General features: G+C 44.8%; 2 protein-coding genes and 1 long non-coding RNA gene across 5 annotated transcripts; all 3 read right to left on the bottom strand.

The window, feature by feature from the left end:
- Positions 1 to 38,064: 38,064 nt before the first annotated feature.
- Positions 38,065 to 45,095, bottom strand: LOC116658207. The gene is made up of 2 exons (XR_004313429.1): positions 44,831 to 45,095; positions 38,065 to 38,262 (listed from the first exon to the last, which is right to left on the bottom strand). It is a non-coding gene; the product is annotated as an uncharacterized LOC116658207 (long non-coding RNA).
- Positions 45,096 to 51,415: 6,320 nt separating this feature from the next.
- CD83 (CD83 molecule) lies at positions 51,416 to 70,102 on the bottom strand. Its single transcript, XM_032462525.1, has 5 exons — positions 69,945 to 70,102; positions 69,737 to 69,852; positions 58,836 to 59,046; positions 56,732 to 56,838; positions 51,416 to 55,405 (listed from the first exon to the last, which is right to left on the bottom strand). Exons 1-5 carry the CDS (start codon positions 69,979 to 69,981, stop codon positions 55,277 to 55,279), a joined length of 600 nt encoding a protein of 199 aa, XP_032318416.1. The 5' UTR covers positions 69,982 to 70,102; the 3' UTR covers positions 51,416 to 55,276.
- Positions 70,103 to 75,654: 5,552 nt separating this feature from the next.
- LOC106729329 lies at positions 75,655 to 112,763 on the bottom strand. 3 transcript variants are annotated; one of them, XM_032462518.1, is made up of 9 exons: positions 112,259 to 112,763; positions 100,169 to 100,306; positions 87,800 to 87,965; positions 85,209 to 85,284; positions 84,284 to 84,718; positions 82,019 to 82,106; positions 80,482 to 80,580; positions 75,838 to 78,621; positions 75,655 to 75,681 (listed from the first exon to the last, which is right to left on the bottom strand). In XM_032462518.1, the coding sequence occupies exons 2-8, from the start codon at positions 100,235 to 100,237 to the stop codon at positions 78,568 to 78,570; spliced, it is 987 nt and encodes a 328-aa protein (XP_032318409.1). In that variant the 5' UTR covers positions 100,238 to 100,306; positions 112,259 to 112,763; the 3' UTR covers positions 75,655 to 75,681; positions 75,838 to 78,567. The 3 variants fall into 3 exon arrangements, with proteins under 3 accessions (XP_032318409.1, XP_032318410.1, XP_032318411.1); XM_032462519.1 differs by lacking the exon at positions 112,259 to 112,763 and having other exon boundaries at positions 75,838 to 76,614; positions 77,537 to 78,621; positions 100,169 to 100,452; XM_032462520.1 differs by lacking the exon at positions 112,259 to 112,763 and having other exon boundaries at positions 84,284 to 84,418; positions 84,530 to 84,718; positions 100,169 to 100,451.
- Positions 112,764 to 116,403: the final 3,640 nt, after the last annotated feature.

Raw genomic sequence — 116,403 nt, 5'->3', positions numbered from 1 at the left:
TAGCAGAGAGCTTTAAAATAGGACTTTTCCACTCGCACGCCCCAAAGCAGTGACCCTGGGGGGCTGTGGGCGGCAGCGGGATGGGAAGTGGGGAAAGAGCAGCGGGAGCCCTGCCGGCAGCCCTAGCCCGAGTGTCCCCCAGCACCCCCCCCCCCCCCGCGGGCACTAGCCACTTGTTGCGGTGCCAAAGCCTAGGGGCTGCAACTGCCTCTTGGATGCACATAAGGGGATTAAAACAAAAGGAATAATGAAGTTCCTGGCAGTGGCCTGTTCTGCCAGTATCAGGTAGGGAAGACATGCACAATCGTTAGCCCCTCACGGAGACCAAGACTTGGCCCCAAGAGGCCCAGGCAGAGGACAGTCAGGAATTGCGTCAAAAGGAAAAGTCAGCTTAGTCGTTGGTTTTAATTATTGTAAATGGAAAAGCCACATCCAAAAGGACATCTAATGACTTTTACGGTAATTTCACCATGTTGACATAAAGCAGCCCACCCCTGAACGCAGAGAAGACCACAACACAAAATGTCATCGGTGTATTCCGGGACACGGGCGGAACCAGGACCAACAGAGACAAGCATGGTTTCCGTCAGAGTCCCACTCTTCTGGTTTCATGGTCGGGCACACAGTTGATCTGGCTAATAGGGCATCTCTTTCTCTGTGTGTCTCTCACAGTGCCTTATAATGTCCTCCCAGAAGCTCTTTTACTAATTTTTTGTTTGGGAGTTCACCTCGTGTTTTCTTCCTCTGAAATAAATTCAGGGCGTAGATGGCCTCAGAAGGGCATCTAATCCCATTGCCCTGCCTCAAGGCACTTTGAAAGACTATGAACTGCAAAACTGTTGTAAGGTGTTATTATAGAGACAAAAATATCTCAAAACCTGCAGGATCTAGCCAGTCCTGTTCTTAAAGTAACCTAGGGAAAGATGTTGTACAGTACTCTTTAATAACCTGCTACAAATGCTAACCACTCGGGGTAAGATATAAGAACTTTCTGATCCCACGTTTTATTTGCTTCTATTTAAGCTCATTCAGGGTCAGGCTACCCCAGAGGGCAGTTGAACATCTGCCCAGCAGCTTATGGGCAGGATGTGCACTTCCCTCTGTTAGGAACACAGATCCGTGGTGCCAGCTGCCACTGGGAACCTTGCCTGGTGCCCAGGCACCCTGGGGATTTGCCAGGGCGGCTCTGAGAAGGTGATCCACTCTGAGTCATGATTTTCTTCTTTTATCCCAACTCTGCCAGCTGAGTTCATTGATTCACTATGTGAACAGGCCTTGTGCACTTAGTTCGTGTAGAAATAAATCTACTGTACTTGATGGCTCTATTTATGCAAATTTGATGTAGTTTTTGATATTTCAATGTTTTCTACTTGAGTCCTTGACCAGGAAAAGGTTTTGAAGCTGTCTTGAGGATTCAATGAACATTTGTTGAGTTCTAAGTGCCAGGTCTTTGTTTAGGTACTGGGGATATAGCATTGCAGCAGGAAAATTGCATAATGAAACAAACTCATGAGGAAAAGAAGAGTGGATGCACCTCTTTCCATAGTCCAGGAGTAAGTCAGCTGCCCCACACTGGCTGATTGCTGCTCTCTCTAATTCTGCTCCCTCAAATTCCTCCGATTCAGTCCTACATTCTTTGGGGCAACTTCTTTGATCATGGAACAGTAAGGTCACCACATATTTAATATTATTAAATAATATCATGTGATAGGAAAATTCAAGGGCTAGGCATAAAAAAACCAAATACCTGGTTCCAGCCCTGGTTCTGCCACTTGATGAAATCCATATCTTTCTACGAATATCTTAAGCTCTGAATCTTGGTTCCCTCATCCCTAGAATGGGGTGATGCTTGCTTTGCAACTCCAGAGGGTCAAGACTCGAGGGCTTGGTTTTCTCATCTGTAAATTGAGGGGTTTGAACTAGACTGAAGGTTGGCGTACTTTCTTAAGAAGTGGATTCCCTTTTTAAGATAAAAATCTAATCTAAAACCTCAACAGAGAAAATAGGTGAAGACAGGCTTGCTCTAGTGGCCCTGAAAGAGAAGGCTCAGAGTCCCACACATCTCTTCCCCAACCTCGGAAGGCCCTTGAGGCACCTGTGTGGGATCCTAGGGGTGCACGGAGCACAGTTTGGAACCCCTGTCCTGGATGATTATGTTTAAGGTGTCTTCCAGCCCTAAAAGTCTATAAATCAGAATGTTCTAATATTGTGTGTTTCTATGATAAGATTTAACCCCTGTTTTCTTCCTTCATTTATTAATATGTGTGGGTGACTTTACTAAAACCAAAGTACATTGCATTCCTCTCTTTCTATTTGCAAGGCAATCTTTCCATCACAAAATGCAATTAAACTTTGATGGAACATAGTATGCAGTAATGAGGAAAGCACCAAACTGGGAGTGAGACGTGTGTTCTAACCCTGGCCTTGCCTTTAACCAGCTCCCCAACCTTGCTCAAGTTGAGGAAACTTAGGAACCTATCCAAATCAATAACATTAAGAGGTTGGGGGACTTAGTAATCATAGGATTGCACATGATCATTTCTGGATTCCATGTCCTCATGAGTTCCTCTAAATTAAATAACTCTCTGAAATTCCACCCTGCCTAGAGGCCAAGTTGCTCCAGCACACTCTCTCCTGTATATATACTCACCCTATTTGTAGAGGAAGGGGAGGGGAAGAAGACAAATTAGGTTGTAAATGACATCGCCAGGACATCAAGCTACAAATATCCACTGAACGACTGTTGTGTTTGCACAGGTGGTTGGAGTTCACAGCATGCCTTGACCTCAACTCCCCAAGTGGGAGCCACATCTCCATCAATAAAAGGTCCTGCTGGGCACTGAACGCAGTATGGGCGTCCATGAAGACAAACCAAAAAATCCCAGAGTTTGGGGAATGTTTCAAGGAAACAGTCTGGGTTCAGGACCCAGGACCTGGGGTTGGACCAAAAGGAATGACCCTACAAGAGACAGACAGTTATGCATCATTGCCTCCAAGTGTGCACATCCTGGGAAAAGGCAACAGGCCCTGCCTGGGAAGCTTGGGAACTTTAGGGATGGACACAAGAACAACAGCTCTGGTCATGGCTGTGACTTGGTTATAAGTTAACTTTATGGGTCACCGAGTGTCTGGAAACAGACTATAAAAAGAAGAAAGGGTGGCCTGAGCAGCTTTGTGTTGAAAATGGCTGTGACCAGTTGCTTGTGGAAGGGGTGGAAGGGAGGTGTATTGACTGCAATAAAACTTGATGGGCTCAGCACTAGTCCGTTAAAGCTGAAATCAGAAGTAAACTTTGGACCCAAGTAATTGGTTTGAAGCTGTGCTTATGAGTGGGAGCGGAGGGGATTTTGTTCCAAGCGGTAAACAATATGGTACCCAGCTGATGCCCGTGATCCGTCTTCTTTGTGACCTCTAATCCCACGATCCTGTCTGCAGGCAATTCTTTTAGGTTAATCTCACAATGCACACAAATCAGTTCAAGTTTGACTTTCACTATAATGCTTTTATTTGAAAAAAAAAAACAAAACTCCTTGTTCTTGGAACAGCGAAACATAAGATAAATAAAAACAAATAAAATAAATAAAAACATCAGCTTTCGCAACTTGCTATTCTTCACTGTCTGTTCTGGAGGAAACTGATTGCGTTTCATGTTAACTTCTCTCTGACCATCCAGCGTTAGCCTCCTTCGGTTAATCAACAATTATTTACTGAGCACAGACTTTCACATTATCTGGTGTCAGAGAGCGGACCACCCACAGTTGTAGGCAACAAGTAAACCAAGATTCTGCCAGAAATACGTCAAAAAATACACATCTTTTTTTTTTCAAAGTTTAGGGGAGGCGTATTGAAAATTTGATTCCAAGCGCAAAGTAGGAAAGCACTGAACTGAGTTTCACAAGGCCAAAGAGCTCATCTCAAGTCTCATTATCTGTAGCTGTGTGGCAATCAGAACACAAACTCATATCTCTGAGCCTCCATTTGTTTATCTGAAAGATGAGGGAGGTTGAATTGGGTCATATTCCATATCACAAAGCTCAACTATAACAATCATTCATGTTTCCTGAGACAAGCCCTTTGCCTTCTTAATCAGCTACTCCTCATAACAACCCTATGATGTATGTATTATTTTCCCCACTTTTCAGATAAGAAAACTGGGTTCAGAGAGGTTTTGAAACTTGTCCAAGGTCACACAGTGAGTAAGTGACAACTCTGGCATTTGAACCTAGTCTTCTCGCAGATCCCCAGTGGCATCAACAATTTCATGTTGCTGAACTGCCTTAGGGTTCACCCAGGAAGGAGGGCACCCTCATTTTTAATTTATATCAGACTTGCACCTTGACTTCCTCAGAGCTGCCAATAAGGATCACCTCTACGTTGGTTCCCGCTCTCTCATCTTTAAAGAGGCACCCAGAAGTGGTTGCTGGAGCAGAAGCTGGTAGAAACAATCACCTGGGGAGAGGGGGGTACTTGGAGGGACAGCAGTGCCCAGCCCTCTGAGGACTGAAGACTGAGGAGACCTTTGACTAATGAGTGTGCCCCAACATTCAGAATCCATGAGGCTACAGGTGCCCTCAAGTGAACTAGGTAGAGGTGACGAGGGAAGCCCAGTGATGCCTGAGGAGACCTTCCTGTCAGTTACCCTCACACACCCCACAGACCAAGCCTGGCTTCTCAGTCTCCTGGTAACTATGCAGCCGACACAATGCTGTGTTTGCAGCTGGGCCCAGCTAAGAAATAGAAACAGAACCGTCCTTCTCGGGAAGCTGGGCACCCCAGGATGGGGAACAGAGCAACCCAGTTTGGTTTTTGGTTCCCTCACCCCCTGGTCAGTGCTCCAGAATGGACACCTAGCAAAACATCAGACGAAACATTACTTAGATATTTCACCTGCCTCGTGACCAAGACTTGGACTCCCTGGAATAGAACGACCCCACTGAGTCGCCAAAGATCTTGGGGAATGTTTGGGTTCCCACAATGTTGAAAACGAAAAATGGCAATTTATACAAGGCGGGACAATGATGACTCAGAGGTGGATTACACACAGTCTCTGCTTGAAACTCACCGTCTCGTGGGGTCCACCAGGGCTTCCTGCCCCTTAGGACCTCTTGGGTTAATCGAGTTATCCCAAGACCAGAAAGAAAGATACATGAGAGGTAAGTATAATTTCTTTAAGTACACAAATTATTAACATGTATTTAATGGATTCAGTTGAAAATAATCAGCTGAAAAATGTCAGCCTCAAGAAACTGCACATTTTGCCTTGAAATACTGGGGTTGTCAGAAACAATAGAAAATAATCTGATTCATTATCAAGAGAGAGGAAGTAGCTATGCACATTCTCAAGAATAACAGTGGGAGAGCTAATTCTCCTTTACTTGTTTATATTAGATTAATCTTGATCTGTATTGTGGATGTAAATTACACTTCCTCCAATAAATTCAGTTTTGCAGATAAAGAGGTACTGCTTTTCCGATCTATTTTTAGTAGCTTGAAAACTGCCCCGCATTTTGCTGACCACATATGTATCGTATGAACCCCCTTCCAGCTCCCTGAGGTGATAATTACCACTTGGGAAATCCCTTTTGAGGAATGAGTGAATATTCCAGTGGAGAGAACTCTGGCTTTGGTGTTAGGAGACTGAGCATTGATTCCAGCACTGCCTGTAACTAGATGTGAACTTACAGACAAATGACTTCAGTAGTTCCATGTACGGTGAGGGAGTAAAATAAGACGGTATCTTTCTAAGATTCCTTCCAGCCCTAAAATTCTGTCTTTGCTCAACGCTCACACACAAAAGCTGGGAGTCTCTGCTGCATGAGACTGTTGGAACGACTGGGAGGAATGGTAAGGGGACTGGGGACTAAGCGAGGGACCCTAGAAACAGGCACATTAAAAAAAAAAAAGAGCCAGCAGCCAAGGCTGCTGCCTCATTCCCAGGAAATTCCCTGGGTGGATCCCAGGTGGAGGGAGATGTTGCTGGCTTCATCCTGGAGCACGCATGGATGATTGGCGCAGTGGGATTCTACGGGATGTGACGCTGAGAAGACCTATTTATTGTCCTCTGATTTAGCCAGGAGAAATGGGAACAACAATACCTTCTTCAAAAGACCGTTGTGACAAGCAAATGACGTAACACATAGAAACACAAGTCCGGGCCCACAGGAGACGGTCAGTACGTGATCCTGAATCTCCTAATAAAGCCAATTAGGTCTTCAAATTTACTCGGTTGAATTTTGGGTTTTAGCAGTACTAACATAAATGGAGGGGGCTGGGCCAGGCCAAGTCCTTGTTCTCAGACACTTGCTCATGATGGTGTTGAGACGGGTAAATGAAACGACACATAAAGCACTTAGAATGGCACCTGGCACCAGCTAAGTGCTTAATCGCTGTGAACTCAGTTGGCTCAACGAGACAAACTGAGCAGATGCACAGAAGCTTTGGTTGTCAGCGGTGGTTATATCAGGGCCATCCACACACTGCCATAGTTCTAAGATTCCACTTTCCTCTCACTACCTAGAATTACCAGTATCTTGGTGTAGATTTTCTGAGGAATACCTTTGTTTTCTTAAACCACAAAAAAATGCCTATGTTAAGAGGAAAAAATATACAGTAGAAGATCATTGATCCAACATGCCCAAGACCTAATTTCCACGTGTGCGGACACTTAGGCAATCCTACTGAGCACTATTCCAGGGACCAGGGATACAGGGAACAAAGACACCCAAAGTGCCTGCCCTTATGGAGCTTGTATATATAGATATACACACACTTAAATGCCTATGGTGTAAACTAGCAATAAACGCACAGATATATACCAGGCTAAGAAGAAAAGTGAAGCTGCAAAGCAGAGCGAGGGACGGTGTACTGTATTAGATCAAGTAGTCACACAGGCCGTCCTGATAACCCATTCCTATATTAACTTTATTTCCAGAATGTAGACCTATTAGCTCCAGTGAGTACAGTAATTGAATAAAGATATTTTACTAGGTAAAGAATGGCACATAATATGAGACATAAAGAATGGTAAGATATAAAGGAGTTAAACAAATATGCCCTAGAAAATTCTTTGTATAATACGCTCATATCGTTTGAATCCACCAAAGAATGTATTAAAAATCTGTCATTGCTCTGCATCCATTGAATACATCTAAGTTTACCTCAAAACAAAAATAACATGTTAAACAGAAAACCCCAGATATTTAGTGATAGAAACAAAATGAATATATGTCATTTTTCAGTCCTTTCCTGGAAAAATGAAGATATTCAATGCACACTCACTTCCTTAAAGAATGTCCTAAACAAACGAAAACGGATCACGTTATAATGAAAAATATATGAAATTTTCCTTCCCTGAGAAATCCTTGCTGGTGGCACGTGAAGGAGTGGCAAATTCACTTACCTTCAAACCGGGCTGCCGTGGTAGTCACGGAACCAGAAGAGGAGGGAACAGCTCTTTTGCAAAGAACTCTCTGTATCATTGGTTGACCCTTGCCATCCTTTTCCTTCCAAATTTCCCTCTCAACCTCTTTATCTGATGATCTGCTTCAGGGTAGTCAATGATCGCTGTTCTCTGAGATTTGTGGGCTTCTCACAAGATTAAATGGCCTCAAGTCGGGTCAGTTTTGATCCGCTTGTTACTACCCACATGACCTGCCCACACACCGAGTTGCCAGCAGGTTGCTCACCCAGGGGGACCATCACCACACACCGTGTGCCTCAGCAAACTGTTCTTAGTATTTAGAAAAAGAAAAAATGGACAAGAGCTTTAAGTTTCCATCCTTTGGAACGTTCCTGTGTTTGGACATCTACGTAAGCAATCAGCTATAGGAAGATTTCTATGGTGTTTATGATTAACGAAGCCCTCTCTGACACTTTAACTCATTTAATCTGACAGCAGCCTTGTGAAGAGATGGGGGCTGGAATTGCCAGCTAATCACCAGAACCATTTCCGTTGGTCCCCGGACACACCCATAGACTCCATTTCCCAGGGCCCCTGGCACTTGGGTGTGATCAGGGACTGGTCCATAGAAACTTCCTGCAGGAGTTTCTCCACATTCTTTCTTTTCCACAGCAAAGTTTTGGAGATGGAGAAGTCACAAGATGGAGCTTGGGCCCCTAAATTTCCACATAGAGTGGAGTTACCTGAGGATTAGAAAAGATTCGTTTTGAAAAAAAATTTTTTTATTGTATCACACTCATATGTGGGGGTTCTGTGATGGGAGCTGGTGTTACTTTGACAATGCGTATTTCGCCAGTGTTTTATTATTAACACACCAGCATCATATAGTTTATCTCCTGTGAGAAAGCCAAGAGCAAGTGTTATTTTTGTCACCACACCCCTTTTCAAATTGGACAAATGAAGGCTCAGAGAGGCCATACAATGCAGCCAAGGTCAGGAAGCTGTTAAGTGATGGAGTTAGGTATCTGATTTAGGTCTAGTCAGACCCAAACCTTGTGGTCTTTCCACGACACCATGATAATTTTGCAAGATTTGTGTGCTTACGTCGATCTTAACCTTTAACCTTCTAGGTCATTCCTCAGGTGGTGTTGAGAGCGATTCTTGATTAGCACGCATTTGTTGCTCATGTCTTTCTGCGTCTGAATTGCAGAATTAAATCCCGTGTGCAGTTACCCGCTCACTGCCCACAGGGCTGTGTAAATATTGTGATTCCATTGGTCTCTGGTAAGATGCCACCTATGTTCCGGCGAGGCAGTTTCCTGGACTTTATTTTTCTAAAAGCCAGTAGAAATAAATCAACCCTTTTATCCTCTCTCACTTTAACAGCAAATATTTTATTTAAATATTTAAATATGTTTCTACTTAAATATACTATATACTATTTAGATAAATATTTACACATTATTTCCATAAATATATTTATTTAAATATATTCAGTGCCCACTAGGTGCAAAGCACCATGTATGACGCTGTGAGGGATTTAAAAATGAATAAACAAGGCACACAGCATAGTGGCCAAGAGGGTATAGACTCTGTAATAAGTGCCTGAATTAAAAGTCTGGTTCCTCTATTTGCTAGCTGTGTGACCTTGGTCAAGTTCCTTAACTTCTCTGTTCCTATGTTTCCTGACCTGTGGCATGGAGGTAATATTAATACCTACTCATGAACATGTCATGAGGATTAAATGAAACAATGCCTTAAAAACATTTAGAATGACACCTGGCACCAAGTAAGCGCTCAATAGCTGTTAACTGTGATGATCAGATAAATGAAGGCGGTGGACCCAAGCCTTGGCAAAGAACTATTATTATATTAGTGCCATCCACAAACTGAGATCGTTGTGAGATTCCATTTCCCTCTTACTATCTAAAAGTACCCATATTTTGGTGCAGTTTTTCTGAAACCATAAAAATCTCTTCCCATCATATATGAGTGAGGGTCCACTCTCAAATCTCTTCTGTCATCAGGCACTAAGTAAAGGAAAACATACATTATACACATTTTTTAAAAAAAATTTTCTGTGCCAGGCACTACATTAAGCCCTTTGCCTCTGGGTTTCGGGCTGTTCTGTTGTGTTTAAACCTCTCTGTAACTCAGTTTCCCATTTGTAGATGAAGCCCCCTAGACTTCAGAAAAGCTAGCATGTGAGCATCAGATCTGGGATTCAGAACTTGATCTGTCCTGCTCCAAAGCTGAGCAGTGAACCCTTATACCAATCCCCCTCGCTGACCTGCTCGGCGATTCTCGGCTAGTCTGATTAAAGCCCCAGAATTCACAATCTTCCAAGAGTACAGTCAAGAAAGACAAGATAGCATTGTTTTAACCTGCCTCTGCATCTCGGAAGTGATGGGGCCTTGATATTAACAAGGCCACTTCCCTTCTAAGTGCAGGAGATCCTTGAAAAGGGTATTTTAATCATGGGTGTCATATTTTATGATTGTGTCTGTTTGTATTTAGAACCCTTGTTATCCCTGGTGTTTTTGCCCTGAGGACATCCCACTGAACAAAATTGCATACATCTTTGTGGATTACCCTTTCTGCATCCATAAGTTATCTGCCTTTTTAAAATAATTTGTACTAAAATACCAAGTGTTTTTTCTAATGGGAAGAGACAGCTAGTGTTTTTTTTTTTATGCAAATAACTTCTCCCCACTTTCTCCCCAGCGCAGAGCTAAATCTGCAGCAGCAACGGAGGGCAGCTCGGTGCTTCCAGAAGCAATTTGAGCAGAGCAGTTGGGAGTGGCAATGTGACTTAACAGCCCCTGCTCGATGTTAGGGAAGGCTGAATGAGACATTGGGAAAAGAGGCAGGGATGTGTTAAGGGCACTTATTATAATATTCATTGCTTTTGTTTTTAAGAAACAAGCTGCCACTCGGGTCGTTTTGTCTTTGTGTGTAAAGATGAGACTGTTAAATAAAATCATAAGCATAATGGATTGTATCACACGGTTTCATTTTTCTCCCGTAGGTAATATGTTAGGCTTTCTGTTTTTTAACTTCCATAGTATTTGATAGAAATCAAGAATTCCATTTTAACTTATGCTTTATGCTGGCACGTAAACATATTACGTTATGAGTGTCTAAGTGTATACCTTTAATTTCGTTACTCTCACCTGAAAAAAAATAAAAAGAAGCCAAATCTCCAATAAAAATTGGAATGCTTAAGTTTAAAAAAAGAAAAATTAGCACTGTATCCAGAAAGAAAACTGGAGTATTGCTACCTCCTGGCTAAAAATATATTTTTTCCTATAGGCCTTTTTTTTTTTTAACAGAAAACTGACTTTGGAAGAAAAATATACAGAAAAAAAGACTATTGTAAGACTAATGAGATGTTTGAGAAATGAGCTCTGCAGGCAAAAGGCAGCCCACGAAAGAATTATGCATGGCCTTAATTGTTGTTAGGATTATAATTAATAATTACAGTTAGTTCTTAAGCAGTAATTGCTTCAGTGTCACTTCCAGCAAAGCTCTGGCCAGAGTATCCAAGCACAGTGGGCTCCCCGCCTGCAAGCAGTTGGACAGCATGGCTCCTCTGTGGTGGGAATGGAGACAGGTTACCCTGGGAACCCTGACTCAGGGGAGGTTAAATTATTTGCAAACCATTCAATGATCCGCACATCACAAGATGTCCCGGAGCAATTTTCTCATGCATTCCACTCCCCAGCCTCCCATGCGTTTCACACCGTCCACGTGTCCACCCTGGGACTCTGCACATCCTTGTGAGCCCTGCAACCCGGCCTTGCAAGACACAGGGTTGCTGGCTGGGCAGCTGCAGCTCTTTCAACCCTGGCCTCCACCCCCACTCCCCACTCCCACCCTGTCCCCAGCCCCCGGCATTCTGGACGCCTAGTAGGAACTTTCCTGGGATTCTTGATTCCACGTGTCCTTGTCTCCTAAATGACCCCACTCTAATTTGGTGTTTCTCAAGGTGGGATCTGCTGAGTCCTCACATCCTGATCACAAGGACAAATGTCTAAACGCAGATTCCCAAACCCTGCTCCAGACCTTATTGCCCTGCAGTCTCAGTAGGTCCTGGGAAAAGGCACTTAATTGTCACCTTCCTGCCGCCCCCTGATTCTAATGCATGCTGGAGTTTAAGAATTACTCTGCTCATCAAATGACTCATTTAGCTCTCTGTCTCTCCCACTCTTGCTTTTTCTTCTTCAGCATCTCTTTTTTGATAGCTCACACGCATTCCCAAAAAACCAAGATGAAGACGAATAGCCTTTGGTCCGCCCCTACAAGCCCCCTTTCTGCTCCGCATCCCCCTCTGAGTGCTTTCCCAGGAGCAGAGCTGAGGGCGTTTTACGTTCCTCCCTTTCTCTCCCTCTCTCTCTCACTTTAAAAGCAAATGCTTTCACCCTTTAAATAATCATTCCTCTGTCTCAGGGGCCTCTCGTCTAGACCCTGAGGCATGATGACAGAGGACAAACCCGGGCTTTCCTTCTGCTCTCCCGGAGGCTGGGTCCCTGGGCTCCACAGCACAGCTTTCTACCAGGGGCAGTGCCTGCCGCCCTTCCATTCCGTACCCACCACATGCCTCAGGCAGCCAGCCACGGCTCGCTCTCTCTCTCTCTCTCTCTCTCTCTCTCTCTCTCTCTCTCTCTCTCTCTCTCAGCCATTCCAGGGTATATCCCCGAAAGAAAGAATGGGATTTGTGTTAGGACCAGCATGTGAGAACACCAAAACGTGTGACTGTGCCAATCTGATATCAACCCGTGTGGGGTCTTTTCTGCATTTGCACACGGATTGCAGACAGACTAAGAAAGGTCTGGTGCTGGCAGAGAGAGTCAGGTTCTTCTGGACTTTCGGAGATGCCTGTGTGGGATGGACAGATGCCTTCTCTGCACTGAGTCCCCAGGGAGGTTTCTATCTATAGGTTATGAAGAGGGAAGAGCCAGCTGGCTGGCTGAAACTTCACAACCCCCTCTGAAGCCCCTTGGGTGAAATGGCCATCAACTGACTTTGAAAAAAAAAACAACACCTTTCAGCCTGCACTTGAGTTATGAATCTAAAGATCAGGATTGTTCCCCTTTCTCTTTGCTCCCAGGGCTACGGCTCAACTGGCTGCATGAAATGGAGTCGGAGGAAAGAGCTGTCTGCATTTTGGCACGTAAAGATGCCCTCAGCGCATTCCGTTTTGTTTCTGGAATTGCAATATCCAACCCCCCGAGAGAGATTTTTTTTTCCTTTATGGAATAGAATCCTTACTATTTTACCAGACTAGCCCCATGAGATAAAAATAAAGACGAAGACTGACGAAAAGGGTTGAGGGTCTCAAACTTGACCTTCTATTTGGGACAAGATGAATTATGTAGGAGAGGTTTTTACAGTACTGTTTGCTGACCCAAATAGCAAACGAATAGCCTTCTTTCTTCCTCCCACTGCTTAAGCAAAAAACAGCTGTGCACAGCATCTGGAAGAGTGGTTCCGACCTTGTTTTCTCCTATTTGATTCCCACTGGCTTTTATGTTTTCCATAAATGATTGAAGAAAAGTTCTCAGTTGGAAATAGCCATAAAATCTTCCATAAATCCTCAGTTAGCACCAGCTTCAGGCAGCTCATTGGATCCTCAGTCTGCCCAGTCCCAAGGCCTGTGAAGGCTGGCTGGCTGGCTGGCTGGCTGAGGGGGAAGGAGGACCTGAGTCTCATCAAAGACAGGTTCCCCTGGTCAGTGTGTTCTCCTCGGCCTCCTCGGGCAACCACAGAATCCATAGTTTCTCTTCTCAGCCACAGTCCCAGTGATGGTCCGTCTAAATTCCTTTCTGTCTCTGAGGCTCCGTTTCTCCATTTGTTAAGTGACAACAGGCGTAGTACATACCTCTGAACACTTAGGACAGTGCCTAGGACACAGTACAGGTTCGTTTTTATTGCTATGAATCATTCATGTAACATATAATAATGAAAATATTAAACAGTTATTGAGAGACTATGACAGGCGTTCACTTAATTGATGTTGTTTAGTCCCCCAGACCACCCCAGGGGGGAGGTATTGTCCTTCCATTCCATGGAACAAAAAAAATTGAAGATTTGCAAATTTAAGTAATGGGCCCAGAGGCTCCCTACCTGTAAGCGGCGAAGGAGGAGCTTGGCTCACCAGGATCTGTGTTCTTTCCAGCATTCAACAGAATCCACTGTCCAGAACCTACTGTGTTTTCTGGATGCCAGGGATTCAGGCGAGACCAGGTAAGAAGGACTTGAAGCCCGCAGACTGCACGCGCCGCTTGCCACAACTCTCAAATCCTTCTACGGCCGGTGACAACAAGGTCGTGGGAGGGACGTAATGGGAGAGCCACGCTCAGCTGCACATGACCCGCCTTGAAGACCGGCTCCCAGTCCTCGGTTTGTGCGGACTCAGCCTACCTCTTAGTCTCCTGGTCGCAGTTTGCATCCTCTCCCTGCTCTGGGTACCATGATACTCTCAGAGTCAGCTCTACCTGGTGGTGACACAAGAGCTCTGCCCAGACCAATTGTCTACCAAATTGGCTCCGAAAATTCATGTTTTCCTTGGATGTGAACCTTCTCCGAAAGCCTGACTAGAGGGTTACTGCTCCCAGGAGCCCCATGTCTGAAAACTGCAGAGAAAGGAAGCCAACTCTCAACGAACATCCACGAAAACTGAGAAAACCACCCCAAAGTCATTGACTCAGACCCTGTTCAGCCTCCAGCTCGTGCCCTTCGTGGACCGCGAGAGCTGCCCTTCAAAGACTGAGCAAGATTTCGGGTCCTGTAACACTCTCATCCTGATCATATCTCCAGGGTCAGATTTGGTGATAATTTGACTCCAACTAAAAACTACATTAGGGGATTTTGCAAATTCATAATTTCCAAAGGGCACATCAGCCGATATTCTACTATAATTTCTTAACTCCATTTCTTTCATTACGGAGTTACTTTTGTTCCCAAGTGGGGCATTAGCTTTTTCCCCATTTTGATACATTTAACTCATGTTATCAACTGCTACCGAAGGTCTGTCTGAACAAGTTCTTGTTTTTACCCAGTCTTTCACCAAAAAATCCTATCAACTCCGGTAGTGTTTAAAAGACTTTAAATTTGTTTCCTATGACATTTTCCAAAATTGTAATAAACGAAGAGTGTTTTGCATTTCCCACGGGCTGGTCTTAACCTCACCACGAAATTTAGGGCCAAATTGTATCCAGTCAAGGCTCTCTTAATAACCCAATGTCACGGTCCTCACTGAATCAAACCGTAGTTTACCTATCCCAAATATTTTTCTTCCTCCCTGCTGTTGCCTGCTATGTTTTCCTTTTGGCCAAGAGACGAAGTTTACCTTCCACTCTTTAGCAAAAGAAGCCACAGACTCAGGGATAGACAATTACACTGTCAATTGTAAACACAATACAAGCTTCTGAAAATGATGGAAGGAAAGCACTTTAGGACCTCTTCCACTAAGCCCAGAGGCTTCTGAGGGGTACGTAAAGGAAAGGACGATGTGAAGATAAGATCATTTTCCACGTGATGGCCTAGGAACCAAACACTTCTAAATTAATACCATTTTTCAGAAAAGGGAAATGGGGAATGGGACTGAAAGGATGTCTATTGTGAAATGGTCTTTATACCAGGATTTCAACATGCTTTGCAAGTGTTTCATGGCAAGTAAACAGCGTTATCTCCTATCCTGCCATGAAGCTGAGGGACACTGATGGACCCCGGAAGATAAAAATGCAATGTGAAAATTCTGTCTTCCTTTCCTGTGCTACTTACCCCTTTGATTTTCATGGAGATGTGAACAGATCATGGAATTTGCCGACGTCTGCTTCAGTATGGATTGTGTCCTAGTCTTCCCAGTCCATCGAGGTGGGGCAGTGGGGAGGGCCAGGTAAGAAACCACCTTGGGGGCCGAGAAAGAAAAGAGCAATGTCCACAAACATGGGGATAATCAGCTCAGGTTATGGAAGCCAATGAAAACGTTGTGAAGCCCAGATACAAATATTTTGCACCTTTCTGCCAGGCACTGTAGTTTATTACAGGAACCACGTTTTAGAAATTCACAGGCAAGTGTTATAAATTTGAGAACATAAGTTGGACCCCTTCCCATTCCAATAAGCAGTCGCAGGTGTGGTTTTCATGAAATTGTATATTTAGGGAGGGAGCGGGAGGAAGGGAGGGAGAGGATTACATGTTCTAAGCAAACTGTATTTGCATACACATTATGCATGTACCCAACACACACTTGTGCAAAGATGATTAAATATGTTCTGTGTTGGCAGCCTCTTACTGTGTTTCCTTAAAGCAGGAATACCAAATGGGTTCGTCTTGCATGCCAAATCCAATCAGCGTGTAGTGCCTGTTTGAGATGCTACGTTGAGAAGGATTCAGAGGTTATATCTACGTTCAATCAACTTTTTTTTTTTTTTGCCTAAAATGTCCCATGCTCAATGTGGGGCTGCTATATTTTATTACTTGGGCAGGGCGGGGAGGGGGTGGGGAGACAGTCCCACAGAGTTCAATACACCTGATGCCTCCCAGAGTGGTACAACCCAGCAGCCCTGATTGCGAGGCCCTGGGAGCTGAGATGGATTTAGAAAGAGCGTGGATAAGGTATTGGTAGTGACCAATTAGCAGTGTCCACCAAGGGAGCAGTCCAGCGCGGGAGGGCAGCAGTGGGGAAAGGACTGGCATATACTGCAGTGTTTGCATCATATATTTGTCATCCCTGGTGAAGAACCATCAGAAATACAGTCACCTTTCCGTATGCCCACTAATATCCTTCGTTCATCTGTGCAAGCCAGTGTGGCGTCATGGAAGTGTTTACAGTCGGGACAGAACAGTGCAAAAGGTAATAATGAAACAAAAGACGTGTCCGCCTTTAATACAGTGAAAGGAGAAGAGGGTTATTTGGGTGCTCCTGAATGTTTTGCCATCATTTCTATCAAAGATCGGGGCATCTTGAAGTTCCTTGTCCTCAGAATTTTATTTTTTTCCTTCTGCTTCCAAGGACCTATTCACTTGGGTATCCTTTGGCTATTTGTACTGGAGCATCCATTGATGTCCACTGAATACATGGAGGGAAACTGCAGGGGTCTTTGTGGGTCATTCTGCCGCCGTTGGCAGGGTCACCTCCCAGAGGGAATGAAGGCCTGTTCTTCTCTGACAGAATTCCTGCTGAAGAGCCTACAGGCCCCAGGCGTCTCTCTTCTCTATAGTATTTGAGAGAAGTTCGTTCAGAGGTCAAAGCTGGGCTATGAAAGAGTTAAGGCCATGCACATTAGAATACTCCATCCATCCCCCAAGCCTTCTGTAGGTCAGGATGAAAAGTGAAGCAGGCAGGTGCTTACTTTAAAGAAAGGAAGGTAGGAACTAAACTCGATGGTCTCATAACCTGAACCCATTCGTTGCCACAAATACTGTAAGTTCCTCTGCTTTTTCCCAGGCCAACGGTAAAGGTGTAGATATGAAGAGGCCTAGCAAATTGTTAGAAATTCTCTTGCTTTGTTTTGTTTTGCTTAACTGGGTCATTCAAGTTGACGCTGTTTAGTCATGCAACAACCATTTAGTTCTAAGGGCTATTAGGAATTCTTTTCTATTCACTTAACACGCAGTTTTGAGGACTGTGAACAGACAGACTCGGGTACCAGCCTCAGGAAGCTCGGCACTCCCCGCCAGTCTGAAGCAATCACAGGGCCGTCAGGTAACTGCCAGGCTGGGAGATGTCCAGGGGGCTGGGCAGGCAAGACGGAGGCACCTCACCGACTTAGGAGTAGGAAAGGCTTCTTAGAGGATGCAACAGGACACTGGGAATTGAAGAACAATTTCTCGCCTTCAGGGCTGGGTTAGGGTGAAAGGAAAACATGCTAAATGCCTTAGAAATGCACGGGTTAAATGTGCTTTTTCTTTTGAACCAGCAGCTCCATTTCTAGGACATTTCCTAAAGAACTAATCAGACAAGTGCACAGCTATGCAGGTACAAGAAGGTCCATCACAGCCCCCTTTATGATAGGAGAGAGAGAAGGGGAGAAAGAGAGAGAAGAAAGAGAAAAAGCAACCTGGATAGTCAACAATAAGAGACTGGGCAATTAAATCGATATACACTCAGAAGACGAGGGATAAATGGAACCATGCAAAGTCATCTTGTGGAACAATGTTTCTTGATATGTGAAAATGTTCACAACAGGTTTCTGGGGGAAAAAAATCAGGCTATAAAAAGATGTATCACTATTTAGGAGCTTACAATCCATGGATCAAAGGATGGTCCCTAGAGAACAGTATTAGCATCACTGGGAGTTTGTAAGAATGCTGACTTTCAGGCCCCACCCAGACCTACTCAGTCAAAATCTGCATTTTGACAAAAGGCTTAGGTGCTCTGAATGCACACTGAAATTTGAGAAGCACCTGTCCAGACTACAGACTGCTATTCGCCTGCAGTAAGGTTTCCACTGGTCCATGACACTGTGAGAAAAATAAGGGCAGTGTGTCGAGTTTTTCATAAAGTTAATGTATACTTAATTTGTAGCAATGTTCTTTATTCTGAGATTATACTCTTGCTTTTATGGGGTTAAACTTCCTTTCTTTTGTACGACGATGGTGATTTTTGGATAGTCGGCTTTGTTTGTTGTTTTGCTGCTGTTTCAGTGGCCCTACTTAGCAAAATAAACAGTTGGTATGGTAATCCTATGTGTTTTTGAAATTTTACTAGGAAATCTGGGAATCATGATGAATGCTAACACACATCGCTTTCAAGTGAAATATTATGTGTGGGTGTGTAGTTTGGGTGTGTGTGTAGATTCCACGTAAACACCAGTTCCCTTTGGGAGGTAGGACTGCGGACATTTTCAGTGGGTTTTTTTCCCCTCTTCTTTCCTGAGTTATCCAAGTTTTCTGCATTTAGCACTAAAAAAAAAAAAAGGATTGAAGTAGAAGCTGGAGGAGCCTACAAAAGGCAGGTGTTCGGCCTTGAAGGCTTAGGAGCCTATTTATGTTCGGGGACCCTGGATGCCATGATGATGTACGTGAACCGTGGACCCAGTCAGTCAGGTCCAAGGCCAAGGACTTCAAGTCCCTGAGTCTCAGGTTCCTTATTTATCAGTTGGGTTATGATCATGACAGTACCTAACTCTAGGGTGGTTCGGAGGCTTAAGGGAATTAGTCTTATTTTGCCGGGGCTACTGAAACAAATGACCACAAACTTCGGTGGTTTGAAACAACAGAAATTTAATCTTTCACCCTTCAAATCAAGATGTCAATGGGGCCCTGCTCCCTCTGAAGTCCCTAGAGGAGATTTCATCCTGGCCTCTCCTGGCTTCTGGAGGCCCCATGCGTGCCTTGGCTTGTGGCCACATCCCTCCAATCACTGCCTCCATCTCCACACGGACTTCTCTCCTCTCTGTCTCACAGAGACACCTGGAATTGGGTTTAGGGCATGCCTGGGTGATCCATGATGGTCCCATCGCGAGATCCTCAGTTTAGTTATATCTGCAAAGCCCCTTTTTTCAGATTAAGGTCACATTTACAGATAACGGAATTGGGACATGGAGATATTTGGGGGTGGGTCAAATTCATCCTAAGACTGTTTGAATTGAAACTACGATCCATGAGTGACACAGAACAAATGTAGCTTTTGTCTCATTTCTGTTTTCTGGGAAGCTTGTGTTCCAGGACTTTCTCTAATGGCTCTGGCTTGAATAGAAGCCCCTTGCTTTCTAATTTCCAACCCAAGAAATTATGAATTACTAAAGGTCTCCAGCTCAAAAACCGTAGCTGTTAAGGGTCTCAGCATTTCTGTTTGTTGAAAGTGGGAACCGAGGTTGAGGAAGCAGCACCAAGGCCTAACAGGAATGCTCTCTAGATTAAAGATTAAGGCAAAGTGGGCCTACAGAGTTGTTTGACTCTACAAATTTCCATCTGTTGTTTTCTTTCTTGCCACAGTCACTAACAGTCATCTAACAAATAACTATTCCCCAGAGGGCCCAGAAAAGACAGCTGGCCTCAGGTACAGGATAGCTGGTTTCTCAGGACAGCCTTTTATAAGAGCATCCTCCAAGGGGCACAAGGAGGTGGTTTTAAAAAGAGGTGACCACCTCTCCCAGAGTGATGGTCCAGCCCTGCTGGCGGCTCCCATCCCTGCTTCTCCAGACTCAGCCCAGCGGATTGCTACCATCACTGCCACATACCTCACCGCGGCTCCAAAAAGCTGAAAGAACTGTATTTCCTTGTTACCAACTTAGGTCCTCAGATGGGGTGAGGGCTTGGATATATATTTATATAAAGTGATGCGTCATGATGTAAGGGCAGGGTTTGGCCTGCCGTAGGGGCCCGGTTTGCGTTTTGCTGAATGAATGAATGAATGAATGAGTGAATGCATTTATGACTTTGGGAGAGTCGAATTTTAGGATTCAACTTCAGAATTCATCAAGCAAGTTATGTACAGTCTTCAACTGTAGGGGTCCCTTCCCGTTCCCCTAAAGGGGTTTTCTCCAAATGGGAAACTAAACTGCTGGGAGGGCACATCATTTCTGCTCCTTGCCAGGGTGAGTCCTTCTGCCCTGTGAGGCATTTACAGAATTGGGGCTGAGGAGAGGCTCTTACAATACAGCTTCTTGTGTGTCCATGTGAGGCACCTAATCACTCACTCGTGGGTCCTCCTCCTTGCAGGGAAGCCAGCATCACCTCCACATGGCACCCAGTTTATTTGAAAAACCATACGAGGGAGCTAAGAGACAGAATCCTCTCCTAAGCCAAGTCAGGCAGCTTCCGATCTCAGAATTGCAAATCCGGGCTACAAATTCCCTTTGCATGGAGCGCGGTAGACTTCCCTTAGCGCGTGTTTGGGAATACGTTTGTAGCTCTCACGGACCATGCAGGAGAAGTAACTCGCTCAGTGACCTATTTCTAGTATCTCTTCCATTCCAACTCCCTGACAATTAGCCCATAAAGTGCCCCGCTCCATACGTACACGTAAGGAGGGAATGCTGTCATTTGGATACTGCAGACTGAAAATACAGCTAGGCTCCTGAAAAATTCAGACGTCTAAACCAAATCTGAAGTTGCCATTTGGAACAGCAAGAAAATTGCTTGAGTTCTTCCTTCGATCCGCAGTCACATTGAATGAAGATTCGAATGTCGCCCCTGCTATGACTCCTATCTTTCACTGGTGAACTCTGGAGTTAAACTCATTCAGCAGTGAAGCCGTTTCCAGAGCTTCTATAAGTAGACATTTCCAAATAATTGGAACCAACAGCAATTCAAGAAGTTTCATTCTGCCCTGTGGAATGGTATATTCGGCTAATGGTACTAGACCCATTACAGTGGTAGTGTTTTTATTTCAGGCTATGGGCAGGCTTTATAAGAATGTGAAAATCAATACAAAAGGTTTGTCAGGGTGACATGTTTGTTAATGTTTTATTGATTATGCTATTGGTTGTAAATTTTCTAACTTAATAAAGCTCAAGATTTTTTGCAGTAAAAGACAGAGGTTATTTAATTAACTGGCAACTTAATGCAAACTACTAACATGATACATTGTGACTGCTTTAAAGTGACACCCAATTCATCACTCTCCAAGTGGGCATGATGTCATACACGCACACGAGAATATGATGTCCCTGAAAGAATTAAGCAGGGGAAGGCTGATGTAAAAAGGAAAGGCGTCTAGACACGCACTTAATACTAAAAGAAAAGCTGACTAAGCATACAGTTGTTTTATTTATAAATTCGGAATAGGCTCTCTAAAAGCTAAGCCAAATTACAAATGCCCATAATTCAGGTAGCATTTGTTAAAAAAAAAAAAAATCATGATACGCCATTTTCTGTATCCCAAGTGAAAGAACAGTGACCTAACCCAATGATCTTGTGAAATCACAATTATTTAACACCTCGAAGAAAATCACATAAATCTGGTCCAGCAATGGCTTATGTTACTCTTTTCCAGACTGCTTGGTTTCTTCTGTATGTATTGTGGGTTCCCTGTGCTAAGGTCCTGTACTAGGAAGATGCTCTGTCCCTCACCACCACAAGTTCCAATTATCTCCTGATGTACGTTGCGGAAACAGAAAGTTGTTAGACTCAAAGCATTTTCCGCTGAACCATTAGTAAATCAAGTCTGTCTCTCTTCAACTACAAATCCTTTAGGATGGGAAGCATAGGTCTCTGAGCTTTGTTTCCCTTGGTTTTCCCCCCTACTGTTAAGCCCTGACATACAATATTATATCTTTTGCAGCCTTCCTAGAATTACATGGTGATATTCAACCTGGAATGGAGGTGGTTCCTAATTTGCCACGATGAAACTTAGCTCTCCCATCTGCCAAGATGTGACATTGCTTTTAAAGCTACGGAAAGCACTGTGCAGCTGGCAAATACCTATTCCAGCCCTGATCACTTTCCACGCTAATAGCTAAATGGACATTAGTTCTTTAAATCTTCTTCCAAATGTCTTTCCTAGGAAATGATTTAAATAACTGTTTTGGAGTCACAGAAGCCTCTCGAATCACCAGCTCTTCCAAGAAATTGTAAAGATTCTCATGGAACCGCTTCAATAAAGCATTTATTTCCTCTGAAGAATGGAAGAAGGGGAGGAATTACCATCTTGAGCATTCATTTCCCCAATTACCATCCACGGGTCTCCTCTCTACCTGCCAGGTTAATCACCAGCCTGTTTTATCACCCCGCCATATAAAAAGCCTCCTCATCTGGTAATTACCCTTTCTCACTCTCTTTACCCCACTTAAAAAAAAAAATTATTTTTAACATGTCTTTTCAAGCCTTTTCAAACTTTCTAAGGGGGCCCTCGTGTGAATGTTTCAAAATTTTCTGCCATTCAAAATCTCACATAAGCGCTTCCAAATTCTCAACAGTAATTCACAATTAATAAAAATTTCACTGAGGCATGAGTTCCTTTCCTTTCTACTAATTTAAAAATCTCCCACAGTGGCTTCCTAAAATATTTGGAAAGCAATTCTTTAAATACATAGCCATGAAGCCAGATTCTCTCCGGGCTTGTCCTGATCTTGGTTGTGAGTTAGTGCTTCCTGGAAAAGGCCTTTTCTTTTCTTTTTATACTTAAAAAAAAATGTGTTGTGCCTTTTTACATAAAGTTTTAAAACACTAAAATGTTAAAACATACCTTTTAGAAATTCAAATAGATGAGATGAAACTATATAAACATCAAAAGAATAAAACTGGGAACACAGGATCACAAATGTCTATTCCTTGGATTGAAGAAGAGAGATGTGCTATCCTGGGGGAAATGACACAATAAAAGTCATTGTCAAGGTCCTAGTTTTATACTGGATGATAAGTTCCCACGTACTTAGTAAGTAAACATGAATAAATGTATGAATGAATGAATGAATGAGGGCATACATGGAACCAATATTGAAAGTGAGCTGTAAACAAGATTATCATTAACCCAAATCTGTGCATTTAAAGCATAGAGAAAGCAAAGTGCTAAAGAAAAAGAAATGCATATGAAGATTTAAATTTCTAGATACTAACAAATTACCCTCCGAAATGGTAGTACAACCATACAACCTGCATGGTGTTTATTTCTATTTCTCTTTAAATTCACCACCTCCTTATGGAATGTGTGCTCTTTTAGTTTTGATCTCAAGGTCCCTGATTAAGAATGATTGGGGCATATTTCTTATGCTTACTAGCCATGTTTACTTCCTCTTTTGTGAACTGACATGTATTTTGCCCTCTTCTCTACACTTGAGGAAACTGAGGTTTTATTAACTTGAGAAGACTTCACCTTCCAGCCTTGATAGAATTAAAACTGCTTTCAGACATTGAGAAACAGGCAGGACAAAACTGTTGATCCCTGAGAGAATGGATCCACAAGGTGAACCCTGAAACAGAAATGGATTTGTGGGTGTCAACACACACAGAGACTCTGGCTACAATCTTCTGTCTGTTTCATATATGCACACAGAGTCCCCCGGTCTATACGTCACGTCCCCTTATGCAGAACCTTTCATTTTGATATTGTTAAATTTGTGACTGTTGCCTTTTCGGCTGGGTTTTCTGTGTCTCTTTCATGGGGCCTCCCCTACCCATAAAGTTATAAACAAAGTCTTTTACCTTTCTTCGTGTAATTTTAAAAATTACGCCTATAGTACATGCTGAAGGCATTTTTACAACGAGTGTGAAGCAAGGAGATTATTTTTCATTACGTGGAAAGGCAGTGCCTTTGACACGATTTTTTTCAAAATCTAAGAAAAAGTGTCACTCTTGGAGGGCACTGGAGTCGCAGAGTGTCAGAGCCCTCATGACCTAAGGAATATACTCTTCAACTTCCGGTGTTTCAGGTAAGGGAATTCGGGTCCAGAAAGACTCAATGACCTACTCAAGGCCACCCAGTTAGATGGTGGCAGAAGCAGAAATCAGGCCCCAGCTGCCTGTCTCCCAGCTCAGTCTCTCTCCTGCCCCACAGGCCTCTTCTAAAGACTTTTATCAAATATCACTTCCATGTGTTTCATGAATCCAGGCACACTTCTGAAACTAGTTGAAATTATTAGCCTGGTCTGCATGCCTGCACTGAGTGTGCAAGTGCATGAGTATGTGTTTGGTACAAAAACTCTTTGAATTCCACTACTTCACTTGAATCTGCATATGGAGGTCCAGGCCACCTAGCTGAAAATAATAAACTAAATTTGATTCCAAAAGAATAATTTACAGTAATTTGTTTCAAGTAGAATAAAAATACAATTCATGAAAACAACGTGATTTTTTTTAACTAATCAAGATAATTGCTCCACCACATTAAGAAAGGGCGGGAGGCCCTGGCCATCCTTGGCCGGGGAAATGAACAATAACAGATCATACTTCCATGTCAGCAGCTGGCTTGTTACATACTGAACAGACAAACGCATGACCCGCTTGGGGAAAATCCCCTCTAATTCCAGGGCAATCTACACAGCCCCAAGTATGGAATTTAGAGTCTCTTGATATTGCTGCATGAAGACAGAATGCTCAGTTTAAATCTTCAATTAGGAAAAAAAAAAAACTGAGTTTTCCTGCTCAGAGAATAAAATATAAGGTTGAGGCTGCCCTCCATGCAGGCATCCCATATCGTCAGCAGGAGACAAAGTATTCCAATTTCTCAGGGCACCTGGAGGGAGGAAGAAGAGATGAGTTCCTCTGAGTGTGATGCTGTGTTGGGCAGAAGGGAGGAGGAAGAGTAAGTCAGGAGACAGTGTGGAACCGAGCTTACCCCAACAGACATAAGGATTCAGGGTTTCTGGAACTAGTCTATGTGTTTAGACCTTATATCATTCACAAAATAAAAGAAACTCTGACACTGGGCGGCTTTTCAAAAAAGAAGGGGCAAGGGGAGTTTGTTATTCTCACACAGTAAATCTGGAGACAGGCAGTCCAAAGCTGGTATAAAAGCTCAACCATGCTCTTTCTAGCTTTCCTCTTTGCCATTTCCTGCTTACAGCCTCATACTCACAATATGGCTGCTGAAACTCTGGGCATCACATTTGGGTTTAAGAGAGAACAAAGGAGGACGTGGTGGTGCCAATTGCATCAGTTTCTCTTATAAAGCTTTCCTAGAAACCCCCAGCAGATGGACCTGGACTTGTCTATGGACTCAAACTGCTTCACATGACCATCTCCAGAGAGAAGGGACTCTAGAAACAAAGTACAAACATTTCATGTCTGCAGTCACTACGGTAGTGGCAGCAAGCGGAGGCAGGAGCTGGGTAACCCCTGTGCCTTCCATAGATTCATGGTATACAGATCTGAGATCTAAATAATTCCAAGGTTCATGGTCTCTTCTAGAAGCCACTGCACCACCATTATTCCATGGTCTGAAACCACATTTGAGAAAAGAAGACGTATCTCATGGTGAGCTGATGGAAGGGCAAAACGACTCAATTCCTGACTTATGAGAGAATGGAGGTCTTGGGTTAGATTTTCACCCACATTCTCAGTGAGGAAAAATTCACTATCCTCTCTGAGACTTACATCTTCATCTGTGAGATGTGATGAATGATTCCTATATAGCAAGCTTGTCCCCAGGCTTCTTTGGAATTCTGCAAAGGATGCATTATTGTAAGAATGAAGAGGAAGAGCACTGTCCTCAGACAGCTGGGTTTAAACTGAACTTGGACACCTTCTCGCTGGGTGATCTTGGACAAGTTATTCAACCCCTAAATGCCTCACTTTTTTCACCTATAAAAGGGAGATAGTGATACTTACAATTCTTCATAGGATTTTAGTGAGAAATAAGTTAAAAAAATACCTTGTGAAATATTTAAAATAGCACTTGGCATGAGGTAAGTACTCAATAATCGTCAGCCACTCTTACTTTTAGGTGCACGTACCTGGCGTGGATATGAGATGTCATAGACTATCAGTAACTATTAGCTTTCCCTTTCCTGTGAACTAAGGAAAGGCAGAATTACAAGTCTGCTTGGTGAGTTCTAAGAGTTACTGAAATGAAAGACGTTCTTCTGACTACAGCAGAGCATGTGGGGCGATGCCAGGAGCAGACACTGGGGGCAGCCAGAACCCCGCTGGGCCAGCTGGGCCGATGCTGGTTCTGCTGCACCTGCCTCACCCCCGTCAAGCACATTAGCCCTGCAGAGATAAAATAAACTCAAATTAAAGTTCCCATGCCTTGGCCAAACACGACGGCTTTCTAGCAGATGGAGAGCACCACCTTTCAGAGACGTCATCAAGGAAGAAACAAAGTCTTCTCTAGGAAGTGAAGCCAGCCCATCTTGCCCCACAGAGTTGTCACAATTTTCCCTCTGGCACCCCCCCCCCCCATCTGGCAGTGAGGTCATCGTTGAGGCTCCACTGCCAGGAGGGACTGGGAAACAGAGGGCGGGCTTCCTCCACCGGACAGCACTCCCGGAGTGCACTGAAGAGGGGAAGACTGGTGTTCACTTCTGTGAGCCCAGGATAGGTCCTGTGCCATATATGATTGGGGACAGGTGATAGGAAGCTGTGTTCTGTCCCTCGGGAAGCTGGACCCCTTCTCCAAGCCTGGGGCGCATCCTGTCCTCGCCTCCTTTGCACTCCTCGGGTCTGTGAAAGGGCAGTATTTGCCTTGGGAGGTGATGGCTGTGCCTCAGGACCCCTGAGGGACTGTTCATATTGTCGGCAGAGAGTTGCCATGAGTTTCCCTCCGCCTTTGGAAGACACCTGCTATGCCTTCTCACTGGTGAGAAAGAAAAAGAGAAATATTTCTCTTCAGTCCTAGATTTTCCATATTTAATCACCCCATTGGCCCCAGGGCATGCTCTGGCCCTGCAGTGGATGGGAAGGTAATTTAATCCTCTACAGCAAAATGGGGCAGCTCTTGCCAGAGAACTTCCTGGAAGATGCCAAACCATGAAACCAGAAGGGCAGGTGCTCCAGACTTCTGAGTAGGTGGGAGCGAGGGTTTCGTTACCATGCTCAACTCTTCCACCAAACAGCTGCTCTTGGGTATGACTTTGAACTCACAACTTCTTCCAGCTCTCTGTTTATCACGTGTTGCACTCACAGGCAGAAATAATCCATGCCGAGACTAATTATGAGTGATAATGAGGATCCACGCAATGCTGAGTCTGTGCTGGGCACTTACTTTGCTTCACCTTTTGTTTGCATCAAGCACTTGCTTTTTCTTCATAAGCATCCTAGAGGTGGGTACTAGTTTAACCTCCATGTTAAGAATGAGAAAATCAAAGCCTGAAGGGGCAAAGCAGCTGGCTCTCATTACCGAGCTGTGAAGTGGCAGAAACGATGTAGGCAACCAAGTTCTCGGCGTCCCAGGCTTTTGGGCTTCATCGCCACTTGATATTCCTCCCTGAGAACGCTGTACACATACCATCCTCCGCTCAGAGCATAAGATACTGAGTCAGACCACCAGCACCACCTGTAATTCAGCTGCCAATATTTATTAGTATAAATAAAAAGTACTTCCTAAATAAAAGCACGGAAGGAGTACTGTCACTTAGCACTTCATGAAGCCCACGGAAGGCCTCCGTTAACCAGAACGATGAAATTCACTGTGTGAAATGTACAGGCAGTGGAGTCTACAGAATTTAGAGGCGATTCTGATGTTCCTCTTCCAGGCATCTTAGAGAAGATCAGAGTGGAGCTGTGAACCATCCAGAGTGTCACACACAATCCTTGCCTCGTGGCAGGTGTTCTGCTCTGAAAACGTTGCCTTAGCCACGACTTTGAGTAACAAGTCTAAGTCCCTGTATGAAATCCTTTCACTAAGGGCTTTCAAACACTGATTCAATATCAATTAATATTTCCAGGAATCTCTGCTTCTCTCCAATACACTCTTCCAAGAGTCACCTTCAGCATCTGACCGCTCCCGCTCTGGGTGCTCCAAATCCTCCGGGTTGGGACTTCTCCGTCTAGGGCATGCTCTTCAGGATATGGTGGCAACGCAGGACATAATGAGGGTGAAAGCTTCTTTATAAGAGCTGGAGCTGGAGGGATCCTCTGATGGCAAGATCTGTGAATGCCACCACCATGGCAGTCCCTCGGCAGCACGACTGAATGTCTCTTTGACAGCCATGCTAGACGCACGGACTGTTCAGTCAATGAACACACTGTGCCATGTGGGTCTCAAGGGCACCTTGGCTAGAGCTCTCCTTGGGTCTCTGTTTGGGTGTCTCAGACCAACTCCGATGAACACAGCCACATCCCACCCTTGCCTTTCATGACCCAGAAGAGCTATCAATCAGCAGGCAATAATCAGAGACCTTGTCTGTCTGTTTGTCTGGTGGCTTGAGTCTGTCTCTGTCTACAGTTTCGGAAATTCATCCTTTAGAGTAAATTTCCTGTTGCAGCCACAGCACCTTTGCCATCTCAAAGGTGAGCTGATTCTTTGCTGTCTCTGTTCTAATTTGTACTGCGCACATCCAAGCGAGGTTTGATCCGAAGACGATGCTACCTCTGCTGAAGACCTACTGGTTCTGCAGAGAAGGGATGTGTATAGACTTCCACGGCTTCAGATGAGCAAAGGATGTCTTTGGCTGAGTGTTGCCCGACAGATTCGCTCCCCTCCATTGCCCAATGTTCATCCATTGTGATGGTTTCCTGTCTCTCCTGTGAATAAAAGACCTTCCCTTAGGGATGGATGGGCTCTGACTGGCCAGCTGCTACTGTGCTACTTAACCACAGCACCAGAGGGAGGATCCAGACCCTGAAGATCTGACAGTCAAGGGTATCTCTTTCCTACAGCTCCTGTAACAAATTCCTACAAACTCCATGGCTTAAAACAACATAAACTTATTTTATTGCTCTGTAAGTCTGAAGTCTAAAGGGGGTTGGCAGAGCTTCCTTTCGAATACTCTAGGGGAGAATCTATTTTCTTGCCTTTTCTAGATTCCAGAAGCCGCCTGCATCCCCTGGCTCACCTCCACCTTCAGAGTGAGCAAGATAGCATCTTCAAATATCTCTTTCTCTTTCTCTCACCCTTATGCCTCCCTCTTCTAAGGACCACTGTGATTACATTGGACCAGAAAAATCCAGGGTAGCCTCCCCATGGAGGTTAATTATATCTGTACAGTCCTTTTGCCATGGAAGGAAACATACTCACAGGTTCCACGGATTAGGATGCGGGGAGCTATTGATGGGGGGGGGCATTTTTCTGCCTGCTGCACTAGGAAAGAAGACAAGATGATGCAGTTGAAACAATACATAATAGAAAGGGGTAGATTGATTAACATCAGATTCTCAGACCATCAAGATGTTTCATGGACTTGAAAAATCAACTCACGCCGTCATTTGCAGAAAAGGAAACTGAGGCCCGGAGAAGTGAAGTGCTCAGCAGACAGCTGTTTAGGGGTCTGACAGGGCGCTTGACTCCCAGTTCAGTGAGCCCCCAGAACAGCCAAAATCTTCCAACCAGTTCTTCCACTCCACATTTCTCCTCCCTCTATTTAAAAGAAATGTGTTGCCAGATGTAGCCTCTAAGTTTCCTGGCTGCTTCTGGGACAGCAGGCTTCTCTTGAAGCCAAGAACCCCTTCCTGCAGGCCCCTCTGTCACGTGCTCTATAAACGTGCGTTGTGCAGTCATATTCTTTGAAGATTCTTTTCTTTCATCTCTGCTCAAAATAGCACCAGCCATAGTGCTAGCCTCGGAAACTTCAGAGTAAGGACCCAGAGGAAAGGGTAAATTTATCACCTGGTGAAATGACCTACATTCCGCTTAATTGTTTTTGGCCTGACCATTACCCCAGGCATCAGAGTCAAAGGGAAGAAAAGAGATGGTTAGATCTCAGTGTATATAGATTTTACAACTCTGGTTGATCTTGAAAATGAATAATCGTCAGGAAGAAATTTAAAGATAAAAGATTAACATAGAGTTAATTTTCCAAAGGACTCACTTCTGCTGATGTTTCAGGAAGAAGAAATTATCAAAATGATGACTTGTGCATTTCTCAGAGGTGGGTCATCTGATCCGGTTCAACTGCTCTTTTATTACGAAGTGTTGGGTCAGGTTTCATTTCATTACAGAAAGACTAAATCGGATGCCGTATCTTTTTTTTTAATATGAGCAAAAGACTTCAGCTTCTCTCTACTGTACAAAATACTTCATACTATCAGATATACTTGAAGAAACAAAGGCTTTTGTGAAAGCTGAAAGGAAGATGTCTTCAAAAGATATTTAAGATGTTTCTAAGGTCACCATCAAATGCATATCATCTCCCTATTTTTTAACACCTCAGTTGTAAATCCTTTTGGCGAGCTTCAAAAATACATTGACTTCCTTCTGATTTGATCATTTAGTACATTTGGCAGCTGTTGAGTTTCATTTCCTAACATGATTCCAATGGAGATGAACATAGCATGATTTGTTTAATATAATTTGTTGCCTGGGCTCCAGCATCCATAGTATTACCTGCCTAAATGTGCCAGGACGGGCTGGTTGGATAACTGGGTTTTTTTTTTTTCCCGATTTTTAAATTAACATGGGTTTTCTGCACCTTATAAAATGTAATCAATCTTGACAGAGTTTACACATCTCACCAAAAGATGGACACTTTGAATCTCTCCAATCAGTACCCAGACCTCAAATTATTATAATAAAAGTAAGATACATAAAATTCTAGGATCATGAATACATTTCAAAACAAGGTATTTGGGAAAGCAGTCTCCCTGTCCCAGTTACAAAGACCAAAGAAACGAAACTTTGCTCACCTGACCACTACATGATTTACGCACAGACTGTCCAAGTCCCCCTAAATGAAACGAAATTTCATTCATTTCAGACTAAGCGGGTCCAAAACTGAACTCATCATCGTTCCCCCAAATTCAGTTCTTCTCCCAGCACTTCCCGCCTCAGCTGTCAAGCCCACCACACACCCAGCTCTGTGTCCCCAAATCCAACAACCCTAGCCAATCACCACCAGCCCCCTCCGTTTTTATCTTCTAAAGAGCTCTTGAATTCCTCAAGTCACTTTATCTCTGCCCTCCTGGCCAGAGTCACATTATGACTTCAGTGGGCCCTGGGCACTTTTACTTTCATGGGCCCCTTCTGCATAAAATATATATATATATATATATAAAATTATGTCTTATGTCTGTTGATATAAAGACAAATATAATCCAAGCTGGATTCGTTATCATATGCTCATCACTATTGTATTCATTTTTAAATTCTGATTTTAAGATAAAGTAAAATTACAGATTTTCAAGGGACAATAAAATGCACTGTGGGCCCTGAGCACTGTCCCTGCTGGGTCAGATGGCTAAACCGGACCTGCTCCTGGCCTTGGCCACTCACCTGGGCTTCTCAGAGTGCCGGTTACCTGGGCTCTGCAAAGCCACCCTTAACCTAACCATTCATTCTCCAGCTGTAGCCAGAGGACAGAAATAAATTGGCTTGCAACGCTTTCAGGCTTTGCATTGCTCTAAAACAAAAAATTGCACAGAGATACAATTTGCATAACATAAAAATAACCATTTTGAAATGGACAATCTAGTGGGGTTTAGTACACAGTTGACCCTTGAACAACAGGGGGGTTAATCCATGTATAATTTACAGTCGTTCCTCTGTATCCACGGTTCCTCAACGTCAGTGGACTCCACCAGCCATGGACGGGGTTGGAGGGGGGCAGTACTGTAGTGTTTACTATGGAAACGTACCCCCGATCAGTGGACCTGCACAAGTCAAATCTACATTGTTCAAGGATAGTTGTAACTATAATCTCATGAAAACATTACCACTATCCAATTCCAGAACATTGCCATCACCCCTAAAAGAAGCTTTGTCACCTCTCAGTTCTTCCCTTTCCTCACCCTCTTGCAACCACTGACCTATTTTCTGTCTCTATGGATTTGCCTGTTCTGGACAAAGATGGAGTCACACAACACTTGGCCTTTTGCTCTACCTTCTGGAGGGGCTATTTACTCCAGCACATTGACTTTCAAAATTTCGTCCTTCAGTCACATCTAAATTCTTGGATGGGTAACTTGGGGCGGAGGGGGCTAAGGCTTTCTTTGTACACTCAGTTTATTAGTTCCAGAACAGCCTGTGAATTTATAACTATTTTTTTAAATACGTTTGACCAGTTCTTCAAAAGAAAATTTGGAATTGTGAACTTATGCAATATGAAAACCTAAACAAGGCTTCATCAAGCCTCTTTCTGCTTTTCTCTGGACTCAAGCCATCTTCTGTTACATGGTTATTAAGTGGCCCCTCTGGTTCTGTCATTGATTTCCTCCTTTTTGTGTAGAAACCTGCTGTTGGCTTTTGAGCTGGTGGTAGTGAGTCTCCTTAAATTCTATTTTCCTAAATAGTATTGATTTGTAACTGATGGGCTTAGTTTCATATACTTTCTTAATCTCCTTTATCAAGCAATATTTTCATTTTCTCATGGGCGAGTTCTTTATTTTTTAATTTATTTTATTTTATTTTATTTTATTTTATTTTATTTGTGGAAGGAGGTAGTTAGGTTTATTTCTTTATTTCTAGAGGAAGTAATTGGGGATTGAACCCGGGACCTTAAGTATGCTAAGAATGCACTCTACCACTTGAACTACAGCCTCCCCCCGCCCCGGGGTGAGTTCTTTTATTCTGCTAGAGAGCCATATAGAAGGCTTTTCTGGAGAAAACTCAAGCTTTAAAATCCTCATCTCCCTATTTTTTTTTTTTCTTTTTTGTCCTTCTAGCATGCCGTCTTTGGGCTTTCCATGTAAGCGCCATGAGAGAAGTACCTTTGTCTGTTTCATCCGTTGTACTACATCCAGCACTCAGACTGGCATGGAGCAGGTACTCAGGTGTTTGCTGACGAGTGGAGGAATGAGTGAACAAGCTTTCTTAAAATGAATTTTTCCATTTTTTTCCTAACCCGTTTGTATTTTTGGTTGCTGTTCCCTTTTCCAGTTTTGAGCAGCCATTTAATGAATGCATTCGCTCTTTTGTGGGTTAGTTTCTGTCTCCCACCTGAATGCTGAACATCGTCACGCTCTCATCGCACTGACTCAGGGTTCTGACGCAGACAGATGCTTTTAGCACCTGTTCTTTTAAAAGCAGTTTAAACTACTTCTCTCGTCGCAGGTCTAACAGTATCCTACTCTAGGAAACAGAGGCAAGCACATCCTGCATCACATGGCAGTTTTTGCAAGATGAGTCTTAGAATAATAGTGTGACCAATAGGCCAACACTCAGTGCGACCCACAGTGTGGTCCACAGGTCTGGGCTGGCCCGTGAACTAAACGTCACTCATCTGCAGTAAGTACGGAAAGTCGGAGCAAGCACTTAGAAATTTTACGTGCAATTTGACATTGCCACAGCATCCAAGTGCCTGATTTTGCATTTTATAAAAGTATCAGCCCATGATACACTGGAAATAAAAAGCACTGATGCTTCACCGCAAGTAAGGAGAGAAACCTCAGTCGACTTCTTAGCCAGATCCAGCGTAGAGGTGCTCAGTCTGTCTGCAGAGCAGACTGTGAACTTGAGGACTGTCCACATAGCATGACTTTCTAGAAAACTTATAAACCTAAGGTAATAATTCCTGATGGGTGGGAACCATAAGCCCTTATATACATAACAAAGGGGGAAAAATCTGTTTATAGAATAATGGACATTACCCGGAAGTTATGCAGGGTGGTACAGTTTCAAAACCAGTTTCTCTTCCGTCTTTGCAGTACAAAAACGTAGCTGCTTTGCAAGGAAAACCTCGTTTACTGGCCTAAAAAGGCAGTTTTGCCAGAGAGGGAAATAATGGAGGAGACTGTACCGAGTCAGAATACACCTCATTGGCACTAAGGCGGATTGACGAGCAGGGAGACTTCTGAGTCCAGAGGAGAGTGACATGGAAATGAGACAGACAAATGGTCCTGGGATGTCTGAGAAACTGTAGGTGTGACACAGGTGTGTGTTCTCTGTGCAAGAGAAGATTGGGGTCTTCCAAGGCTGATGGCTGTTGTCAGTGCAATTGACATAAAGTTTGCTAATGTTAATGGAGACGTAGCAGTGTGACTTATCACAGCCATTTCCAGCTGTGGAGGTGGAGTGAAACAGAAAGCAATTGTAGGAAGAAGCAGTTTCTGATCTGCAAGATGGCTTGTTGCTAAAGTGGGGTCTCTTTGGGCCTGGGTGCTGGGACACTTTCTTCCCACAAGGACAGAACTCCTGGAGTTCCATTGTAGAATTAAATTAACTTTCCATCCATAAAAACCAATGGCTCAACTCATTCTCAAACCCCAAAACTTCTGCAGGATATAGGATGTGCACATGGCGACGGAGATTCAGGATGAGGTAGACAAAAGCTACGTGACTGGAGAAATTAAAGTTTCTCCCAACAATGATTGTTAGGCTATTTTGTTAAGGAGGTTTTAATCAGTTCTGACCATAAGAGAAATTCAGTGATCCTAGAGTCACAGTCTTCAGAAAGAGGTTCAGTGAACTGAGCAGAATACTTGGCAATATTGCCATCAGCAGAATGAGGGATTTTTTTTTTTTTAACTAGGCAACAATGACTTTGTAAATTTGAGTATTGAGAAAGTACATAGTCACCTAGCCGTGGGGCTGTGCTTGGGTGAGAGGCAGAGACACAGCTGCTTTTAAATAGAAATTTCCAATAATTCCTCAAGATCAGATCCGACCTGATGAACAAATATGGCAAACAGTCCCAATACCACAGCAGGTCATCGGGCAACAGGACAGAAGGAATCCGCTAAAAGTTACAGTTCAGCCGAGTTCCCCATCCAAAGAGTAGGATGTCTTGAGGACTGAGCTGTGTTTAGGGGCTTGCAGGGCTCACTCACGTCTGCCTTCCTGTGGCTTGGGGACGACATGAACACGAACCTTTTGATAGAGAGAAAAGGCTCTGCGGGACAGACTCCTAAATTCTTGCTGACTAGAAGGATTGAGAGTTCCTGGATGTAATGACAAGGATGACTGCAGAAAGCATCAGAAGGAAAAGTAACTCTAAGGAGATAGAATCGAAAAGAATATTAAGAAGCTCATGAATGGAAAACACATGACGTGAGGAAGAAATACCCCAAGCTGCCAGCCTGGCACCTGGTACAAAATACTTACTCCATGCATGCTCCTGAAGAAATGAAAAATGAATGAATGGAGAAGGTTTAATCCACCATATATATCAGGACTAGCATCCTTCCTAGAAGGTGAATCCAAAGCTTCAAAATGAGGCACCATAAACATTCCATAATGTTTTATAAACTACTGCATTCCTATTATCTAGAAACAGTGCCTGGCACATAGTGGGTTCTCTCAAAATAGCTGATGAATAAATGGGTATGGAAATCCATGCACATGAAGCTGGAAAGGATCAGTGGAGTGTGTGAGTGGAGACGCTGAGCATATGGTACAGGCTGCCCTGCCTGATGGAGGATGTTACTGATGATTTCCTAAGATCTGCCCATTATGAGTGATGGATTTAACCTCTCCAGACATCTGCTACAGACTGAGTACATCGAATGCATGGTTTCTTTGACGAATCTTGCTAATAATTTTATTTTCAGAAGGTAGTGGAAATTGTGTCCCTTAGAATTTCCTTTGATTAAAAAAGTAAGAACAATTAAGGATTGAATATGAAAGAGATAAGAGCCTTAAAAGAAAGTGGCCATATTGTCAAAGTTTTAGGGGTATTAGTAGACATTGACTTCAGATATGGACTCCTAAAAAGGCAGACACGGTGACGCAAAACCTCATATGGACAAATAAACAAGATTTATCTGGAAAACTCTGAATAAAAAGAGCAATGAATGGGGAATATGTATATGAAATATTAAAACATATTCTAAAACATCAGCACCTGAAAAGCATGACGCTGCATCGGAATAGACAGACAAATCAGTGGAACAAAATAGGGAGTCTAGAAATAAAGAGAAACACACCTGTAAGTGGCATCTAAATGACTGAGGAGAAAGTGGATTATCAGATCAGTGGTGCTCGATCAACACAGAAGCCATCTTAAAAAAATAAAGTTGGAGCCATACTTTACACTTACACCTGAATAAATTCCAAATGTAAAAAATTAACCCCCCAAGAAGTAGAAGAAAATATAAGGGAATTATTCAGTAATTTTAGATTGGGAAAGACTTTTCCAACTATGACATATGATTCAGAAGCCATAAAAAAAAAAAAAGACAATAAATTCTGTCATGGAGAAATAAAATACACATTCTCCATGCAATAAATATTACAAACAGAGTCAAAAAGGCAAACAACAAATCAGGAAAAAATTTACTTCTTCCGTTACAGATCAAGTTCACATATGTATGTTGAAGTTAATTTCTTTAAAGATCATCAATTCGTTCAAAAAATGGGCAAAGAATATAAAAGTAGATAGAAGAGAGAAAAGTAAATACAAAAAAGACTTAAAAATACAAACTTTGTTCAACATCACTCATTTTAAAAATATAAATTAAAACTGCACTGAGATACTATTTTTTGGTCACTGAGATTGGCAAAGATCCAAAAGTCCAGTAATATACTCAGTTGCTGAAGTTTGAAGTGAAGGGAACTCATTTATCACTGGAGGGGGAGTAAATTGGAGGGCTGGAAAGGTCAATATGGTAATATCTATTAAAATTACAAATGTGCCTGCCCTTTGACCCAGCAATTCCATTTCCAAGCCTTTATCCTATAGTTATACCCTCATATGTGAAAAATGATATATACAAAATTATTTCTTGCAACATCGTAAGAGCAAAAGATTAGGAACTACTGAAATGTCCGTTAAAAAGGGACTCAGACAAGGCAATATTATTCAACTGCAAAAATAAAATAAAATAAAAGATCTCCAAAATGTACTGATAGGTGGGAAAAAGTCAAAGTATGAAACAGTGTATAAAAATGAGGAGAAAGGATATGTTTACCTTTTTTTTTCAAGTACACAAACGTCTCTGAATGGGTCATTAGAGCCAGTTTATATTCAAAAGGCGAGGACTTCTACTCTATCTTCTGCTGGGGTGAGTAGAGCGAAGAATTTGCAGATATATTTAAAAAGTACAGTAAGTTCTTATATTCCTAGAATTCTGAGGGATGTGAATGAACGACCGATTCAAATATTAAGTCAATCAATCATTTTTTTAAGCGAGGGAATACCTATGGGTTTCCAGGTTGCAACAGCTTGTTTTCATTAAAAGAAAAGAAAAAGTCGATTTTCTTCAGATTTTTTTTTTTCTTTTGCAATGTAGGCTTGATTTCAGCCTCCCTAGAGGGCCTAGGAGAGATTCTTTCTGGTTTCTTATGGGGATCCAAGCTAAACCAAGGAGGAAGAGGGGAGGAGAGACAGACAGAGGGAGAATTATGTTACATCTGTGTAGTTGGCTGTGTGGTACTTGTTATGGCTTTCTTTCCATTCTTTTGTTATTTCTAATATTTCCTCAATAAGCAGAAACTACTTTTGTAACCAGAAAAAAAGTTATCCGAAAAATTTATAGGTCCTTTAAAATTTACATATTAGTTAAAATTCACATTTTTCAGATTCACCCTGCTTTCCAATGAAGGCCAATCCCTAGAAAAATATTGCATCTGCTGATGAAGTGCTAAGCTGAAGGCTGCTAGTTGGAAAATCTAAATGAGAACCATACTGGTCTCCATTTAAAAAAAGGAAGCTAGGGTGAGTGAGTAGAAACATAAGAGGAGGGAAAGGCTGAAGTGAGTGTGGCTGGAGAGTTTGCAGGGTAAGTGTCACTGGGGCAGAAAGGAGCTGTGAAAAGACCATCAAAAGAGGAACATGGGGAACCTTAGATGGTAAATATTGGATGCATTCAATACGTTAAATATCTTTAAGTGGCCACGTTTGGCCATGCAGTGTGTTATGTACAGTTCTCAATTTCTTTATTAAAGTGTTAGTAGTTTTGCATAATTTGTATATAGATATATATATTTTTTTTTTCAGACCTTCCAAAGGAATTTAGCCAAAGAGGAGCCTCTGAAAAACCTTCAGCTAGAGGAGGGCATCCCCAGCAGAGTCTTGGGACAGGAAACAGGATGGTCTGGGCTGAAAGTGTAAGAACATCACTTGGCCAGAGCAGGAAGGGACGTGCAGGGAGGGGCAGGGGCCGTCATGGAGGCCCCTCTGCCCTGTAGGGCATGTGAACGTGGTCTCTTAGAGCTGTAAGTGGGAGTGTCCTAGATTTGAACCTTAGGCTTCTCACGGGGCTGCAGCTGGAGGACAGGCTGGGGTGGTCGAGATGGGAGACAGGGAGACAGATTCAAGTTTTATTTTACAATAAACCTCCTCCAGGTGATGGATGAGAATGGCAGGATAGGGATGGTGGCAGTAGGGTGACAGAAACAGGTGTGACAACTCTTCAGTGGACAGAATCAGCAAGAAGACTGCCTCAGTTGAGGTTGGGAGGGAGAAGAGTGCCAGAGCTGCTTCTTAGGCTTCTTCGAATGGATGCTGTTGACAGAAAAAAGACAAAGCAATTAAGAAAAGAGGACTTTGGTATGCCCTGCTTTTATTTTGGCTTCCTCTTTCTTTTTGGTGATAAGAAAACTATGAGTTTGGTTTGCATTTGCAATATTTATGGGACAACCAGGTAGAAATGTTCAGTCGGTGGTTGGCTACCTGAGTGTACAGTTTGAGAAGCAATCTGGGCTGGAGACAGAGAAATCATGAGGAAACAAGTGATCCAGTAGGGATGAGTGGGTTGGCCTCTGGGATGTCAGCACAGTAAGAAAGGCGAAGCATGAAGCCCTTGGAAGGTGATGTTTGGAGTCAGAGGTGTGACTCTACGGTTCATAGCTTGCATGACTGTGTGGATGATGACCTGGTTATTTAAGGAAAGCACTTTTGGCTGCAAGAACAGAGACTCACTCAATTTATCTCAAGGAAAGAGGAGTTTACTGGAAAGGTCAGGTGGACTGGGACCAGACCTGGAGACCTCAGGAGATGAAGCAGGTCTGGGGGTCTGTCTCTCTCCACCCTTGTTTCTTCCTGCACATCCTCTTTACTGTCTCAAAACCAACCAGGTTATTGCCTTTTTTCTAGAATTAACTAGCCCAAGATTAAAAACATTTATAAGCATCTTGAAACTCTAAGCAAAACATTGTATATATGTTAATTTACATATTTCTCAGGGGAGCAAGCCCATAGCTTTCCTAAGCTTGTTAGAATGGTCTAAGATTCAAAAGAAGCTCCCGAACCGTGTCAGCATGTCTCTCTCCAGAGAGAGGCAAGTGTTGGCTTGCCTCGGCCCCAACTCAATCTCATCTTTTCACTATCTATTTGCAGTAGAGCTGTCTTTTCACTTCTAGCTCTACTGCAAATGACAAGCTTCTTTTCATTTTCCTTAGTTCAGATGTTGAAGTTAGAGAAGGTGATTGGCCACCAAAGAACCCAAACCGCAGAGTCAGGTCTCAAAGTGACCAAACAACAAGGTCCTCCTGTAGGGCACAGGGGAGTGGAATGAGCCTTAGATGTATGCTAATACCTCTGTGCAAAGTAAGTATGTTACCACTCAGAAAAATTCAGTTCAATACCTTGTAATGGCCTATAATGAAAAAGAATATGAAAAGGAATATATATATATATACACATAACTGAATCACTATGCTGTACACCAGAAATTAACACAACATTGTAAATCAACTATACTTCAAAAAAAAAGTAAGTTGACCAGCACCGTCAGGGTTCAGACTCCACATCATGACCCTAACAGTGTATCCAGGCTCTAGGTAACTTTTTCAGTTCCCCTGTGAGCTCAGCCCGCACGAAATTCCAGAAATCAATTTTTGAATCATCTGTTTCCTTAGAATTCTTCCTTTTTATCACTCAAGCTGTCAGCCCCCATCTCCTCTATCCTCCAGGCCTGCATATCTCACCATCCACCCCTCCCTGGTCCCCACGCCATCACCCCCCCCCCCCACACACACACACAGAACACACAATCAGCTCAAGACTCATTCTGGCACCCATCCTCATCCAAGTCCATGACCTCTGCTCAAAGGACACTTTGAGACATACATAAGTTTTGGTTACATTTTGGAAAGGACAGGGGTTTGTGACCCTGATGGTGTGGCTTGCCAGAGAAGCTTGTCACATAAATCTGTGTCACCCCGCACATCACCAGTGATATCAACTTGCTTCCAAACCCAGCTGTGAATTTCCAAAGACCAGTACATTTCTGTCCCCGTAGGATGCAATTTCATCACATCAGAAGTTGGGTACATTGTGTATGTGTATCATCAGAAAATAAAGCAGACAAAATCCCCAGGGTCACATGCTTGTCAAGAAGGGACTCAGACATAAGAAGAAATGACAGCAGCGTCCATCTGGAACCTCCCAGGTTAGACTGTAGCGGGGGCAGGAGGCAGAAGCGAGACCACGTCGTGTCGGGGCGTGGGGAGCACTTAGATGGAGCCGGCCGCGGGAAGCAGTAAGTCTGAAAAGACCAAGTTTAACATCCGGCAGAGCCAAATGCCCACGGCAGGGAAAGGAGATCCTGGGTGGAGCCACCCTCCCCCCTCCACCGACGGCAAGGACGTGGGGCTGGAGCCGGGCTCCACAGGGCCCTGGGGCCAGGAGGCTGGTCCGCTTGGGCAGAATGTATAAACTCTGCACGGTTACTATTCCTTTCCTAGAGCCTACCAGCCAGGCCAAGTGTGCATTTTGAGGCTAATGATCTATCAGAATGCCAAACTAAACTTCATTTTCTGTTTGACAGGCTTTTCCATTTCTGGCCCTCATGAAAGACTTGGCAGCCTCACCTGGAGTTCTTCTTACACGCGGCCGTAACAATTAACCAAAAGCACCTCTACGCCGTTGAGTATCAGAGCCCCCCTCCAAGGGGCCAGTGAGTCCCATGGCAGGTCGAGGAGTCAGCGGAGGGGCACATCTGCTGGTTCCTCTTTCCAATATAACCGCAGCTCTAAGCTCCTGCCCGTGCTTGCCAGGAGAGCCCTGCCCCGGGGACTGGCTGTTGCCAGCAGTGACCGCACATGACTCCCAGAGCAGCAATCCAGGGTGATCCCTGGGACGCCCACAACAGCTACATACATTGAGCTGTAATGCCTTTCAGACTTCTGTGGCTTGTGTGTACTTAAATGAAAATTACGGCCCACTCTTGGAAAGCATAATGAAAACTTGGTCTTTTTTAACAGCTCTAACTATTTAATTGGTCCAATAACATCTCTCCCTGAACCTTAGGCCATTACCCACCAAGTCACAGAGGGGACACAGGCCATGCGGTGACTCCCTCTGCCAGAAGGTGACATCACTCACGCCTCTCTAAGTAGGTCCTCCAGCCCCTTCCCAGCACGAAACCCTTGGTGGTTTCCTTTCGCAAACTCTCTTATCCAACATACTATCCACATTTTCATTGTCAGTCAATTAATCAAAAAGTCTACCAAAATAGGGAATCATTTAAAAAAATGCATGCAAGCAAACTTTAATTTAACCTAAAAACAAATGTCCATTAATTTGCCAGATCATCCTGGAGCCAACGTGTCTGATTTCCCACTGACCACAGTCAACTGGGGAAGAGAGAACTCGTACACAACATGCCGGCAAATCAGAATTCCTTGACTAATCATAGGATAGTCCGGGCTTAGAAGTCACCTGAGAGATTACCTCATTCAACTCCTTTAATGGAATTGAAAGTGATGTAACATTTTTTATCATTTTACAGATAAGGGAAATGAAGTCAGACCACGGATGTTAGCCAACCTAAGAAAGCTGTATCTTAAGTGCCTCCAAAAAGGGATATCAATGATAAATAACAATCTGCTCCCTAGAACTCTAGAAAGATTCAGGAAGTTGAAGCCCTGAGCGTCACTGAAGACACAAGGGAGGCGAGAGGCTGAAACTAGGAAAAGTAATTAGAAGTCATGAAAGAGGCAAGATCGTGCAGGCCGCTCCATCAGCTGGTCCAGCCAGGCAGTTGGTCCTCATCCTCACCCTCCAGGAGGTGCAGTGGTGTCTTATTTAGGGGATGAAATGAACATGAGTGGCTCTAGAATCAAGCCCACCAAGTATGTTGAAGGATGGGGGGTGGCACCCTACTGACATCAGGGCAAGGAGTGGAAGTCCACACCAGAACCCCAGGACCCCACCATCACCTGGCCTCTCATTCCAAGGAGGCTGGCAGCCATACAGTTACCCTAAGACAGGAAACTGGAGTGTGACAAGAGGGAAGGGTGTGTGCAAAGGCCCAGGGGCTGAGCCAGAGCAGAGAGCCGCAAGTCCAGTGAGGTGAGAAAAGCCAAAATTGGAAAGTGGAGCCTTATCTTCTAAGCCAGAAGGAGTTGTTGCTATGGGTTCTAAAGAAAATGACGTGATCACATCAACATTCTAACAGGATCATTCTGCCAGCCGAGTGGGACCCAAATGGTTACAGAGGTAAAATTGGGACCGTGTGCCTGGGTACAGACGATGATGTCAGCTCCTCGAAAGAAAGCATCGAGGAGGAAGGGCAGGTTTGAGATGGGAAAGAACACACTGGAAAAGTTAAGACTGAAAACCAGAGTCAGGCAGCCTCTCACTGGCCTCTTATTCCAAATGGCAGGACTCCAAGCTCACAGTGTCGCCCCTTAAGCTTGCCGGTTAATAGACCCAGGAAAGACCTGAGACAGTGACTGTAAAGGAATATTACAAGTTGAGCAGAGCGGTTGCTGTGTTATTTTCAACCACTTGCCCATCTCTCACTAGGAAAGGTCATTTAACTTTGGGTTCGATGGATTTGCCAGGAAATACACCCGTGGGTTGTAAAGCTGTGGAATAGAGGTCAATTTTACAATTATGAAATAGCTAGCTTTTCCAGAAGCACCAGAAGTTGTCGGGCCATATCTTTAAAAGGCAGCTACTGAAATGATACCCGCGCAGCCTGCAGCTGCAGGGGACACCAGTGATGATGATGTGGGGGCGCCCAGCTGAGCATGTGCAGTGAGCTTGGGAGAGGAGAGCGAGGATCCTCTACAGACATCGTCAGCGAGGACTGGGCATCAAAATTAACCTTGAGTATCTGCCAAGACCCTCACGGTATCCTCCCATGGCCTAGGCAGCTCTTGGATCATCCATGGTATGTACAGAATTGACACTACCCTCAAGAGAACCAGTTCTATTGTATTGCTTGGCACTCAAGATGGCTTTGGCAGTGACCAAGTCAATGACAAAATCCAAATGCCATTCTGGACTTAAATAGTTATTATCTAGAAGGAGAGTTCAACGACTCATTTTCAGTTTGGAGGCAGAATATAAATTCCAGCCAAGCTCAAAATCAGCCCTGCCTATGATTTAGGCCATACCTGAAGGGAACTGGGACCAGGGAGAGGTAATTCCCCAAGCGTGCAAAACTTAAAGGGACGCCAGGAAAAAAACAAACAAACAAAAAACCCTCAGTAATCAAGATAAATCATATCTTCATACAATATTTTAAAAGTTAAAAAAAAAATCCATGATGACCCAATATCAAAAGTTTATAAGCAAGTGCTGTGCTGAGTCATACTGGAGTCTGAGGCAAAAGCAAAATTTCGTGATATCAATTGTTTATTTATTTAAATTTTTGATATGTTGCTCACCATGGGCTTTTTTTTTTTTTTTTTGCATATAATTTTGATCTTTAAATACATGGTATTAAAACATTTTGAGTGCTGACTTTTTTGTACACCTCCTGAAATCTTTGGCCAGAGGCAAGCATCTTGTATGCCTTGATCCCAGCCTGGCCACATGGACAAGAATTTGGAGTTTTACACATTTGTCTCTCACAGCTTCAGACAACCCTCACCCTCATTTCTGCATGCACACACACACAATGGCATGGAGAAATTAAAAACCACTCTGGAAATGTAAGCAGACATCCTGTTCCCTTTGCAGAGGTGACAAAGGGCATTCTTTAAAGAACTTTCCTCATTCATCTTTTCAAGAGGGTTGCTGCTCACCCTTAACTGCATACCTGAGGTTGGTGTTGGTAACAGAGCTGTCCCCTGGGGTTGTGCTCGCACACAGAAAGGAGGAAAATCCATTTCAATCCCCAAAGGACAGAATTACTGGTGCAGAAGGTCACTAAACGCTAGTCCTGCCCAGTGGGCTTGGAGCAACATCCCTGTCTGCATTGCTTCGCTGCCCTTCCAGCGGCTGGAGGAGGGAAGCCTGAAGACTCACTCTCACCGGGGAAGAGAAAGCCGTCGCTAGTCCAAGCCACAGGATAAATACTTTCAACAGCGGAGGGGAAGAGGCTGACGCCAGCGTGCACGATGTGGAGCCGCAGACTTATGTTTGCACCTAACGCTCTAGAGACATTGGCCAAGACCAGCTCAACCAACTGAAAATATTACTGCTGTAATTCTGTCAAGGTCGCTTGTCAGGCTGGGTTATCCACTCCCCAAGGGCTTGTTGCCCAGATCAGCTTTACCAAGGGGACGTAAGTCATGGCTCTATCTCAGGGAAACCTCCCAGGCCTGGTTGCAGTTCTGTTCCTGCCCTTCCCGGCCTGGGGATCTGATTCAGGGCATCCACGGTCCATGGCGGAGATGGGCTGAGCCCCGAGACCGTGCCAGTGGTCATGGCGGCCCTGAGCCCTTCCAGATGTCGGTGGACTGATGCCATTTCTGTCACCTTAGAGATTATTACAAATATTTTATTGGAAACCGCATAAATGGTAACAAGATCTGAGGCACAGAGGGGTGGTTGACCTAGGGCAGCCGAGCTACCCCATAGAAGACGTGTGAGGACCGCGTACCTGTTCCCAGGGGCGCACATACTCCCCACACCAGGGGAGGAATAGAATTTCATAGAAAGAGCCGGTCTTGGAAGTCAAATAGATCTGCAGACTCGAGTCTGAATCTTGGCTCCACTCGTGAGCTATGGGGCCTGGGGACGTTATTTAACCTCTCCAAGGCTGAGTTACCTAATCTATAAGGTGGGAGAAGTTAATGGGTGAAAAGCGCCTGGCATAGACCCCGTGCTCCTCACAAGTGTCCAGCCCCCGTTCCCAAAAGAGACTCGCTACATAAAGAATCTCTTTACTCACCATCCTTTAATTGGTCCTGTTTATGCCCAGAATCTCAGGGTGATTTTCACTTCCTGTCATCATGTCCAAGGCTCAGCTCAGCCCTCTCTTCACCAAGCACTGGCACTGGGGACAATGGGGTTGGATTTTCAGGAGAAAAAAGTAGCCAGATTAGCACATCACATGCCCAGCAGCATGATGTTAGGCAGGGAGGCAGGGAGCTAGGGAGGAGAAAGGACAAAGGCATGTCTCTTCCCCTCTTTCTCCTCCTGGGCTCCGATCGAGTCTCGAGTTGCCAAGGAAGTGAGCCTGGCCAGCCACGGCCCGGTTAATCAGCTGAGCTAAGTCATGGGGAGGGTCATGAAGGAGACGTAGGCTCTGAGGCTGAGGGGGATGGCTGGACACTTGAAAGGGATGATGTGGGAGCCCGATGGGTGTTGCCCCTAGTTGGGGTGATGAGGAGGGAGATCCAGAGCCAGTACAGAAAGTACAGAGAACTTTTATTTAAACCCAAAATTCAGGACTTGTTTGCCGGCAGTGAGAAAGATGATTTGAAATTACGAATGCCCTCCCAAATCTAAGAAACACGACCACCAACCTCCATAGGCTTCCTGGGAAAGATTATTGAGAGACTTAAAATCTGATGACTCGGGCCCTTTCTGGGATTAAGGGTCTCCAAGACAAGGAAGAAAGTCTGTCCCAACCTGTGATGCCCATGTGGGCTGGGCATGCCTTCTGCAGTGCAGCAGAAGTGTGTTAAAGAAAAAATCATTAATGACAGTCACTCAGTACAGGCAGCCTACTGCAAGGGGGTTTGCAGTAAGGTTTTGGCTCAACTCTGAGTCTAACAAAGACAATGGGGGTTTGTAGTGAAGAAGCCAGGCGGGGGTCAGGGGGTGGAAAATGACTAAGGGGAGACGTCAGGGGAGGGGAATTCTTGCTAGACCGACTCAACAGAATTCTTGCCCCAGGCAGGCCAGCCTGGTATCAGCGTGACGTCAAGGTTAGTCGGACACTAAAAGTGGGGAATTTTCCCTAAACTGACTTTATAGGATTCCTGCTCAAACAGAGGAGGAAGCCAAGGTCAGGCCTCGTCCGGGTGGGGGCTCCGAGGAGGCTGATTACAGCCTGGTCGAAGGGGAGAGGGACTTTGTCACGTGTCTGGGCCCTGCTGAGGGTTTTGGCAAGGGGCGGACAAGATGTTTGTGAATGTAGCACTGGGTGGTGAAAAGTGACTCAAGATGAAAGAAATTTCAGTTAGCTAACTTCTTATTTGCGGAGCTTTTATTGGCAAGAGAGGCCTTTCCAGTGTTCATGGGCCTCTGCAGCGGCAGCAGCAACAAACAGCCAAGAGTCAACCTAAGCTGCATGTAGGGGAAGCGCAGTTGCCGGTCCAGCCCACCAGGTGGCAGAGCGAGAGCGGCATGGCCATCCCAAGAGGGAAAACATGGTGACGGCCAAGGCCAAGGGTGAGCTGCTCAGGACCCGCACGGAGTTGGATCTGTGCGTGTTACCAGCCGTATTTGGTGGGGGGAAGCCAACGTGAGAGATATTTATATTTCTATCAAGGCTGTCACTCATGCCTTTGGTTCTGTGCAGCCTGGGGAGATAAGATGTCATACTCAAAACCTGTTGGCATTTGTGGAAAAATGAAAAGATGATGATAAGCCAGTTGGCAAGGATTGGTTCTGTTTGGGTAGATCGGAGCTGACACATGTAAGTGGGGCTCAGAGATCCCTGTCAGAGAAGGTGGGCTAGCTGACTTCTCCTCCGCCCCATCTGATAGGAGAAACTCCTGCTTCTTTCCTTTGCATGGCTTGGTTCTTGGCCTATGGAAAGGATTCCACTGACAGCTGGCACTGCACCCACTGGCTCCCCATCTCCAGTGCCCTGCATGTGGGCGCTCCTCCGAGAGCAATGGCAGACAAGGAAGCAGCTCCACTGCCCACGGCAGTCTACTGTGGACCGCCTGCCTCCCTCACTCCCAGTAGCTCTGGGGAGCCCCAGACACAGAGGGAAAATGAATCCTGGGTGCAGGGCTACCTTGAGGCCAAGTGGAGAAGGAAGCAACTTGTCCTCCAAGCCCAGTCCAGTGGCAGACTCACAGGTACCTGGGTCACCTCCCCCAGCCCGACCCTGCCCCCTCCTCAGCTTGCCTTTCCCACCTTATCCACTCTCCACAGGAAGGAAAGCTATTTATTGAGCAGAAGCAGATAATACCATACATACTCTAGAGCGGGCTTTGAAACAGCTATGGATGCATTTAGTTCTGAGAGCAAGCCTATGAGAATATCATTACATCCACTTAGTAGATGAGTACATTGAGGCACCAAGAGGTCAAGTGACTTCCCTGACATCGGAGAGCTAGTAAATGACCAATGACAGAGCCTGTATTTCGATTCCAATCTGCCTGACTCCAAAGACCATTTTCCTTCCGCAACAGTGTGTAGCTGGACACTATTGTATTGTTTTATATGTGGTGCCCCTCCCAGGACTGGGCACATTTTTTTTTTAAAGGGAGCCTGCAAATGGCAAGACTAAAGACAGATACAACAGGTGATCTCTTGCCCCAAATGTCTGCAACCTCGCCCACATCAGATTAACTTTCTCAGAGTTTGGAGCTTACTTTTTTCTTCTTATTATTTGTAGATTATTTTTCCTTTTTGCTGCCCTTGATCTGGCTTCTGGATAATTTCCTTGGTTTTCCTTCCATGTCATTATGGGGATTAGGAAATGGGATGTGTTACTGAATTTTCACAATTTTAATTCAACACATTCCAACAGGACTGATGAGCTAAAACATCAGCGGCATCGAAGCAACCAAGAACCATCCACCTGTGTCATGTCAGGGGACCACGGTGATGTCACTGTCACCACCATTACGTGTGCTCACCCTGTACTCAACGTAATTGTCCAGAAAACCTTCCTTCATTTATTACAACGGTGGGATGTGTTTTTAAATAAATGACCGTTTTAAAGATCCTGCATTTGGAAACTTCCAATATTTATACTACTGTGTTAATTTCTCAGTGCTGCTGTAAAAAGTACCACAAACTGCGTGGCTTAAAACAACAGAAATTTATTCTCTCAAAATTCAAGAGGCCAAAAGTTCGAAATCAGAGTGTCAGCAGGGTGTGACCCCTGCCAAGTCTCCAGGAAAGACAGCTTCCTCGCCTCTTCTAGCCGTGGTGACTGCCAGCAACCCTCGTCATTCCTTGGCTTGAAAGCACATCACCCCAGTTACCCACTCCATCTTCACATGGAATTCTCTTTTGTGTCTGTTTCCAGATTGCCCTTTTCTCATGGACACCGACGTCGGATTTAGGGCCCACTCTAATCCAGCATGACCTTATCTTAAGTTGGTTACATCTACAAAGACCCTATTTCCAAATAAAGTCACGTGCACAGGTACCAGGGTTAGGACTTCAATTTTCAGGGGGCACAATTCAACCCACGACAACCTTTTCCCAAATGCAGTGCAGCGAGCAGTCATCGATCACGGGAAGTTCTGCCGAGGACACGAGACGTCATAGCCCTTCTGCAAGCAGCCGTCCTGGCGACACCTCCAAGCCATCAGAGCCGGCACCTCAGGTGAAACCGACTCACCACCACGAGTCCCGCTGAAGGAACGACTCTGTAATGATGGCAGCAGCGGTAATGCGCTCGTGGGGAGAGCATCGCGGCCCCCTTCAAGCCCAGCGCAGGTGGCTGCCGGTTCACCTTATGCAGTAAGTGGGTCCAGCTGAGTGGTCGCCCTGGGCAGCCGGTCACCCTGTTGCCGGCCCATCTCCCTCTCGGCCTAGCAGGTACCATGACACGTGACCGTGGCCTTAGATTCACAGAGGAAAAGGTTCCACTGTTTTTTCTGAGTCCACAATCCACATGCATTGTAGCATGGCCCAGTCCAGCTTCTCTCCACCCCCTGGAAATTGGAAATAGTGATACACCGCCATCTCGCAGGGCTGGGGGGTGCAATTTAATTAATGTTTATAAACCACTCTGAGGTCTTCCAATGAGAACTGCTGTGTAAGTGCAAAATTATTATTAGTTCTCAGCCCCCTGTCCCTTGACTTCTGACACGAGTTTTTGTTGTTCCTGGATGGGAGCCATTTATGGACTGTCCAGCTGGTTCTTTCGGGTACAGAGGCAAGTGCATACACATTTGCAGATTTTTTTCCCCTTTGAAAAAAGCATTCCAGCTCCATGGGATGTCTTGAAGCTTTTCAATGCCAGACTTTCTTCCTACTTGTCTCTCCTAAGTACGGTAATCTCCAGGGGGAGATTGTCAACAGGCTACTTTGCAAAGGAGCGAGGGGGGAAAATGGTCAATTTGAAGAAATGGCCCCTCTTATAATGAAGAATAAAACAGTATCTCCTCCTCATGCAGAATCTAAATGAATTGCTAAGTGAGGGCTGCCTTGCTTGCCCAGAGGGATTCTGTACTTGTTTACGCATTGAAAGGAGAAAAGAAGAGGAGATTTGCTTTCTGTGCCCGAGCTTCGCCTCCTTCCTTCACCCTAACTTCTCAGGCACCAGGGAAAACAAATACACCCCACCCGGATGATGCTTTCCTGCTAGTCTTTGTTGCCTAACTGTACGCTCACATGGGATCCCATGGGGGGAATGAAATCAAGAAGTGGGAAAGGAAAAAGATACGTCTGCAAGTGAAATGCCTTGTCTCTGAAGGACAGGATGGGGCTCGTGAGTATTTCATCAAGCTCTGGGGCAGCAAACGTGTCATAAGGCACCGTTTTCCTTCTCTCTAAAATGTATTCATGCTCATCCCCCGATTCCCACACACAAGCCATTAGGATCCCTTCAAGGTATCTTTTGGTTTAACTTAACGCTTGGTTAGCAGGGTCTGTTAGTCAACTTCTGGAAGGTTTTATTTTTAAAAATCGCTAAGGAGCGATTATGTAACATGTAGTCCATTGGACAGAAGTATAAAAGCACAGAATCAATGAAAGAAGCAAACGTTTGCCACGTCACCGTGAACACAGAAAAAATAAACCAAAAGAGCATCGGTAATGCATTCTGTGTTTCCTAAGTCTGCCAATCACTGATCAAATATGGTATCAAATTATCTAAGGGGAAAACCAGGAATATTCTGCTGGGACAGGAAAGTTGAGGCAGGACGAAGGGTAAGATGGGGTAAAATCAGCTTTAACCATGTAAAGTCTATGAATGCAGGAGCACCAGAGCCCTGCCAGCTGTCGTGACGGCTGTGAAACACAGGGACCTTCCTGTCATCCAAGATGATTGAGTTCTGCCGTTACTTAACGGTCAGGATAGAAGGGGTGGTTTCTTTCTTTCCGTTCCATTATTTAAAAAGAGGACAGAAGAACTAAGTAAATAAAATTAGATAGATGAAGATCATCATTCTAAGTGCAGTGGGCCAGAAAGAGAAAGAAAAATGCCACATATCACTTATACGTGGAATCAAAAAATAACAACAAAAATGATAAGGACACAAATGAACTTATTATTTACAACTTAGATGACTGACCTCTTAAATATATGTGTAAGCATATCTGACTGTCCTTTATGATTGGATTACCGCATTCTGTTGATTCTTATTTTGTGGTTGGCTTTATTCCTTTGACAACTATGCAAGTTTAAAAAGCTAACGCTCTAATCTGTTCTTAGAAACAATGATTAGTACATATATATAAACTAAAAAAAAGTGCAGTATACTGTACATATGTATTTACATGCAATATAATGTGTATGTGCAGTCAAACTGTAATGACTCTACTTTATAAAACTGAAAAAGGAAAAAATTAGATAAAGAAATAGATAGATATATACAGAGAGATCAGTTAGGATCATAAGAAAACCCACAACTGAAAATTCAGAGGACAACATGTAGGGACCAGCTTGTTTCCAGCCCTCCTTTTCCCTTCTACTGATGCTCTGCTTCTTTGGGCTTCCATCAGCCTCCAAAATGGTCTTCCTGTTTCCGTCTCCTCCAGCTCTTTTATTTCATCCTTCACTTTGTTTTCCTGGTTATTGTCCCAGAAATAGATCTACTCACACAGCTCCTCAGCTCAGAATCCGTCCATGCCGCCCCATTGTGCACATTCTCTGCAGTAACTTGTCTGTCTTCCATTATTGCCTCCTGCCTCCTTGGCCTGCACTGTGGGTGCCCTGTGCCCACAAACACTCTCATACAATCCTCTGTTCAAGGATTCTCTCTCCCTTTATGCATTAGAGACGAGCCTCTGGCATTCCTACCTCCCCTGGCCATTACTACCACTCAAAATCCTGCTTATCTTTCAAATCCAAGTTCAAAAGGAATTAGCTCTATAAATCCTTCTAAGGTGTTCCCAGGTGAACTTGGATACTCCCAGTCTGTTTTCTGTGTTCCCACTATGCGTTGTATACTTCCCTAATGCTAAGTAAAACCAGCAGCCACACATAGAGCTCTGAGCTCATTACTCCCTCGGCTAGATCATCAGGGCCTTGAAAGGAAGGATTGTGTCTGGCTTTCTTGGAGTATGACACAGAGGGCCTACTACAACAGTGTTCTGTCCAGAGTAAGTGCTCAGCAAAGATACTCATGTTTAATTCCATCCATTCAACACACACACAGACACTACAAAAAAAGCAAGTGGCAGAATTTTAATTTCTTATGCAATTTAAAGGTAAAAATTAGACAATAAACCCATCTGGTCTTGAGAAGACAATAAACAGCAATAAAAGTCTCTGACCAAAGAACTGATTGATTGTGTCCTACTGACCAGTTAGGGCAAACCTGGCTCTGCAGACAATCAGTTGCAAAACTATGAAAGAACGTTGCTGGACTAAGCAAACAGCTCCTATTGTAAAGGTCTGGGGCCTCTGGCTGTTTTCACATAGGAAAGATGGAGTGTTAAACAATTATCCAGGTAATGCAGCCACATAAAGTTGCCAAGAAGAAGAGAGTCAGGGTGAGGTGGAAGCCCCATAAAAAAAGACCGGCAGGACCCCCAGGCAGGGCCACTACTCTCCTGACAGCATCATCCGATTCCCTGGCCCAGCGGCTTTATCTCACTTTTTGCCTCTGAAACGGCTTTCTTCTAAGAAAGTGGAACTTACCCCTAAAATTCTATTGGTTCCCTGAGCTAACTCCTGATTTGTCCATTTGTAATGCTTCATTTGCGTGGAGTTCACACCTGATTGGTCCATTTCTCTCACTCCTGATTGGTCCATTTCTACAAAGCTTGTTCCTAGTCACCTTTGTTATACCTTATTTGCATATGATGTTACAAAATGTGGCAAAGTCTACAGTGGTAGCCTGTAAAAGCCTGTGTAAACCTACAGACGGGGTCAAGCTTGTAGTGTTAACTCCTCTGGGCCCACTGGCGTAATAAACCTGAGTTCTCCAACTCTCCAAGTGCTGCTTGATCTCTCACCCAGATCCAGGTTGCTGTCACAACTGAGCTGTAACACTGAGCTGTCACACACTTATCTACAACAGGGAAACCAGACTGAATTATTCTGAGACTCCCAACCCTGACTGCCGTGGGGTCGAGCACGCGAGCCTCAAGCATTCTCTGTGCCCATGGGCTGCCGCGGGGTCCCTTCTGCAGCCCCAACAAAGCATCAGGCTCTTTTGGCTTCTGTGAGTGCAGCTCAGTACTTCCTATGACGAAACCTGCTAAGAATGATTATAAAAACAAAAACCGCAGGCCTTCTTTAGGGAGGATGTGGAGCTAATATTCACGTCAGTGTTCGTGTCTTGGGGCATCCCGAGGTGAAATTATTGTTAACTGTAGATCTAATTTCATAGACAAAGCAGGTCCCTGAAAATAAAGCTTTCCCTGGAGGTAGAGACAAAAAATAAATACAGCCCATGATCATCTACCTTCTTTGGAAATACCTTGGGAGGCGGCGATGAAGGCAGTGGAAAACCAGCTCACGCTCCTGGATACATTCAGCCCTCCTGACCTCTACCCTTCTCTCTCTCTCTCTCTTACTCACACACACATCCACACAGCTTTTCTTATACCAAAGACACTAGGTATGAATGCTGAGTCTACCTCATCTCAAGCCTGCAGTCCAAACTGATGAAAGGTCCCCCTTCCTTGGTCTCTCATGTACTGTAATTCTAAGGGCCAAGAAACATTTCGTTTCACCTGGTATTAATCCTCTGAAAGCAACACGACTCTCCCATCAAGTCAATTCTGTTCCTTTTAACAAAAGCATTTTGTCTGTCAAAGTATCACTGTCATCGTCACTTTCTCTGCTGCCTCCTTATTCCTTGTTCTAATGTTAACCTTGTTCTAACACGACAATTTGCCAGACACTGAGCTAAGCTCTTAGACACATTATCTCATTTAATCCTCACGGCAAACCTAATGGGCAGATACTATTTGTATTCTTATTCTAAAGAACTGCCAGCTGAGGCTCAGAGGGGTGAACCCCCTGCTCAAGGTGGTAAAACTTGCAGGTGGTGAAGCTGGGCATCAAACCTGCTGAGTAGGAACTCTGAGCTCTTCATTACCAGGCCAGTGGTCTCCCCAACACTTTCCATAAGGCACCTGAGAATGGAGGTGATTCCACTGAAAGGGAATCTGCAGCTTTTACAGACATTTTATGGGCATTCGTCTTTACCAAGAGCCATTTCCATGATGCTTTTATAACTGTTACAACCACTTGCATGAGACTGTTCTTACCGTTTGGGGGTAATGGACCTATTTGAAAATTTTGAGTGAAACCCCATGAATGACAGGCACAGAGCCCCTGGCATGAAACATCCTTCTGAAATAGATACTCTCCTTCTTTCCATCCTGCCCACCTGTCGTCATGCACGTGGTCAGGCTGATCATGTACCACCTGGTGACAAGGGAATCGGAGGATGGATTCAGGAGCATCTCTGGGAAGAAGGGGATGCTGCTTCAAGGAGGTCTGCCTGCCACAAAGCCCCTCCCTCTCAGAGGAAGAACTCAGCCAGTCTTTCATCTCTAGAATTTCACCTTAGGTTCTGGTTCTCCAACTAGCACTCATCCCAACGTCTTATGAGTAGTTTTAAACATAAAAAAGAAAAACACTCCCTCTTCACATGCATAAATTTAATAACATGAAAGCTATGGCAAAGAGGCAGAAACACTAAACTCGGCACCCCTTTTCCTCTCAAGTATCAGCGTGGGCAATTATCTCTTCGGAAATTAAGTAGAGGAAGGGCCAAGCCTGATAAGAGAAACCCAACAACTGCCAAAACATCAACGGAATATTTATGAACTCCCTTCTCCCCGTGGCCCAGTGGCTCCTGAGTGTCCATATCTTGGAGTACTTTTGGCTGGTGCTTCAAGAACAGACCGCCGAACTGGCCTCCTCACTTCCCCGAAGGAATTCGTACAGAAGACTATGGGAAAGTCTCCTCCGTAGCCTTCTTTGTTTGGAGCGATGGAAAACATGAAGAATGAAAGGCATTTTCTCATGCCCAGAGCAACACTGCAATAATAAGGATAATGACCCGAAGGCGTTTCGAATTTTGGATAGTGCTTTATACTCTTTCAAAGCATTTTCACATACATTTTTTTCCAACCAACTCATACAACAACCTTTTGGTTTACAACTGAGAGAGGAGAAACCATAAGGATCTTGTCTAAGACCAGACAGCCAGGGAGCGGAACGGCGGGGCCAGCACCCAGACCGCACGATTGGTCCAGCATTTCCATCAGGTCACTAAGTAGCTCTCTATCTTATTGTCACCGTCTTCGACTTCTCCTCCTCCACATGCGGGTTGCTGGTCAGTGAGCAAGGGCATCTAACTGAAGATAGAGATTTCAAAAGGAGAAGAAACACAAATCCTTCTTTGACAAGTATACACAGATATAAAAATAAACGTGGCACTCTTCTTTATTGCTTCTTTATGGATGTCTTTCCCTGATCAAGAAGCCCTGCTGGGGACAGTTCGCTGACCTGCTATTTCTATGTACACATCATACTCCGTGGTAATGGCAGGGCCTCCCCACCGGGAAATTATTTGCTAAATATTTCCCACTGTCTCACAGCTTGGCCTGTCGATTTCTCCCAGACATAAAACATCTGGGCTTGGACAGCACGTTCAGAGATGTTTTCCAGATGTGGCAGAGGACAGCTGTCCTCAATGGTCTATCACAGGGCCAGCTCTGGGCATTCGTATTTCCCAAGACCCTTTTTCCAACTGGATCTCACCATAGCTTTTCTAGGACTGAAAAAAATGTCCAAGAGGTTGACCAGAGCGCTGAATACAACACTGAGAAGGTCACGGAGAAGCAGCAGGGGCGAGCCCCCTGCAGGTGGCCTCACGCTTTGCGGTCATGTCACAGTCTTCGAGGCCCTGCTCACAAAAGGCGGCGTGGGATCCACTTTGGGATGTCTCGGTCGAGGGAAGGACTTCACGGGAAGGCTGCCAACTTCAGTGAGGGGCTCGCGCTTCTGCAGTCCGGGGGCACCCCATGGAGCCTCCGTCTTTAGAAAACACAACCTGCAGAAGTCCTGTCACACCAGTACCGTCTTGTGAAGAGTCACGGGCTCCGACTGCTTACTTGGGGAGGTGACTGGCAGGAAAGCTTGTTCCATGACGGGTTTAGAAAAATCTGGGAAAATACTCTGCTGTCGTGCAAACTTCTGAAAAATCAAATCAAATACAAGATATGTTGAGAAGTGAATAACAAAAAAATGCATCCGTTGTCAGCTGGATTTAACATTCACTAGGAGCTGGCGGGACAGCTCCTCTGGGAGCCCTTGTGACACTGGCTGCCTGACTCACTCACAGTGGCTTTGCACTATTTCTCTGGCACCTCCACATGTCAACCAGGAGTTACAGATGGGGGCCATTTCAAGACCCGACTGTGAAGAGATCTGTACGGAAAATCAGTGCCCATGGAAATGGGCATTTGCCAACAAAAAACTCAAGTCATTCATTTTTAAAATGTACCATGAGGTAATTCTAATTATATTCTTATATGCAAATAACTCTAAAGAACAAGCTGTAAGTTTCTTACGGTGTCCTTGAGGGAAGGACATAGGTCTTACGCCTTTTTACATCCCCTCCAGTGCCTAGCATAATGCCTTGTACACAGTAGGTGCTCACTGGAGTTTTCCGACTCACTGATTGATGTCTAAAAGAGGAACCAGAGAGATGAGTGTTTGGCCAGAGAGCCAAGGAAGTGAAGAGAAGGGCCCAGTGAGTGACAAAAACCAGTCCTTGAACCACTCCTGGGTGACCCTTGTCCTGGTCCCCAAGTAGCCAGCACTCCTTGACTCTGAGACCTACGGGACTGATCACTTCCTAGTGGGTCAGGACCAGAGCTGGCCCTGCTCCCCCACGACCGCTGGTGACCCAGGTGAGCAGCCTGCAGAAAGAGGCAGGGAGGGGTGTAGGCTGGAGTCTGTCACCGACACTCAAGGGCGTGTCAAAGATGCCCAAGTGCCGGCCAGTCCTCCTCCACCCCAGGCCACCCTCTGTGTGCTTCTGGCTTCTCAGGGTTAATTCTTAAAAAGTAGTGGAAGTACCAAAATTATAAGAGGGAATCTCTAAGAGAAAAGAGTTCATGGGCAAGTGAAGGAGGCTGATCTGTCCCGGGGGGGCTGGGCTGGCTCCCCTGCCTACAGGAAGGACCCTGCTCGCCCCGCAGGGTGGACGGGCAGGCTTCCACTTTCTACCACTGTAACTATAAGGCCTGCTGGTGCTTTAGTTGATCCGTCAGCATTTCACAAACTTCCTTCACCCGTCTGCCTTCATTTTGTCTTCACAGAGCTCTGTGCCGAGCCACCAGATGGAAGACAACCTGGGAGCTTCTTGCAGGGAGACCCCCAGTCTAGGGTACGGCCAGGGCTCTGAGAATACGACTCTCCCCGTTGTTCAGTGACGCACACCATCGACAAAACGCACCCGGGCTGGTGCCCTAGGTGATCTTTTCATCATAAGAGATGTTCTAAAAAGATACTCACGCAAGTGAAAATGATGAGTGTTAAGTAGAAAATGACCAGAGTCAACAGCAGTACAATCTCAGCTCTGTATTTCTTAAAAGTCTCTTCTCTGCGTCCCTGAGAGCATCCTTAAAAAAGAAATAAGTAAAATATGAAGGAAGCCATTTAACAGGACTTTTCTACCATAATTTTTTTTAAAAAGCTAAGAATGCTTGGTTCTGGCTCTTTTAAGGCCCCCTTGTCTCCCATTCCCACCCTCACACGTGTGCCGCTGGGAAGAGCAGCAGCGCTGACAGCAGTGATGGTGGTGGCAGCCGGCACTCACTCTTGCTCTGTGCCCGGCTGCGTGCAAAGGGCACCCTGCTATTACTGAACAAAGGGACATCTTTGGAAAATCATGAAGGTTCCTCCACCAAGGCCAGCAGAAAAGGGGGGGCTTTGGAATAGCTCCCTGCGGGGTCATTAAAGGCTGCGGCCACAGTGCTAGAAAGGGCAAGTGCGGGAGGAGCGAGGCCCTCAGCCCAGGGTGAGACATCGCAGGGACAGCCTCTCCCCACTCAGGCACGACACCCAACGTGCGCGTTGGGGTAACAAGGGCCCCAGGCGGGAGCAGATGGCGTGCATTTGATCAAAGAGGATTCCATCCCCAGGGCCACAGATGGGCCTCCAGAGAGCTGTTGACCCTGAAACTGGATTCAAAATTTTGTGCAACGGTCTAGGGATGGATTCTCATGGATGTCTGTGACCTCAGAAGAGAAAGGCTGAGAGCCGCTGTCCTAACGGTGCTCACATTTATCGAGCACTCTGTCCTGAGCATTTCAGTGCAATATCTCATTCCACCTCCACAACAGGCCTGTGCTGTAAACCTTATCATCCCATTTTAGAGATGGGAAAACTGAGGCTGAGAGTCAATCAGAGATTTGCCCAAGGTCACACATTAATGAGCAGCTGAGCTGATATCTGAACCAGATCCAAGCGACCACTAGTAGGACCAGTTAACTTGCAGGCAACACTGCCTTCCAAGAGGAAAAGAAAGCCAAGCAGGTGTTTTCTGTTCATTTCCTCTCTGTTCCCTGCAGGACATGCCGGCCCTCCCTGCTCTTCCTGCCAGGTGGTTCTCATTTCTTATTCGAGTGAATAAAATTCATTGAGGGCCTACTGTGTGCCAGGAGACAGCAGAGAACAAAGCAGGGAGTGGATCGCGTCAGGTGTGGTAAGTGCCACAGAGCAAGACAAACAGAGCAGCATAAAGGGCGAGAGCCTGGAACGGGTGTAGTGTGTGTGTGTGTGTGTGTGTGTGTGTATAACAGTGAACCCAATCCAAACACTGACCCCTCACTAGCAACTGTGTTCTCGTCAGTGCAGGACTATTATCTTGACTCCTGTCAGCTATTTCGTGGAAGGAGAAAGTAGCTATCGTACAAAGTCAGGGACTCTGTAACAACATGTCTGTCATTTCCAGCCTTAGCCACTAACGAGACTTGGGCAGAAGCCCAAGGCAAGGCGGATTTTAAGCTACATAAAGAAACGTTACGGAAAAAAATCCAAGGAGATAATCCTTGTCTTGACACTCAATTCTTGGTCTGACTGCATAGAGCAAAAATGTGCATCCTGTCCCAGGAACATTATCTTCTCCCTGTGCCCTTTTTCTTTGGCCTGAGTTGAGGTTTGGGGGAATTCGATCACTGTAAAGTGGAAAGGAAGTGTGGTTCTCATGCTAAAAAGGTGGAAACATGGAGCAGCTCCCTCAGCAAAGTGAGAAAGCTGAGTGGGATAAGACGCAGTTATCCAATATATTCAGGACTATACAGTTTCTCTGTCTCCCCAAAATTAGACTTGGATACATCCTACTGGCTCCAAAGGTCTCTTATACAAATAAACAACATCCAGATTTAGTTGTTAGAGTACATTTGGCAACCACCCCATAGATCCGTCCTTATTTAAACAAAGAAAAAGAAAAAAGAGAGCAGAGAAACTTATGACATCCTTTGCGGCAGAATTTAGCTTTTAGCCACAGATGTGATCTAAAGCTGCCGAATTAAACTCCGAGTGAGATCAATTTTAGGGCCTACAGGAGGCGCACACACACTCTGTAAGACAAAAACAGATGCAGTGATCACCCCACCTGTCACTTTCAGGATCACAGTGCCACTGAGGTTTCTCTGTCCTTCCGGATCCTCCAGGGTGCACCTGTAGGTCCCCGAGCTGCAGCTGGTAGTGTTTCGGATCTTCAGGGAGTATGGCCTTTCACCGGGAGCCTCTGAAGTGCTGTTCTGGCGATAGGACTGCAGGTCTTCCTGGGGCACCTCCAGCCTCTCTGCACCGCTGACTGTAAGCTGTGAAAAAGGAATCGCATCGCATGACGCTCTAGACAGAACCTGCGAGCACTGGGCCCCACATCAAGGTCTTACCTGCTGTTTTCATACAACCCAGCCTTGGCTAACTGTTTAAAACCAGATATTGTGTCTGTGTGTGACCTTTGGGGGAGGAGGAGACAACCTAGGAGGACTCTTTAAGGCTCTGTCTTTTTTGGGAAGAAGATCTGCTTTTGAAGACTCTTTGTATCCCAACTTCTGCTCGACTCGAAGGAGAGAGTGTTCCTGCTGGTGGCGGCGGTGCGTCACTGATGACTATGTGATGAAGGGGGTGAATCTCTCTGAATCACGCTCTGTTGCTGGCTGTTCTCTACTAAATGCTCTCTTTGTTTTTTTTGTCAGATACCAACTCACCCACTGACTGATTCTTATTTTTGTGGCCCAGCCTTTTATGGGGAAATGTTCCTAGATCGGGTCAGGTCATTGCCAGACAACCCAACAAAAAACACAGAGATGCAGAGCAGCACTGCCGCCTGTGAGCAGCCCCCTTGCTCTCCCAAGACTGTGCCCCTGTGCTCACCCACGACCTCGCAGGATGGACCACTCTCACTCTCTCTGCCGAGGCAGGGAGACAGCTGGCCATGGCACCCCTTCATGTAGAGCAGAGACTTCACATGTCAGGTCATTTGCTGGTCTCATCGAGATCCACATGGAGAGACAGTTACGGCTTAAGTCACTGTACCCAGGACGGACCAGCCTGACCGGGGTAGATGCCAGATTTAGCCAAACTAACCTGGCTGGTTTGCTCCCCCTGAACTATCTTTGCGATTGAATTGGTGGGGTCTTCCCACCATCTCCTACTTCCAAGACTAGGCACACACCACGATCACCATCAATTCTCTTTTTCCCCAGATATATTTTCAACTTGCCCACGGAGCCGCCACTGAAATGTTTGAAAGCTTCGAAAATCGATTTACACAAACAGTAAAGCCCATCCCCATTTTCAGGGCTCGAGGGCAGCCCCGAGCCTTTTGCTGGGTGGGAGTCTGGGATTTGGTGGCATTCCTTCCCCGTCCCCAGCATTGTGCCAGCACCAAAGAGCCACCAGAGGAGAAGACACCGTAGTCAGCAGGCTTCGCTGCCGCTGCCTTTGCCCCCAGCACCTACCAGTGTTTAATCTCCTATTCTGGGAGCACCCTATGACTCCTCCCCTACTTTTCAAAAGGGAATCAGCACAGGGAAATCCTTAACCCGGGAATGAGGGGAGCACCTAGTGAAAGGCGGGCAGGGAGGCAGCGCAGGAAAGAAAACGTATGCACATGCACAGACACAGCCCCTCGCCGGCTTCCGCTTCATCTGAGAAGTGCAGGATGCACCACCAGGTCCGCGGGAAGCTCGGATTCCTGCTTCCACGGCCTCGGCTCCGGTTAGCATTCCCGTGGCCTGGGCTGCAGAGACATCTGGTGGCAGATTTATCGCTCCTGCAGGAAGCTCTGCTTCATTCACTCCCAGCACCCGGGTGAGATTAATAGCTTTTCTCAGGCCGAGTCTATAAACATAAATCCCATTTCTTGATGGTCCTTCTTGTGTTGAAAGGTTCCTTCCTAAATAATAATCCTAAATAATCTACAGACGGGGGCATTTAGCTGTTCAAAACTAAAGCAAAAAAACAAACAAAAAAGGAGGTGTGGTCAAGGAATCTCGGGCATCCAACTGATTTAGCCCAGTTTCTTCCTTTTCAAGCCTAATTAAACCACTAATTTCAGCCTTGTCATGTACGTGCATCTCTCCGCTTCTCCGCTGCCCAGCAGAAGTGCTCCCTCCTACCAGAGCTTTCGATGGGTCAGGTGCCCAGTACCACCCAGGGCCAATCTCTTTCAAGATTCCTTCCCAGCCTCACCAAGGCCAGTTTGAACTAGTTCACTCCGCTTAATCTCTGCAGTCCCCACGATGCCATCTCCTCCTGCTTTTTCTTTTCTTAATTCACCTCCAAGTGTGTTCAACTCAGATTTTATTAGATTTCACTGGAACTCGGTTTTGCTAGAAACCCCTGCGTTTGAAAAGATGAAAACGTGGCTGTCACAGTCATCTTGAGATTATCTACCTCTGCTTTCTCCTTGAGGGTCTTCCTTCCCATCCAGTGACCCCTCCCTCAAATCAAAAAGGCCTGTCCGAAAGTCAAGATCAACATCAAGGCCCCCACCCGGAGCTGGTGGGGATATAAACCGTTTGCTTATTTACGTAAAGATGGCCCCATCATCACGCTGGCTGCGGGGGACCGCTGAAGCCAGTATGTGGCGGTAGTCAGAACTGGCTGGCAGTGGCCTTCTGCCTATTTGCAAGAGAGAATTCATTTTAAAAATCAGCAGCAACAACAAAAAGTAGCTTACGGGATGGTCAGAGTCCCATGGGCCTCTGGCAAAGCCTCCAGCAAGCCTCTGGTTATTTTCAAAGGCAGGGTGAGATCAGGAGAGTGAAAGCAAGAAGGCATAGGGGAAAGTCAAGACAAAGGACCCCAAAGCAGCCTGCAGAGTTCTGACTTGCTGAACCACCCCAGGCAGCAGTGGGATTATGGCAAAGTATCTCAACTCTCCTGAGGTCGTCTTCCCATGGCCCCTTCTTGGGTCTTTCTGAAAGACCCTGAGAATGGAGACAAGTGCTGGCTTCACCTGGGAACTCTTTCCAAAGTAACGACCAGCTGTCTGTGCCTGATAACTCACTGTGACAAGAGGAACCTTCTGTCAATCACACAGTGCGCAGGGAAACAGATCAGAACCCTCCCTCCAGCTTCAAGCTGTAGGTGTGGACAACGCCTGTTCCCGCTTCCTTTTGCCATGTTAAGAAATACCTTCTCGTGGGACGCCATCTGGACGGCCACAAAAATCGCTGTAGTTTTTATGCTAATGCACGTGCTTAAATTGGGAGTGGGGCACCTGCAGGACCAAGAGGCTTTTTATGCCACAGTTCAAATCATCATCTTCAGCGGTGAGGCCAAGGCTGGGGCCCAAGCAGCACCATTCTAGAGCCGAAGGAGAATTTTAGGGGGAGGAACAGAATAACAGCAAACCGGCCATCCTCAACTTCGCTTTATTTTATGAGTTCTCATAAACATTTGAGCTGGCTGAAAATCAACCACTGGCAAGAATGACTCTTTAAACATTCCAAATCTAAAAGTGTTTCATTGCCTCTCTGCAGAAGCATTTTAGGAAATAGTAATTTATCACAAAAAGAACCCTTGGATTCATTCAGAGCCAAGTGTAACTGATGGGAACTATTTAACGCACGCTTTGCAACGCTAATACTGTTGTGGGCTAGACCACTGCACCATTTGGGCAAATTAATTCCTCAAAACACTCATCCCAATTACGTTTTTAAAATCCACATCCTGTGCATTAACTCTTATGCTGACACATTGCCTTTCTGATTGAATTACAAAAGGCCAAAATATAAGACATCTCATTTTCAGAAAGCCTTCAGACTTTCGACTTGTCTCAAGGCCTCCAATTTGACTAAATAATTTAAATACCACATTTCTTCTCTAAGATGGAGACCTGACTTTAAGGAAACCACAAGCCCTAAATTAAAATAAATTCTCTTTAATTTCCTGAATACTAAATCAAGCAAACACAAAGACCAATTTTAAGGGCATGTGAATTAAGTAAAAATTTTTTTTTAATGGCGGAAAAATTTGAACTAGAGAGAAAGAAATCAAATAAATAACAAAATATGGCTAAAGTTAAACCAACAGTTCAGTCAAAAACCCTATTGTGAAAAGAATTTCTTTTAAAAGTTTGCATAGTTTTATCCAAATATATACACGCTAACTTCCTAGATTAGCATATTTGGTTGTAAATGGATGACAGCTCCATCCCTATAGCAAAGAAGTTTGATTTCACAACCTTAAAACCCAAATTTATTAACGAGATCTGTTAAGAATGTGATAGGACAGTAAAAGAAAAGAAAGAGATTTTTGGAGGAGGGGAAATGTATGCACTTATATATGCATATAAATATTTAATCCAACAATTTAATTAAGCATATTTAAAAGAATGGACTTTAAGTATTTAAAGGTGGCATTAAATTAATCTGATATATTCCAATCACATCAAACCGCTTTTTTTTTTTACTGCATTTCTCATGCACTAACATTCATGTACCTTGGTTTCTAACTCAATTAAAGTGCCAATATAATCCCCATTCATCATAAAAACAGCTCTTTATAACGTGCAAAATAGTTTGGCTCAGAGGTTGATGTCATAACGAGGGTAGAATGTATGAGCATTAACATCGTTTTATTCCTAAGTGTAGTTTTATTGGAAAAATCATTTTCCACTTTGAAATTTACTGGGTCTAACAGATAGAGTTGGATTTATGGCTGTTAACAGAGTTATGAGTGTGGCAGAGGCAATGTAATTAAGAGCGCAGGCTTTGGAGCAGGACAGATCTGGAAACAAACCCCAGCCCTACCACGGGCTGCTCTTGGTCAACGGACTGTCCAGCTCTCAGGCTTGTGTGCTCCACAACCACGTGGGTAGAAGTCCTGAAGTCAAGCCCCAGCTTCTCTGTCGGTGAGCTGGGTCACTGTTGGAAATCACTTCACCTCTGACTCTTCTTAGAAGGACACCAGTCTTCATCTTAGGGCCTACTCTAATCAAGTGTGACCTCACTTTAACTTGACTACATCTGGAAAGACCCTATTTCCAAATAAGGTCACACTCACAAGCAGCAGGGGTGAGGACTGAGACAGATCTTTCTGTGGGACACGATTAAACCACAACACCAGCCATAACTGAAGTATGAACGGTATTTTGATTCTTTTTTAATGTTTATTTCAATTATATAGACCAAGATACTGACTTTTCCTTAAGCTAGTTTTGATTGGATTATATCGGATCACAAACCTTCCAACATAAAGATTCCTAGTTGAACAGGGCCCTACTCCATAAATAAAAGTGGCACAGAGCAGATGGTCTCCACGTGGCCCCGGCCCCTAGGCCAGTCCTGCTTTGTCCCTCAGGCTCACATGCCTCCCAGGCTGTGGGTAAGGAGACACCAGGGCCTGATGAGACTCAGAACTTTTGTTCTCCAGAACAGACCCAGTGAGTCTGGTCCACGGCGAACATGAACTGTCTATGGCCACTAGCATCTGTCTTTTCCCAGAGGTCTTCCCCATCTGGACCAGTAATCCTGAAAACTGCCGGCTCTTCTGGAACCTCTCTCCTCTTGGAGAATTTGGACAAGAAAGTGCAGCACATGAGTCAGTGTGCCACAGAATCGTCAAGTAATCTGCGCCGCCTTGGGCTCCTAAGCCCACACCAGAACTACACAACACATACAGAAACTTTACCCAAGGACACCCCAGTGCAAAAACAAAAATCAGAAACATGCTTCTGGGTGTAGAGAGCCTTAGGGAAGTGCTTTAGTCCAGCTCCGTTTTAAGCTAAAGACTGCTGGTAGAAAATCCGGGGTTATCCCAAGAGTAGCCAGGAAGGACTCATGGAAACAACTCTAGATGGAGGAAGCCCTTTTTAGGTAAAGAATCACTTTTTAGTCCTGGCCTACATAAAAACTTTCCTTATGTCACAGAGACCTTCTTTCAACTTCCTCTTCTTTGTGCAGTGACATAACCAAGTACAGAACTAAGATAATCTAGTCCTCATGTGATTTGGGTTCCCCCTTTTATTTATGGAAAACAAGTGGTTGCAGATTTTTCTACTTAACTCTCAGTGGCCTTTTTCCTCCCTACCCTCTTCCAAGCTGAAAGATTTTAGCAACTTTGCTCTGTCTCGTCATTGTCCAGAAGTCTCAACGATCCACTGTTCTCATCTCAGCCACTTCTCTAGCCCCCTCCGAGGCAGCCGCTTTTGGCTCAGGACCGCGTGGACAACAAGACAAGTGACCAAGAGAGAGGGGGAGGTAAAAGCCATGCACGTGTTCCAGTCTTACTGTGTTAACCTGGAGTGAGTTCCATCTGGTGGGAGCCTAAAGCCTCCCTCGGAGACTCATCTTCTAGGAGGAATTAGGCTCTGTTTTTCACCACAAGAAATACGCTTTCCTTCTGACATATTTTTCATTATGTTGTCCTCTTTGCTGAAAACCTTTCAAAGACTCCTTGCTGCCCCAAGGATCAAGTTCAAGCCCTTACAGTTGGGCTTTCAAGGTCCTTCACCACCTGTTCCCAGCCTGTTTTCCGGCATCACCTCTCGGTCCTCTGCTGTATAATTCTCCCTTCTAGAGTACTGGTTACCCACCACTTCCCCAAAGTGCCTGTAGATTCCTGTGTCCATGTCTTCGCTCACAGTGGTCCTCTGGCAAAAGTTCTGTGTTGTTCTTGGGATGGTCATTGCCAGGCTCGGGACCTGGCCCACATTTGGGACACAGAAATATCTACAAAATGATGTAAAGGCAAATATGAAAGACATCTGAAAACTAACTTTATGTCTTTCATAGTCTGACCTAAAAATTATTCAACCAGGTCCAGTAGTATAGGTGCCAGTGGGGATGGTATGATTCTTCCTTGATGCTAACACGCACATTGTTTTCACATTTCAGTGTTTCAATGCTTCTATATTTAATGTAGAGATGTTTCCTTTTTCTCCCCAAACATCTTAAATCTATCTTACAACAGACGGCACTCTAGAATCAGGTGAGGGGCAGTCATCACCTCCTTTAGGGGTCCATCAGGGTTGGTGGCTGTACGGAAGACACCTGCCCAGGCCACTCGTCAGCCCTAGCCCCTCCCAAGGCTCTCTGCTCTCCTCAGTGACCCTTTGCTCTGTGGCTCATTATTACACAAGACGGCAGAGACAGAAACTATGACTGCTGAATAGGAGATTAGCAACATACAAGGAAGTCAGCTCACAAGGAATTAACAACAAGCAATATCTGTGCGGCAACTACCCTGGGACTTTTGAAGTAGCTTCATGCAAGCCACTAACCTGCTCTCCAACAGTCCCCTTAATCCCCGGGGACAGCCCAGGACCTGCCACAGCTGTGGTTCTTCTAAATATTATAAAGTTCAAGTCTGCTCTGTTCTCTGAAATCACAGTCTTACTTCCCCTTTCTCCCTTCCTTTGGAAATCATCTAAAAGGGGACTTGTCTTGTGACGCATCTCTGTCCTCACCCCCGCAGTGTCACCCAGAGATGACAGTATATGTCCTCTTTCGTTATGCATCAACCTAGGTGGCCAGGGCTCTTAGCACAGTACAAGATGGTACTACGTCTCCCTCGTAAATAACCACTCACTATTATCAGTGGTGAACTTCAACCACATCCAAACACTCCATCCACCCAGTGTCATCCTCTCCCTCCAAACCTACTGCAGCCGGATTAAACAGAGTGTGAACCCAGTGATGCTCTGCGTGAAGCTCAGGTGCAGCCCTTCAATGGATGGTCTCACTCCTGGCAGACACGGGACTGTGTTAGGACCGTCTTAGGCTAGAATCTAACCCAAGGTCACAGCCAATGGAAGGAGAGGGCTGGACCAAAGTCTATTTGCTTCAAAATATCTCAAAATACTCCCCCAACACCCACAATCTATTCACAGTCTTAATAGCTAAATTTGATGGATACAGTGCATTAACTTTTCTATTTCTTCCCAATCATTCATTCTGCCTTAAAAGGTCCCGAATAGGAAGGGATGAGCATAGGCCCCATTCTTGGACCCCGGTTGGGAGGACAATAGTCCATAGGAAAGAAGGGCTAACAGGAACTGGGCCATCTCTGCCCACTCTTGGTTCCGCCTTTGACCTCCTGTGCATGTCTAGAGTAAGCCCCCTCCGGTCCCCTCTCACTGTACCTTTAAAACAGAGAGAATGCAATGGACACTGCTTCTTCCCGATTCACCCTAGTGTTACAAACACTAATTGGACACCGTCTGCTTTGAGTCTTTTGGCAAAAGGCACATGATAAGAAACACATGGTTTACACGGGTTCTTTTGTTAATCACGAGTAATCAGTGCCAACTGGACAGTGGCGAGACGCTCCATAGTGCTGGAGAACTAAGTGGTAAATGGATTTTTAAATTGTGAGTCATTATGACCGTAATTGTGACATGCAGAAGGCCTGCAAGGATGCGATTCGATCTGGCGGACAGTGAAAATCCACACTGCAAGGGACTCGCTGCTTCACTTGTCCAGCACGCAGCCCACAACCGTGCAAAGTGGTTTTACAAACCAGCCTAGTGACGCTGCAGCCAGGCTGGCTGTGGTCACCAGGCTTAAACTCCCCACTTAACAGCCACCTCTCCGCTTCACCGCAACATTTTACAAGAAAGTGTGAAGGAAGATGACAAGACGCCTGATCTTCTGTAACACGAGGTATTTCAGTGTTTCACACTGGCCTTATTTTCAGAACACTCTATCCATTTTTGTTCTACAAGGATGATTGATGCAAAAGTATAGTTACTGGGCTGGAAAATGACAATTATCTGCAGAGTGTGCTAAGATCTGCTAAGAAGGACTTGAAAAACAAAGCGTGTCACTTTCAAGGTATCTGATTAGTTTACTGGCACTGCACAGCCCTCCTGTCCAGCACTGCTCAATTGCAGTTTCCTTCTTAAGAAAATAACTAGCGTATGATTTTTCAATGACCCTATTCCAGGGACCAACAGAAAAAAAAAAAGAGAGAGAGAATCCCAACAGCCCACTGTCTTTTTTCTTAACAGAGTTTGGAGAGACCTTCCTGGTAAAGATTGCAAGAACTGTGTCCAACAAACAAGCACATACACTATACAGTTACATCATCAGCTGACAGCCAAGGAAAAGCCAAAGGTTAATTGCCCTGGTTTACTGCATCATTCCAAATGACCTTGTGCAAGAAGATTTAACTTGACAACTGTTTGAACTTTACAGTCTGAAATTTCATCTACTCCTTTCATGAGTACTTTTTAATTACTCCCCCGGGGATATTAATATTATTTTCCTTTTTTTTTTAAATTACTCTCTGGAAGGGATCATGGTTTCATGTTTTTCCCTCTCTTTTAGATAACAAAGTCCCTCCCTGGCTAGCCCAAAGACACTTTCATTTTCTTTACTTCAAGTAATTAAGGCAGAAAACAGAAATAACAAGACAGACCTCTAAGAACTGAGGCTGTAGAGTGAGACTACTTGGTTCAACTCCTAACTCACTCGTTTAGCCAGCTGCGTAACAGTGAACAGATTATTTCACTCCCTAAGGCCCAGTTTCCTTGCCTGTAATGTAGAAACAGTCATAGTACTGACCTCTAAGTCCACTGGAAGGTTGAAACAGCTAATGCATGTAGATATTAAGCTCCTAGCTTGGCAGATGCTGAGTACTCAAATAATATTGGTCTTACAATATTTTTGTTTAAATATTATTGTTTTTACAAGGGGATAATTTTGGAACTTCTGTGTTCTCTGATCCCACAGTGAATAAGGTGGAAATGAAGTAGCAATAATAACAAATCTACTTTCATACACAGCACAGTGCCCCCAGGCTCCAGGACCACTGCCACTGTGCATAATCACAAAACACCAGCCTGAATTCACTGGGTGCCTTCAAAATTAACAGGGTGAACACTGGGGTGCCATGCAGGGTACACAAAGGCAGTGGTGCCGCACTGTCCTTGGAGTGGGTTGGGAGCGGTACTGACAATCTGGTTGGGAAAGAAGACACACACATACAGACACACACAAAGAGAGAATGCTCCTGTGCTGCCTTGTTGAATGGCCAGATAGTTGTGCGGGTTCTTACAGCATTTTTTATGGTGGCCAGAAGAAAACCCAGCATTCGGGGGAGAGCTACAAACACACAGAGATTTCCTGCCAGGTGAGATGACAAATCAGTGGGAGCCACAGAGTAAGGCTGAGATACCACATTTACTGGGCTCCACCCGGAGGTGCCACTGTGGCACTAACCTCATGAAAGGCAGTGAACAAAAATACCAGTGACACCCAACATTGGCTGCTTGGCTTTGTCAATGCCACCAAAAACGCAACCTTAGAATCTGAACAGGTTCCAGGTGACAGGAAACCTTAAAAAAAAGCCTCAATCTTACTCAATCCTCTGAAAGTAGGGACAGTGACACTGCTCTTACACGCAGGGACCCCTCTCATGCACCATCCCAGGCGCCCTCCTTGCTGGACCTCTCAGGACGGCCAGAGGGAGGAGCAGCCAGGGGCAGGGGAGGACAGGGAAGGACGCCAAGGGTGCACCAGAAAAAGGATGGTTGACAGATAACTACCACCTAAGAAACAAGCCTGAATCACTTGTCTCGGTCCTTCCTCTCAAACTGCCCATTCTCCCTTCCCCAAATGTATGAGCATCCCCGTCACAAAATACCAGAAATCAGAAAGCCGGGGACACTCCTCGCGTCCAATGTCAAATCCACCCTAGCTGCTTTCTCCCTGGCCCGCTAGTCACAACCACAGGTGGCCTCTGGAATTTATCCAAATAAGAGGTTCTCTGCCCTTCCAAAACGTCTTATTTGGCTCATTCATCTCAGGCCACCTTTAGAGGCAAGGAGAGGAATGAGGTCCCCGCGGGAATGAAATCTAAGTCAGCCGGCACCTGAATGCGGATGGGCTCGTGGCGGGGATGGAAGAGGCGTGTGGGGAGACCGGGGACCGAGTTCAGCTACGGAAGACGCTTCCGACTCCCAACCACAGAGGGTCACCAGCCCAAGGAAGGCGGTTCCCCTGCCTCCAATGAAACCACCAAACCCTCACCCGCCGGCCTCGCCGCGCTTACCTTGGCCCAGGAGACCGCGTAGGGGACCTGCGGGTCCCAGTGGGCAGTGCAGGGCAAGTCCACATCCTCCAAACAGGCCACCTTCACCTCCCGCGCCGCGGGCGCCAGGCTGCAGGCTGCAAGAGGGAGAGAGAGCGGCGTGAGCGAGCGAGAAAAGGGGGTGTCGCGGCGGGGCGGGCGGGGGGCGCCGGGCGTCCTCGGGCCCTACCGCAGCTCAGGAGCAGGAGCTGGAGGCCGCGCGCCATGGCTGGGGCTGCCGCCTGGGGCAGCCGCGCCGCGCCTCCTCTTGTACCCGTGCGCACTGGGACTTCCCCGGGCGCTGATCCCGGGGGATCCCCGCGGGCGGCGGAAGCGGCGGCGCGCCTCCCCCAACCCGCGCCACCCGGGCGCCCCCGGCCCCGCCCCCGTCGTCCCCGGCCCCGCCCCCGCCGCCCGCGCCCCAAGCCGGCGTCGCTGCTGCCGCTGCTGCCGCCGCAGCCGGGCCGCGATGACAACAATCCCCGCGGAACGCACCGCGCCCGAGGCTCGGCGAACCGCGCGCGCACGCCAGACACCCTCCCGCTGACCCGCCAAACAGCCAGGAGCCAGGCCAGCCGAGGCTGTTAGGTCCTCTGCACCGAAGCGAAACCAGATCCCAAGAGGATGGATGAGCAGCTTTCCCCATCGCCTGGCCTGCCCGTGGGGACATCACTGGGAACCCAGGTCCTCGCCCTTCTCCAGATTCTGTGATAATAAGGCCCGCTGTGCTTCCCCAAGAACCCGGCAGTTCATCATACCTGGCCCCCTGCCTTCTGGCGTTGTCCGTCCTTGTCATCCAACCTGTTTATTTAGGCAAAGGAGAACGTCTCCTATTAAAAATGAAGATTATACACACACAGAAAATTAATAAGAAAGATTTTTTTTAATCCAGAAGAGAATAGAAATGACCTCTATCCATCCAGAAGTAACCTCTGGCAACATTTTGGTGTCTTTGCTTCAGTGCATAGATAAGTATTTTTAATGGAATACCCCCTATGTAATATTTTGGAACCTACTTTATTTTAGCTTAATATTTTGCAAGAGCTTCCACATCATTAAAAAAAAAAAAATCCAACAGCATCATTTTGATGACTGCATAATATTCCACAGCACAGTTGTACCATAAATTAAAACCAATTAGATAGCTTCAGGAAGGATTAGTCTATGGTTACTAATCTAGATAGTGTTAATATTAAGTTGTTTCTTTTATTATTGTTACTATTACAAACAGTGCTGTGATTGTTATGATGAACTTCCATTTTAGATAAAACTTTGCCCTAATATGGCATCTTTTCTTAGAATGAATACCTAGAGGAAATTGTACCAGGTCAAAGGGAATTAACCGTTTTGTTAAATATTGCCAAAATTACCTTCATTGAGGCAGCCTCAATCTACACTCCCATCTGCAGTGTATTAAGTGCCTCTCTCTTGCCAGGGCAAACTGTTATCAGACCTGTCCATCTTGGTCCATTCAGGGGCTTCAAAAGAATGGCATCACAGTGACACTTTAATTTGCCCTTGGAAGTGGCTGTACCAATTGACGGTCACACTAGCTATGTGTAAGTACCTTTCCCCCCAAGCCCCCACCAAACTAATTTTTTAATTAGGAAAATTTTTAAACATACAAAATAAGTACAGAAAATAAAAGATTCAAACACATTTGTATGCAACAGATTCTTTTTTTTTTTTTTTTTTGAATGAAGGTAGATTTATTCAGAGAGATACATTGAAAGGCAAGAGAAAGGCCACGAGGTGTGGGGCTTGGGTGCTCAATAGATTCTTAAGCATCTGTCCCTTGCTAGATCCCATACCTGGACATTTAAGCTTCCTTCCAATTTCTCATGGTTATAAACAATGGTGTGGAGCTGGGGATGTTCAAACCACCTAGCCCAGCAATCCCAACCCTTTCTTAAATATTGCCATTCTGTTCTCCAGAATGTGTGCCAATCTAATGAGTGTGCAATATTAGTTCCTTTTTATTTAATTTATGTGATGTTTGATTATTAGGAGGGAGGAACATCCTTTCTTATGTTTCAAAGTCACTTGGTGTCTTCATTGTCATTGGGCCTTTTCCACCGGAGATGTTTATAAATTCTGGGCCAAATCCTTTCTCGGTTAAGTATGCACCAAAGAGCTTCTCCAAGTCTAAGTTTCATTTTTCACTTTATGGTACTTTTAATGTGTAAAAGGATTTTTTTTAATATTTTAATGTAGTCAAATTTATTGCAGTTTTTTTTTGTTGTTGTTGTTCATGGTTTGTGCTTCTGGTCTTGTGGTTAAGAAATCTTTTCCTACCCTGAGATCATAAAAACATTTTCTTTCATTTTCATCCAAAACTTTTAAAGTCATGCTTACTCAGATGTAGGTCTTTAATCCATTTGAATATGGTTTGATGTAGAGATCTAGTTTATTTTTTCCATATGGATAACCAGTTGTTCCAGTGCTCTTGCTTAAAGTCCTTATTTCCCCACTAATTTGAAATCGCATCTCTGTTAGATACAAACTTCCATATGTGTGTGGGCCTGTTTCTTGGCTCTATTCTGTCTCTCCCTGTGCTAATACCACTTCCTTATTGCTTAATTGAACTAGTTTTAAGTCTTGCTGTGATGAAGGAATGAGTGAGCCCCTGATACGTTGATCTGCCTCTTCAAAACTGTCCTGGCATTCTTCTTTCTTTGCTCTTATACATATTAGAATCAACCTGTGAGCCTCAAAAAACTTCATTTGAATTTTAATAGGAACACATTCAATTCATAAATTTCAGAAAATTAACAACTTTAGAAATTGATTCTACAAATCCATCAATACTGAGTATCTTTCTATGTATTTAGGTCTTCAGGAATTTTTTTAAATTTCATACATAAACGTTTTCTACACCTTATGTTAGATTTATTACTAGGGACCTTTATATTTTGGGTTGCTATTTTCAGATGTATATTTTCTAAACTAAGTTCTTCTCATTGCTCAAGGACAGTGAATAAAAATGTACTTTTGTATAGCCAGCCATCTTGCTGAACTTTATTAATGTTAACAATTTGTTCTTAGACTCTCCGTTAAAACGCTTTTATAGTCATAAATTATTTAGAGGGATCCCCCCCAAAATTCCAAGTATGTGGTTTGCTTTGAATTGTTGCTGCTAGTGTCTAGCAGTTGGGTATGCTCAAAACGTGGTCTATATGATTCTTTGCTGCTTACCAGGAAATGCTTTGTGACCTAATATGCGGTCTTTTGGTAAATGTGTCATGGGTTTTGGGGAAGAACATTCATTTGCCACATGGGTTGCTGATCAGCCTTGCTCAGTGTGTTATTCAACTCTATATCCTTACTCTTTGTCACTTAAACTGTCAGTTATCAAAAGAGATGTGCCCAAAAATACCCCTGTAACTAAGAAATTGCTCATTTAACTTTGGAATTGTATCAATCTATTGCCTCATGTAACTTGATGCTATGTTTAGGTGCCTGCAAGTTATGATCTCTTCCCAGTGCATTTGTTCCTTCTTCTTCTTTCTTTAGTAACCATTTTCCCTGTAACATTCCTTTTTAACTTCAAAGACAATTTGTCTACTCTTATTATAACCACATCACTTTCTTTGGGCTAATATTTTGCCAGTATTTTCTATACTTTTACATTCAATATTTCTTTGTATGTTCTATTTTTTTAAGTATATCATTAGATTTTTCTAATCCAACTGACTACTGACTGTCTTTTGAAGTGAGTTTGATTTTACTTTTTTTTCTGAGCTCTGCTATTTTGAGTTTATTTCAGGCATCTTGTTCCATGCTTCAATCTTAACTTGATTCTCCTCTGCTTCTTTATTCTCTCTTACATCTATTTTATATTGATGACTCTTTTTGTATTCAGTAGTGTTCTCTGCTAGTTTGAAAGCTATACAATTTCTCATCTTAAGTAATTAACCTTTATAGAGCTTTAAATTTAATTTTTTCCCCCTGTGCTATACAGTACGTCCTTGTTGTTTATCTATTTCATGTATAGTGGAGTGTATCTGCTAATCCCAGACTCCTAAATTGTCCCTTCCCCCTTTCCCCTTTAGTAACTATAAATTTGTTTTCTATGTCTGCCATCCTGTTTCTGTGCTGTAAATAAGTTCATTTGTACTATTTGTTAGATTCCACATAGAAGTGGTATTGGATAGAATTTGCCTTTGTCTTCCTTACTTCACTTAGTGTGATCATCTCCCGGACCATCCATGTTGCTGCAAATGGCATTATTTCATTCTTGTTTTATGGCTGAGTCGTATTCTGCTGAATACGGAGATCAAAGCCACTTTATCCAATCATCTCTCGATGGACATTTAGTTTGCTTTCATGTCTTGGCTCTTGTAAACAGTTACCCAACTTTTAATAAGCACAGTCTATCTAATAAAGTCTAAAGTTAATTAGTAATCAACACCCTTCTCCCCAAAATGCCTGACTGCCTGACTTCCGCTCATCCCCTGCCCTGCTTACATAGTACTGTGACCTAGACCTTCATTCCACCTTTCTACTCCTCAATTAGACCTTTCTATATGATAAATATTTGTTTACACTTAACAAGTATCATGCATCCCACTGCTTCTTCTTAGGGTCAGTGTCTTCTGAAGTATAATCTTGTGTAATTCTTTCAGCAAAGATCTGTTCATGGTAAATCTTTGTTTTCGTTTGTCTGAAAACGTTTGTTTTGCCTATATTCCTAAATGATAATTTAGTTACAAGTAGATGGCTGTTTTCTCTTAACACTTTGAATATATGATTCCATGCTATTCCACCGTTGCTGTTGCAAAGTTCTGGACAATCTGATACTCATTCTTCTGTAGGCAACCCATCTAATTATCTGCAAGTGCTTCTAAGCTTTTGTGTTTCTGCTTGGTCTTGTTTGGGGTATGCTGTGTTGTGCTGTGTTTAGTAGAGAATTTTGTGTTATTTAACCTGCTGAGGTTCATAGCTTTCATCAGGTTCTGGAAAATTCTCGCTTATTCTCTTGGAATATTGCCTGACCTCCATTCTCTCTGCTTGTTTCCTTCCTTATGTTTGTTTCAACCAGGTGCCCCCAAAAGTAGTAGTAGCCTATGACAGCATTTTATATTAATCTCTTGGAGGGGTATGTCCTGGACCACACTAGTAATTTAAATTTAAATAGCACATCCTTGTGAGGGGGCCTCTGTGATGATGAATTTTAAGGGGAGGCTTTTGTTTAAAAAACAACAGCAACAAACAACAATAAAAAGCAAGCTTCCTTGTCATTTCTCCGGTTGAGAAGGCAACTGTTTTCAGTTCATCCTAACACTGGGGGGTGGGAGGGTGCTCTCAGTTCCAACTTTCTACTCTCCTCGGGCTCAGGCTTCCTCTTGTGGGCCTGCTGGGTATTAAAGTCTAAGCTCCTTACTCCCCAGTCGATCCTGAAGCCCAAACAACCGCTCTTTCCCACCTGCACCCCCTCCGTCCTCCTCCCCCCTCCCCGCCCAGAAGCCCCAGGTCAGCTCACGAGGCTTATGGCAGTTCTTCCAGATTGCCCGTAATCTCTTACAGGCAGGGCTAGGCACGAGCTAGGCTTATTCATTATTTCTAGAAAGTTGCCAAAGGTTGGGGGGGGTGTGCTGTATTACACAGAAAACTGTATTCCTGAAAATAGAACTGCCCAACCTATTATTTAAGAGTCTAAAAGTGTGACTTCACAGAAACTCCCTCTTAACCCACTGAATTACCCACATGGGTTTTCACCTTACCAGATTCTTCCCCATCTTCTAAGTATCCCCTCATACTGAGGTAGGAACACACTTCTGAGAAGGCCACTCCTTAGGAACCGCTCTCAAGTGGCACAGGCCACGTTACTGTAAGTGTGTCTTGGACGTGGCAGTGGATGGGACAGCAACACTCCAAGTCCCACCTTGGGGTCTTCCTTCAACAAGTGAGACGAGTTCATAGATGGGCTGGAAGGAGAAAAGAAAAACGAACACGAGGAAGTGCGTGTTATCTTTCTGAAACCACTAGCTGTCACCTTCACGTGTTTAAAAAGAGAAAAACCCGAAATCATCAGAAGGCGCTGTGGTTGCCCGTGCTCACTGCCGCGGCGGGCAGGCACTCACCGTGGGCCGAAAACAAAGGTAACCAAGGCGCTCCCACTTCTGCTGACCCTCAGGCCCTCCCTTCTCAGGCAGCTTCTCCGGGACTGAGGCTTTGCGGTCTCACGTCTCTGAGAGAACTTGCCAGCGCCGTGCCCTCACGCTGGGACTCAGACCCTGGAGAACCCTGGAGGGGTTTGGAGGCCGGGGAGGAGAAAGCTCGAGAATTTACCCCAGTTCTCTTCACCTACCCCCTGGGCAGGGGCTTTCTGGGGGACGGGCATGGAAGGGAGGAAGTTTTAGTTCACTCTTAAACATTACTAAGCAGCATGTAAGTTGTGCGTTGGAAAAGACTGTTCTCAAGAAGGGTCTGTGGGAGGACACTCTTTCTCCAAGGGGACCTTGCTTTGTCTCTCAACACGACACAATTTCTGTCTGCAGGGCCACGGTTGGGGGTGAGGGGTGTGCCATGCAGAGGCTGAGGGTGGTTCTACCAGGAGGGGAGGGGCTGGTGAGGACAGGATTCAGAGAAGGGGGAGGCTGGACCAGGAGAAAAGGGAAGAGGGAGTAAAACATGCCTTTGAGGGCAAGTCCTGCAGGATGGGCCAGTGAACACACTTCTGATGAAACACTGAGCACATCACAAATATGCAAAAGTGGTTCATGATTGACAAGGAGGAGCTCATCGGATGACTGCTGCTGGCTGGCAGGGCGCAGAGCCCATGGTGGCTGGGCTGGGCACCCCTCTCTCCACCCAGACTCTTGCCGCTTGGGTGGACCCACGTGACAGAGGAGGAAGTCCTATAAAAAAAGAATGGCGGGGTTCCTCCTTTGCCCCCAGGGTGCCTCGTGAACCTCCTTTCCAGAGAAGGGTTTTTGAATGAAAAGAATGCACTTGAACTAATCTTGCCAACAAATCTACCACAGTCAAGCCCTGCCAAGAGTCAAGGTTTGTGGCCAAGCACCTCGTGACCCACAAACAGCCCTGTGAGGAGAGCTCTTATCAGCTGGCCACAGGATTTGGGGGGCCCCCCTCCCACAGCCCCGCCCTCAAGCCGATAGAACCTTCAAATACACTTTCCACCACTCAAGCTGCTCCCAGGGGCTTTGAGAACCACCGAGAGGCTGAGAGGGAAACCCAGAGCGTGGCTGTGTAAATTATGTTTTTTAATAAAATTCCCCCATTAGGTTTTTCCCTTTGGGCTACTTCTTAGTCACTGTACTTTCCAGTGATGTGCTCATTTGTTCATTTAATGAACACAATAAATAGAAAGGACTCTTATTTCTGTACTTTTCTGGCTTGCCGGCTTTTTTTCCTCTGAGAAACTAGAAGCATTTAGAGCTGCTGTTGCACATCCGTGAGGGAGGAAGGGGGCAGATGACACGATTCCCATGGGGAACGTGAAGAAATCACACCACATAGGATGACTTCCTGGTGTTACAGTGACAGCTACGCTGGAGTGCCCTGTTCACAGCTCCTGATAATCAATTTGACCATGTGAGAAGGGAGGCAATTGGGAGTAGTGGGGTCCACGGCAAAGTGAACAGCCACAGCCCATCTAAAAGGAACAGCCAATTGTTGCTAATGTGAAAATGTTAACCCAGTCTTGCCAAATCTTTCTGGTTTTTTTCCCCAGAGAAGCTGAGAATTTAGATATTTATATGAAATCTCTTGAACGCTGCAAACCATTAATTTTCGTTTAAAACGCTACACAAGACAAACCGAACACATCCGTGGCTGTCATTTATGTCAGAGGATACATTTGGTGGTAGCAGCCTTGTCTGGAACCTTGCAGAGAAGATCCTTGATGGCCTGGGTCAGCATGAGGGACTGGTTGCCTCACAGGAAGCTGGATGACGGATTTCAGTTGAGAGAGAAAAAGATCATGCTGAAAGGAGAGAGACTTAACAGTCGGATGCCAGTGACGAAGTTCTCCATCGCCATTTGGCTCCGGGCCCTTCCCATCACAGCTTAATTGGAGTCACGTAAGTGTTACAGAACGACTCATTAATATTTTTCTTCTTTGGGGGTATGACACCCATAATAACCAGGCAAGTCATAAAGCATCTGTCTTAGCCATTTACATGCTTAACTGTCTGGATGATGCTCGAGAAGGTCTGAAGAGCTCCCAACCGCACCGGCGGCAGAACAACAGGGATGGTCTTGGCGAGGAATAGGGGGCGAGGAAGCAGGCCAAGAGATGCTCGTGGGGACCACACAAGCTCACTCAGCACCCCAGACACGGACCCACTCTCCAGCTGTCTGTCAGCAGATTTCTGCTCTTCAGAACAGAGAGCAGGAGGCGGGCATCCTGTCCAGTGTGACTAAAAGCTATGAACACCAGCACCTTCTCTTTTTCCCAAAATGGCATTTAGCTGGAGACACAGTAGAGCTCTCAGGAGGTCCTACAACAGCCTTCCAGGTGTTGATTTTCTAGTATCGGGTCCTGGTGTTCACTCCCCTCTGCTCTGCATATGCACGAATCATTCTCCCAGAGATGAGTCATTTGTAAGATGATGGTATTTGTTTAACACCAGATGTTGCTTGCTTTTCCTCACTTCTTAGCTGTCTGTAGCCCTGGGGATGGTTACACAAATGATGGTTTTGAGGAAGGCCAGGAGAGGTCTCCCCCACCCGAACAGATCTGTGAGCAGCTGCCCGAGGAGGAGCTGAGTTAGCAGAGTGCTCATCTCTAAGTGCGATGCCAACGGGGGTGCTTCGTGCACAGAAGCATCTGAGCATCTTTAAGGGTTTCATTTTGTAGAACAGATACCAACAGTGCCTTGGAAAGGACATTCCACTAGGACCTGAAAGAGAAAAGAAAGTAACATCTACTGAGGGGTACTCACCACACACACACGCCACACCGCTCAATCTTTATGATAATTCTGATGGGTGATATTCAGGTGTCTACTTCTACACCTGAGGGAACCGATAGCCACACAGGCCTGACCCAAGAGACTTGTGTAGATAATCACATGACTTGGACTTTCCAGATTTTGAATTCTCTGTTCCACAATCCCTGGCTGGGACTACAGAATCTGTGCTCACTCTGTTGTTTGGCTGGAAGGAGCCCAGTGGCCCAAAGCTTTTCTGCCTACAAAAGGTACTCTATAAATGCTATATATATATATATAAAACTGAATCACTATGCTGTACACCAGAAATTAACACAACATTGTAAACCAACTATATTTCAATTAAAAAAAAAACAAGAAATGCTAACCATTAAGGGAAAAAATAATAGAGTTGGCTATGTTAAAATTAAAAACATTCATGTATCAAAAGATACCATAAAGAGAGCAAAAGATGAATCGGGAGAGTAGGAAAAGATATTTGCAGCACGTGTAACTTTATGAAGGCCTAGGATCCTGAATGCATGCAGAACTCCTACCGCGCAGAAGAGTTCACGAAACAGGCCTGAGACTGCCTGTCCTTAGAAAGGCCTGCTGGCAAGGCTGACTTTTGCCTGGAGTCTGGGAACGTGGCTAATCAACAGTTCCCTACGCTCAGATAACATTCTCCCCAAATGATAGGAGTGGCTTTTTGCAGTGGTGAAAATGTTCTGGAATCAGTGGTGATGGCTGCAGAATTTTGTGAATATACTAAAACCCACTGAACTGTACACTCTAAATGGTGAATTTTATGGTGTGTAAATTATATCTTAATTTTAAAACACAATACTTAGAATATTAACCCAGATATATATGTATATGTATCTAGAAGGAAATAGACCAAACTGTGGGGAAAAAAAACTTACTCTATAAATAAATATCCTCTATGTCGCACAAAGGAGCATCAAGCCAAAAGGGAAGAGAAAACTCAGATTTGCTTGTGGTCATTCATTTACGTAGTAGAGAGGCAAACAAGCTAAAGAAAGCTCCTTAAAAACACACAGTAACTTACCCGAGAGCAAAATCCTGTGACGTCACTAAATTAAAGGGTAACTTTCTTATGTCTCATGGCTAACAGAAGAGATCTTGCCTAAAGATTTAAACACGATGGGACAGTCAAAGGTCTACTGTTCCCAAGACAGGCTTGTCTGGGGACTTGAGTCCAAAAAGCCCACCTGTAAAAGGGGGTCTGCACGTGGAGCTGGGTGTCGTAGACAGACACAGAGCTTTCCAAAAGCTATGGGAGGCGTGAGATTTGGGGGAGCCTTTATTCATCACAGAGCATCCCCACTGATCTGCATATTTTAACAAACTGATGTTTGGGGTTTGAAACCTGTTCTCTGTGTGATGAGACTCTTCTCTCTCGCCCAGGACCTCAGGTTACTGAGCAAGCTGCTGCTCGAGTGTCTGAGTGAGAACAACGACAACGTTGGGTTTGTGGATTTGAACATACACGTGTGTGGGAGTGGGGGGGTGTATCTCTCCAGGATCTGAGGTATCTTGTTCGGATGCGGATTCAGGGTTGGTGACGCTCAAGCACCACTTCTTTCTGAGCAAAGCAAGCTGTGCGAATGGGTGAGGGTGGAGGTGTCTGGAACCTCCCATCCCAACCCCTCCCCTTCTCCTACCCAAGTCCAGGCCCCATCTGTCAATCTTGGAACCCAGTCCCATTGGCAAATTACAGCCCGAGGGTAAGAGCTGATAGGCCCTCGCCTCTTCTCCACATAGGACCTCCTGAGACACAGCATGGAAGCAGAGATGCGTTTTTCTTACCTGTTCTTTCCTGTCCATGTAAGCACGAGTCAGTGGGCTCCAAGTCCGGTGTGCACCTTTCTTCTGCCTCTGTGCAAATGTCTGAATTACTAGACGTGACTGAAAATAACAGGGATCTGAATCTTACTGCTTACGTCCTAACTGGCTGTAGACCATAATCTTTCATTCTTAACGAAGACTCAGATCTGACAGTCCACATCTCCCACTTGTCACCTCACACGTGGACCCCATCCTAAGTCCATTAATTACTCCTGTTCCCCCAAAGGCTAACATTATCTACGTTTCCCTCATGGAGACCTGGGCCCTTCCTGCCAAGAGGTCTCAGTCACAGTCAGCCTCAGCTGCATGGCCAAAGCCACAATGGGGTCACCCATTCAACCAGGGCTCATTACAGCTTTGGTCCTCTGAAGGTGGCCCAGGTCCAGTTCACCTGGCTGGGACACATCATCGTCTAGGATCTAATCTCAGATGTGTGAGGATTCTCAAGATGTCTGGATAATGTAGGATCATTGAAGGTGAAGGATGGTTTTTAACACATAAGAGATCTTTTAGAAAGAGCCATGGCTTTGACTTTGGAGTCAGGGTAGGCTGTCCAGGGTAATTGACTGTTTGAGAGTCACCCTCTTGCATTCCTGTATGACAACAAGGAACCTCTCCATTCACCTGGCCTCCGCTGCAGAGGAATGCCAGGACCTTTCCTATGGTGGAGCTCATGCCAGCCCTGCAGAAAGAGTCCCACTTGACTCTCTAAGGTCTCCCTAAAGGCTTTCTAGTTGCCTTTGCGTTTTAAGGAATGTCAGGCTATACAAACTTTAAGATAAATCTCTTAGGCAAACCTCTTAGACTCAGCCTTCACAGCTTAATCCAACCCCAGAAGGTTGCCAGGGAAACAGGCTGAAAAGGAGCAAGAGGAGACTCCTAGGGGAGATGGGGACCTGAACTTCTTAGTGCTAAAATTCTGTGGGTCCATGAGGACTGTTTAATTGAGATCCTACCCACTCCCCACTCTCTTTTGCGGGCACCTCCAACCTCCCAGCCACCGCCCTTTACTCACGAAGATTTTAGGATCTGGCTCACTGTCTCTGTCCCTATCATCACAATCACAAAGACAACCTACCTACATTCTGCCCTTCAGATTTTTTAAATCTTTATTGACATCTTTTCTTCTATTCCATCTTATCCCCTCGCTCCCAGGACCATGACCTCCCCTTTCAAAGATGCCAACATTTCTTAAACCCTTTCAGGATCTTAATCCACTGTCACCACCACCTTCCTCACATCTAGCCTTCTTGCCCACTGTCCTCATGTCTCTCCTTGCCCAGCTTGGATCCCTGGCCCTTCCTTCTGCTCACCTGCATCCACATTCCCTCTATTACTTAACCCCTCTCTCTGTTTGTCATGTTTGTTTGGCTAAATCCCAACTCTGTTGAAACTCACCTCCTTGTCTACTTAGCTCCCAAACTCAAGCCATTGTGTGAGGCCAGAGAGAAACATGTGACCAGCAGACGGGTCTTGCTTTCTATTTATGACCACAAACCTCAGGTGGGCCCTTAGCATTGTCCGAGTGATTCCCTCTTCTTCTGCCCTCTCTCCACACTTGGCCGATGACCTTGGTTCTTATTTCACTGGAAAATTAAGTCAGAAGAGCATTCTTCTCACCAACAAATCCATCAACTTCCGCATCTGGATTCTCTGGCTCCTTTCAGAATTCTCCACTTGTGCCTAATCGAGGGCATCACTATTGCCGCCTCTCTCCTGACTCACCTCTCTACTCGGTCACTTCCCTCACCCTACAAATACTCTGTAAGAATTCCTCTTGTTTAAAAACAATCTTCTATGAAAGAGGAATGGTCCTACAAGATATTAATATGTACTGTGAAACCTCTGTAATCCAAACAGCGTGATATCAAAGTCTAAAAAGACCAACAGACCAGTGGAATAAAATGGAAAGTCAACAAATAGGCGCAAATACTTAAAGAAATCTAGGTTATGATGAAGGAGATACCCCGAAATCACTGGGGTTTCCTGGTGTTGGGCCAGCTGTATTTAAAAGTTAATTTAGATCTATTTCTTGCACTATATACAAGAAGAATTGCCAAACGAATCAAAGCTCTAGATGCAAAATGAAATTGCATAAATACTAGGAAGAAAACATGGATGGACTCTGATGTAACCTAAGTAGGAAAAGATTTTTTTCAATATGACTAAAACTCTATATGCTAGAATGGAGAAATTGGTAAATTTGACTACCAAAAAAAGCTTTCGCATTGTCAAAACACAAATGAAAACTGACAGAAAAATATTTGTAGCATGGCTCAGAAAGAACCCATATCTAATATTTTAAAAATTAAGAGAGACCAGAAATCCATTAGAAAAGAGGACAAAAGACATGAACAGACAGTTCATTAAAAGAAATATAAAATTGGTCCTTACACATGAAAATGTGTATTTCACTCAATAAAAAATGCAAATTAAGTCCACATTGCTTTTTTTTAACCCATCAGATTGGAAAACAATTTTTTTTCTCAAAGCTTTAACAATACCCTCTGTTGGTGAGACTAGAGAAACAGGTCCTCAGGAACACTGCTGATGGGCACGTGATATGGGACCCCCTCTATGGAGTGGAACTTGGCAATATCTAATAAAGCCATGTATGCATTTACCCTTCTCCGCAGCTATTCCTCGTCTAGAAACATATCCCAAATATGTACCTCCAGCAATATAAAAATACAGATACTCATTGCAGCATAATTTACAGTTGCAAAATACGGGAAACTACCTAAATGCCCAAGCACAGGAGATCAGTTGAATAAAATATGGCACACGCACATGCAATGAGGTACTTAGACATTAAAAAAAATAGGAGGAAGAGCTCTGTGAATCGATTCGGAATGATTTCCAGGAGCTACATTTAAGTGAAAAGACAAAGTGCAAAAGAGCATATATCATCTGCTATCTTTGGTAGAAGAAAGAAGGGAAATTATAAGCTTTGCTTATATCTGCTTCTCTTTCCCAAAAGCAGCACCGGAAGAACAAATCGAAAAAGAAGGTAGTTGGTTTCCTATGGGGTGCACAGGGGGGTGCTTCTCTGAGCCTTCCTTTCTGTATGGTTTTAAGTTTGGGTAGCATTTCAGTGTTGTACATATCAAAAACAAAATTAAACTGATAATAAAGTTTAATACCCAGTACCGCTTTGCCAGGCTGGCCACACCCTGACTTCCTCCCACGGGCTCAGCCCACGGGTGTTTCGAGTGAGGTGAGCGCGCGACACAATTCTGTGCACTGCATTTGTCTGGCCAGAGGGGCCGGCCCAGAGTAGGGCACCCAACACAGACTGCGCCAGTGACACACCATATTTCTTTAGCTGCTGCCATGCAGAGAGAGGCTGCCTTCCTCTTTTTCACTGTGCTTGAATCCAGGAAGTTTTAGACCTGGGGTGCCCGGTATTCACCTTGAAAGGAAGCCAAAATGGAGGAGAGCGGAGCTGAGAGGTCCGAGACCAATTTACGGAAATACTGCTCAAAGCCCTGCTATTTTTATTTAATGACGTCAACCATCATTTCAAGACTTTGCCTTTGCCTGCTTGAGTTGGGTTTTCTGTCACTGCACTCAGAGTCTCAACAGATACACTGGTGGAGCCTGTTATTTTGCAGGTGTGGACTCTAAGGCTCAATGAGGTGAAGAAAGAGGCCCAAAGTCACGCTGGGAGATTAGCGCAAAGGCGGTGCTAACACTCAGACCGTCTGGGTCCAAGTTCAGATGACAGGGTCAGTGTGGTAGGTGGCCTTCGCCCCAGGCTCACCTGAGGGAGAAATCCGAGGGACGGTCACATCCAAGGTGGAAGGGAAGGCCACAGGAGGAGAGCTCAGCGTCCTGCATCCCTGGCCTGCGGTGCTCCAGGCCACTTCTGCTGGCCCTGGCAGGCCCACCCGCACACCTGCAGGCCGAGACAGGAGATGTTCGAGGCCATCGTGCGAGGCCACCCAGGCTCCCGCTGTGTTGGGAGAGCATCATTGGACAGCCCTGAACCTCGTCAGCCCAGACAGACCTTTGGGGTCTGGTGGACACAGCGTTTATGAGAGCTGGATGAAGGCCCTTCATCCCAGGCCCAAGCACATCGGGATGCGTGTTGAGAAACTCATTGGCTGGGAAGTCACTCACTGCGGCAGCCAGACCCATGGACGTGGAGTTGAAAGATGCAGGTTCAGACCCTGGCTCTTCCGCTCCTCCGTGTGACCTTTTACACGGGAAAGGTGGATCAAAATGACACTCCAAGGAATCAGACTGACGCTTGGGAGGGGCCTCAGGGAGCCAGTCCTCCAACCAGTAGCCCACAGCCTGAACCCAGCTCACAGGCAGTTTTACTTGGCCAGCACAGAGTTTTGAAAATAAACCAGCCAGTGCTGAAAATCAGGGTATTTCACATAAAAATCCAGATGTTTGCTTTCTTTTGAAAATAATGGAGCAAGACTTGGGGACACTGGCCAGAACTGTGACATATACACCCCCTTTGTCCAGCCACGTGAGGCTCATCTGCCCTCCGGTTCCTGCCTCCCTCACCCCCTGCAACCCCCCGCCCTACAGCTGAACTGGGGTGGATGCCGGTAGCCACTCAGCATCTCACTCTGCTATTTGTCTCGGGGCAGAGAACTCTTGCTCTGCACTGTGTGTCCTCCCAGGTGGGGAAGCAAAGGATTAGCAGAGAGGCCCCTGCCATTCTCACCTACCTCCCACGCTGCTCACCAGCTCCACTCATGATGTGATCTGCTTGGAGCCAGGAGGCGTCTGAATTTATGGGCATAACTGGAAATGCAAATGTCAACAGGAAGTTCATGGATTAAAGAGACAGAATGAGAATTAGGACTCAAGTTCAAGTTCTGTGGGTTGAGATACAAACTCTAGGCTACCTATTCAGGGGGACTGGCAGGTGCACTTGTGGTGAGCTTGGGGGGCGTTGTGGTGGGTAGTCAGTGTAGGAACAGGGTCAAGGACGGAGGGAAACAAGTTCAGAGGCAAGAAATCCAGCCTCTGGGTACCTGGCAGGGGAACCAGTGATGCTGACGGCCCAAGTCCGGGTCAGGGCCAGGTCTCCCGGTAGCGTGAACAGGCACAGCTGGCTGGGGGACAGGAAATCAGGCGGAACTTGACAAAGGCTGGGTGACATCCTGGTGGGTTCCCATGTGGAACCCACAAGAGGCCACCAGGTTTGGCCTCTTCTGGGGAAGTTCCCCTGAGTCTAGTTTTATCCTTTGACAGAGGAAATAAAAGTTCTCAGGAAATTTGGTGAGAGGTCTATTGAAGCTTAATTAAACCTTTGCTGCCAGTGTTGTTCATCATGGAGCTAATTCAACACGGGGTCCTGGTTCTCAAACTCAGCTGATGTGAGGGTCTTAGAAGACAGAACGCCTCCTATAACCTAAGGTATAATCATAGACTATATGTAGGTTTTTAGCCCACAATTTGAAATTCAGTGCAGTGCTGAGCTGATGTAGATGGTACACGTGCACTGGGGATATGGGTTATGGATGTATACAGTCATTCAGCAAACATTCATTAACTGAGTGCCTGGAGTTTATAATCCATTTTACTTAACACTATGGACCCCACAACCCTGGATAAGACACTGCCTTCACCCTGGAGCAAACTACCAGGCAGTCAGGTCAAGTGCATGTCTGGGGATCTGGAAACCAATGAGATTCAAGGAGACCTGTGCACATCACCTGCTACCCCTCTGCAGTGGGGCCCAAGGCCAGATAATGTTGCCTTTCAATAAAGATTTCTTGGTGGGGGGAAGGTATAACTCAGTGGTAGAGCTTGTGTTTAGCATGCACGAGGTCCTGGGGTCAATCCCCAGTACCTCCATTAAAAAAATAATAATAAATAAATAAATAAATAAATAAATAAATAAATAAACAAACAAACAAACAAACCTAATTACTTTCCTCTCTGCCCCCAAAAAAGGAAAAAAAAAAATTCTAAAATAAACAAAACAAAACATTTCTTGGGAAGGGTTTCTTAACCAGACTTCCCTAGCTGGGAGCATCTGAGAAACTTTTCCCAGAGCGTCAGCCTGCAAGTGGTAATTTCCTGCTTGAAGCTAGCAGTATCTGTATACCACCGAACTAAATTTTAAAAAGAAAAAAAAAAAATCATCCAATTGTTTCCAAATAACAGGATGTTTTTGGTGCTGTAAAAAAAAAAAAAAGCTACTGATTATTTAATACTGACTATGTGCTGGGATCTTTGCATATATTTTCTCATTTAATCTGCCCAACAGCCCTGCAAGGTCGCTGGTACCATCCCTGGCTGCACATGGAGGTTCAATAACATTTAGTTCCACTTGCATTACGTCTGAGAGTCCTAAGATCTGAATGCAGACTTTCAAAGTAGAATCTGGTTTATGTTTGAAGCCCAGTCTGTGGTCCAGGCATCTGTGGTCCCCCACACAATACGCTTCAGCACAGGGAGGCTGCCAGGGGTTGGCAACCAGGCTCCCTGGGGCGGCAACCTGACATCAATTAGCCATCCCAAGAACGTGGCCCCAAAGCAGACCTCCAGCCTTTCACTCCTCCTCCATCACTTCCTACCAGAGACCAAAAGAAGAACTCGCAAAGGCCATCATGGGTCTTGTCATGGGGCATTCTGACACTCAGCCACTGCTGGGGATTTTGGGAGGGGAAGTAACACTGACATCACAAACATAGAACCGAAAAATGCTTGAAGGGTTCATCTTCTGCAGGCACCTCTGTGAGACAAGACGCAGTTTTCTCCCTTGAAGAGTCAGAAACGGACACTTCACCTCTTTCGGTAATTTCTGCCACTGTTTTAGCCCCCAAATAGAGAAGATTTTCTTCCAACTCAAGTTCTGATTTAACTTTGGTCATATATACATATATATATATATATATATTTTTTTTTTTAGTCCAGAAAGATGAACTGGTTAGCATTAGTCCTGTCACAAACCTCAACATCTTAAAGATCATGTCTTTATGTCTTTTCATTTCAGGCCAGCTAAGCACAATGATCTATACCTGTGTTCTTCACTTGGGGTTCTTATCTGTACTGTGTGCAGTTTTTCAGCTATTTCCTCAAATATGTGACTGCAGCAGATTGAATGATGGCTGCCCTCTCATCCCTCTTTCCCTGTTGTGTGGAATTATATATCCGTGACCTCTGCCATGTGACTTGTGGTCTCTCTCATGAGAATCAACGCAGTGTACTTCCTCGCCCCATTGCTAATTGGCTAGGTCCCCAGGACTTGCTTTGGACAACAGAATGTTAGTGAAAATAATGTAGCAGAGGCTTTAAATGTGCTTGCCTGGTTCGAGTCGGTCTCTTGTGCCATAACCACGAGAAGTCCCTGCCCCAGGTGGTGCCAGTCCCAGACAGAGATCTAGGAAGCAGGCCCAAAGTGGACTTGGAATTTGGAGCCATGCCCAGCTGAGTCCAACCAAGATCAGCTGAATCTCAGCCACCCAACAGACCTGTAAGCAAGAAAAAGAAACGCCTTTTTTCAAAATTATAGAATAGATAAACAAGATTATACTGTACAGCACAGGAAAATATATACAAGATCTTATGGTAGCTCACAGAGAAAAAAATGTGACAATGAATATATACGTTCAGGTATAACTGAAAAATTGTGCTCTACACTGGAATTTGACACAACATTGTAAAATGATTATAAGTCAATAAAAAATGTTAAAAAAAAAAAAAGAAAAAGAAACGTCTTTGATGCAAGTCACTGAGATCTGGAGGGAGTTGTTTGCTATACAGCATAACTGAATGTTGCAAGGTCTAATCCAAACTACAGCCAGGTTGCTACCTGATCCTTGCATGGACCACCCTTCAAGACCACCTCGTTCATGAAAACTTCCCTGGTTAACTTCAGATCCTCTACACCTTGACCACTCCAGACCCTGCTTTTCTATGTCCTATATTTTGGCACTTGTTTATATTCAATAGAACACTTTCTAGAACTCAGCCTGATATATTATTTAATAATTGCATATTTGAAACATTATCAATAAGACTATGAAGTCATGGAGAACAGGGATCATATGAATATAGTACAGGCAATAAAACCCTGTTAATTACAAATATTCTGTACCATTATCCCCCATCCTTGTCAGAATAAGGCTTCCAATAGTTACTTAGAAACGCATTGTTGGGGGAAGGGTATAACTCAGTAGTAGAGTGCCTGCCTAGCATGCATGAGTTCCTAGGTTCGATCCCCAGTACCGCCATTAAGTAAATAAATAAATAAATAAATAAATAAATAAATAAATAAATAATAAACCCAATTACCTCCCCCACAAAAAAAAACAAAAACAAAAACAGAAACACATTGTTACTGTACATACAGGGGCCAGCATAAGGCTATGCACACAGTAACCACAGGAGGCATTCAAATATTCATGAAATGTTCATTGGAAAGGAAAATGTGACTGAGTTTTTGTCAATCAGATAAATATTTCTGATCTATTAACATTCAATTTCATCTATTTTGTCTTCTTTTGATAAATATAATATTCAATTATCAATTCCACAGGATATTGAGTTAAAATTTTCCCTTTCCCATCCAAAAATCTATTAATAAAAATAAACGTGAGCTCAAGAAGTTACCTAATTAAAACACTTACAAGGCAAAATCTGTGAAAAGTTAATATTCACTCTCAATGTTACAGTTCTATATGTCTCATTTTCTTAATAAAACATACTTTTGTGTATGAGAGCAAATAATCTTTGATTTTCATGTTCTATATTTGAAAGCAGGGACAATTGTTCAGAATCACATTTTTTTCACAATTTAGTTTCAAATGCAGTGTAGTTCCTCTTTCTATTTACGTAAGCAGAAAGATTTGCTTTATATAAAAGAATTCAATGAACTGGGTTTTTTTTTAAGGTACATATTTACTTTTCATATACAGGAATTTTCCAGATGACTGGTTGAATTAGTACATTCACATGGTACATTGATCTGGGGTTTTAAAAAAACTGAACAATAGAAAAGGCTATCTTTTCTTTCCATCTATGGACCTAACTATCAAAGCATCATGTCTGATGCTACCACAAATTATATAACAGAATGAACGCTGTTCCTTCAAATCAGTCACCTCATCCAATTATTCCAAGGAATTGCCAGTGCTCTAAACTGTGCTGAAAATCTCTTTTGTGTGTGATTTCCTTCAAACCCTGCTGTACATTTTTAAAAATATTGTTAAAAGCAGCAAATCTCTGTCTTTGAGAATGCATGTGGTTTTGGAAACAGAAAAAGTCATTTGGAGGCAAGTTTGGTGAAAAAGAAGAGCCGTCGAGCCGAACGATATAAAGAAGAAATTCAAATGTGTCCACAATCTCACAAGCCAGAGATAACCACCACCAACACACCGGTACATTTACTTCCAACAGGTTTTTCACATATACATTTTCACACAAGTGGGACATGCCAGATACGCAGCTCGGACCCTCCCCCATGTGTTCCCCAGTCAACATTCCTATTATTCTCCTTTCATGAGGTTTGGGGAAGCTGAGTAACAGGAAAAGTCATGCTTCAGAGAGTGTTCTAACTTCCAACTTCTTTCAAAACGTGTAGAAGTTGAAAAAGGTGAAGAGGTATACAAAATAAGAATGTTTATATGATTTTCTGTTCCCTGTTCCTTGCTGATAATATCTTGCAAGAATAATATTTGGGCAAACCACCACGAAGCATGACAAGTGAGAGAGAAACCAAGAGTGAGAGAGAATGAAAAGATGTGGTTTTAACAAAGAATAAAGAGAATGTGGTGTCATCCCCAAGTCAGTCATTTGTGGAGACCCTCTGGGTGTGTGTGTGTGTGAGAGAGAGAGAGAGAGAGAGAAGGAGGGAAGGAGGGAAGGAGGAATACAGCTTTCAACACAAATCACAAAAGCTTATTTCCTAGTGCTTTGAAATGGAGTAAAATCTCTCAAAATGGAAGAAATGCCACTTGCAGCAGGAATCAGAGAAGGTAGAACCACGGTCTGCATTTACCAGGTCTTTTCCCAAAGTCAGAGGAACCATGCCATGTGTAAGCTTTGTTTTTTCTTGGCACACAGACTAAAGCCTGTTTTCCAAACTCCAAACCTGATCAATCACTGAGTCCAGTGTGACCCACCAGCCCCTTGGCCCCTGTGGCTCCAGTTTTAGGACTCTCTCCACCTGGATTGTGCCCTGCAAACTTAGAAACAAGAGCTGAAAATGCTCCATCTCCACTTTGCCCCAACAACTAAGACCTTCTCCCCCCACCCAGCAGAAGACAGCAATGCTCCTTGACTTGGTCCCACACAAGTCACCGCAGTCTTCATATGAGAGTTGAAATGCCAAAAGATCCCCATTTTTCCCACCCCCCTTTTTCCCTCAGAAACATTTCTTTGTCTATAGAGCCAGTCTAGCCTGGTGGAGGGAGTGCCAGCTTTAAAACTCAACAAATCCTCCTTTCCCCATTTCCCCACTTCATCAACGCTGGGCAGCGACTTCGTCTGCCTCAACATCAACCTCTCTACTGGGATGAAGATGAAGGTAACAGAACATAAAACTATGCCCTGAACAATACATTTGGGAAGATGCTCTGACGCCAGGTCAACCCAACTGAACCGAGGTAAAATCCCATCCTTGAGAGAAGAGAGAAAGCGATAGGCATCAACAGAGTTCGTCGTTGCCGTGTGGTTCCAGAAAGAGCCCTGCATCTGACCTCTTCTCAGCCCAGCTGGGGCCAAGCCCAGAAAGGGAAGACGGCGGGTAGAAACCCAGCGGGCTTTAAAGACCCAAGTCCCTATGACCTCAAAGTCCCTTGAGCCCAGCATGAGGGGAAACAGCAGAGCTTAGTAGGAGCTGTGTCAAGGATGAAATCACAGCTCAGTATTGTCTGTGCTCCAGACAAAGGCAAAAAAGTGGCCGAGGGGGACCCGGACCCAAGGGGCCTCATCAGAACGAGCCAGATGAGGCGGTGCCCCACACATCACGGACTGGAGGCCAGATGTGAACGAGGAGGCGGGAGAGCATCCTGGGCTGACAGGCGACAACCCACCACACACACCGCCAACCAGCCCCAACCCCAAAATGACTAAGATTAAGTTTCTGCAGCTCTTTGGAATGGGAGCACTAAACAGAAACTGAAATCGAAATTAAGTGCAGTCACAAAAAGTTGTATTGTTTGCAAAGCCTGAAACGAGGACTCACGATACGAATGACACATGAAGGGCCTGTGCATGTGGTAGTCACAATAATCTCTAAGTCTTTCCACGATTGCTATTGACTAGTTATAATATTTCAGTCTGCCTTCTTTCTCCTGAGAAGTGGACACACTCACCTTGAGCACTAAAAATAAAGGCACAGCCTAATAGTGTAATAAAAGTTGGAGAACTATTTGATTTTTCTCCATAAGAACCCATTGAGAGATCCCTGCACTCCACACCCTCCCACCTAGAGTAGATTATATTTTTCTTCAGTCAGTGTTCATGCTCCTTGCCCACCCCCCAGGATGGGCTCTGCCTCCCCATCGCCTTGACTTTGGGCTTGGCTGCATGGCATGCTTTGGCCAATGGAAAGTGGCACACATGCTAGCTCGCCACCACGAAGAAGAGACTCTAAGAGGCATTGTGTCTTTCCACTTCCTGTCTGGCATTCCTGCCACCTCCATGAGAGAAGGATGCCCCAGGTGGCCATCGCTCCTCCAGCCTGGGTCTCCAATTGAAAAACATACAGGGCAGACTTGAACCTGACCTGGAACTTGGAACCAAGCCTAGTCAAGTCCAGGGGAATCCAGTCAAGTCCAGGTGAACCACAGCTGAGCCTCAGCTGACCTAAAGTCCCATGATGGAGAAATTAATATTTGCTTTCATAAGCCACTGAAATTTGGAAAAATCGAATACACCATCAACTAAGACCACTCTTCAGCGTGTCAAAGTAAGAGGTGCGAAGATGGACAGACGAAACAAGGGCAAGGAAACAGCCTTACAAAATGAGGGGATATCACCTTTTCAGGAAACTTGTCCAGCAATGGTCACAAGAGATAGCAAAGCAGTACTGCTAGTGAAGCGGGGGGTGGGGCGAGGGAGGAATAAAGACGTCTGACAGCCTTCGAGAGAAGGAGTTCAGAGAAACACATTTCTTCACCCTCAGACTCTCTCTTCAACTCTCCCCATTTTAAGGAATTTAACTCCCTTCTGAGCACTAAGCTTGGTAAATAAACTTTAATGACATGCAATGAATTCTCCATTGCTAGATCTCCTATTTCTAGTTAAAATGCAGCAGGATGGACGTTTGACATTGATTCGGGTTTGCGATTTGGACGGTTCTCATGTAGGTATTTGTCAAAGAACAGATGTTTCTCCACGTGTCATGTGAGATAGGTTAAGTGAGCCCGGGAGGGAGGGTATGGCTGATACAGAGCTCTCTCCCCGAGCAGACGGGGGAGTTATAAATTGCTCTGCGGTTTTCCCTAACCCTGTAGTGGCTGAAGTGAAACCTAGCAGCTGAACAGTTAACCCATTTATTTAATTTGATTTTGATTTTCCATTAAGCGCTCATGATTTATTTAAATAGGTTCTGAAATACCAAATGGAAATGTGAAGAATTTGGCACGAAGGGGGATTAAGAACCAAAATATGAGTCGAATGAAATCCATTTTGCAAATCTCCAGCACTGTCCCATAAACCGCTGGGGAGAGCTGCACAGAATTACTCCTTAAGTGGGTCTGAGCATCAATATCACATCTCTGTTTCTTAACACACGGGCTTCAAGGAACAGCTTCTTTCTTGGGGCTGTGCTTCAAAACCTCACAGTTAAAGCCTGGATTAATGTGAGAAGGGAAAGCAGTGGGGTCAGTTCAGCACCCAGGCCGGGGGACCAGCAGACAGTCGACATCTAAAGTGGACTGGCTACAACTGCTATTTTCAATAAGCACTTTCACACACATTGTCGCCATCTTAATTCCCCGAACAAGCTTTGGAGGCAATTGTCATAGCTGACATTATTTAGTCTCAGATTAAATTTATAGCACAGTGGGGGTGTATTTTTCTGTGCCACATCTTCATTTAATAGACATTTAGCCACCTCAGCTACACTCCATGTGTACAATACATCACGCCCCTGTGCTGGATTTGAACGGTGGTTGCACTATATAGAATAAGGGCATTTTAACCAATGAAGAGCTGCTTTTCTGAAAGACCGCTACCCTGATTTATGCGATGCATGGTCCTTAATCAAGAGTCAACCAACAATTAGGGCAGGGTCCCTGGAGGAAAATATGATCCCATTTGTGACAGTTGATTATGTGACTTAAAATGCAGGACAAACTGTGGGGGAAAGTAGAAGAAACCTCATTTATAAATGAGACCCGGACTTTAGCTGTTCTCTTTAAATTGATCACTCCCACGATTCAGAAGTCATTTTCCACTGAAGCAAATATTCTCCCTGTGACCTTTTATACAATGAGAAATGAAATTATCGAATGGTATTTTTGAACAAACACATTTCAAGACATTAAATCCAGCATGTGTGTGTTGGGGGTGAGGGTGGGGGTGAGTGGGTAGGTGTGTGTCCGTATGTGTGTGGGTGTGGTATGAGTGTCTGTGTGTATCTGTGTATGTGTCTGTGTGTGTGTGTGTGTGTGTCCTTCCTACTGGTCTTTTTAGAACATTTCCTTTAGCCCAGTGGTTTCCACCTCGCCTGCACCGTTAGAATCCCAGGGGAGAGGGAGTTTTAAAACTGACCCTCAGGCTGCACCCCAAGGTGCAGTAAAATAAAATCAAACTCTCTGGGATGGCACCCTGCATCAGCAGTTTTCTGGCCCCCCGCCTCAGGTGATTTAAATGTTTAAACAGAGTTAAAAACTGATTTAGTTAATTATCTTGTTTAACACTGCAGGGGAAGATGAATGGGATAAAAATCATAATGCTTCACTTTGTTGTAACCCCACAAACTCAGGGCCTGAGACAATGGGTATTGATATGGCAAACTCAGGCCTGATGCAGTTTGAGGATCTCTGTCCTTGAAAGAGGACTTTGCAGGAAATGGTGCTGAGAGAGCCACTCCCATGAGCCTAAATAAGGCCCTCCTTGCTTTCAAATGTCAAAGTACTGCAAGCAGCTCCCTCTCAGAAAACCCCCTTGTGTGGCTGGCAGGGAACTTCTGTCCCGCAGCCTCGCCGAGGGACCTGGGCAGCGGGCCAGGGCAGGCCTCCCGCCCGCAGGCCCGGGCCCGCACAGCCTCCGAGAGGCCGCTGAGTAAGGGAGCCGATGGGAGCAGGTGGAGCGCCTGGAATCGCTGGGATGGTTTCATGCTGGCAAAGGGTGACAAGGCACTTGTCTCTACACATCCTTCATAACAACAAGCACATGTCACCTTCCATTTCCTCACAGTCACAGAAAGGCAGACCCAGGAGGGGCCTCCCAGAGGTCTAACCCGGTGGCTTGCCATGCTTTAAAGCCTGGGATTCCTTCGTCCAAAGGAAGCTTCCCCACAAGCCCTGGTAAAGTGAAGGTGCTCAGGTTGGATGGTGGGGTGCCCAGAGCCCGGCCGGGGTCACCCCTGGCCTTTCAACCCAGCCCGTAAGGGTTTAAAAACCAGTCGAGGTCAAAACCATCATGGCCCCACCCATAGTTCCTTCTCATAAACATGGCTCAAGTACCATACAACCGGATGGTATTGCTTCCAGACAATGTCCTCTGAGAATCCATTCACTTTTCTTAGATGAGAATCTATTTTGACAAATAAGCACAGTATAAAAAAAAATTTGACTCAAAAAGGTTTTTTTTTAAAAGGCAAAAATAAGTAAGTTTACTAATTATTGTAGAAATAACACAAAAGAGGGTTAACATTCTCATTGAGGAAAAATCAAAATGTGTCCAATTGTACAAAAGCTCTTACCTTGCAAGAAACGGGAATAAAGCTGAAGGAAGGACCCAGTTTGGCTTCACTGCTGAAAAATGTACAGAATAACTTAGAAAAACCAGTCAAGGTCAAACGTGGTGAGCCCACGACTTGTACCTGGCTGCTCTTGATCTGGGGCGGGTTGGGACCCGCAGAGCTGATGGCAGGACAGCCAAGAGTGCCCCATCTGGGGGTCCCTCCTACATCCACATTCAAGCACGAGCTGAAGAAAAACCAGCCTTAGTGAAGTCTGAGCTCTGCAGCTGGCTGACCGGATTTCCTCCGCTGCAGCAGAAAGGCCAGTTTGAAGAGCCCTGAGCCAATGCCAACATATTTTTAAAGGAGGAAAGTGAGGCTCTCAGAGACCACAGTCCCAGCGCACGCAGCCATTTGGAGATCCTGACTGGCCGGGTGAGGACCAGAAAGCAACGTAAGGGCAGAACTGGGACCAGCGCCTATGTCTCCAGACTCCCCACCTGGTGGTCCTGCCTGCAGGCTTTGTCTTCACAAGGAAATAAACTCCAGCAAACTTTATGTCGGTACTGGAGGCCGATGGTCCGGAGAATCAGAGAGCACTCTTGTGCAGGAGGCCAGATCAGCGGACCCGAGAGCATGGCACAGACCAGGAGAGCTGTCCCAGGACATGCAGCTTCTGGGATGCAGAGACTCCCGGCTGTGCAGGCTCCCTGGATGCTGGGGGCCATCTCCGTGGGCCTTCAGGCCTGCCAGGCTCTCCAGGAAATAAATGTCTGCCTTTGTTGTTCTTCCACAGCTTCTAATCTCATACAAAATAGTTCAGGCTTGGGCCCTGACATGAGGCTCTGTGGCCCACGTTAGGATGGAGCTGTGTCTCACTCCATCTCTAGCCTCAGCTAGTCTGGGGCCCAACACCCATGAATGTCCAGCCGCGAAAAGCACAGACTGGATTCGAATCTTGGCTTGTTGCCAAATGGATGCCAAATGGATGATCTTGGGCAAGTTACTTAGCCTCTCTGAGCCAGTGTCCTCATCTGTCAAATGAGGATGAGGATAACATTTATCTTACACATTATTGAGAAGATTCATACACTCGCAACGGTGCCTGGCGTTAGACAGATGCTGTCTAGGGGTTAGTGACTATTCTCATTCACTCATTCAACAACCAAAAAACACTTTATCTGTTCCTCTGCACCCTAGTCTTGGCCCTTGCCCTCAAGGTACCTGCCGTGGGACTGGAGCAAAGCATACCTTACTTGCTCCTGAGGCTGCTCAGAGGTAGGACATGAGACTTCGTCCGCTCCCAGGATCTGGGATGAGCTAATGTGGCCCATCTGGGCTTTCCACGGTTTGTCGTGTGCACAAGGGGTACCCTTCCCCTTGGTAACAGGGAGGTGTTTCAGTAGGATTCTGTGGTTTCTCCCCTGAAAACTCCACAAGGAACAACCATCCAGTTTGTTCACTGGATGTGGCCCCTTGCTTTAAAAAATCCCTTTGGGTTTTCTTTTTTTTTTTTGGTAACAGAGATGGAACTAGGGAAATGGGTAGGTGTGTCTGAGTCATAATGAGAATTTCCCTTTTCATAAGGAATCATGGGGATAACTAAGTCTTTAAATTCCAAAGGAATTCCATAAGCTGCCCTTCCCTTCCTCCTTCCTTCCCCAGCTGCTTGCCCCGTAGTTCTCCCATCCCTCCTCCTCCTCCTAAAAGCCAGGTTGGTTTGCGCAATCAGGCTCATGAACTCTCTTCCTCACAACCAGGCCTGGCGTGGGAGAGTCGGCCAGGGGTTGGCCCACAGCTTGGAGGCTGCCTTCCTCCCCCTGACCCAGAGCCGAAAAGTCAAGAGTGTGAACGTCGGACCACGGTGGACCTCAAGCCTACCTGGGCTGGAGGCTTTACACGAGCCCCGGCTCCTAGAGGCTGAACAAGGCCCAGTAAAGTTACAAACCTGGAGGGAGAGGGAGTGTCCACATGAAGCCTTTAACTCAGACGGAAACAGCTCGCTATAAGACAGGGTTGGGGGTTACTTTTTGTTTTGCTTTGTTCTGTTTTGCTGTATCTACAATCTGTGTTTCAACACATCAGCTCTAGGTGGCAGTAATGCACCACAGAGATTTGAGGGTCACTGGGCAACAGCCTGCCTAGCTTCAAGTCTCAAGGAACCAAGGACAGTTTTTATGTGATTACCAGGTGCCAAGGCTACCTAACAGTCAGTCACCACCGTTGTCTCTTCTGGTCCACTGTGCTGGAGGAAGAAAGGAAAGAAAGCCACAGGCTTATGAAGACATTATATGAAGGATGCAATGGAATAAGAGTTGATGGGGGTTTGTCCAAATTCTGTCTTCTATATTTACTCTCTCTGCTCTGTTTCTCTCTTTCTACACACACACACACACACACACACACACACACACACACACACACACACACAGGCACACACACACACACACAGACAAATATACTGAAGCCTGTGGAACTGAGAGAGTGTGCTTGAGGGTTACTTTATTTTATTCCCCTGGATTTATTTGTAAGAGTTTGTATGTCAGTGTCCTCATATGTAAAATGGAGCTAACAGTTCCAACTTCATAGGGTTATTATCAGGATTAAATTAATTAAATTATATAAAGAGGATGGGGGGAGGGTATAGCTCATGGTAGAGTGTGCGCTTAGCATACACAAGGTCCTAGATTCAATCCCCAGTACCTCTGTTAAAAAAATTTAAAAGCAAAAAAAATAAATAAATAAACCTAATTACCCCCGCCAAAATAAGCATTACCAAAAAAAATTCTTTTAAATAAAGAGAATGAGTTGCCTAACACATAGTCAGCTCCACGTATGCGTTAGCCACCACTGTCATCATTGTTACCCACAGTCTTTGCGTTGCTCTGAAGGAGCAGGGAGCAGAGCTGGGCAGGGCCACTTAGGGGCAGGATGAAAAGGAGGACAGAGAAGCACACAGAGGACACACAAAGAAGTGGACACACACAGCCTTGGCTAGAGACACACGTAGAACCAGATAAACAATGTCAAAAGTGGTTTAAAAGCAAAAAAGGAAAGTGTCAAGGAGGTGTGGTAAGGTCTTGGCTAAGTTGCCTTCAGAATGATGGGTAGTGAACTTTTTCAGAATGAAGGAAGAGAAAGGAAGAGAGCTGATTATACAAACAAAACTTGCTTTTAAGAAGTAGCTTTTCTTTTTCCAATATCTGAGCCCCCTGGGAGATGTGTGCAGGCTTGTGTGACGGCAGAGCCACATGCATTTCCCGTGGCCTTTCCTCAAAGGACCTGAGGCACAGTGCTGTCCCAGGCCGCGGGGCATCATGAATGCACCGGGCCAGGCGGGAGCAGAACGGATTCACTCTTTGGGAGAGCCTTTCTCAGGAAGTTCATAGCCTTTCGGTCCTGTGTTGATTTATGTAGCCTGCTTTGAAACAGTCAAACACATGGAAATACAAACTTATAAGTCAAAAATGAGTAGGAAATTCTTCAAATAGGAAAAAAAAATTCCACAATGGACAAAATAATTCACCACTGGACTCCCTTAAATCACTGATGGGATTATGATGACATTTCCAGAACACCTCCCGGAGCTGTATCAGGGAGTCATCACAGCTGAGGGTCTTCTTTAAAGCAGATTCATTAGAAAGCAAAAAGGTTTACAGAAAGAATTGAGTAACTACTCAGCCATAAAAAAGAATAAAATAATGCCATTGCAGTATATGGTTGGACCTAGAGATTGTCATTCTAAGCGAAGTAAGCCAGAAAAAGACAGAAAAACGCCATATGATATCGCTTATATGTGGAATCTTAAAAAAAAGAAAAAGAAAAAGGACACTATGAACTCATCTACAAAACAGAAATGGACTCACAGACATAGTAAACAATTTTATGATTACCAGGCCAAAGGGGGTGAGAAGGGATAAATTTTAGAGTTTGAGATTGCAAATGTTAGCCACTATATATAAAAATAGATTTTAAAAAACAAGTTTCTTCTGTATAACACAGGGAACTTTTATTCAATATCTTGTAATAGCCTATTTTTATCACATTTTTAGAATTAAAGGCTTTATCTGCCCCAGAGTTATAATTCTAAAAGTTACTAAGGAAGATCATATTTTCCATCTAAACCTTTGAATGGTATAAATCTCTTCCAACAAAATTTGAAACCAAACCACTGTACTCAGTGAACTTAAGAGCAGGCACCATGGGCTGAAAAAGAACCAGTTCAGTCATTATCAAGCCCACAAAATTAGTGGGAAGAACCCTGTTTGGCTGTACATTATCCTGGATCCTGACCTGGAAATCACTCAACTCTAACTGGCTGCCTCATTACCAAGGTCACTGGTTTTGTCTCCTTCTTAGAGCAAACCATCCTCTAATTGTGCAGGTTGCTGCTTTGTAAACGGGGGATTAAGTATCTCAGAAGCTTAAGATCACATTTGAAATGCACTTTAAAATAGATACCCGTTTATTACAGGTACAGGAGAAACATTTTTACATGTTGATCTTCAACCATGAGTCTGTTTTGGGGTTTTTGTAATGTGTGTTTTAAGTATCACATCCCAGATGTATATTATGTTTCAAAAAAATCACACAATAGATTCAAACATCATTACACAAACATAAAAGAGACATGAAATTTTAGGTATGGCCTTGAGACCATTGGAGGTTCCAAGAAGGAAGGAGGGGACAGAGGAATTGAACACAACTCCTTGGACCAACTCCTTGGAAGTCCAGGTCTTTCTCTCACTGGGACTTTATGACTATTGAGAGCGAGTTTGGGGCACAACACAATTAATCAAGCTGTAAATTGTCACTCACCTTATGGGTCCAGAGAAAGAGGAGACTGGAGTTATTCCTTACCAAGGTCCTTTGGGGTCCAAAATTCATGGCTCAATGCACTGATTTCTTTGTCAGTTGAGACCAGACAAAACCTCAAGATCCTTTCATTCAGAGGTTCTGCACAGGACAAGAGTGCTGTGGTTGTCAGGCAGCCCCAGGTAAGGAGACAGGATCTGCTAATTACAATATTTCTCTCTAAGCCTGTCTTTGGTTCTATGATAATTAATTTAAAAGGACATTTTAGCACTTGTGCCAAATAATAGAAAAATTAGATTAAAAATGCAACCAGCTGGCTTCTCAACCTTCTTGGCAAGTCATGATCAGAGCTGCCCCTTGGTGAGCAACTTCTGGGCAGGACACATCTTGGCAGGTCTCCAAGGGAAGACGGGCAGAAGGGACGGGAGCAGTCAGATGGCTTCCCTGCTGCTGGGGCTGAGCCATCCCAGGGCTCTGTGCTCGGGGGGCCAGTTGGTGGCTCTTTGAAGCCTTCCTGCAAGTTTCTGCAGCCCAAATAGCCACCAGAGAGTGAATGACCCTCCTCATCTCCCAACTGGCCCCCTTGCTTACAATCTTGCTGCTCTGTAGACTACTTCCACACAGCAGTCAGAGCAACCCTTGTGACCCGGAGTGGGTTTACGCACCCCTCTGCAGAGCAAACCCTCCAAAACCCCAAACCCTTACCTAGACTTTGATGTGGTCCCCATTACCACCCTGACCCATCACTTGCCTCTTTCCCACTCCATCACTCGGCAGCAACCTTACTGGACCCCTAGCTAAACACCACTTGCCCCTCCTCAAAGCCTTTGCACATTCTATTCCCTCTGCCTAGAATGCTCTTCCTCCAGACGCCCAGCTTCTCCCTCACTTCATTCAGGTCTCTGGTCAAACGTCACCTTATTAGAGAGGCCCTTCCTCTCCCCTAACTCTTTCCTCCCTCCCCCATTACTCTTTCTTGTTTGAAACAATATCGAACTTAATGACATGTTGCAAAAAAAGAAAACAAAGGACTCTTTTCCTGAACTATTTGAAAGTAAGTTATCAACACAGTGCCCTGCCAGCCTCACATGTTTTAAGTGTGGAAGTCCTACAACAAGAACGTTCTCCCCCACAACCATGACACAACCAGCCGGATGGGGAGGTTAACACTGATTCAGTCCTCAGACCACATTCAACTTTCACCAATTGTCCCAACAACATCCGTTACAGCCAAAAGACCCTGCACAGAAGACTGTACCCTTGTTTAAAAATTCTTAAAACAACCCAATCCAAAAATGGGCAGAAGACCTAAACAAGTAATTCTCCAATGAAGACATACAAATGGCCAACAGGTACATGAAAAAATGCTCAATATTGCTAATTATCAGAGAAATGCAAATCAAAACTACAATGAGGTATCACCTTACACCAGTCAGAATGGCCATCATTCAAAAGTCCATGAACAATAAACGCTGGAGAGGATGTGGAGAAAGGGGAACCCTCCTACACTGCTCGTAGGAATGTAGTTTGGTGCAGCCATTATGGAAAACAATACAGAGATTCCTCAAAAAACTAAAAATAGACTTACCATGTGATACAGCAATCCCGCTCCTGGGCATATATCCAGAGGGAACTCTAATTTGAAAAAATACATGCACCCCAATGTTCATAGTAGCATTATACACAATAGCCAAGACATGGAAGCAACCTAAATACCCACTGACAGAAGACTGGATAAATAAGTTGTGGTATATTTATACACTGGAATACTACTCAGCAATAAAAAGAATAAAATAATGTCATTTGCAGCAACATGGATGGACCTGGAGATCGTCATTCTAAGTGAAGTAAGCCAGAAAGAGAAAGAAAAACACCATATGGTATCACTCATATGTGGCATCTTAAAAAAAAAGAAAAAGAGAACACTAATGAACTCATCTACAAAACAGAAACAGAATCACAGACAGAGTAAACAATTTTATGGTAACCAGAGGAAAGTGGGTGGGAAGGGATAAATTTGGGAGTTTGAGATTTGCAAAGGTTAACTACTATGTATAAAAATAGATAAAAAGACAAATTTCTTCTGTCTAGCACAGGGAACTATATTCAGTATCTTGTAATAACCTTTAATGAAAAAGAATATGAAAATGAATATATGTATATATATGCATGATTGGGACATTATGCTGTACACCAGAAATCGACACATTGTAACTGATTGTACTTCAATTAATTAATTGACTGATTGATTGATTGATTAAAAATAAAAATTCTTCAGAATTTCAAGATGGCGACAGCAGAGCATTAAACCAGGCATGGGACCTTGTGTGACTACAGACATCTCACGTTCATGAAGTTCACCTTGTCTGTGACCTTAATATTGCATCTTGTCCAATGGCAAATGATTCAGCTTCACCCATCGCTGATGAAGTGAACTTTGACCAACCATTAAGATGGGTCAGCCAGGCCTTCTCCGCCATAAAGTTAACCTTCCTCCCTCTGCAGTTGGTAAGTGTTTGGGAGAAGATCATTGTGTTTACCGCTTTATATTAATATGATCTCAAGGTTTCCGATTGTATCCAATGGTTTGTAATTCATCTCTATCATTGTTAATTAATTAATTTATTATTTATGTTTAAATTTACGTACAGTCCACTTGGCTTCCTTTGGTGTACAGTCCATGAGTATTAACACATGTACTGACAAGTGCGCTCACCAGCACGATCCAAACGCAGAGCATTTCAGCACCCCCAAAATTCCCTCACGCTGCCCCTTTGTAGTCAGAGCTCCCCCTCAGCCACTGAACTTTGCCCCTACAATTTTGTCTTTTCCAGAACATTATATAAATGGAATCATACTGTGAGTAATTTTTTGAGACTTGGGTCTTTCGCTCAGCATAACGCTTTGAGTCACTCATGTTGTTTCCTGACTAGGTTTCCATTGCGTACATGCATACAGTCTACTTATCCATTCATCTATTTGTCATATGAAAATTTCTTTTTTCAGGTTAATGATGCTGCCTGTCTTCATACTGGGTCATCGCTGATGGGGAGTATGGGTCCTGCGATTCTGCATCTCTAATTAGCTCCCAGGTGATGCTGGTCCAAGAACCACGCTTCCAAGAGCAAGGCTGCAGAGCGATCACTGTGACAACGATGGCTGGAAGGGGCCGAGGAGGGTGTTGTGGCAATGCGGGTGAGCAGCAATGAGGGCCTGAACCAAGCCAGGGGCAGTGGGGAAGACAGAAGAGGCAGACTGTGGAGACAGCAAGGAGACGGACCCAACAGGCTTGAGGGGTGAGGGCGCCGTTCCCAAGAAACTGGAAGAAGAGCAGAAACAGGGGAGGGGTGCAAGGAAACAAGTTCACTGTGAGTCATTCGGCTTTAGACACACCAAGCATGAACAGGGATGGCAGGACACCAGGCAGAACTATCGTTTAAGAAGTTGGCCGTTGGTGTGTGGAGCTCAGGGGAGACAGAGGTCTGGGCTAACGCCAGTGGAGGGTATGGGTGTCACCCCCAGGAGTGGAGTGACAAGAACAGAGGTGCGGGGAGGGCAGGCCCCCTCCAGTCTGGTTCCCTCTGCTACTCTCTCGAGCTTGCAGCCCCCACGCCACCCCACCTCTGGCTGCTTCCTTCTTTCATTGATGTTTATATGCATGTGGGCTCGGAGCCCAGTCTTAGCATCCCGGGGACTTGCTCAGTGACAGAAGGAGGTGACAGTAACTACAAGCCTCCAACATCAGGTAGTTGTTTGGGTGGAAGAATCTGCTCTTGGCTACCCCCGTCTGAGTCTCAGGAGACTGCTGCTCCCTTCAGTTTAGAGGCAAAGCAGCCACAAAGCTCTTTCCTGCATTTCTTCTCAGCACAGGTAACATATTTTCATCACTGAGTAAGCGAAAGGAGATAATTGCAGAAATATGCATTTAGTAACAATAGTATAATTTCCAGAATCAAAGATTCTAATTCAAAAGCCACCGCAAAAAACAATGACAAGATGCCAAGGCCTCAGATTCCTTTATCCCCGGAATAGCACATTTGAGACAGAAGGACTTACACAATCGTTTGGTTTCCTCTGTTCCAACCCTGCATTTCCACAAGAAGCATCACTTTATTTCAATACAATGAAGTTACAGGGACATTTTGTCCCTCCCAAGACCAGTGCCAAAACCTTATTAAAATGAGGGGATGGGGTATAGCTCAGTAGTTGCGAGGTCCTGGGTTCAATCCCCAGTGCCTCCATTAAAAAAAAAATTCCCAACAGTCAATTCTATGAGGTGCCCGTTGGGGGAGGGTAACAGCTCTGTGGTAGAGTTCATGTTTAGTGGGCACAAGGTTCTGGGTTCAAAAAAATAAATAAAGCAAAAACGTTCTGCGCTGTACAATTTTAAGTCAAAAAGCATGATATCAAGTGTGCACCAATTTTGCAACCACATGTTATATATGCACTAAAAAGTCTGGGAGATGGCAACAAACTTCTTAGAGTGACTGTGACTGCCTTTCTTTCGTTCTCACTTACTGGTATTTTATTTTTGCCTTCTACGATAAATATGCTTTGCTTCCACAAGGAAAAGTCCATGAAGGGTCTTAAATGTTTGAAAATTCACACAGTTCAGATTCCAGGGAGGCACTCGGTACTTATTTATGAATTTGATGAGGGAGTGAGGGAGGGAGAATAAATGTAGATGAATGAACGCCAAAAGCACGGTCTCACACAGTGTATGCCTGCTCGTCTTCTGACCTTCTGATGGACAGCTGCCTTCTTCTGTGCTTGCGAAGAAGTGAATTCAACACAGCTCCAGGCTTGCCTTCTGTTGCTGACTCCCTGAACCCACCAACAGATCACTCCCAGAAGAGTAGTCTCAGAGGGGCACGGCCATGAGGGAAGTTGTTTGGCTTCTATGAATCAAAAGCAAGACTCAGAGGCCCCACCTCTAGTTAATTGCAGGGATCAAGGTGAGTGTCTCCCAGGTAAACAACCTGTAGGGAGCTGTTCAGACAAATCCCGGAAGACCAGACCCCTGCAAGCCAATTAGCAGCAGCTCATCTGAGAAGACGCTATATTCTGGGGCGTAAGGAACCTGTTGGTATTTTTTAAGTTAGCTTTGTTATTGGTTATTCTTCCAAACTGGACAAGGGAGGATCAAATTGCAGGGATCTAGTTTCAAAAGGCAAGCTATGCCTTCAGAGGAAGGGTAGAAAGTCACACTGCAGCTGAGAAAACAAACTGTCTGCAGTCAGTACTGTATTCCCTAGTTCGAATGCAGTTACTCTGCCTTTGGTTATAGGAGCTGGTTAAAAAAAAAACAAAACACACAATACAAGGGCATGCTTTGATTATAGCAAACAGACAATCTACTGAAAGTCTTCATTCATTCAACATACATGCACTGAGCACCTGTTTATATGTTCCCTGCTGCCAAATATCACAGCATTTACGATAAGAACTAATCTCTCCCACCTACAAAGGAGTGATACAGACAGGCGGTGATGTACTTGAGCTCTGAAGAGCCCACTGTTAAATTTTCAGAATTTTTGCAAGCCAGTTGTTAAAGACAACCATGACTTAAAAGAAAATTGTAGAAATGTATACTTAAATTATATTAAAAATAAAGGTAATAAAGACTGAAAATTCACACCCCTTCCTACTTATTTTACTACACTTTGCTATTATCTGTGGTCCCAACTCATTTTCTACTGTTATGCCTACATCGCTCCATGCTGACATGTTACTGCACCTCTCAAGTCGGTAGCATGAAATCATGGAAGGAGTGTTCACACCACAGAAACCGGCAGACACTGCAGACCGAGGCTTGATTCATTTTTCTGTTGCTCGTCCAGACTTAAGAAGATGATGGAGAAAATGTTAACAATGCAGATTAAATATAAACGTGTGTCATATCTGTGGCTGCCGGACTGTGAATAACACCAAAAACTGAAGAGGTACTCTTCTTATATTCAAAGGTCATGATCTGGTTCAGAGAAGAAATCACATACTGATGAATGAATGGGGCCTACATATGTCTTCATTTCTTCCTTTTTGTCTTACTAAAAGTCAACAGCAACATCCACCAACATTTATGTTTAAACCACACCCATCTGTCAATGCTCTGAGTGACTTTGCTGCACTGGACTTCCTAGTGCATATAAGAGTTATGTTCACACTACTGCAGTCTATTAAGTGTCCAATAGCATTATGTCTTAAAAATGTGCATAAATTAACTTAAAAATACTTATTGCTAAAAAAATACTAACCATCATCTGAACCTTGAGTGAGTCATAATCTTTCTGCAGCAATAACATCGGAGATCACCAATCAGAGATCACCATAACAAACATAATAATAAAAAGTCTGAAACAGTGTGAGAACTACCAAAATGTGACGCAGAGACATCAAGTGAGTAAACGCTGCTGAAAAGATGGCGCCAGTAGACTTGCTTCAATTTGTGAAAAACGGAGTATGTGTGGATTGCAATAAAGCAAAGCACCATAAAGCAAGAGGAGGCATGTCTATAGTTTACTAGTTGTCCCCGTTAAAGAACTGCTCTTTGGGTACCATTGCCTTGCTGCCTACTTTGATTTGTTCTCTCTGACCAGGAGCATCTGCAGACACCATCCCCCTCTGTGTTCCCAAAGCAGCTTGAGCAGACCGCAAAAGGTTCACACTGCACGGCAGTAGCTGAATTTAACCATCTACCTTTTACACTGAACTGTAGGCTCCATCAAGGCAGGAATCCTGGTTTACTCGTCTGAGCACCCTCATCTCCAAGGACAGTGACTGGCACGGGGCAAACGCTCCAAGAGGATGAATGAAAGACACGTGGGACTAGATCGGATCCACCCCATTCATTCTCACCTAGACAGCGTGCCAGATCAACAGGGACAAATGCCTGACCGGTATTTCCCCCTAAATATCTTTGCCACAACCGGTTTCACTGCACAACTAATTGGCCCACAGGCAACTTTTCTATAAAAGATAAAATAACTGGCTGACAGTTTGGTTTGACAGTTGGTTCCAACTCATTGACAGTTTGCCTTCATTTCTCCAGTGACACGATACGCCCATTTAAAAAAATTAAAGTTTAGTTGATTTACAACATTTCAGGTGTACAGCAAAGTGATTCAGTTATACATATATATATGTATATATTCCTTTTCAGATTCTTTTCCATTATAGGTTATTAAAAATAGTGAATATATTTCCCTGTGCTATACCGTAGGACCTCGTTGTTTATCTATTTTATATATAGAAGTGTGTATCTATTAATCCCAAATTCCTAATTTATCCTTTTCTCTCTCTCATTTTTTTAACATTTTTTATTGATTTATAATCATTTTACAATGTTGTGTCAAATTCCAGTGTTCAGCACAATTTTTCAGTTATTCATGGACATATACACACTCATTGTCGCATTTTTTTCTCTGTGAGTTATCATAACATTTTGTGTATATTTCCCTGTGCTATACAGTGTAGTCTATTCTACAATTTTGAAATCCCAGTCTATCCCTTCCCACCCTCCACCCCCCTGGTAACCACAAGTCTGTATTCTCTGTGAGTCTATTTCTGTCCTTTATTTACGCTTTGTTTTTGTTTGTTTGTTTTTGTTTTTGTTTTTTAGATTCCACATATGAGCGATCTCATATGGTATTTTTCTTTCTCTTTCTGGCTTACTTCACTTAGAATGACATTCTCCAGGAGCATTCATGTTGCTGCAAATGGCATTATGTTGTCGGTTTTTATGGCTGAGTAGTATTCCATTGTATAAATATACCACATCTTCTTTATCCAGTCACCTGTTGATGGACATTTAGGCTGTTTCCATGTTTTGGCTATTGTAAATAGTGCTGCTATGAACATTGGGGTGCAGGTGTCATCCTGAAGTAGATTTCCTTCTGGATACAAGCCCAGGAGTGGGATTCCTGGGTCATATGGTAAGTCTATTCCTAGTCTTTTGAGGAATCTCCACACTGTTTTCCATAGTGGCTGCACCAAACTGCATTCCCACCAGCAGTGTAGGAGGGTTCCCCTTTCTCCACAGCCTCTCCAGCATTTGTCATTTGTGGATTTTTGAATGACGGCCATTCTGACTGGTGTTTCCCTCTCGTTTTTATATTATGTAAATCTTAGACCTCATAATGATCTACACAGTGATGAGTAGACGAGGTGGCCTTAAAACAGTGGATAACAACAACTACATATATCAACTTGACAGAAAATACAAATTTACAGTGATAAGAAGTGTGAGGTAAGAGTGTAAAGCTAGATTTCATTCTCTGCTGGAAAGTGATAACATATCATTTGAAAATCCTTCAGTGAGTACAGTCATCTCTCCCACCCACCAAAACCAAAAGATAACCAAACTACGGCAAGTATAGAAGGGGAGGCTGGTAATTGACAACAGTCCTCAATGACCAATTCCTTAGCCAGTTGAGTTGCAACAGCTTGCTCTGCCCTGCCCGCTTTACCAAATGCATCATGCAATGTTAGAAGTTGAAGACCAAAGAAGAATCAAGCTCCTTCCATCCTCCCCCCAGAAAAGAAATGGTTACATGATTCCTGATGAGTACAAGTTTCTTGGAAAATAGTAACATCTTTTTCCTGTTTGATGGTGAAGAACACGATGTGGACAGAACTGCGGTATTTGCGCAGAATCTGGCTTAGGCGACTGGGTGAAATGCAAGGACTATGCGTGCGAGGAACATTTCCACGTAGTCCAGACATGGGCTACCAGTTATACACGTCGCATCTATTGATAAGAAGCAGCAGCCCTGGTCTGTTCACTTTCCTTCTAGGGAAATCGGAAGAGACTCACAGCAGACTTGTTTGATGTTGTCAATGACTTACATCTGATCGTTAAATTAGATCCTGAATCTTTCGCGATTGACTTTGAGAGAGAAGTACCGTCACTTTCTCTAAGACATATCAGAATAAAACCGTAACTGTGACTCTCCATATATTTTAAATGCATGCTGGGTTTTTTTTTGTATTTTCATTTTTCACAATAAAATCTTCTAAAATTTTGTTATTAATTTTCAGATTTCAGTATGTCCTTTTAAATGTCTCTCTTTTATTTTATTATTGTTATTTTATCCTGCATGGCAAACTTGTCATGCAGCCAATTACTTGTGTGGCGAATACTCCTCAGGCAAAGATTCTCATGGTAAAATTACCTAGAACCAGACAAACGAGCTGCACTATCCTCCTGACAATTCAGAGGCAGCTGCCACTACAAGACAAGGGATATGGGATGTGCTTCCAGTAGGCCAAGGAACCAGCTCTGCAGTCCGGCATTGAGTGGGTTAAACAAGCTTTTGTGAGCTAGCCTGGGAATCTACCATTTTAAAGTTTTGTTCGGGCATTTAAAAAATAAACTGTGTGGACAAGATTGCCTGTTCTACTGAATTAAAAAAGCACGGTACCCCATTCTATCAACCAGCTCCAAATATGTCATCATCTGTATTAGCTGGCTTTGAGTGGTTTGAATCCTACTACCCCAAAATGCATATCTTTCACTTCTCTCCAGGCTAGAGGCTGGGTTGAGTTAATTAAACAGCAGCACAGCAGAAAGAAATCAATTTGAATTCAAGGCAACAGGGTGTATGGGAATTATTTCTCCCACTGAATTCACCCCTCCAGTTCATAAAAACGCATTCTGAGCTCTGCTGGTGTTCAGGGCAGGAGCACTGCAGGAGAGTCACAAGTGCCCCAGCTGGCACGGGGAGTGACACCCTTTCCCCACGTGGAGTCCCTGCCCCCGGTCCCCCCCCCCCACTCTCGCCTTTAGTCCTTTGCTGCTCCTGGGCTCAGTGAAGTGCGTCTGTGTGGTGGGGAGCATGACACCTGCCCGAGTGGCTCCCAAGCAGAGGACAGGTTGGCTTTAATTACTTGTATTAACTTCTCAGAGCAACAGAGATGTCTGCCGAATGACAGAAAGCACATAAAAGGCAGAGCTTGTAATTAATCTTCACAGAGCATGCGGTTCCCGGGAAGCTGGATGAGCTGGTGTTCACTAGCACGTCAGCAGGGCGCTCTCGCGTTCCTCCACACATCAAGTAAATGAACATGAACCCACGGCGGGGGAAATGAGCAGTCCGTAGCTCAGACCTGCGAGATCCTGGGCACGAGGATAGGAAGCCCCGGGGTCCCCTGAGCAGGTGCGGCAACAGCAGGAAGGACGCTAACTGAAGACGAAATAGTTATATCTTTTTAATTGTGCAGAAGAGCCATTCCCTGCCTGACCAGTAGAGCAACTGCACAGAGACAGACTCTTTCTGCTTCCTGCCATTCGTTTGTGTGCAGTCCCATGCAGGAGACCACCCAGACCACTGTGGTCTACACTCGCTTCCTTAACCTCTGTTTTCCTCCAAAACCCCGGAGATCAGAGGGTTGGCGGGAAAGAGAACTCATCTTTGCAGATGCTCACTTAACCCCCAGGGATACAGGTAAAGAAGGCTGCATTCCGTGGTAGAAAGGGAAAGATGGACTCCCCCAAGAAGTCTGGTTGTGCCCCAGTTCCTGCTATGGAACAGACTGCTTCCCACCTGTAGAAGCAACGGGGAATTGAAGGGGGTGGGGCAGGGCTCAAGTTCCCAAGCCTGATGCTTCGCATTGGACAGTCTATTACATTCACGTGCTTCCTGACACCTTTGGTTGAAAATAATCACCCGCTTCTGTTAGCAGACAGATCAACGTGACCTCCCTTGCATTTGAGGGTTCCCCAGTAAAGTCATCTCCAGCCTGGCCTCAGGGGTCCTTAAAGTGTTTTTCTGCTCCATTCATCTGAGCTCTGCTCATCCACCTGCACTGCCTGCTCCTGTTTGGGAATTCAGCTGTCCTCTCCATCCTTCTCCACACCCAGCCATCTAGCCACGATGTCAGCAAGAGAGGGAGAACAGGGTGGCCTTCCAGTAGTACTTGTCTTGCTGTTTGATAAGAATCACTCTCTCTTGTTTGTGCATAAGCTGAACACATAATCTGAACACAGACAAGGATGGAGACAGCTTCCTGCTCCCTGTTCTAGCATCAAGGCCAATCCCAAGCTCCGCCTAGGAACAGATGGGGAATCATGGGTTCGGGAGTCTACAATGGACCTCTGGGGCACACCTGGGAGAAGACTTGGTTGGAGAGAGACCCCAAAGGCTGTGTTGTTCCCCTCTGTGTTTCTAGAAGGCATGATGCAGCACTGGGCTGATACTGGATGTTGGGGAAATGGTGGGAAATTGCAAGGGAAAAGCTCATAAAAGGATGCTTTCTGTCAGAAATGCTCACTGACCTCTGTTAGCCTAACCAGCTCCTACTCATCCCTCAAAGCTCGGTTTGCAATGTCCTCCTTATTGCAGATTTCCCTGCTCCCCTCCAGCCGACCTCTCTCCCAGATTCCTGACTCCTTTCTGTATTCCTACAACAGAAATGGTCACGGCTTCCCTAGCCCGTGATACAAAATAATTACCAAAAATACTTGAGTTTTACTAGGTGGTTAACCTGCTGACCCAAGTCTTAAGTTCACCCCCACATTATCCCCAGTCATTCCTGTGAGCTCCCAAGGGCTGCCGTAAAGGCCCTCGGCAAGCCCTCCATGGATGAACTTGGTCTTCACCTGGAGATACGATACCCCAGATCCCCTCAAGGAAGACACCCCTGTCTGCCCAGCAAATGTTCTCGTGGAAACTCATTTCTTCCTGGTCCCTCTGCCTTTCTGGGCTTCTCTGGTCTGTGGAGGAACATGAGGAAGTAGCTCTCCCTCCGCTCTGTGCCATATTCCATCACCTGGGCCCTGAAACACACTGTGTGTACCCCAAGTCTGCAGAGCCCCCCTTCACCTTCTGTGGCTGTCTCCTTTCACTAGATCCAGCCTCTCGGACCAGGTGGGAGAAGGGCGCCATGCCTCCCCTCCAAGTTTTTCTCTTCATTATCCTGAGACCCAAGCATAAGCCTTTCCTCCTTCTAGTGAAAAACAAAACAAAACAAAACAAAAAACCAGGAAGGCAATCAGGCCTGTCAGCCGATGCAAGTTAACGACATGGGCGGGGCAGGTGGCTGGCCTCATTCACACAGCGTCTGCTCAGACTGAACCGGGGACCCACAGACACATACCTTTGCACAAGCGGTCGGGACTCCAGTATAACACTTGTCACGTTTGTTGTGATTACAGCGTCACAGCCAGACCCCAAGCTCCCTGAGCACAGCAACCACAGACTGTCCACCTTTCTGTTCACACCAGCATCCTGGCACTCAGTAAATAACCATCACAGCAACTGGCATTTACTGGGCACTTACAGTGGATGGACCAGGGCAGGCCAGGACTTGTACAATGTGTCCAAGTTCCTAAATAAACGTGCTTGCGTTCAAAGCTGGGAAAGATGAGTGATGGCCCTTTAGCTCCTTTCTCCCCGTCCCGCAATAGTTACCAACCCTCCCACAAGACCAGAGCAGTCCACAGATGTCCAGGGCGGGACACAAAGGCGAGGCTGCAGCAGGGCAGAGGGTGGGGAGCAAGGAACCTTCCTTCTTCCTCAGCTGGGTTCAAAACACATTTTTTTAATTTGGTAATTCTCCCTAAAAGCAGCCCACCCATCAGCTCAGTTTCCTCCCCAAGCCCTGAAGATCGGGAGTGAGGTAGAAAGTGTCCCCCCACCCCAGCTGAGCACCACACAGGATTTGTAAGGGGGGCTATCTGGGCGTGAGCTTTGAAGATTGGTCATTTCTACCCACTGAGGATGACAGAATTGCGGGGTTTTACCGCGTATCTGCTTAAAACGTCTGCCAGACTCCCATCCTGGCACTCTCGATCTGGGTTTCTATTTTGGTGACAGTCCAACCTACACCTACCACTACCACCATTAGTAAAAGGAAAGATCTTCTGGAGCCATAAAATCTTATGGTTAGAAGTGTGAGATCATTCAGCCCAACCAGCCCTCGGCTGCTTCCATCCCCCAGTCCGGTGATTCCCTAACAGTCTGCAGACCACTGGATCCGACTCTCCAGGGGGCTTACTATAAAACAGAGGCTCCTGGGACCTCCTCCTGGAGATTCTGATACAGAGTGCTCAGGAAAGGTCTCAGGAAAACGAGTTTTAAAAGCATTCCAGATTTGAGAATCATTGCAGTTGATACCCTCTCCTGACAGAAGTTCCTCCGTGCTGTAATTAAGTGCCTCTGATGATGGTCTAAGTCGTCCAAGACGCCTTCAGACAATTCTGAGAGTTTTTGTTGAGCCAAAGTGCTTTCCCTGTACCTTCTACCCATTGATGTGTTCTTCGGAAACAAATGGAACTAGTCCAATCTTTCTTCCACATGGCAGCTCCTCAAAGACATGTATGAGTGACTCCCCAGAGCTCGTCTCCTCCAGACCACACCGCACTGGTAGTGATGACAGTTCTTCCTACAACCTGCGTCCTCTTTGGCCCAGTTCTTCTAGATGGCCAGCTTCTAGAAAGCCAGAACCATGCCGTATTATTCTTAGATCACAGAATCCAATTCTAAGATATATTTGATACTCATTCATTTATTCAACTACTATTTATAGAGCAGACACTACATGCCAGGCATTCTTCTAGGATCAAGAATACAGCTGTAAACCCACTCAGTCTCAAGCCCTTGATCTCACGTAGCTTACCTTCCAGCCAAGGAGACAGACAGTAGACAAATGAGCAGCTATCCATAAGATGTGGTAAGGGGTAAGAAGAGAAATCAGGCAGGATAAGGAGATGAGGTAAGGAGTGGAGGGTGGGTTTCAGAAAAATGTGTTAATCTGAAATCCAAATAGACCTTTATTTTGGTCCAGATGTTCCAAATGCACCAGATGAGTATTTGTGAACACGAGTCATTATTCTATCCTCAGGGAAGCTGCTGTTGAAGAGAATAATCCATGTTTCAGCCAATAGAGGGCAGCTGAGCGCAAGACATATCTCCGTGAGCTGAGCTCAAAGCATCTCACTCCAGCGACACGGAAACAACCCCGGTCGTTGTCAAGTGAGTAAGTTATCCAATCACCCCCAACCAGGAAAAACTTCTCAATAGTTTTTATTATTAAATTGTCGCCAGGCCATGAGAATACTTCTACTCTGTTGAGAATTCCTCTTTCTTTACTAGTGCAGAACCAGCAGTCTGGCCTAATAGGAGGACACAATTCAGTTTTGGAAGAAAAAAAGATTTTTTCCCCAGGATTATTCTGAGGTTGAGTTAGCGAACTACACACACAGAAATAAGAATTCAGGTACTTCTCACAGCCTAAAGGGATTCTATCTGCAATGTCTGCTCGACTACCCCCTCACTCAATTCACCAGGATTTGATTCATGAAGCAGTCTGTTGTTTTGGCACAATATATAGGTCCCAGCATAATCGGCATTGAAAGAAAGGGGACTCGGAAAAATGGATGGATCTTTGAAATAAGGAATTGGAAAGAAACAATAAATTATGTTCTTTATTACCTCCAATCTGCATGTGACCCCATTGTTAAAATATCCTGGAATTCAGAGTGGGTATCAAGGCATATCTGACTCCGCAGCATTAACAAGATGTCAGTAAAACTCAGCTTCACCACTTGTGAAAGCATGTCACGCCTGCGTAAGCCCCCATAGCTTATAGCACACATAAGAAAAACTCAAAACCTGTTTTTACTGCAAGGCAAGGGGTGGCATCTCAGAAACATTCTCTTAATTGATGCGCCCTTTCCCTGGCATAGACGGGATTAACAGCTCAGTGGTTTGGCCCCAACAATCATCTCCCAGAGTCAGTCCTGTTGTCTGCTGGCTTAACATGATGCAGGAGCAAGAGAGAAGGAACAAGCATCCAGCACCGAGACATAATCGCGTTAGCAATCACTGCCGTTTACTGAGCACTTCCTATGTCCTCTGCTCTATTGTTCACACACGATACTATTCACCCCTCTTCTCTACCGAATCATGACATGGATTGGACGTTGTTATGTTAATACGATGGAGGCTCAGAAAGTTCCAGTAAGTGGGTGGGGTTTCAGGCTATCCGTGAAAAGCTGTAAAACCTAGACTGAAAATCACTACCTAATTCTTATTTTAACAGGATTTTCTGGGCAAAGGAAAAAAAAAGCTTTCGAGATGCATTGCTTCTGTAGAAAGTGAAGGACGTTATAATCTGGAGAGAATCACGGTTGAGAGCCCTGGAGAAGATGATGCAATGGACTGGCCCAGAAATCTGGAGAAGAGGAGGACGGACAAACAAGATTTTATTTTCTTTTTCATCTACATAGTGCACCCATTCGTAAAATCATACTTCATAAAAGGAACTAGCAATTCGTGTCATGGTGGGGGATTTTACTTCATTCTTTTCTCTTCCTTTCTGAACATAAAACATCTGTTTTTGATCTGTGTTTGTTCACAAGAACTTCTGTTCCTCCGACAGAGCGGGAAAATGTCATCAACAGCCACCGGAATATGTGCGTACTTGGTGAGTTAGGAGGTATACACTTATATCACGGCATGCTGAAACAGCCTCAAGGGTATCCCATCTTTTCCCAACGTCCTCCATCCCAGTTCGGTTGCCTATACACATTTGAGATGGCTATTTTGGGCAAGTCACAGTAGACAGAAGCTTCTTCGCCCCCAGGGAAATCTCCAGGTCAACTGGAGGGCATATCCGGGAGACAGCGGGGAAGGAACCCACATCTGGCTCAGTGATGCCCCTCTGGAGGAGAGCAGAAGGACCCACCGGCTGACAGCCAGGGCTTCCTTAAAAGGAATCTTTAGCCAACAGGGCAGTCTCTTCCCCAGGGCGCACAAAGCCATTTTCACTTTCGTGGCCAACAAACACTCTGATGTGCTCCCGTTCAAAGTCTTGTGAACAGAAAGCAGACACTTCCTCCTGCACAGTACCACTTCCCCAGTCTTCTGAAACCCTGCACTTTCACAAACACTATCACACCCATTATCATCTCACTTAATTTAAACGAATGGACCAGTTGAGCAAAAGCAAAATAATTCATTTCCCAAAAACATAAGTGTTAAATGCGCCAGTTTGGCTTCTGTTCATTAGCGCTTTGCGCTCTTTATTACACCCACATAATTAGCGTCGCCTCTGTTACCAGCCTCTTGGGGTCCTACGGTTTCCTCCGGGAGAATGTGAACCTTAAAGAAAGCCCACATGGAGAACTGGTATTAATGTCACTGGCAATGATGTGACTCGGATTCCTGGTGGGTAAACGTGTTCATCTGAGTCAGCCGGATTTGGTTCAGAGCTTCTGGGAGGGGCTGTCTTCAACAAGT

The sequence above is a fragment of the Camelus ferus genome, chromosome 20, assembly GCF_009834535.1.
Source record: "Camelus ferus isolate YT-003-E chromosome 20, BCGSAC_Cfer_1.0, whole genome shotgun sequence".
NCBI lineage: Eukaryota > Metazoa > Chordata > Mammalia > Artiodactyla > Camelidae > Camelus > Camelus ferus.
This window is presented reverse-complemented; position numbering and strand designations above follow the sequence as displayed.

Excerpts from the sequence above, each read along its gene's own strand:
- CD83 (XM_032462525.1), bottom strand. The coding sequence starts at position 69,981 with ATGGCGCGCGGCCTCCAGCTCCTGCTCCTGAGCTGCG. Across the intron at positions 69,853-69,944 it reads GCTCCTGCTCCTGAGCTGCG|CCTGCAGCCTGGCGCCCGCG; the intron begins GTAGGGCCCGAG and ends TCCCTCTTGCAG. Across the intron at positions 55,406-56,731 it reads CACTCATCATTTTCACTTGC|AAGTTTGCACGACAGCAGAG; the intron begins GTGAGTATCTTT and ends TTGATTTTTCAG.
- LOC106729329 (XM_032462518.1), bottom strand. The coding sequence starts at position 100,237 with ATGAATTTTGGACCCCAAAGGACCTTGGTAAGGAATAACTCCAGTCTC. Across the intron at positions 84,719-85,208 it reads GCTGGTGAGCAGCGTGGGAG|GTCACACGGAGGAGCGGAAG; the intron begins GTAGGTGAGAAT and ends CCCGTGTAAAAG. Across the intron at positions 80,581-82,018 it reads ATGCTAAGGGCCCACCTGAG|TCACGTCTAGTAATTCAGAC; the intron begins GTTTGTGGTCAT and ends TGTTATTTTCAG.